Genomic DNA, 144,179 nt, shown 5'->3' on the forward strand with positions numbered 1-144,179 from the left:
AACCATTCCCGTGTACTCGTGTAGCCTTTATAAGAACTATTTTGGCCCAACCACTCTACCTCACTGCTCAACACAACCGCAAAATGGTCCGAGTGTTTCTCCCCAATTAGTGAAGAGAAGTTTTGACGAGACGGGCCCTTGAACTTCACTTGGTTCGCAGCGGCTCGGGTAAATAGCGTGACTGCAGCTTTCCTCGGTCGGGTTTATGGTAGGATGTTGTTGGTTCCGCGGCTGGCTCGAAGATCAAAACTATTTAAGTTCCCATTAAGACGCGCCGGAGGAAAACATTGGCAGAAGTTCAAGTCGGCATTTCGGGAGGAAGACGAAAATCTCACTGGTTTGTTCAAAGGCATGAAGTGAAGTGGTTTTATCAGAAGTCTTCAAACTACATTGATTTTCATCTATCGTGTTCAATTAATTTCCATCCTGGTAAGAGTGTAACATATTAAAAAATACAGTGTGCAGTAACCTTACACGGTAAAAAAAAAATGGTAAAACACTTTTGGGCAATGTTATTTGGCCATCGTTAGTATGAAATCAGTTATTGGGTAAAGCGGGTACAGATTCCCAAAAATGTTCGGAAAATTTGCCAGAGAATGTGGTCAGTTGGTATGTCGACCAACACTGGGCAAAATAACAACCCAGTTTCCCAACTCTTTTTGAGAAATTGTGTACTTATGACAACTCAAAGGTGTGGGTCGTTTTAAAACCCATACAATTTATCACGATTTCGGAGAAAACGTTGAAAAAACTGTTTCTTTGCATCTGACGCGCCCAGTTCGTTTTTTCCTCCCTTAATTATGCCATTTTTAAGCTCTGCATGGCAGGAGCTTCTACGTGTCACTTGGTGGTCGGTCGGTCGGTCGGATGGTCTGTCTGTCTGTCCCCGAAAATTGACCAAAACTATGGTATTCCATAATTTATGTGCCATCGGCGTCGCATTTTTCGGCGTCGCACTTTTAAGCTCTGGTAGGATTTTGATCGATTTAATGCAAGATCTCATGCAAGACAGCACCGGGCCAGAACTTATTGTGCATTCGCTCTTGTTTTGTTTTGGGCTCGTCCGGGATGTATTTTGCATCGTCATGTCGTCGTGCCATCACCACTCTCTGTCGCAAACATCCCAATCCCAAGAGTCGCACAATTATATTTGAAACAGATCCTATGTAAGTCGCCCTTTGTTTCGTTTGTATTTCAGCTCCAAATAATGATATCACAGCGGTCTTTCCTGAAATGTGGTTTTTATCCAAGTCGTCTCCGGTGCCCCGCCAAACAATTAAGACCCATCGATCTGTCAGTGTTTTTGAGGCTTTCAGGTATTATTCTATGCCTTTCCTCTTCATTCCCCGCCCGATGTGACAACAAATGGACTGACTGACTGGGACGCGTTTCCGTTCTTTGATTCTCCAACTTCCGCTGTTATCACCATGAGGGGTTCAACAACTTGGCAAACCAAAAACTTAATCGCTTTCTGGAAGCATATTAATCGCTTTCTAGAAGCATTCCGTGGACACGCTGTCCTACATTTGACGTTGCTGAACTTACCGATCGATGACTTGGTTTCATAAGTTAAATCCCCCTTCTTCTTTTTTTTAAAGCGAATAGAAACACCCCAATATTTCAAGCCACTCTTGAAATGTTCGAAATTAGCCATTATATTAATTCTAGATAAGACAACTCTATAGTTAAATCAATTATAGAGCATTCTACTTAAATTATGCGAGTTCAAATAAATTATATTAATCTACGGAATTCTCGTTTATTTTCCATACCTTTTTGAACTTATCGTTCGCATCCTTTAAATTTATCGTTAAAGGATTTCAAAATCCAATTTCTGTGAGAGAGGTGGCTAAATGATATGAGGGTGGGGCTCAACGTAGCCGGAGGGGGGTCCGTACCTAGTGCCTTGTTACCTTGTTATTTTGCCTGCCTAAACACCAATAACTCATACAATTTTTCAACCTTATGTTAAATGTGTATAAATCGACTCGATAAAAATGTAAAAGTATACAAATAACATACATTATGTAAATGCGAACTGCAACTAAGGTTTGTCAAAAACGCAAAAACTAACAAACAATCAAAAATACAAACACATCCCCAACCTACCTAAACATGACCGCATGCAGTATTGCCGGAAAACGATCATTCGCTTTAGTCTGCGTCATGTCGAACGTGACACTGGTACATCCTGGTATTTATGTTTCAACTACTTTTTTCCCCTATTAAAGACACGGATGTAAGTCCCACTGATATCAAACCTGTCCCATCCACCCTCTATCATCTAATGTTATTCTCGTGCGGATGTTGTGCGAATATCAGACAAATAACAACAGATAGGCCTAATCCAAAATGTTCAATCATAGACAAAAACTAAGAATAATAGTCCGCGCCCACTCTTTTTGGCAGGATGTCTTGCCGCGTCGGTGGGCGGGATCCCCGCGGTGCAGCGCGGGCGAGTGGTCAGCTGGGCCGGCTTCGGTGTCAAATGACCGACTAGTGCAGTGAACCTCATGGTGCCGGAACTTGAGGGTTTCAAGTAAACAAAGGGGTATTGTTATTGTGACGGAGGCACTGATTGACAAAGTGACAATGAACTTGAAAATAGCGTGCTTCCTCTTTCGTCATGGGGAATATGACGTGACATAGCTATTGTGTAATCAACACTGCTCTGGTATAGTTTCATTATTTGGATCCACTGCAGCAATGCTTTACGCACGAAATTGGTTGCTAATTATACCTCCGCCAAGGAGGTTATGTTTTCATCGGATTGGGTTAGTTTGTTGTTTGGTTGGTTTGTCTGTTTTACAAGATAACTCAGACAGTTATGGAAGGATTTACATGAACATTTTTTGTTGGGGTGGTCCTTGGCACAAGTACAAATTGATTAGATTTTGGAATTGATCCGGATCTGGGTCTGGATCCAGTATTTTTTTTAAAGGATTCTTCGCCATTTATGCGAGTATTTCTTTTGGGCATACTGACAATTGTACTGGGAACTGTTTAGCCTTGGCGCAGGTTTGCGCTCTCTGAGTGCTTTCTTGTTGTTTTTGGTTCGGTAAAAATTTTAACCAACCAGAATCGTGATTTCAGGCTGTCTGGAGTAGGAACGATGTTTAATAAATTCACAAAATTCCAGAACATAACTTTTTAAACCTTGAAAGTTGGTTTACAATAAATATCATGTATTAATATTATATGCTCTAAACATATTCCAGACAGTGCTATGCAGTACACTTTTTTCTTTTGGAGATTGATTAAAAGATGGCATTTTTTTGCGTCGGGGTGATATAAATCAAATTAGATTTTGCCCTTCGCCGACGTTTAAACACTGTATACTCAGTGTGTTACCTCCCGAGTGAAAGTTGGAAAAAAATCGCTCGGGTGGGTCTCGAACCCACGACCTCCTGCTTTCTAGCGCAGATGTTTTGCAACTCGACCACCGAGCTAACGGGATCGGTTGATTGATTAATCATCCAACCTCGTAATATATGTAGCTCACGTAGACCCTTAATGTATGCATTTAATCGAGTAAATTGAACAGAGGTCTGTTAGCTGGTGGGCAGACCAATAATCGTCAGCATTTTCTGCCGTTCTGCTCCATCAAGTTCGCCACTGTCAACCCTGGGCAAACGGTAATCGATGCCCGTGCTGGTGGAGAGTACACGGGACTTGAATCCTTGGAAGAGAAAAAAAAGTGCCCGAAAAATTGGGCATTTTGGAGCACTCAACAAATCAAGTGATGGAGGGGTATAGGTGTCCATGGCTCCAGGACTTCTGAAACAGTATCCGGCGAAAAACAAGATCGATGAATAAAAAGGTCGACTAGGAATTGATGCTCATCCTAAAAGGTACGAATTAGTAGAGAGGACTGGTGTTGCTAAGTTCCATCAAGAATGAGCAGGCACGTAGGCGCGTATCAATATGCATTAAAATGTGTATCACTGCACAGCCTTCTAGCTATATAGACTCGTCATCGTGGAAGTACAGATGGTTAACCCAACAGAATTTGATCCGATGCTCATTGCCTTGTAAATCGCATGAGTGTATGTTCGGTCATCGCTGACTTTACCACTGGTGGAGGAGACTAGTTGCCTTGAGGGTGTATACACATTTTAGGATGGGGATTGTTGAGATTTGATAAAGTTTATGAGAAAGAGAGTGACATGTGTCACATGTCTGACGTCTATAAGGACTTGATTTTTGTGCGTGTGTGTGTAGGGATGTGGTTTTGAAGGTTAGGCCTAACTGCAACTGATGAAATGAAGGACCAAACAGTTCTCCTAAAGATGAATGTTATTATTTAAGGTTGTCCGCACCTGCGCTGATGAAAAGGGGAAATGATTTCTCAAGTGGGCGTTAACTAGGCACGAACTCTCTGTGTCCACCGGTAAATAGGAATCGTCACAGACTTTACTCACGAGTCGGCCATATTAAATTGAAAGAGAGGTAAACTCTTCATTTTTGGAACTTGCGAGTAGAAGTGAAGGCAATGAAAAACAAGTTCATTAATACCAGTCTGCTCTGATGTATATTTTTAAATGCGTGATTAAACATACCCTAATGTTTAATCCACATTTTAAAATTGAGGCATTGGAACGCCCTCAAATCATAAATAGTCTGGCGCCATCCCATTCAACAGTTTACAATTTATAAAATACATTCAGGGAACACGATCAAAAATGACTTCCTCGTAGATAAGGTCTATTGACTTCAAATCTTGGAGGTGGTGGAAGAGCCACTCCTTTCTACTCCTTCTTCAAAAAAGCCTTCAACAAAGACTGGATAACAACATAATAATTAGACCAAAAAACCTTCAAAACTTCGTTTTGCTTTTAAATTGACAGGTTTTTTGTTTGTTTTCATATTTTATTCAGCACCATCGGCGTATAACCACCCACCAACTATTTGTTTAAAATAATTATATTGAAACAATGTTGATCATAATAGCTTCAATTGATTATTTTGACTGCTTTATGTTTTTTCCCCAAGATTTTGGAATTACCTATATACCAAACAGCAACAACATTGGTCCCGCGGCATGTCAATTTCAAAACACTGTTATTAAAACATTTATACCAACATTACACATTTGATTGATTTGGCTATTACAAAACACTCTGCCCCGCCAGGCCACGAAAACGACTCGTCATATCCTGGACACACCCGAAAATCATCTGTTTTAATTCATGAAAATGACAACTGGAAATTCATTGCAAAAAGTGGGTCCGTTTTGTTTTTTGCAAAAAGGATACCCTTTTTTCATGGCCCGGCAGTGGTCAAGGAAGAAATTTTGGCTTGTCAGTGCCAAATAGCCTTTATGCAACGAACTTTTTTACAAGAAACCGTCTGGTTTCAATTTTTTGTTAAAGTGAACACCAAAATTTGTGTTTTTGTTTCCGACAAAAATTAAAATACTGAATCAAATTACTCCAGTTTGATGGTACCTTTTTACTCAATGATTATGAGTTCTGTGAGCAGTTACTCTGTGATATCAAACAACAGCCACTCACATTTCTAGTGTTGCAACTCACTTCTAACCGCTAACCACCTTATGACCAATCAAGGGCTGTATTATACACGACTTGTGTTTGTTGGATTTCTTACCAGCAATGCTATTGGCCAGCTACCATAAACATGTACATTTTGTGTCCAGCTTGAGTAGCACACATCTGAAAGCATGGCTTTATGATGGTTCCTTATCGTTAAACTGATACATGGTACTAGATTGAGAAATGTCACGAACTGGGAGCTAGCTGTTCACATCGGGATAACAATGTGCTTGAGGGATGTCATCATTTGCCTTAATCAATCAACTTACTTCTAATAGACACACTGTTTCCATTAAGCATAAGTAAGAGCTGTCTGTTATGATGTGGTCCATGGATTTTGTTACCAATGGGGGGCAAATGGCACCGACACTTTCGTCTCTGTTACCATTCGCTCCGTCTGGCGTACAACATGTCATGGACTATATCAAAGCGGACAAAAAACATGTTGTAGTCTACCATTTACGTGACGACGTGTGGAAACCCTCCATTCATGTCGTATCAGTCATGCGTAGACCCAACACACAATGGCTTGAATCAAACCTTGTATATGTATTCTTTAAATGTATATACAGGAAACACAATGTTTACTTAATAGAATCCTGCAACAATTTGTTTTCTCCATAGTTGATGTCCTGGTCTTGCTGACTAAACGTGGTTTTATTGCACAAAGTATAATTCTGCCACGTACGGCACGTATTCTAAAGGGTAAGACATTTCGGATCAGAGTGGTAGGTGACGGTACCGGTGACGTAATGCCCAATTCGCAACAAGGGTATCTCGTCAAGCAGGTAGGACATTATAAATAAAACTTTAAATTTCATTTCGTTAATTTGTCACGACAGAACACGAGGCCTACACTTTTGAGAGAGTGACTGGTTCGACTTCGAAGTCGATCATAGGTCAAATCAGACATCATGGGACAGAAACGGGGGGAAGGGGGGGGAGGCGGGGGAAAAACGGTGCAAAAACACTTAATTACACTTCAATTGAAAAGCTTGTTACTGGACCTGAGACTGAATGACTTATGATTGACTTGCGATGATTTTGTTGAGAATTTACTGCAAGTTAAACTCGCGTGTTAATCGATAAATGCGAGAATTATTTGAGGGGCACATTGTAAAATGTCTAAATTTGAATGAATCACCGTCAGGATGGCAGATGTTTTGTGGCCAAAAAAAACACCGCATCCTCCCCTAGATCAATCAAAAAGTATCAGGTCTGAACTCCGGAATACGGAAGACCGAGGAGCACGTTGATTGGAATCAGGACTTGGCTGTACCTTAGGGGGGTCAGTGCAAAAGCAATGTTTCAGGTCATGAACTCACAACCGACCGGGATCTCGGAAATAGGGGTACGTCCGGTGGGAATAGTGGCCCCTTACTTCTTTTCCCCCCGTCGGCCATGCATTGACTACTCGTCGGCTCATGCTCACGAACCTGACGCGGATGCAGGTTGTCAACGGTGCAGTCACGGTTGGCAACTGTGGACCTCACCCCATTACAACAGAACTGCACAGACAATTCCACAAATATAGCTAGTTGGCCTAAAATTAAGACCAAATACTTTAGACCGATTGCAAGATAAGGTCGTCATCCTTCGGGACAATATAGCCCAAATGCATTAATTTCAAAGCTAAGTATATTTCATTCTTCATATTACGATTCCTTGTACTACGCAAACTCTTCTATTCCGAAAAGTTGACCGATGTGACAATGTGCTTTTGCACCGACAACGAAGTTTGTGTTTCTTTGCGTAGATTTACTCCCGTCTTAGTGCAAAAATTCCCAGCTGTCCGATAAAAGTACGTAGGCTATCTGTAGAAAAGATGTTGTCGTGAAAAGACTTGCAGGTGTGTGAAGCTCAAAGCAATGTAAGCCCATGATTAACCAAGATAAATCGCAGAAATGTGACATAGTTACAGACACGCCCGTCTTGTTTTTCCTTCAAATTTTGTCTGCCATTTTGAATTCACAGGCTTTATTTGTGCATTACAGCCGTACAAAGAACCCAATGGTGTTCTCAGATATATAGCGAGTGATTTGAGTTTCTTGCAAGCCAAGTTTTTTTTCCAAAGCCCGATTCCGAATGAACCAATCACTGACAATGTTACATAGACCCCGGACGTTCGTGACATATGACCTTTGTACACATCCTCGTCCAACAAGTATCAATGCCAAACATCGGCCTAGCAACGGTTAGGGGCCTACAAGTTAGGACTTCAACTGAATGTCCGCAATCGTACGTTCAAATCTGTGGAATGAGTACCTGTAGTTGAAATACGTGTTGACATGGGGATACAAACAGGGGGATCAAAATGCAGGATTAAGAAATGCAACGGCACTCCACTGATCGTTTTTTTTTTTTGTTTTTTTTAAATGACCTTAAATACCAATTATAGTGTCTATATTTAATGGAAAGAATGTATTATGAGATACCTGTTTTTTTAATGCTCTTCTTTATACCCGCAACAACGAGCAGTTTCTAATGCAATTTAAACCAATCCACATCCGTCTGTATGTAAACATGAACCGGAATGGCGCCCCAAACGCCTTCATCATTTACGCAGTAAAAATACGAATCTATCGTACACGCGATTTTCACATTGACCAAGTGTGCTCAAAATGCTGAATTTGTTCGCTTATTAAATTGTTGTAAATATGGTAAATATAGATACATTGTACTGATTTTTTTTTAAAGAAGCATACGCACACACATTGTATTTATATCTGTTTCGTCTTCAGACTTTACAACATTGAATGAAAATGCACCACCACTGGTTAGATCATATTTTTACCAAAAAACACTTATCTCGAAATTCGTTACGCCTTGAGCCTAGAAGCTTAGGTATGAATTCAATATGTCACTTCTTTCACCCCAAATAATCAGTAATAAAATTTCGAATTTACACATTATTTGGGATACAAAAATTGAGCACATTTATCTTTTTTCAGATGTAGATTATACCCTAAGGATGATAATCAACGACACATTCATATACAGCTTAATATAACAAGAGTAGATAATATACCATATCATGTTTCAGTAGGAATAAAAGAATGACCGGCTTTTCAGTCACGTGATATACGTGGCTGCACCTGTGCTATATCACCTGGCTACTCCAAAAGACCAGTTGACTGAACCCCATTTCGTTACCAAACAGAGAACAGGCTTATGATTCGCGGCCATCTTGGTTTAGTTACCAGAAGGTAAAGGGAAGGTACTATGGAGAGATAGGCGAGGTACCAGTCTAACCAGTTATGAATGTATATATGTGAAGAAACTCTTTCGCATTTATGCAGTTGGCCCTCCTTTGGTCACATTTCAAAGATTTTTGCCTGTTAATGGTGACAAAAATGGAGTGTCAATTAACTGGCCTTTTATGAATGGTAACCAGGGTCGTCTGCAGTCCAATCAAGCGAGCCTTTTAGCGTGGGTACCAGTTTAAGCAGCTTGTAACCCATAATCCACAGTCCTATGAACGTTCCGAGTACACATGTGTATAGTTGGAATGATCCACAATGTTGCGGCGGCCATGTCCTTTGTTGTGCTGGCCATGCATGCCTTGCTATCCGTGGTTTGGCAGTGTTGCGGAAGATGGAAGTCCTAGCATTATTTCACGAACAGAAGACTCAAGAAGTGTACTACGGGTGCTTCGGTTTGCGTGGTATGAACTCCGTGACACGAGTGCGTCGCTGTGCACAACAAGATGTCATCACGCATGCTCAACAGGCCGTTCTCACAAGCATAATTATATGGTCCCACTTCGTCCAATGCGGTGTCGCCACGTGTTTTTTCGTCACCAAGCCAGCGTAATAAATAAATACTTCTTCGAAGTCATTTGGTACAATATTAATTTACAATGATATAAATTACCAATCTTCATATAAAAATATCGTTACACTTTATATACATAAACTTACATAAGCTAGTTCTTGAGGGAGGAGGAAGGGGAGAATATTGGTCCGTGGCAAGGCGGACGATTGATGCGTGCGACGTGGTAAAAACATGAATTATTCATCAGCTGGCTGTGTCCTCGTTCCTTGTGGCGTCCACATTCGTCGCCAGTTGCCGAATCAACTCGTAGAAGCTATAACTGTTTGCCGAGCTCATGGAGGTATCATCGGCGGGATTGTCCTCGGGTAGGGGCCGTTTCAAGAACTGTACGGACTTGACGCCCGGCCGAGTCCGGTGAGCCGGAATGGCTTGTCCGTCCTTATTGAATCCCAGGTACATCTCGGTTTTCTGGACCAGTCTCAACTCCGTGTAGGTGTTCCTTATGGTTTCCGTAAAAACACACGATACACTGCCTTCTCTCTTGATCTTCTTCTGGGAAATGGAAGGGGAAATAAAAGAGGAAAGGTTTGTAATCAAAACCACTGCGTTTTCAGTTTGCAAGTTTTATGTCACTCTTATAGAGGTCCCAGAGTTGTCAAGGTCTCTGGGTCAAAATTACCCGGAAAATGATCAAGGTGAGTGTCGTGTTACCCCGTAAAGTATCAGGGCGAATATGACCCGGATTCCGGGGGTAATCAGACCCGGGACTTTTTTTAATAGTGAACAAATGCTCAAGGAAGCTCAGCTGACTGGTCGTCCTTTCATTCAAGGAGCCTGAATCTATATAATTACACCTGCCGTAGAGATCATTAGGGGTACGTAAATGTATTCTCTCCGACACGAATTGGTAACTTCTTCATCTTTGAATCTGATCGGGCTATTGCTGTTATAGTATTCCGCATTTTAAACGCAGTAAAATGTTCACACGTCGCACTGTTTAATAGTTTAACAAAGAAAGATAATACAATGTGGTCCCACAACTAAAACATGTCAAACGACATGCATCTGCAGTTTGATTGTTGAAAGACAATCTTATGCATCTTAAAACGAAAAAAAAAAACCACAGCGCAATGAGCCAGTGAACGAGTGGCAAGCAGCAACTAGGCCTATACTTGAACATTTCTCAAACACTAGATCGTTGGCAATCGAATGAAGAGATCGAACTATTTTGTATTGTGGAAACATCAATTTACAAGAAACCCTAGTTAAGGTGACCCCATGTAAGTCCTTTATGGTTCAAGTGGTTGTGAGATGAGCTATTGAACATCTTATCATAAAGGCAAACAGAGATATTGGAAAGGCATGTAAAACCACGCGATTCCAGAGGTTGTGCAGCCACCTCAAACCTTCTGACCGATTTAACCTCGGCCAAACGGTTTCTTTCACTTTTTTTCTCTTCAGTTTTACTCCCCAACAAAACGCCGTCACACCGGGGTGGTCAGACCAGACGAAAGCCCGACAAATCCATCTGGACACCTGACCAATTAAACAGGGAGTATCCAGCACGGCCCGTCTGGTGCGAACAAGGGCCGTTGATGGCCGACGAGCCCCTCTCAGACCACTGCGCGCTAACACATGTTCGTTTTTATCCCAGAATTACCCGACAAGAGCTGAGGATATTATTCGTAACACAGAGTGTCGGGAGACTGATGTTCCTGCCTTAGAAAAATACCTGAAGGACGTTGGATTTAGGAAAGTAAATCGGGCATGGACAACTTTAGAATAACGAGGAGTCTTTTGTGTATGAGGAATGCTACGCTAAACCAGTATACATGCATGTACAAAATGGTCTACGTACATGTACATCCAGTGTATATCCTTCTACATTATATAGTTAACATACAGGGATACCATTCTATACTCATAAGAAAAGTCCTTAGTCATGTCATGTATAAGCCTCAACTTTTTTTCAGTTGAACCCACTTTAGTGAATACGGAGTTCACGTTTATGTCAAGGCTTCTTCAAAATGTATACAGCATCCGGGTTTCAGTCTCTTTATTTCCCGCTTGTTGTGGACTATAATCGTGCCACCAAAAAACATGAGAATGTAAGGAAGCAATTCCCTGTTGGTCAATTTGTGATCAGCTTTCCTTTGTTTTCATTTTGGAATTCAGTGAAACAAATCACTGGCCAAGCAAGTATTTCACTGACCCTTCAACCAGGATATCGGCGAAACAGTTAAGTTGTGAGGCTCAGACATCTCTTTCTATTTCGAAAGGAAAAACTAAACCCTGTATCAGTATAAGTTGCACTGTATTCAGTGTACATCCCTTTGGCCACATGTAACGTAGACTATAGCTCCGTGGGCCAGGGTTTCACTGATCCAAGGCCCTTTAGGGTGCAGGCCAAATAGGCCCGAAATTGCCAACGCTGGACAAATCACGATTTGCATGCCCTCAAATTCTCCGGTCAATTAGAACATTTTGAGGACCATGAACTTGAGGGTTTGTGAAAAAAAAAGAAGGATGGAAGCCGTGCAGGGGACTGCGAGCTCGCATAAATTCGGTTGAAATTAGGCCATGCAATGGCTCTACATGTTGCAATGGAGCGTGCGTCCCAGTTTCAAAATGGCGATGGGCTTCAGGACTACTTTTAGCGGTGCTCATCTTTGGATGGAATTTTCTCCCAAAAGTCATTGGTTAACCACCAAACAATTAACTGAAAATGAAAGATTGTGAAATAAGTTTCAATTTGATGTGTGTCTCAAACACCGTGGTTAGTTGTATTTTTTAATAATGTTGGGAAGTGTGCGTAATTATCACTGAGGTTTATGGCAGTCTATTTACTGGTCTCGGTAACCTATAAAATAGTGAAAGTCTCTCAACACTCTCTCTTGAGTCTAGCTTCCTGCTGCCTACCTACCCGGCCAGTACACGTGCTTTCCGCGCATTTAACATACTCGGTAAATTAACTGCAATGACACCAGACCAATGCCGTACAGAGGAGGTTGGGAACTAGACTTCTAAGACTTGAGACTGAAGTTGCTTTTTGCAACGCCAATAATGCCTGTCCTAGATTTTTTTGGTAAGCAACTAGGAAAGAAGTGGCGTCCAAACTTGTTCACTTACTTTTGTTAAAGTAAAGGCGAACAAACTGACAATGAAATGCTCGCATTGATACCCCTTTCTCAGTTTCTATACCTGAGGGATGACTTAAACTTTCGAGCTAAACATGCAATGGATATGGCACTCTACTAAATGCGATAGATTTAAAATATTATTGAATCTGAAATAATGTTCCCGGGGTGCTTGGGTATCAGCTTCATCCCGAAGCTACGGCTCCATTTTCATCCACCGATGATCCACTCACAAAAAAAATAGAGGGTGAGCCGCAGTTCACAATGAAAGAAGCCGTAGAAAAACCCGAAGCTCACCCCGGGCCGGGCGGAACCTACCAGACTCAACCAACAAAGTCGCCCTTGTTGTTTTTGCTGGGAGGAACAGGGGAGGTCTGGTTTCACAAAAGGGTAAAAAAAAACCGTCAATTTTGATAATGGAATTAAAAGTAGAAAGCATAGAAAAGCACAAGGCTCTGCGGGCCGGAGCGGGACAGTTGGAGCGCGAATTGTCTTTAATTTAGCGCCAGACGACTCTTTGCCCGAGAGCAGATTGGGTTAGAACGGTGAGCTGTAGGAACTCATAAACGTTGGGCAATTAAGCGCACTTCCGTCGTGGTAATCGACACACGTGTATAGCCCAGTGGCATTGATGTATTCAGTGTAACTCCGTGTGTATTACCTTGCGATATAAAAATGAACATGGAGCACAATACGTACTGAATATTTTCTTTGTAGGACAATTGGGAAATATCTTTTCAGCTTTTCAAGGGTCTTCCATATTGTGAGGTTTGATTTTTTAGCTCTGCTTTCAGAAAGAAACCCGATAGCCTCTGAAGCTGTTCCCTCAATAAGAATAAAAGAGATCCTTAACGATTGCAACTTGACTTGACAGCATTGTACAGCTGGAAACTGGAACTAAAATGAATAGTATGGAACCAGCATATCATGCAATAATGCAATAGCCAAATACGACATGAAAACAGGGGGGAAAACATGCAGCCATGGTCAGCAAGGAACAAAGTGGTCTATATGCACAATGCACTTGATATAGTCTCATTAACAACTACTACAAATTGAATAGCTGCAGTACCAATAATGACCGTTGTGATAGAGTCTACAGACGTCAAACCTTTACCAGACCATAAACTTTGTTAGTGGTTGTTGTCGACTCGCAGGCCAGAAAAAGGACCACCATTTTTGTCAACTCCGTCACACGAACGAAGACATGTACTCGTACTGAATCCCTTTAAGATCCCACGTAATTCCTCCATGCGTAAACGTAAGAAACCTATGTTTTTTGGGGGTAAATTTTTGCTTAAGTTGATGGTCCAATGTAATGACTTGTTAGTCCCTTTAAAACGAAGATGAGACAGTGATTTTCGCTACAAGGATGCAACCGTTGATGGTGCGTTGACACTTAACTAAGCACGCCATCAGAGGGGAAGTGATGGGGCAAATTCTCGAGTGAAGCTGTGTAACATGACTGGGTACAGCAGTTTGAAGCCAAACCTATCATTCCTATACACGCTATGAGCGACAACACAGTCTGTGACTTACGACTGAAATAATAAATAAATTCTGAGTGTATATGCCCAAACTGTTAAAGGTTTTACACTCCCTATTCCCAATTTCTTTCTCATAGTGTAGCCTATTTGGATGAACTAAAGGTATTAAACTAAAGATGACTCAAGTTTTTGACTGTGCAACGTTTGACGGTAAGGGTTTACACCACCCGCCATCTTGCCATTAAAAACCACACAACAGTGAGTATGCAAACGTTGCAGGCGGTCTTTTCTTTGACAAAGGGTAGAAAAAAAGAAGAGGCGACAGTAACGCTTTGGTGTAAAAAAATTCTTTCCCTTTTCATGCGATATAAATACGCAGAAAATACCCACAAAAGATACAATATAAATGTCAGTGTAGGCTATTTCACAATATTTTGATTGATGAACGAGAGAACGACCTCAATACACCCGGAAAAAAAAACTTTAGAGAGGGGGGATTCCCTTTAAAGGCCAAAGAAAAAGTACTCACCCGTCCTACAACGAGTCCCTTTTTGTTGATGCACAAGAAATATCCCGTGTGTTCCCCTTGAATTGTTATCCGGCCGTCCAGTGAATCCGACCGGATTATAAGTCTTGCTGGAGGAACAAGAAAAAGGACAACAAATATGAATATGCATGAGGGAACAACAATAATTTACATACATAAGGTCGCATTCAGCAGATTGAGAATTTGAACACAATATACGAAATAAGGCTGGTAACCCGATAGTCACTGGTACACTACACTTTAGAATCAGAATACCAGTGTATCCCATCTAGAATTCATCGTATTTTCCCAACATCTCCAAACATAATTGATTATTTAGAACCTGAGTGGTTGCCGTTTGCTGGCTATGATCTGGTGGAGTGGAGAAATTTGCCAAATGTATCTCACAAAATGGACAGTGATATTGAATTGTTTACAGGTTGGCTAGCACTGCGACAAAATGGCGACAAACATTGCTGCTTGTGAGAGTGCATCTTTTTTTCAATTTGTAGACAAGGGCGAATAAAACGCAGTAGACACACGTACGAATTCTGAAATCTCCCCATGCTTGAAAACAGCACAATACTCTCATATGCACACGAACATGAGACGCCTATCCGACAGACAACTGTTTGGGATTTTTTTGTCACACCTCGATGTTAATGCTGAGAAGAAAAAATTGCGGCAAAATACATTTCCCCCCGACCACCAACCCCAACAACCTGCACTCCAGCATTATAAGCTCTGGTTTAATGTTAAAAAAACACATTCAGACTGTCCTTATAATGGTACTAACTGCTCGAGGAAAGAACTGAAAAAATATGTCCTATTTCCAGAAAATAGCAGTCTGCAGTTGATTGTGAGAAAGCAAGTGTACAGGAGTCGTCGGCGACGACAGCTCTTATCTGTAATCGCACGCTCTTATCAGCCCAGGAATGTCACAGTTATTGCCCATTATTACCGACTAATAACGAGGAAAGGAGGTCAAGAGAGGTCAACCAGGAGACCGCCATCAAAATACGACAAAAACAAAAATTGGCAGTCAATTGCCCGCCAGCCAGTCCACCAAATACACCCATATGGATCCAACCACTTGAAACGAGTAGAAAGCTTCACACTGCGGAATAGCCCCGGGTCCTAGACCCTATCAGATCGAGCGATCGAGAAGCAAGACCCGGTTTTAAACCCTAACTCTGAACAGAGCTGCCATCAAATTTGGACATAAAGGATAATTTGTTTCAGTTTCTTTTTTTTTAACGGGATTCTGACCGCTATGTAGGTCACGATGGAAAGTGAACCACTTGTGTTTATCTGGACCGACTAGTCTCTTCTATTGGGGTTAATGGGGACAGTTTCTGAAGACTTTAGGAGGTTGTGGCGGCGGCCAGACTCGAAAGTGACCTTATAATGCTCGCGATTATCAGGATGTGCGGTGTCAATATGGCGCTGGACAATGACTATCAGTGGTCGACACAAGACTTGTTGACGTCAAACGAAGTATATACCTTCACTGTAGACTTCAGCCTTTGTCAGAACTACTATTCACTGCCTTGATTGGTTGATACAGAAATCTGTGTTCGGGCTTGTTGGTTCAAAATTGTTGTTCAAGAATTTTTTTGTGATCTTGCTTCTGAACAATAATGAACCCCATTTATTAACCACCAGCTCATTGATGCAATCTACAAACAAGTTATCAAAATGTGTGCCAGACCTAGACAGACATGCCTTTGATCAGAAGCATCTTCGATGATGATCATAGAGGTATGAACACACCATGACACTGTGAATATCTCCATGTTTCTGTCGTACCTCTCTGTTCGACCCGACTCAACCTTTCCCTAAAATAATCCACGATCGCTCTTTTGGTACAACCCTTGACGTTATCTGATCTGAACTATCCAGTGGTTTGTTTTCCATGAGCCCTTACCACTACCGACCCCCCTACCTGTTGTCACTGATCTGACCCTTCAGCAGGTCACGCGCGCCTCGTTAACTCGCGGCGGCATGCCTCGAGACCCGCCGGTATGTGACACAGGCCAGGTATTGGCATAAAACAACCTGTCAGCGTAAGACCGGTAGCCACCCACCGATAACACTGCAGAGCCATCTGGAGATTGGCTGTCATAGTAGTGGTGGTAGAAGGAGGTGTCGTGTTTATCGTCAACAGGTGCAAAGTTAATTGATTGGCAGTAAATGTTGCAACCAGCAACGTGTCGCTGCAGTTTTCAAGATCCCGGCTTTTGACAGTCTCAAACCTCCTAACAAATCCGACATGCAGGGTTAAAAGAATAAATAAAACAGGCTAACAAAAATCATCCAACCTTTAAACAGTCCCTACTAATTTTACAGCGAGCGAAGCGTAAACGATTTTGTGGTACTGTTGAACAACAAAACAAGAAAAAAACCTCCGTTTTCAAAGGCAGCACCGCCTGCATGGAAAAACCCTCGTTTCTGTATCACGTGTGATTAGATCGCCCAAATCAAACACCACTGTAATTTGAAAAGCTTGATGAGGTACGCGATCTTATTCTGGCATGTCTCCACTACTAACGAGGTAGGCCTACTACCATCCTCAGGTTGCCTTCCACTGTTTTTGTTGAAACTTGTAAATCGGACAACTGGGATGTTTACGAAGACTTGTAATTAGTTTACTGTAGCCAGTGTATCACAGGCATTGTGGGTTCGAAAGATTTGCGAGGAAGTGTGTCTCTTCTACAGCAGAATGAAGTGACTCTCTCAAGGCAGTTGCGTCTATTCTCTATACACAAAGGAAACAACTCAGTTCAACAGCAAATTCATCTCGATGGCGAATTCCATGGCGATCCCTATTTCTCAGATGTCTCTCGCATGCAACATCAATTTTCAGGAGACGCCTGAAACATGGTGGGCGAGAAAGGGGGCGTTAAAGCCTACCACGCCCCCAATGCTAGACCCCTCGACACGCAACATTTCTCTCGGCTATAGATAAGAGACCCAATTAGCAAGATACAATCTGGGTTATCACAAAGCTCTGTCAGCGGTATGGCTGGCAAGCTCAAGCCGTGTTAATTCTAGCTTTCATGTAAATGATTTTTTCCCCGGTCGGTGACGTCAGAGAGACACCTCTGATGGTTGCTATTTCAGAAAAAGCGACGATGTACGCGCGCTAAATTGCCTGCCTCATCCCCGACTGTGAAACGAGATTGCCATCTATGGAGTTTAGAGGAAAAGAATGAGCAAGCGACGAGCACTGATATGACGTCACCAACCTAGAAGTGATGGATTCTGTCATCGTTATCATCCTCCCACTTGTTTGATGTTTGGTTGGGAGATATCAACGGGCGGAAACGTCAGGGGACTATGTTTGTTTTCAAGATGTAAATAAGATGGGGCATCGGATGTTCTTGAAAGGGCTTGGTATATTTCCGCTCGCTGGTGTAACATTAACAGTGCATGCTAGTTTTTTTTCTGGGGGTGTTGAAATTAGGGACAGGATTGCGAGCCGTGTTCTGTGCAGTATGTTAACACACGCTGAAACCTTTGAAGATTAATTTCGGTACTCTTTACAATTTTTCGTTTTTGTCTGGCATCCTGTTTTCTTCGCGTCTGACCGACTGCAGGGTCTCATTGGGTGGCCTATAATGGAGGTTGATTGCTTGTCCAATACACTTTCCAAGGTTCAACTCTTTGTTGGTGGAAGGGAAGCCCTGCCTTGCCCCAAAACCACAAAAAAAAATACAATTTTGTCTTTTGAGTCACGGCGAGATGTTTTCTTTAGGTTGTAAAGGATCTGCTTTTAAAAGACATGCTACACGCGCACAAAGCCAACACACGATGGGAACGTAATTATTTTCTCTTTAACTGTGAGGTCTTAGCCTTCATCTATAACAACAATTCACTGAAAGCAAACACAGAATAGTCGTCGAGTTTGGTTCAACAGCCAGGCGACCATTTAGATGACCGTATTTCTTCCTTCATCTTATGGGTTATGGCATCTATTTCTTCTACAAAACAAGAGAATCCATGTCCACAGAAACGATCCTTTGGCATAAAGCTATTCTTAATAATAATCATTAAGAGTGAAAAAGCTTTTGGACCGAATTTTTCACTTTTTTAAAAACATGATTCGGCACACTGAGTCAATATTTGCGTCCAGGGGAAGTTGTGGCAACTTGGAAAGTCCCCTAAAGTGTATATACGCATCCGCGGCCTGTTTCTAAATCCGGCCTTGCCAAACAGTTTAGGTTGGCACACATGATTACGGATTAAGCGCTTAATACAACACAAAAGAGGCACAAAATCTCGTGAACGTAACACCAACTGTACAGAGGTAGAACTGATTCAAATTCCCTGGCCTTGCAAACAAATAGCCGAGACTGGAGGGCATATAGGGGCTTAAAAGATCTTCGATCACGATATCTGAACCGACTCTCAAAACGTCTATACTACCCGCTGCCTCCACAATAACATGTTTGTAACACTTAAAGCTCAAAGCTGTTTTTCGGGGACTGAACACTCGGTTCTCAAGAAAACTGCATGGAACTTTGAGAATCGCGTCTAATGACAGCTATAGTTCCGTATATGGAGTATGTAGCAGATATTTGCTTTTGTGTGTTGCACCACGAAGGGGGAAGAGCTAGTTCTTAGAATTGGAGGAGACGATGTGTAGTGCGGCTTTCCAGCTGTCATGCTCAGAAACTCTCCCGCGAACTTTCTAGTGCGGACAAGTGCAGCTAAGTGCTGACTTAAGATGCCATTGAGCTAACTTTAACGAGGCACAATGGCTGCCTGAAAGGGGGTTTGTGACTTTTAGTCTTTTCCCCATGGTAAATAATGACAGTTGATTCGATTTGCTATTCAAAGCCCTTGTTCGGGAACGGGGGAGGATTAAGTTGTGAAAAAAGGAGCTCATAATAAGCTCACTATGTCTAAGTGGACATGATTGGGGGCTCGATCCACAAAACCTCTTGCGGCTTCAGGAACAATCTGAAAATAAGGCAAACATTTACCCTACTGAAAGCTTGGTTAAGTCACGAAATAACAGACTTCATTGTTGGAGATGGATCCTCTGACTCCTCCTTAAAAAGTCGGACCTCCGTGCTTGGTGGAAGGTTTCTTCAAACGATAAACGCTTTACATGTTGAGGCGGGACAAGGCATTGCGAAACTCACTATTAATTTATCACATTCCAGAACCAATGTTGGACCAATGCCGGACCTCGTTACGCTCCCAAAGCACAATGCCACAAAGCGATTTGGGATGAGTTAAAGTCGACAACAAAATAAAGTCGATCAGACCACATGTCATTACCATTGTCCGGAATAATCAACGGGTCATTATTTTAGAAACACAATATTGATTTGGCCGAGGGTTATTTTGACTTTCTTCGCTGTTGCGTGTGTGGTATTCTGTTGATTGTTGTTCGACAAAAGGTGTGTGAATGAGAAGTCAATTTATGGCAATCGTGTGCAGGTTTGGCAGCCATTTTTCTTCCCGCATTGTCGCGGTAAAGGTCGGTCCCTTCTATTTTTTTCCCTTTAAATTCCTCTCCTTTTTTATTTTGGAAATACAAAGCTCGCGTTTCAAAGTAAGATATTGCACTGGATATACATGCTATTATTAAAAGGGAACAAAAGTTTTTTTTTGAATGAGTGTGACAGACGATAAATTGCCCGTGTTTTGTGGAGCTTTTTTGGTCGATTATCACTGTATTCGTCGTGGGAAGCCTCTTTGCATGACTGACTCGTGCTCCCGCGTCAGATATGCAAGCAATGTGTGGGATAACCCAATGCGCTTCACAAGTCACTGTTACGTGTATTTTGCATGAAATATGCAACTCGGCGTGAGGCACATTCAGTCATGTAAAATCCGGTCAACTCAATCATGTCACACTTCCTCAGTTATATTTAGTTTTAATGAAATTCAATTACAGGACTAATGGCTTTGGGGCTTATAGGCCTATACACCTACTATTCCAGATTCAGTTTTGGGGTCGGTGACTGATGAAAAATGTGACTATTAAGGGTTTATTTGCCTCGTTACAATTTCCAGAGTGTTACATATGAGTAAAAATGCTGCTTATTGACGAGCGCAATTGTGGTTGTTATTCCAAAGGTACATGAGTATTCATGGTGGGTAGGCATGTGGCCTTATCAGACAGGTTGCCCTCTTGAGCAGATGGCCGCAATAACGAGGTTAAGTGAATCCTTTCAAGTTCCTGCTTGTCGCCCTCTCGTAATTGAATGCATTTAGCTTGTTACTTGCCTATCATTGTGTATGCAGGAGTCAGTCCTATACTACCGAGACATCATATACATGTACTGCCTGGATTTCCCCAAACGGAGTCCCGAGTAACATAAACTAGGTCCCTTTAGCGATAAATTATTCAGTACATGATCAGGTTGCCGCCGAACGATTTCAATCAGTGGCATGTAAATCACCGGGCGACGGTCGGCAAGAAAAGAGAAAAAAAAAGAACAGAATGGGGAGAGAGAGAAAAAAAGAGAGAGAAATCATCAGCCGTCACAGTGTATTGCCTTGTTTGTGGAAAGAAAATTGCTCGTGTCCAGGACACCAGATAGCCGTGATTAACAAGGGCTGAGGATGAGGAGGCAGCCAAGAAAATGCGAAGGGTCTGTGCACTTGTGATGGAAGGAGCTGTAGGCTCCGTTTAGTGTCCGTGTATTACTTGCCAAGAATCCCCTGGGGAGGAACGGCGGAATGAAGCAATGGGACATGGGCAAGAGAGGAAAAACAACACAAGAGGCCAAAAGGGCAGGCCAAAAAGAGAGAGACAGAAGCAATCGGTTGGGAAAATTACAAACATGCACGTCATTTTCGTTCTTGTAATTCCGAAGGTGGGGGACGGAGCCCGGAGAATAGTTGACAGACAAGATGGCGAGAGATGCGGAGGAGTGTTCAGACTCTGAGAGCAATCTCTGAGGGAAGCAGCTGAGTTCTCAACAGGGATTGAAACCTTAATCTGGATGAGGAATTTTACCTCTCCAACGGCTCTGCGTGGATATCCTGGAAGGAACGGTGGATTTCGAAAGACTCCGGGAAATAATGTCCTTCATTCATTAAAAGTCATGAAGTATGCCTTATTCTTAGCGGATATCGGGTAGGCCCCTACAAGGAAAGAAAGAATCCAAACACATGTTTAACCAACACGACCAGACTTAAAGTAAGCACTCTTTGACCAAGTCGCATGACCGTCTCTATATAATAATAAGGGGATACAACAGCAAATATTTCAGGGTTACTTTGACCATTGGTTCAGTCTAAATTGTCCAGTTCCTTCCTGATTCATTTTTACATCACTGGCCTTATCAAAGAGATGGTGTTCAATATGGTTTGGTCGCGAGATTACCGTGGAATGTACACTAGGAATGAGGCCTCACGGGTGGATGTGGGCACGACGCAGGTGAAAGTACAACGGCCCAAGTACAAGGACAAGATGCAAGGACGGCATTATGTCTGCAGTCTGATTTCAAGATGCCACGGCATAAGCGAAGATGCGACCCGAAACCAAGGCCTACCGACCCGTCGTGTTTACGTAACCGGTGCCGGTCACCCTCCCCAGGTCTCCTACATGACCAGACCCCGATCATCAATTCTTGGCCAGAAGAGTCTTGCCCAAACAGTTTCAACAAACACGGTCAGTCTTTCAAACTAGCCGCTACTTCCGGGGAGAACAGTGGATAGGCCCCATCCCCCTTTCAATAGCAAAAAATAGTTTTGTTCTCGTGTTCATATTTGTCTTTCGGGCAAAGAATTCAGTCTATATGCTCTCTGGATTTCGGATTGGATCATGTCTTTTTGTTGTTGTCCGAGGCACAAACAACTTCTTTATTGCGATATGCAGCGTGTTTCCTCCATTTAGTGGGTAGGAAGTCGGTATAATCCAGACCGTGTAACCGAACAAGGAATTTCCTCGATTCGGGGTCCTTGTTCTATAGACGGTAATTCGGCCTTAATTTTCCTGATGCGGTTGTTGCACGATATTGCTATAAATAATTGACGGTCGTTTCCTGGGTTGGCAGTGCAGTGTCTTCTTCTTCGACCGGGCCTACCTGACTGATTTGAGGAAAACCGGTCTATTAATAATAGCAGCAGGAATTTCACTTGCAAGTCGGCGCTTTATAAAACAGACTTTGCATAGGCCCGCGAGGAAACCGCTGCAGCTCTTGAATAATGCATAGGATTGGTACCTTACTAATCACTGAGATATATCCCACAATGCTGCTCACTTCCTGCCTTGTAATTCCCTGTTGTTGTTTTTCAGGCCACGAGTGTCAATAAATTAACTCGGGATGCACAATGACTTAATCAGCAAGTGAAAAGTGCATTCAATTTCCACGAATCAACCATTAATTTTCAAGCAATATTATATGACTTAATGACGCCATAGTTCCACGTTAGTTCCTCTAATTAATTGCTATACTCCAAAACAATTATAGCTGTATCTATCGATCTGCAGGTCCTTTTACTGGACAATGACCAACACAACGTGGGGAATTATTATCACAATACGATCAAGGCATTTTTTCAGGGACCTCAATCAACGGGGCAATCCTTATGATCTGAAATTTTCGGAGAATTTTGATAGAATGCATTTGACTTTAACATCTTAAGTTGTGAGAGTTTTCGAGAAATATGGAGCCTTTCTGCGTTGAAAAAAAACAACTATTTACGTGTAGTTCGCGCTCTTCAATTCGTGAAGAACGATTAACGATGAAGATCAACGACGGTTAACGATGAAGCAAGCAAGCGGTTTCATAAGTACAAAACAATTTGAGATCAACACAGGAATCTTCCTGTTCTTCTTTGACTTACCATCCTCGTCCCAAACGCTCCCATTGGCGTCGATGGTTCTCCCCATGATTCGTATGTTTTTGGAACTCGCTCGGCTGTATAACTGCAGGGTATTCGGCTGGGATTTACTTAAGTCCAGCCCGAGCAACCCTTGATCGAAGCTGTTTTCGTTTTCTTGTTGGACTGATTCCTGACGAGGGAAAGCAAAAGGAAAAACGAACATTAGGTGTGAGGTTTTGGCATCTGGTGGTATAGAAACCGGTAAAAACAATGGGAAGCAAGATAACTTCAGCTTACAACTGAAGAAGGGTAGGAGGATGACAAGCCTCGATATAAGGAAAAGTTGACTAACAACTAAATAAATCAGCATTTCGCAATCAATCAAAAGGGCAAGCAAAATTCTGGTGCGCATTGCGGGCCTTCCGTCATGACGCACAATCATGTAGCCTGTAGGCCTATGGTCTCCAAATGGTACGGAGTCTTGGTTTGAAATATTTCACATGTGCCTATTATTCCCTTAGTATGGAAATCAAAAGCTATATTTATTTGACAAGTGAGAAAAAATGACAGGATGGTTTACAATTGTTGCAAAAATATTTCGAATTCCATTCCTGACCGTTTTGTCTTTCAACGCCCAAGAAATCCATCAAGCTTACACACAATGCCAACATTCTAAATTTACATTGTCAGTGGCGGTCTGATAACGTACACCGTAGTCCTGTGCGCTGCCCACGCAATGTTTGTGGTTTTATTTCGCGTGTTCAGATCATTAGAACACCTAATATAAGATCACATCGTGATAAGGCACTCGCTGCATTTTTTTTGCCTGAGCGTATAATAAGTCGGCACACGTCATTTGCGCGGCCAAGGCAGGCGGGCAAATTGAACATCGGAGGCGCCACGCGTTGCGTAGGCGCAGGCGACACACCGTCTTCGCCAAACAACACGTGGGTAGGCATCATTATTTGAACTTGAATTTTACCGGCTGGCGCTGCAGCTAGCCTGGCCCCGTTTCATTAGTCGCAAGCAAACACCATAACCGATAAAACACACATAACGGGACGGTTGGAGTTGTTTGCGCGTTATTGTGGACACGTTTGGTTCGAATGACAGCGGTGGGAAAAGTTCAACAGTAGAAAGTCGGCGAACTTAAAGTTACTTCAAGACAATGCGGTTTTTTTTTAAGTGGGTCATCATCTGAGAATTGTCAAAATGCCATGACCATTACGTTATACATTTATTGAAAACTGAATGTTCAGGTTGACGTAGCGGTACTTTCCTGGCCTTCCATCCACCGCAATGTCCCGGGTTCGATTCCTGCCTGGGCCAACATGTGGATTGGGTTTCAGTCCCTTCTTGATTTCGTGGGTTTTCCTCAGAATAATCTTCTGGGGTTTTCCTCCCACTTCTAAAAATGTAATTTCTTGACATGGTCAAGAAATTACAATATCTTTACTGGGCCCAAATGGGAGACCAGTGGATTCCACTGCAGGGGCATGATGACGTCAAACACTGACCAGTCCCACAAACTCAGTGGTCGATGTTTAAGAGTAATGAATGTTGTGTGAAGACGGCGCAAACTAGATGGGTGCTGTGTGAGAACGGTCGCAGTGCGCACACACAAGAGTGAAAATGTATCAAGGGAGTGTAGCCTACATACAGCAATAGGATTGTATTTCTATCCTTATCCATGCTCAATGGTAAACGGTCATTGTGGTAAATCCATGCAGGACTATTGTCCGCCATTGTGCCTTATCTTCTCTTGTGTCGATTTTTATAAAACCATCTTGCGTGGCCTTGGAAGGGTACGGGGAAAACAGAAGAGCAGACGTACAGCTTAGGGGGACAACTAAGGCACCCCGCTGGGAGAAAACGGTTATATACATATAGGACTGTGGACAGGAAGAAAACGATGGTGCAAAAAAAACTAGTCTGATTAAAAAAAAAGTAATCCGAAGTCTATGAATACATATGGCAAATTGCCAACAACCTCTAGGTATGGATTTATTGAGGTTGATATGAGCTGGAATTATTTTTAAAATTTGATCGGACTGGTTGAAAAAACATGATAAGGTCTCACATACGCGCGCAGACACATTGGAGAAATTGTTGATAAAAAACCCTTTGTAAATAATTATTATTGGTCAGCAGTGCAGCGATTGCCGTCTGCTATTTTCTAACCTAATGGTCAGCGTTTATGAGGGAATGAAAAACTCGGACAATTGATCGGAGGCAATTACAATCGGCCAACTGACCCTTGTGACTGACCAGTCGTGCGTCCGTGGATCAAAAAGGCGGCCGGACTCCGGACAATCTCCCCCAGACCATTGAGTCTGACACAGTATACAGTGGCGTGTTAGCTGTTGACCTCGCATTATACAAGGGAAATATCAATGGGGGCCCGAAAATTGGGACATTTACACTGGCCCATTTAATACAAAAAATAATCAACTAATTTTGTTGGTCGGGCTAATAATAGGTTTGACCCCAAAATTCGGCAGACGATGTCGCGAAAACTGGCTCAAAGGTAAACAAAAATTCACACAATTTCGACGGATTATGCTGACCTATACCTTATCTTAAACCTCCCCCAGTAAAAGGAAAATCAAACAAACAAACAAAAAACCAACAAACAAACATGCAATAAATGAAGAAGGCCTACACATATAAAAGAGAACAGACTCACCTGTACGCTAAGACACCAGATGATGATGATATGTAACAGTCTGGGGAAGAAGAAAGAAAGAGATATGTTGGTCCGGTTGGTTGGTCCGATGGCAAAAAACATTGCTGGTTGTCTGTCTGTGCACGTCTATTGTGTGCCATGTGATGATATGAACTGCAAGTTATAAAATGAATTTAACTCCTGCTATCCAACGTCTGAATCAGGTGCCGCTAAATACAACGAGCACATACAGGTTTCCGGTAACAGTACCGTACCCTTTCATATATAAATAAACTGACATTCTTGAACCGAAATTGAACTGACAAAACAACAATATGATTGAATCCCAATTATGAAGAGAATTTGTTATTTTATTTGGATATTGCGCTTACGTAGTAAGTATCCGTTGCACCACAAACATCGCTCTTGTCCCGGATATTAGCACGAAGCATGAGTTGTTATAAAGTGGCGATGACATGGGCTGGAGGGCTAAGACCAAGGGCCTGGGCCGCACTTTCGCCACGACTTGGAGACAAGATGTACCACCAAGGCGTCCAATTGTGCCCAGCGCGTCAGAGAGAGCCGCCGCTGGTCCGGGGTGAGTCCGCTACCCAAGCAGACGAGATGATGGCCAAGTTCAGTGCACGGACACAAACTTCGGAGGGAAGAATAAACAATCGTCCGAGTATCTACGACATGCGCGCAGCGACGTTGGACTGACATCTCACACTGATCTGGAGAGGGGTTTAAAAAGAGCTGGCAAACTACGGAAAAATCCCGTTCAGTAGAACTACCGGCGACATGTGGGTGTACAAATATCTCTTCCTCAGGAATCGTGGACTTGGTATCGAAAAAAATAATAATAAACACCGAGAACACATCCGTCGGAAGGAGATCTGGACCGTGTATCTATTCCCGATAGGCTCCGGTTGGTAGCATGATGATAGGAAGGAAGCGCTGGTCCGTCTTGGATGGCATGTAGTAGTATTACGCGCGTGGCCCGATTGGGTCACTGGTTATTAATACACGCAACTAGGGGGAAGCGATGCGATCTCTGTGACTGCGAACTGACGAATGAGAAAGCCTGGGTCCTATACGTTGTCCCATCCACCGTGTGTCTGCACTCAGGCATACCCGATAGTACATGAAGGCTCTATACATGTACAGCATATTAATATGCTGCTGTATATAGAGCAGGCAAAGGATCGCGAGCCAACTGTACGGAGAGAGGATATGTAGAGACCCATAGACATGTAAATGAGAAGCCAGATCCTGCAGCTTACTCGACCCGCCCCTATGGGAGGGCTTACAGGCCGACCCTGCTGTCCATCATACTATTCATGCTAATTAGCCCATTGATAGAGGAGGAGAACAGGAGGGAAGGGGGGGGGGTGTATCCAACTCACAATTACAGTTGCACTTGAGAGGATCACAGGACAGCACCCGAGCTACGAAGCCTCGTCCCACGCACTCCCCTACCCCATCCCCCGTCCCTCATATATACGGTAAATTCTCAAGCGCAAAGAAGTTGCAATCTTTACGCGTAATAAAATACCAGCGTGTCTAAAATGCTACCGTTTTTGTTTCAGTCGCAAATGAACTCCCGCAACCATCGCCTAAGATTGAATAACACCCACCTGCAGGGAGAGATGTCAGTCAAATAGTATGACGATAACACACTTTTGATATAAAAAGCGAGTGGAATTTGGAAGACAAATATGTGGGTTTTCTTTCAAACAAATTTTTATTCATGCGGCCTATTTAGTTACAACTGTGATGAGAGTGATAACGATTTTTGTCTAGCGTGGATGTTTGATCTTCTCCCTGTGTGTGGGAGTAGGGGCATGTTTGTATTTGTATCATGAGCTGCAGCATTACGTTCGATGATGCTCATCCAGCGGGATCGCCAGCAACGTATGGCGCCGGCTTCTGGCGCGCTAACACCCACTCGACACTTTTCGTCTGTCCGCTCGCCAGAGGCCGCCACACTCGATATTGCAGTTACGGCTTTTATTGCACTTTCTGGGGCACGCCGTCCACATAATACTGTAATCGCACTGCGCCCGTCTCCACATTACAGCGAATGTCATCATTTTAACAATAAACTTGTCGACAGCCTCTGCCATAAAATTGCGGACAAACCATGCATGGTGAATAAGAAAAACAGAATCTTGCGGAAATTATGACATAGAGGAATTTTGCAATAGGGCTGATAAGAGACTTGCTACCTCGTCTTAATTAAACCAGATTTATCATTTCTGTTTTATTCGTCAGTCTCTTTCGTTTTGAGAAGTTGCAAAGTCACGACTAACGGTCCCCTTGCAATGAAACAAGATCTTGTCACCCGGATTGCTAAATGTACGTCGTGAGCGCTGCACCTATCCCATAACTCGTGGTGAAACATGAGTAACGAAAACCGGTAGGTTCGCGCGTACACCTACACACGCATGTCTGTCGCACCGCCGGCACGATGCCTTTCCGTTGAGCTGCCAACACTTAGCGTGCGGTGGTGACGGGACCGGGGCAGTGCACTCGAGTTTCGGGCCCGAGGGTGAGCGATAACTTGATTTTAGACAAGAACAAAAAACCGAGTTAGGCCCACTGGGTCCATGGGCCTAGGAGCTAGCCGAGTGCCAAGTTGACGTTTGAGAACACCCATGGGTGTATGTACGGGGCGCCCCTCCTGCGCTGCACGCGTGACATACAACCCAGGCCCGAGTGCAAGGGGAAAGTCGACTTGGTATGATTAATTGCTATGTCACCGAAACCGCGCAGTTCCTGGCTGCAGGCACGCGAGGTTCGTCTGCATGATGAATGAAAACAATCACTGCACGAGCAAAACACAGGCACACTTCGAATGCTTATGCACTGTCTAACACACTTGCTTAATGTATTTTAATTATCCATGTATAGAATACGAGAAATGTTCAAGGCAGCTAGTCGCTAGTATTACAAATCAAGTTGGAAGTCACAGCGATTTGGTCCAAAGTAGCTTTTGAGACGCAATGTCGATAGGACCCTCGTGTGGTGTACAATAATTGACTCTCAGTTTAGTCCGATCCCGCTCAACAGAAAAAACAAACAAACTATGTTGAAGAGTTGACGATTTAATGTATTTATCTCCACAGCAAACAAATCTAGAACTCTTTTCACGATGGTCACAATGGATGTTGACGATGGGGTGGGATGCGCCGTGTGTGTACGCAGGCGATTATAGACTGCATCGAGTATGAATTACTAAGACCAATTTTAAACAAACTCTGTCCGGCCTCCTCTTGCCACGTGTTCGCTTGTTTTTGAGAACAGCAACTCTTAAAGCAATGTTTGCGTAGTTTGACCTCGATCAGAACTCTTAATCGATTCCGTTATAGTTTGTCCACCGTTCTTATGTCTGCTCAGTCAAATCGAAATTGACAAACTGGATTATCACATTCACATCCACAGTGTTTCATTGAAGGCCTATAATAAAAATCTAGGCATGAGATTATGAGTAAAAACTATTTTGGTTTTCGATTTAAAGGGGTCTGACTGTATATACCTTCGATTTAAAGCGAGAAAGCCTTTAAGATCAGGAAAGTGAACTTACGTTGGTAAACTCAGCGTCTTCATGCTGCGCCATGTTACGGTGGTTGAGACACGGGAAAACCGCGGCACTCCACGGCCGGTCTGCCCACCCCCTCCCGGTCCCCCGATGGGTGCCTTGATTCCTGCCAGGTATAATCCGGTGAGCTGGCCCGTGTGCGATCGACACAAGTTGGCGGGGGAGTTTGGCGGTCGGCCTCGGCAGTATATTCCAGGACGGTCGGTGAGTTTGGTCGAAAACGTGTATTATGTTGTCTGATGGCTCAACGTCGTTCAGCAAAAAAAAAAAGAGGGTTTACGGTTGTCTCCGTCTTCAGAGTTGGCTGCTCAATTCCTGTGCCCTCTTTTAGTTTTAGCCTTGTCTTCTATCATCCCAAGCACTCAGGGCGATTGTCTTCTGTTTTAAAATTCTCGTAATCATTGCAGAGGGGTAAGGGGAAAACAGCAGAAATATCCAGATTCGCATCCAAGTTTCAGATTACCACTTGTGACTGGGAAATAAAATCCGAATTCTCTTCACTTCAAACGAAGCCTCAACAGATTGCCGGCTAGGTCACGCAGTTGCCTCGGTGTCCCGCGAGTGAGTGAGTACTTGCCTTTAGTCAGCGGGCTTTTTAGCCGAGAGACGGTTGGTCCGTGCACTGTCCACTCACAAACACGTACCAGTCTGACGGGAAATACTGGGACTCAGAGTGGGAGGTGGTGTGGTGTGTGACGCTGCAAACTTTGCGGCGCCCGTCACCCATTCATAGGCTAATATTGTCAAAACACACTGAATAATTTATGGGCGGTGCTATCCTTATAATCTCATCCTGGCTAAACACGAATCGATTTCACCGGTGGAAGGAATGGCCATTCTTTATTATTTCATTTTCCACGTGGTTCAATGCTTGCAGACGTAATACTGGCCTCAGAGGTCCAGGGATACCCCCCCCCCCCCCCTCGCCACCCTCTCTTTGCGTTCCCAGGACCTCTCTGAGAAGCCGAGCCACCCATCGGCCCAGCCACGTCAAATATTCAGTCGTGGTTCTGCCTCAAAGTGGACCCCTCCGGGGTGATAATCTGCCGAAAATCATTTTGATTCGATTCAGAAATGGAGCTCGCTAAACCGTCACTCTATAATGTAGAGCGTCTCACTATTAATCCAGCTGCCAATAATGCCGCAATTTACTGCGTCTGGGTAGAACGCTAATTTGAAGGAATCCCAGCTATCCAAACGCTTCGGTTGGCCGCAATATCAAACTACCATCTTTGCACCAAGTCTTAAACAGGTCTATTATTATATATGCATACTGCACAAAGATAACTCGCCAAACTTGTACAGGACTCAACTTGTATTTTGCCCAGGGCTAGGTACAAAAAACTTAGTCAGCTGACTCCATTTATATTTCACGGTGTCACTTCAAGCAGAACAATTTGGTAAACACAAAGTTTGGTCAGTGTTGCGAAGCGTATTCTTTTCCAAAACGTAGATGTTTTGTTAATCGTCTATCGGTTTTACAAAACTAGAATGGTGGGGAGCGAGGGGAAACTATATCCACTTTCTAGAAAACGTTCCATGGGGCATAGGCCTACCTACCCGACAAAGTTCAAAATCCAACACAATGGAACAAAACCTGAGAATACTACAGGCCTTCAAGACTCAACGTGTACCTCTCAACTGTGCAAAGCGATGGACCGTTGATGTACATGCCTCATGCGGACTCGTCCGAGTTGTACAGTGGTACCATCGTTTCTTGAGGACACATTCTAGCCGAGTAAAACAGCATCTGGCCATGTACATACAACCAGAAATGGACAGAACAGAAGCCGCACCAATTTCTTCTGTAGTTGACAGAGTTCCTCTTGAAATCTGGGAATATTTCAGTTCGATTTTGTTTTATCTCTACTCTGTCGAATGTTGATACTTTGAATTCATTACGAACACGTGTTAAACTTTTTTTCACCGTCTTTTTAACTTTTGTTTTCAATAGAGGGCGCAATATATATTTTACGTAGAGCTAGATCTACCAGCTCATATTTTGCCAATTTTGATTCTTTACAAATCAGATCTTCGTTACTGTTTATTAACTGCAAAAGCACGAAAAAGTAAAGATATCGGCACAAACTAAAAAGAAACAAGAGCGAGAACATCAGAAATTGGAGTGAGAACGTCAAAATCTCGTGAAAAACTACCCATTGAAAGGTAAGACATTGAATCCTGATGCGGGTCGACATCTTTACAGAAGATGTCCTGAACTCAAGCGGAACATTCGGAGCTAAATGAAATGTAACTCTTCGATTTTTTTCTCTTCACGCAAATAAAGCTTGTCTGATCGGACCTCACCCAGGATCTCCCGTGGCTGTCATTTTGCTATACTGTGCTAACGAGTTAAGTATCCTTACATTGTGCAGGGTCATTAGCTTGTTGTCACCACTCCTTTCACATCTCCAGGCATTTCTTGTTAACATGTTGTCATCTTGATGCCACAAAGAATGATCAGTCATAAAGGAGCTAATGAGGATCCATTCTCAGGCCCTCCGCCTCCCAGCGGGGGCTTAGACAGAAGCTTTATACAATTCAAGAACATTTTGGGAAAGTGAACTGGGGAGCGACTGGTTATACGACTTTTTTCTGGTCCGGGCCACAACAATCGGTCAATCAATTAAGAAGCTTATTTGGGTCTTGTAAACTTGTTGGGAAGAACTTGACAGGGCACTGCTGAGCTCCCATCGAGACGGAGAGAAGAAGCTTTGGGGACATAAGAGGATGAGGAATCGACCGCGACCAGATAAGCTAACAATTCCTTTAACAGGTGAACACAAACAAAACGGACTGTATTTGAGGACCAAGAAGAAACAAATTTGTAAGATATGGCGAAAGATTCTACCGTCCTTGTTTTTTACTCCGTGCGGAGAGCAAACTTTTAAACAGTTATACCATCCAGAGTACACTAATATACATGGACACCTTTGCTGAGATGTTAAATTTGATCTCAATGAGTGAAAAATCAAAGAACGTCTTTAATGGTGAAGGGTATTGTGTCTCTTAAATAATCTCGGTGTGCCGCCTTCAATGCAGTGACTCTGTCTTTTACTGTACTTCGGGGAGCATGCATATGGAGAGGTTACTTTTTTGAAGGTAGGGCATTTGTTTTAGGCGGCGATGTTCAGTCATTTTTGAGAAACAACGTACAATTCATTACTTTTATATTTAAACTTGAAGCTTCCCCATATATTAGCACTATCGTAACAGGATATATTTCAAGTGTTTTGGCACAATCCTAACAGATCTCCACGGACAGTATCGACAAAAAGGATATCCTTATTTGATACACCAAAAATGTTGCAATGATTCACAAACCATCTGGAGAGATTCTGTTTACAGCCTGGATTTCCTGAACTTGAGAGCCGTGGTCAGTAAACCCACCTTTCCCTCTCTTCTATCGCCTATAGCTGCATTATTTTGGACAAAGCCATCGGGTAAACTAATTTGTCTGAACATTGTCCGGGAATCGTTCAAACAGATCAATTTACGAGTTCATCGAGAGTACAGAAATAAGTTAGGTCTATGGGAACAAATTGAGTTTTTCCTCGTGAATATTGAGCAAGAGTTGCCATGCTTCTTTTATATGAGGATGTGACCTTGACAGTTTAAAGAACCTTCATCCTTAGACAGTCGCTTCCAATTCCGAGATTTTGTGGTTTTATGTGCCGATATTGTGGCACAGGAGCAACTCAAAACAAGCCCTAAAAGGCGATGGGGAGATGGTCAATCAAAGTGCTCCCTCTCTCTGCACAGCTAAATAGGTTGACAGCCCATAAGTGGAGCAAGGGTGTTAATTAGGTCATATTAGTATATGAAGCAAGAAGTCAACGAAACCAGACCAAGACAGACAAAAAAGCCAGACGGATGGGTATCAGCCAGCCTGCCCAAATTTCTTTCTGGGGAGTAAGCTGGACGATCGACTAACCGGCCAACCTGCCACCAATTCAGCCAGCTGATCTGATTCAGCTAGCACTTTAATCATCATTCTGGACACCTGTCATCAAGCCATCCAATCACTCATTCGATGGTACCAAACCATTTAGGGGGCCTCATTTTTTTTCTGGAGGGGTGGGGGGCACTCAGTGCACTCAGAAACTTTTGCCTTCTCCCAAAAGAGGCTACACAGAAATTGCAGGAGAGGCACTTGGAAGTATCTATATCTATTACAGTCTATTCACATAATCACAAACTCTCCCGCTTTATCTCAGCAAATTATGTTTGCCTTCCGATCATTATGCTTGCTTAACTGCATTCCTCCACAGCCGCACATGAACAGACCACCACCATCCACACAATGTAATGGCTGCTAATTGTTTTATGGCAATTTTCTAAAGGTCACCCGGGCTGTGGAATTCAATACCGTTCCCTCTGATGGCAACTCGGGAATTTCTTTCTCTCTGAAGTTTGATGAACTTGGGGTAAATTCTCTGGTCAAAGCAAATTATGCAAGTCAAGCCATGAACTGTAAAACTCAGCAGGTGGCTGATGTTCAGCCCTCCCAGGCAGACTGGATAACCATTGCAAACAAGGTAATAATTCAGTATTGCAACGAGTCGTAGAAGGGTTTCAAAGATGATGATATCGCACTAAGATCATTAAAGCTTCAAACTCACACTCGCATTTAAGTGCCGGCTCCTTTTGATTGTCATTTAATCATCAATTTGTGAAAATAACGGCTAATAGACATGTTAATTTTAGCGTATAGGATTTCACAGTGCAAGTTAAGCTATAGCTTAGGTCAATTGTAACCAATATTAAAAAGTTCATTACATGAAAAAAATATAATTACCTTGTCTTGACATGATGGTGTCTCTGCGCTTGCACACTGAGCATGGGCAAGAATGGAAGCAAACCGTCATGGCACACACAGAAACTACATCGCTGTAATTATCACGCCATGAAATTTCATAGTCGGGTTCAGTCATCTATTCTCCAAATGCCAAACCCACAGGTCCATTCGGGGTCCCGCTAAAAGAATGCTTGTGTGAATTTATGGCATTGTTGTGCCCTGTATTATAATTAGATTTGCACTTTGGTCGTGCCGGGACAATGCCTCGTTGACATACTTCAATGTACGGCAAGCACACAATCCACTGTGAAGTGACTCGTCAATAGCTATAGACGTATCACCATTATTTTGCATGCTGGGGATATAGTCCAAACTTCTGACCAGCCACATCTACGTGCACTCCGATCCGCCTCGATCTCCCGCGTCGGCTTTAATGACGGCGCATTACCTCAAATATTCCCAGAATTTGACTTGTTTCTTTGCTGTCAAATTATGTCACCCAGTGCAAATAATTTTGTAATACGTGGTTGGATTTTTGGACCGACTTTCAAACCACAGCTACTCGCACAATGTTTTTGATTGTGAACACCCTAAGCGTCCTAGTATTTTGAAAATGTTAAGATTCCCCCCCCCCCCCCCTGGCCATGAACGTAGACAATAAATGAGACAATTACACCAGGAGAATATATCATTTTTTTTTACAAACATCGGCTGGATTTGTTGTTCCATTCAAATTAAACGCAACGGTTGAACGCCTCAAGGCAAGCCCGGTAAAGCTGGTCCCAGAGTGCACATAATTCTATTGAATGTGATTTAAAAGCCGGCCATATTAAATTGAAAGCGAGGTAAAAATCTTATTTTTTGGAACTTGCGAATAGAAATGAAAGCAATGAAATAAAGTTAATAACAAATGAATACCAGTCTGCTCTGATGAATAATTTACAATTTGTGATTAAACTTACCCTAATGTTTTAAGCTTTATTTATGTAGAAATGAAAGTGAGGCTTGGAACGCCTAAATAGTCTGGTACCATCCCATTCAACAGTTTAAAATTTATAACATACATTCAGGGAACACGATCAAAAATGGCTTCCTCCTGAAGAAGGTCCGGCTATGTAAATTTCATAAAATGAGCTGCATTGTTAACGTGATGGACCGTGTTCACTTTCGCATGCGTGGAGACTTGGCTTATTTCGAACACATGTATTCCGAGTATATGCCTATGAAACAAGCGGCGCCAGACTAACGCACATGCGTGATGTAGGTACTATATCGCATACATGAATAGGCATGTCTCGTAAAGTCACCAGCGACAGTCAGTCACTGAGTCAGTGAGATAGGCTAAGACCCAACGTCGTCCCCATGGCGTCGAGCAGTACACTCCCACACGGCTGCTGCTCTCTCACCCTTGTACTGAATCGTCGTGCATGGTCATAAATTTTGCATGTTTCGTGTTCATGTTCGGTTCGTCGAGCGATATAGTTCAGAAAGCATCATATTTGTTTTCAAAGATGTAATGATAATAATCTTACCCATCAAACTTTGCAGTATTTACACTTAATTTGAATACAACTAAATGGAAAGGGATGATTGTTTTGAGGAAGATTGGACGTAATAATTCCTAACGAACTACTATTGTCTCGAGGTTGACTGATTGGTTATAGTACGGGGAGAGAGGTTGGGTATAGAGCCTGAGGGCTGTAGGACTGGACCTCAAGTAGGAAGGCCTACCTGCGCCGCGCCACAGTTTCTGCAGAACACTGCAAGACTTCGCAGGTTCCCTTTACCTTTTTAAAAATAATTTATAAGAAGGTACAAAATACGCCAACACGCCTGCGGCCTTTTTTTTTCAACAAACGGCGCTGCACTCCCCGCCGCCGCATCGTCTCCTTGAAACCGATTACCGCGAACTTGGGCACCATCCTCAAATCGGCGTCTATGGCTTTGCGTCTGATAAGGCCATCCACGAATGGCGCCTATTCCAGAACGGTCACTCCCAATTCGTGAACTACAGCTCTAGTTTGCCACGCGATTTAGGTGAAAGGTTTTCACCCAGTCACACTCAATGACGTATCGGCTGCCAGTGTTGTGTATCAAGGTCCATCACTTAGCTGCGATATAGGTCATTCTGTACTTCAGAAGGGTTTAAAAATTAACCTTTACTGAAACAACCCACCCGGTTCGGTATTCCAAATTTCCAACGGCGCCGCATCAATCATTGTGACGATTACAATGAACTCTAGTTACAGAAGGCATACCAGAGGGTAGCCTACCGAGATTGATGTTCTGAGTCTGTAGTTTGAAAAAATGAGAACACTTTTAAAAACTGTTCACGGCCCTTTGCTTCATGAGCAAATAATTATTATTTCCAAGCAATTTGCAGTTCTAGTTAATTAACGTTGCTTCAAAACTTGTCTTGCATAAATGAGTTGTTCATTTGGCCACATTTTCGAAACAAAATTAATGTCATGTTTGAGATTTATTCAAAGGCCCATATGCTGTCTCAATCTACGGGGAAATTGTTGGGGAAAAAACGATGTTTTTAATTCTGACGCGGCAGTGGTTTTTGGCCTTTATTGTGTATAATGTACTTCAAGCGTTTTGAGCCAAGTTGTCGGCGGCATAATAAATTCATGTTTGCGACAGTTTACTGTGACATAGCGAGTGTGAGATATCGGAAACAATTTTTTTATTCCAGGACCAAAAGGTTGTGCCGCGAAATTCCTTCGCGCGTTAATCACACTGAAAACAGGAATTTTGCAAGGTAGATTTGTGCGAGGGTTTGTATTCTATACTTTTAGAGATTTTTTCAACTATTTATATTATTTCGTGGTAAACCAATTTCGAGTCCAAAATGGTGCGTTCCCTCAAAAAGTACCCCTTTAATCTACTGATCCGAACTGATATACGCATGCGCATATATCGAGATGGCTATCGATAATGTGCAAGTAGACTTCGCTCGTACCCCCCACCCTGCAAACAGGGCGCTGGGAAGGGCAGATGAGCTTCACAGAATCTTGTGAAGGAAGTGGGGATGGCATTCTGGGTCATATATCATGACCTATGTTTAAAGCATGTGGCTGCAGCTGTAGACTGCGGTTAGCCAATTCGCGCAAATACTATCCGGAAAGTTTGCCATAGTAGAAATGCATACACACCATACCGGATGTGATTTCTTTTTCATTGCTGACCATGTGGACAAATATGAGCGTCGAATGATATGCATTTCGACCGGATGAATTCGAAACGGAGCCTAGCTGAGCAACTAACGGGAGTTGAGAATTTACACAACAGATTTTCCTACATTAGGCTTATTAGGGGGCCGCATTTATTAATTGGAATAAAAGAGTGATGAATGACTCATAATATACAGTCTTAACGGCCGTTTCAAACCTTGCAGGGTGATGGTCGTGATGATGTTCTGGTCACAGGTCACGCACAATCTATCCAATCAGAGCGTTAATTCGTCAGCCCTTCCTAGCGTTCTGTTTGCAGGGCGGGGGGTACGAGCGAACAAGTAACAGTCGCTGGATTTATGCGCGCGCACGCAGAACCCAACCAAGCAAAGAGGGAAGAAGCACCCTAGTATTGGATCATTTGCATGTGCAAGATTTTTGAACACGTATGCAAATGAGGAATAGTCTGACTGGTGCCTGCCTGTGCGTTACATTAGCGTTTGTTTTTGTATGCGGTATCTGGGGTAAAAACAGAACCAATTCGCGCCGTGAGTTACGAAAACACGATTGTTTTCGAAGTTAAAATGTTACAATCTTATCCCGCCAATTATGCAGTATCACATTTCATATTAATATGAGTAAATTGGAAAGGAAAGGAGTATTTTTGAGAAGGCTTGGACGTTTTTAATTACAATGATTGTGACTGCACGTTGAAAATAACAACACCAAGTATACCAGGCGCGGATCCAGGGGTGGGCCGCGGGGGCACGTGCCCCCGTCAAATTGAGTCCACAAAAAAATAAAATTAATAAAACAGGGGGAAAAGAGGGTGAGGTGAGAGAAATGGAGGGAAGGAGGAGGGCAACCTTCTAACAAAAATACCGGCCTGCAAACATTGTGTGGCCGTATGACACAGGGAACTCGAGAAGCTTCGAATTAAACCGCGATCCCACCGTACGTACTCCATACTTAACCCTGCATAGTATATCGGTTTATGAAATGCGATTCTGAGCGTATGTACCCGTACGAAAAACACGCACGTGCACTTGTGACGGCCGTTATAGTGTGCTCTTTGGACCACACTATTGGTCATGGGGGCCAGCATTTCTTCCACGCGCTTTCAAGGATCGAGTCCAAAACATGTCCGCTTCCGTATAAAATTTCCGTAGAAAATCTTATCTTGTTGATAAACTGAAAATTTAAACTTTATACAAAACATTAGAAAGCATCCTTGCAAAAGTTTACAAACTAAGTCTATACAATTCCGTTTCAAAAATAAAATGCACGAAAACATGCAGACGAAAGTGAAAAACGAAGAAACTTAAAACGCTTGTTAAAGCAAGAGTATATATTAAACCAATCAAAAAAATGCTTATTTAACTTAAAACAATTTGCTCAATTAACTCCGGGAAAGAGGGGCCAGGAATCGCCTCAGATTGCACCACAGAGCATCTAATTATCAAAAATTTCCCGGGGCCCTAAAGCGGGCCCCGCACCCCACGCCGAAATACATTCACGCTCCGCATTATTAGTCCTCGGGGCAGATCTTCCTACAAACTAAGCCTATCCAATTCTTTTTCCAAAATAAATTGCAAGAAATTGATAATGCCGTCGAAAATACCTGGTTATCAAGTAAAGAACAGAAGAAATACAAGAGTACAATTTTAAACCAATGAACAAAAAATAAAGAAACACATGGTGTTACCGCAAACCGAAGCGATATAGAAAAAAAAAAACCCAACAATCTTTACAACATTTTACTGAAAAGGGGCCAGAAATCGCTTTAGATTGCACCACAGAGCATCTATAGAATCAAAAATTTCCCGGGGCCCTTGAGTAGGCCCGCGCCCCGAACCCCACGCCTTAAAACTTGTAAAAACATTAATGTATATTTTAAAAAAAATCCTCATAAGCTTTACAACTTTTGCTCAAATAATTCGGGGGAAACAAGGAGTCGCCTCAGATTGCACCACAGAGCATCTAGAATCCAAAATTTCCCGGGGCCCTTAAGCGGGCCCCGGACCCCACGCCGTAAGGGCTTCGCGCTACGCGCTCGCATTATACATTAGTCCTCGCAGCAAATGCTCTAAAGGTGTGCCCCCCGTCTAAAGAAATCCTGGATCCGCGCCTGTATACGGTGTAAATCCATTACTAACCGATTGCTGCGCAGCATCGAATCAGGATGCAGGAAGTAAGTTTGCTATCCAGGGCTTACTATTGAAAACGCGGTTGGAAATAAAGTAGGCATTGGGGACGAGGTTGGGGAAGAAGCAGTTAAGCAGCGCGTTTGTCATGCACGGAGAAACAAATAGTTTTTTTTTTTCCTTTTTCTTGTTTTAAGTAACAAGGTGGAAGGTTGTACACCAGAGTCTACAAATTAAAATATAACCGGAAATGAACAGGGGGACAAAATAAAGAATACATCATGATAGCGGAATAGCTGTGGAATTTACGGAAGAATGGAGACAACCGGAGAAATGAGGGGAAAATGTATGTGGATATTACTCGCCGAGGCAAACATTTTGTCAAAACGAGTTAATATCTACTCGCGGCGACTCTTAGTAAAACTCACGACGCGGTGAGATATATTTTATTTGTGTCGGGGCCCCTACATTTTAGCCCGAACAAGCAATGAAGTAGGTATTTCCATTTTCCGTTTGTCCAGACGTGTCCTTAACTCGATTGCCAGAACTTTTTGGCATATTTTGTTACTTTCACAATTGTGGATATATAACACAAGGGCGTAAATTCCAGGATATATAGGTAGGGGTATAACCCCCCCCCCCCCCATTTTGTTTTTACCAGGAGTGGGCAATTGGATCCCCCCCCCCATATTTGTGGTGAAGATTAAAACAAAACAAAATCGTTATGCCCATTAAATTAAAAGTAAAATGAACTAGTAAAAAAGTAGGTTATTGTGGTAAAGCGCTTATAAAACAGCATCACTCAATGTGTCATCGCAGATCTGTCTTCTGCTGTTTGTGTCGATGGTGTTTCGGTGTCAAGCCCCCCCCCCCCCCATTGGTTTTCAATTTGCCGTGTTTGGGAAAGTTTCAGGATTCTCGATCCATTATGGATTTGCCAATGAAATTTGACCTCTGGTGGCGCGCTTCCGGACCCCTCGAATAGCAAAATTCGTGTAAAAGTCGGAGTCTTTAAAATTATTTTTGGAATCGCCACGAAATTATTTCATAATTGTTCACCTACGTACGAGTATACACCGAGTTACACTTGTCCGCATGCATGTACATTTTTGGAAGTCAGAGGTCAGTTATTGCCACGATATTCTCTTCCACGTCATCAGGTGGTTTATCAATTTCCATAAATTGAAATTCTAGTATAACAATTTTACACACGCCTGTTTCCGGGGTGATTTTCTTCAGAAATCAATGTACCAAAAATAATCGCAAATCCTATAAATGTTCACTTTACATATCCTATTCAAGGTTCCGGAATTGGGGAGGTGCGCCACCAGGGGGTGAACTTTCATGCAGCTATTACCAGAAATTAAGCAGCCAAAAATTGTATGGTGTAGGCCTTGGCCTAGTTGTGTATGCAAAAAAAAGAGGGTTCTTGCCGACTCTGAGGAACAACAATACAATAAATAAGCAGGTTATTATAACCTGTCAAATTTCAGTTCAGTAGATTATGCCTAGTTCTCAAGAAAAATGTGCGAAGCATCTTCGTTTGTTTCTCGACGCGAAGCAGACGTTTACCAAGGGCGGATCCAGGGGGGGGGGCCAAAGGGGGCCATGGCCCCCCCCAAAAACGAAACCAATTTTTTTTTTTTTTTAATGTGACATCGCAATAAAGGCAGGCAATGAGTACACCACCATCTTTTTCTCAAAATAAATTGGTTAAAGTGGTCAGAAATTGCCTCAGATCGCACCACAGAGCATCTAGAATCCAAAAATTTTTCGGGGCCCTTAAGCGGGCCCCGAACCCCACGCCATAATTTTTTAGACCCACTTTTTTGGGGGACCAAATTTTTTTTTGGCCCCCCAAAAAATTGTGTTCTGGATCCGCCCTTGACGTTTACGCGGTGGTTCTTTCCCATCGGTATCAACCGCGAGGAATGATGCTCGATTTCACATGGCAGGACGATGCATGGTCCTATTATTTACTTACAATCAAGTACGATATTTCATGATATTTTGGAATGTTTGCAAAAGGTGTACATTAGCTTTAACGATGTTTCCAACTGTCATTGGGTTCTCTTTCGTGGTAAACGCGATGTCCGTTTCACTCTCGAAGGCTAGTCTCCTTGAAATGCGCGCGCCAGGGCCTACTAAAAAGGCCGTTCACGAATTCCAACCATTTGAGAATGGGACTTGTCCTCGGCCCCTGAGCTGACCTGGCGCGGCTACTAGGCCACAGACAGTGTGTTGCAACTGAATCTAATCGGTACCATCAGTGACTTGCAACTTTTCTTTTTTGGTGTTATCTACACATCAAACAAACTGTTGAATATTTCGATGGGACCAAACAACCTCAGACATCAACTCGACTCTGGACGTAAATAAAGTATCGATTCTTACATAAAAATTACAATGGAATCAAACACAATCTTAAAATCTTTCTAATTCTACGGGGTTATTTATTAATGTAGCCTATCTAAGAGAAGTTTTGTGCAATATAAAGCTCTACCGAAAGGTGAAAAAGTCATGTAGGCCTTGACCTATTTCTTCTGTCGTTTCTGTGTTGTTCAACTTTGATTCGATACTTAGCCATTCCGAATCTGGTGATTGGGGGAAATAGTTTCGCCTGGAATCGATATTTCCTCATTCAGCTTCATCATGGCGTCCAGATTGCGCGTACTTACAAATGTTCTCGGCTTCCTGCACCCAAGTAACGCCTCTACCTCCGTGGCAGGCAGGCAGGTGTCCAGTGCAGCTCCCCATATCACCAAGGCAGACGACTGGTGGGGGAAATGCAGTCGGGTCAAGATTCTAGATGGGGAGATGAGCTACTACGACTCGGATCCCAGCCAGAAATCCGGCGATGCTGTGGTGTTCCTGCATGGCAACCCAACATCATCTTTCCTGTGGCGTAACGTGATCCCTCACGTTGAGGGCTCACGCAGGTGCCTTGCCCCCGATCTGATCGGCATGGGGCGGTCCAGCAAGCTTCCCATTTCCTACAAGTACAAGGAGCATTACAAGTACCTGTCGGCTTGGTTTGATGCCGTCAGTCTGCCACACAAGGTCTCCATTGTGTGCCACGATTGGGGTTCCGGCTTGGGCTTCCACTGGTGCCACATGCATCCAGACCGAGTCAAGTCCATCATTCACATGGAGAGCATTGTAGCCACGGTTCCGGATTGGAGCGTTTTCCCGGATATTGCTAGGCAGATGTTCCAGGGTCTGCGCTCCGATGCTGGGGAGGGCATGGTCTTGGAGAACAACCTCTTTGTGGAGCTGCTGTTTCCACGAGCCATCATCCGGGAACTGAGCAGCGATGAGATGGAGGCGTATCGCGAGCCGTTCCGCAACCCAGGCGAAGACCGACGCCCGACGCTGACCTGGCCACGTGAAATCCCTTTTGAAACCGAGGGACCGCAAGATGTGGTTGCCATAGTCAATGCTTACCGTGATTGGCTGTCTAAGTCAGCTGACATCCCGAAGCTTTTCATCGACGCAGACCCAGGATTCTTCTCTCCAGCAATCCGCATTGGATGTGCTGATTGGCCTAATATGAAGACGACCAAGGTCAAGGGTTACCACTTCTTGCAGGAGGATTCAGCTGATGACATCGGCAAAGCCATTCATAAATTCCTGTCTGAACTGTAATTAATCAAAGTGAATTGGTACAGTTTTATTTGAAAAACAACTCTGGGTATTTCAAAAATTGTTTTGGAATGTATAGTGGGTTTCCGAAAGTAATGACTTTTTGTTGGCAGAAAATCCTAGAATTTTTGTTTTAAACCTTGAGAAATTTGTGAAAAAAGGTGATAAAAAAATAAAAATGAAAATAAATAAACTCGAAAATTTGAGGGACTTAATCAACTTTATTAGTTATAGCACCTGAAGTCCCCACCCCATCCTCCAAAACCACAGTTCTTGCAAAAATTTGGGGGCGGGGGGGGGGGGGGAATAAATGTACATTGTTAATAGAATAGTTTAAGATGCAGCTGTTTTAATTGTTCATGCAATCAGTTGATTCGGAAATTATATGCCTTGTCAGTGAAAATGGACTGCAGAGCAGACTAGCATATACTGGTAAAATTCCCACTATACTTGATTGTGGGGAAAGCATGTTGCAACCAGACGCTGCTCTTTTCTTCATATATCATCTCAATGAAGATCAATCATTGCGAAAATGACGATGAGACATGAATCTGGGACTGAAAAACATTTTCAATTATGTTAGGAAATACATGTACAATTTTAGAAAATTTTCTTGACTCTCCATAGACTTTTGTACACAACTGCTGAGGTAGCGTCAGGTTGCAACATTCTTTCCAATTGGGAGACTGTATTGCCATAAAGCAATGTAGTGTATGTCAGAAATTTGCATTGATTTTCTGTGAAGTTGATCATGTTAAAAATAAAATCCTGCTGACATTGCTGACAACTGAATATATAGCAATGCATGTGTAATATTTGCCAACTGGAGAAATGACTTTTTGGTCAGTGTGGTTTATAGCCATTACTTTTGACCAGTTTTAATAAAATAAGTTTCTGTTTTGCATTTGTTTTCAGCACTGTCTATATGAATATGAATAAAATTATTACATTTCAATAATACATGATAAAAATTATGTAAATACTAAAAGTTTGAGTTATTTTTTTTTACTGAAATGTCCAACCTTGTTCAACAATGTTGGAACTTAAATAATTTTTAACTGGACTATAGAAGTCAATAATAATGTTCAACTTGTGACATGACCATTTTCTTTGTAGGATTGTAAAAATGCAGGAGAATTTTTTTTCCAGTATTACAATGAAATGTTGATGTTTTTGCTTTAGTCTGTTTTCAAGCGCATGTTCATTCAGTGTCTAAAGAGGCCGTTTATTTGATCGGAATTAATTGGATGCCTTGGAAAATGAGATTTTTGTATTTAACTGAAGTTGAATTAAAATTATGTTCAATCTTGAAAGTTTTGAAGATTCGTTGTTGATATTGTGTTGAAGTGATACATGTATTTCAAGTGTACTTATTTAATTAATTAAGAGGTTTGGGCTAAAGAATTTGGATTAAGAATCTGTGTGGTGAATTAATTGCATTTCCCACACTTTACTGCAGATGAAATTGAATTTGGGAAAATGAATTTTGATATGAATAATTATAAACAAATTAACAAAATATATGCACTTATTGATAGGAGAGGTAATGTACGCTATTGGGTACAATTGGCTGTTCTACATGTATTTCATAATGTTAAATATCATTTAGGCATTTGAATTATTCTTGAAACATTTGTAAAGATGCATTCCCCCGTGCTATTTTTGGGTTTCATCAGGATTATAGATCTGTTTTTTTCAATTGCTGTTGATCTAGAAATATAAAAGGTATTCATTTTAGAAAGAGACATCGAAAAAAAAAAGAAAAAAAAAATCCACCATGTTTAGTTCAGTCGAGTCTCGTTAATACAAACTCGTTTGGACCTAGCAAAATTGTTTGTTATATCAGAATTTTGTATTAAGAGGAACATCAGTCCCATTCATTGTGCACATAAATGCACAGTTGGGACCAATGCCTTATGTTTGTTATAACCAGAATTTTGTATTAACAGAGTTTGTACTAACGAGAGTTGACTGTATTCACAAACATCAAACTATTCGCTGCCGGACTAAATTGTAGTGAGCAAAATGAAATTCCTTTTTCAGAGGGTTGCAGACGCCAAAAATTGGAATAATTTTTTTTTCGTTTAATTTTCCGTTAAAACTAGAGGATCTAGAGGTTTTTTTTGGGGGGGGGGGGAGTGCCGACTAATTTATGATCTTAAAATGGGGCCAAAAATAATAAATGGATGCCAAAGTTCCTAAAATGTATTCTGGAATTGCATTGATTGCCGGAAAAAGCATCGTAGATTTCATAATTTCCGGGGGACATGCCCCCATAGTCCCATACCCCTCAAAGCAGGTTGTGCCTTCAGCAAGCCTTCACTCAATCCCCCTCCCCCTCATCTCATCTCCCCCCCCCCCCCCCCATCTCTGGGTTACATATGCCCCTGTAGGCTACTGTACTGATGAAGTCACACATTTGTTTACTTGTGCGCTTTTTTATGGGGCTACAAGTCTGTCGTCCCCACCAGGTTCCCATAAGAAAGCAATGTAAACAAAGTGTGACATAATCAGAACTAACAGCTTATTTGTAATTTGACCAGTAGCAAGTGGAAGTCAACCTCGTTCTCATGGTGTCGAGCAGTGCACTCCCATCACTTGCTATTGAAAAACGAGGTTGAAAAATAAAGCAAGCCCTGGGGCCGAGAGGTTGAGTGGAAAAAAATTTACCGGAATGGAGGGACCGGGAGCAAGTCTAACTTGAGAAATTAGCAGAACTTAACTGTTGGTGGCGCTACAACGAGAAATTTCGTCAGCCACACACGTACGTACGTACGTACACAAACAGGATTCGATTACGCATTGAACAAGTACACGTGTTGTTTACAATTCAAATAAGGTAAACGTGACGTGTCCAAACCACGGATCGTGATTTAAAAGACAGTGGGGCCTAAAAATTAATCACTCTGTAAAAGTGTATAAGCAGTCTACGATCGGAAGGAGAACAAGACCACTTTATACCAAAATTTCGCTTCGATCAGTCGATACTAAAGTCACCATCGAAAAATAAGATAAGACTAAGACGTAGGCTAGGTAAAAAGTGAAAGTGAGTGAAGTGAATGAGCATTGAGTGTAAACAATTCCGGATACGGACGCCTATTTTTTTTCAATAAATTTTCAAGCGCCAAAAAGTAAGTAACATCCTTTATACAGTCAATTGACCGGTTCCGCAATTTGACCAGTTCCGCAATTTCGGAAAACTAGCTCTCGTTTTCAGGAAGACGAAAACACCAAGGACTTAAACTTTGGTATCGATGGAAAGGTTATTCAATCTACTTTTCAAAAATGGTTTTAGTTTTAGGATACTCACTTACATTTAAAAATAAATCCCCTACGACCGTCACTTGCCGTTAACGAACTGCCGAAATGGAACGCGCACGGAAGCGTGATTTCATGTTTGTCGGCCTGCTACACGATTGTTCAGGGGAATTAAATCATGGCGATTGATGCAACTTGTTCGGAAATTATTCATTATTCCACCATACAAATATAAGATTTGAAGTCTTTGAATTTTTTTTTCTATACCCACCAGAGTAACTGCTGGTCGTTTGGCCGGTTCCGCAAACGCATTCATACTGCCTATACAATACACTGGCCATGGTGTGACTGTATTAACCAGTGCTGATGACGGCCCCCTAGCGCGGTGCACTTTATTTATTTTGGCATGAATCTTTTTTTTTTTTTACAACTTACAAAGAAATTGAGAATTTCTATTAATCCTTGTTTAAAAATGTCGAATGTGATGATCATTTCTGGGTGTTCAGTGCAAAAAATTGAAAACTAAATTGAAACAAAATGATTTTGTTTCTGTCCAGCTTCCGGACAGCACGTTTTGGATACAAAAAATTTGGACTTCAAAATTTAAAATACAAAAATCTTTCTTAATACTTCCCACTAAACGTTTTTACTTTGCTCTAAAAAAATTCACCCCATACTTGATGTTGAAGCGGTTGTGCCTAAGGGGTTTGAATCCATTTTAGAGTTACAACTCTCCACATCCAGGGTGCATGAGTTAGCCCAGGCTAGGAGGTGAGGTTTGTGGGGACCAATTAAGAATAGTGCATAATAATATGTTTCTAACCCAAAGGACATTTCCAGTAATATAGTAAATTCAAAATTATCCTTTTTTCGGTGGGTTCTAACCTGACTCTTTACCCTTTTAAACAAAAAGAAAAATAGGTCCACTAATATTTCATAATGAAGACCAGTCTCTCGTCAGTACAGAGACACAAATTTTGAATGTTTTCTTGGAGCACAAAATTTGTCAAATACTATAAACCATTTCTCATTTTTGTCTCAATTGGTCATAAACTAAACGTTTTATATAAAATTTCTTTTTCATACAGACAATGCCAAAGACAAAGAAGAACATATCAATTTGTTTATGGCCAAAACCGCTCCTTTTTATTTTACCTGATTTAACCCGATTTTGCGCATAGCACGATTGTAACAAAATGTAATACAAATGCGCGTACGCGCAACGTGTACTGTGTGTGTGTACGTGAGCGGCCGGCCGGCGTGACAAGATTTGAGCGTAGTGTACGCACGTACAACGCAATGCCCACGACGTATTTGAGCAGGGTTATGATTGGCGATCGTCTTCTTCAATCCTCAATGTACGGGCCTTAACAATGTCCAATCAAAATACATGTTAGATAATTAGTTAGACCAGAACTTTCCCTAACAACACTTTTTTTAACAATGCCGTACGGTGGCGCTGTTTGTGTTTACGGCGAGTTGAAGCGGTGCGGGTTTACTGAAAACCTCGATTTACACACAGAATCGTGTTAAATTCTGCTAAAACAACAATATATATCCTGAAAAGTACGGGCTTTGTTTTTAATATAAATTCAATATTTTATATCAGTATGATGTAGAATAAAATTGTCTGTCTTATATTCTTTTAACAAGTCAAAGCGGTGCTCCGTTTTCCAATGGTGTACAAAAAAAAACAATCAAGGCGCCGTTTTTGATGGCAATTCCCATAGCGGAAAAATCAGTTCCTGTGTGGACGCTTGAAAAGGAGCGCTCACGAATTGATATGGATTACGCCAGCCTCCTGATAGGCCATAAGAGGCCATCAGCACATCTTTTTCAGTTTTACCTGTGAAGGTCAAGAAGAAGTTGAATATTATAGTGAAAGTACATGTAGCTGTGTGTCTTCATCACCATTTCTTTGAATTAATTTATTTATGTGACAAGTTTTTTTTGTATAGTGCTAGCTTCTGGAGTGCTTAAATTATTTGTGTATAACAATTAAACAGACATGCAGGTGTCATAAAGGCAATAAATTTAAAGGCGTTACATACATTTTTATTAACCAGTACATGTGAAAGAGAAGTGAGGTGTTTGAAAAACAATGCTACTTTGCATGAAAAACTCACAGAACATGTCTATTTCTGTGATTCATCACCATTTATTTATATGACACGTATATTTTTGGATTTAAAAGGGGTAGCTTCTTGAGTGCTTTAGTTTTGTATTACATTTACACATGCAGGTATCACATGTCAATATATTGAAAGGGTTATTGGGATATTCGTGATGAATGTGTTGACATTTTCTTTTAAGAGCATCACCGAACAGTAGATGAGGTTTGCTAATACAGTTGCCCAAGCATGATACATGTACATAGTTAATATGTGCAACAACGTATGAGGAGTAACTGAACATTATAATTAGAAATTGCCATTGCTATGAAACAGCCATAGGATTTATGACATTTTTAACAACTTGTTTTAATTTGTTTGTGAAATTTAATTTGAATGTGAAACAATATGTATGTGGCCTGTATGTATCTGGCCTGCTGAGGCCTGTTCCCCCTCCCCTCTCGGCCCCCAGGTTCCCCCTACTGGATGTTGGTGCACACAAAATTAAGCATATTGTGTTGTAATTACCCTGAACAAATTGAAACACTCCCCCCCCCCCCCAAAAAAAAAAGTAAAATGAAAAAAAAGGAGGAGGGAATAAACAAAAGTAAATAAATAATAATAATTAAATAAATATTAATAAACAGTGCTCCCCTGCAGACAATGATTCAGTTCCAATTCATCCAGCCATGCAGTAACTTCCTTAAGTGTCATAGGAATTAAAAATGATCCTGGAGAAAATATTAATTCAAATTCATGAATAGCTTGTCTGTGCTTATGTGAGAAAAAAACAACCAACTGGAGCAATTCGGTACAAGGTTTGTGTCTGGTTCTATCCAACGTCAGAGTGTGTCTAAATAAAAATAAGACAACAAAAAAGCAAAATATTAGTGATTGCAAGATGATAGACAGAATGCACAAATAGCAAGAAAGTCATTTAATTGGATTGAAGCAAGTCAAATAATTATAACGTAAAAAAAATCCAACGAACCATAACATTTTCATGGAGTTACATTTTGTAAATTTGGACGCATTATAATGTGCAGACCTTGGCTCATGCACAGGGAAATATAATCCATATCTTTTCTTGGCTGGTTTGGGGGCAAAAACGATCTAGATTTGGCCAGTAAACAAGGAATATTTTCAGTCCAGTCTCGCAGAGGGCGCCGTTTGCGAAACCGGAAAACATTTGCGGAACCGGTCAAAGCACCGACCTCTACAAAATGTCCTGGCAAATTTCTCTTTCAAACGATCACAGAAAACTATTCATATCATGAAGTAGGTGAGTAATTTGCGCATATTTATAGATAGGTAGCTTCCTGTGAAAGCGCGTTTTTTCGCCACAAGAAGCTTCAGACGATTTGCGATTGCGGAACCGGTCAAACGACTGTACTTTCGAAGTGGCTATCGTTACGGCAGCCGTTGTTTAGCGCCCTCTACGATACATGTGTACTTTATTGATACGCACGCAGGTATATAATTATTTGTTTCCCCACATTTTAGCGAGCAGTGCGACAGCCGACAGCTCAGTCGATAGAGGGTAGTCCGAGTAACTTGGACCCAACTTATCGCCTTTTTAAAAATTTGGACATGGTCTGGCGATAGTAGGGTCCAAGCCCATTCCGAGACCTAGACAACATAGTCACTGACAGTCCCAAAAACCAACATTTTCCAACAAAAAACATCAGATTTCACCTTCAAAACGGCCTCCAAATTACTAGATATGCCACCTGAGGTACAAGTAGACATCGATAATTAAGATGGTTGTACTGAAGCTTACTTACGATCCGGAAAAAAAGTGAAATTTTCCGTTCATTTCGGAGAGCTCCCCTTGCGATCTTGGACACGTTAAATTTGCGATCGTGTTTAAAGTTTGAACGACGCGATTTCTTCTACATGCCCAGCGTACATTCGATGGTCCCCGTATCCCGAGTGCGATTCCGTTACCGAGCGCGCGCGATGCATCGATTATGATAATGAGTAGACTGGATCACGTTTGTAAACACATGTGCATTTCAAACGATAATAGGGAGTCGGGAACTAGCGCAGCTTTTATAGCGGGTACCAGTTCAAGCTGGTTCCGGATTCCCTTTTACAGTTCGAAATGCACATGTATGTGTTTACAAACGTGACTCATTATCATAATCGATGCATCGCGCGCGCTCGGTAACGGAATCGCATACGGGATACGGGGACCATCGAATGTACGCTGGGCATGTAGAAGAAATCGCGTCGTTCAAACTTTAAACACGATCGCAAATTTAACGTTTTCAAGATCGCGAGGGGAGCTCTCCGAAATGAACGGAAAATTTCACTTTTTTTCCGGATCGTAAGTAAACTTCAGTACAACTATCTTAATTATCGATGTCTACTTGTACCTCAGGTGGCATATCTAGTAATTTGGAGGCCGTTTTGAAGGTGAAATCTGATGTTTTTTGTTGGAAAATGTTGGTTTTTGGGACTGTCAGTGACTGTGTTGTCTAGGTCTCGGAATGGGCTTGGACCCTACTATCGCCAGACCATGTCCAAATTTTTAAAAAGGCGATAAGTTGGGTCCAAGTTACTCGGACTAGATAGAGGGTAGGATTTTGCACCGCGAGGTTGCGGGTTCGCATCTCAGTTTTGCACTCGAATTTTTTTCCTTTTCTAACCTGAGGCTTTGGAGGATTTTTTTTAAAAGGGAAAGTCCGAATTTCATAACGTTCAAATTCACTTTTTTCCTTCTAATTTTATATTTTCTTATGTTTTTATAAAAGTTGCAGTAGGCCTACTACCGTAGCCAAAGAAAATGGGAAATGCGTTACGGCTGCCGTAACGATAGTCACTGCGTTATACTTTATTTCATGCCCTCCTCAGACCTGCCTTATATTAAAGTTATAACTATTACCACTCGTCCACACGATCTCTTGTTGGCGATGAGGACTAGCTTGAGTAACTCCAGCTTAACAAGCTCATCATTGTGAATTCCTGATGAGCTTGTTAAGCTGGAGTTACTCAAGCTAGTTGAGGACCTAGTACTTGACATGTTTGATGTATTTAATTAGGTCTCCATTCAAGTAAGACTTAAATTAAATATTCATGAAGCTACCTTTTTCCCGAATTTTTTTCAGTTTTGTGGAGCCTCCTGGATTTGTCTTCAATGAAATCACAAGGTGAGGTGAAAATTGATGTGTTTGGCCGCAGATAAATGGCGTCCGTATCCGGAACTCTTCCCTAATTGATGATTGCACTTTTCCCAAGCTAAATAATATTATAATATGGATTTGTCTTCAATTATAACACAAGTTGGGGTGAAGTTGATCTCTTTGGCAGCGATTGTGTGATGCCACACATACCCTAAAGACCATGTTAAAACATTTGCTAACTGGAAAGTGTCTGATTTCTCACTTTTGAAAATCGCACTGGTGTCACTGATGAGAACATCATTAAATTTAATTAATTTGATCAACAAGAATTTGCCATTACTACAAAAACAACGATGACATTATTTTAGTGTTAACTTACTTTTAAAAAGTACAAAATAAATTTGATAGTGGATATATTGCCGGCGGCAATCCCTATCATAAGAGGGTGCTGTACTCTCTAAGATAGGCCTGAATTACATGTATAAGATATATTTAACCAATGGTTGTGCAGCACCTGTGGCCTAGTGGATAAGCAACGGATCTCATGAGCAGGAAGATCCGGGTTCGATCCCTGCTGGCAAAATTTTTAAGGTTTTTTTCCCCCATCCCCCCAAAATGGGAAAATTCATTTTTTATTACTTTAACATGTCTCAAACATTTTATTGCAGAGTATTACATTTTCTTTTTCAGATTTGTGGCTCTGGAGGATTTTTTTTTAAAAGGAAATAAATTCTGAAATTGTAAAATGGTCTGATTCCCATCTTGTGAATATGAAGTACAACGATAATGTTGGCATGGAGCCAGACTAAAATTTGTCACCGGAAAATGTCTAAGTACAAAAAAAACAGTAACTGCACATGTTCAGTGCATATCCAGCAAGCTAACGTTTACTAAACATGCTAAAGGTTTGCCGTCTCCGGCTTAATATCCACTGCCAATAAATTTCCTGGTGGATTTGTTCTCAGACTGAAGGCCTTTTTTTATCAAGCTCCGATGAGCGATTGAAATCTTAATTACTTAAATGATATTAGGTCTTCATGTAGCTTGGAATACTGTAGTCTCATGACACGGCAGATTCACCGGTAGAGCTGGGATGAGGTCTGTGGTTACCAGCGACACTTATGCACACAACGGCTGTTTGATGCACTGTGAGCAGTCCATGCAATCTCCGTCGCCTTCTCGCAGACTGCTCACAGTGCATCATCAAACAGCCCTCATGCTGCGAGCCGGATTCCCGAAACCAATAGGCCTACACCATGTACAAAAAAGGTAGGCCTACGCATTTAGTGTTGCTGGTAAATACAAACCTTCATTAGCTTCTAATTGCTCAAATCTGTGTCATACAGGAACAGCATCAATAACAATGACGACAATCAGCAATATCCGTGTCTTCCACACTGTGGCCTTCGCCCTCTTCCTCATCTCCTGCTACTTCTGCGTCCACGGAGACAACGTTCGAGACAAGCAGAAGACGGCGGTGGTTGCCGTGCCAACACATGATGCGGTCGAAACAGATGACAACAGCATGGATGCTACTGTTGAAGAGGAAATGGATCCAGAGGATTTGGATGTCTTTTTGCCTACTGACCAATGGCAGCCAATCAAAGAAGGTTTGAAAATTATTATTATTTTTTCAAGGTGACATGACTTGCCAAACGTCTACATCTAGGCAATTGTGACTGCACCCCACGAAATGAGCTTTATTTATACAGGGTGGATATAAAAAAACTGAGATAGTATTGCTAATTGGAATAGAAGTAGGGCACATGTGAAACAAAAGGAGATATCTTCTGTTAGGGTTGAATCTCCACTTTAAAATGACACTCTGGTCATGTCATTACATTCACGGTTGACTGAGCAGTGATCAATTTTATGAAAGGGTCTATTTAGAGAATTGCGCCACTTTTCAATTGTGGTTTTTGTTGTGTCAATTGTCACGGAATGAAAGGCTATGGTTGCCAATCAAGGCAGGTGGGGAAACAAATGGATTTCACCATGAAAAGTGGCGCAAGTCTCAGTCAACCGTGAATGTAATGACATGATCAGGGTGTCATTTTAAACAGAGGATATCTCCATTTGATGTACATGTGCCCTACTTCTGTTGCAATTAGCAATATCTCTGTTTCATTTTTTTTATCCACCCTGTGTATCACAAAATAGATTTACAAATGAGGTTAAAAGAGCATTCTCATGCTGTTCATTTTATTAAACATGTTGATAAATATGAACATAAATTATTACATGTATGTTGAAAATGTTGACTTTCCATTTTAGTTTCCATTTTATACAAGATTCATAAAAAGGCCTAGTTTAATAGTCTTCAATTATTCACAAGTATCTCTGGTGACTTTTCATTCACTTTGTTGGTTGGGCTAGAAATTGTAATCATTCTTGCTTGAGACCTTAGTTTTTTAATTGTGTACATTGATATTTATTTTACTTGAAGTGTTGGATCTCAAATTTGATAGAAATCCCGGGGAAGTGGCTACATGTAAATTGGCAAATTTCTAAATAAAACATATCGCATGCTCATTCAATTTAAAGGGGTAGGCCTACAGTCCATCATTTGTAATTTGTGCATTTTGTGCGTTTGAAGCAACAAAAGTGCTCAAAATCTAAAGGAGGGTGCTTAACAACTAACCTGATAAAGTTTCAGCTCAGCTTCAGCTGTATATTTCGAGAAAAACAACATTCTAGGATCTCAATTTCAAATCAAACGTTGCTTAATCATGTTTTAAATAGTGCCTGAATTCAGCGTCCGAGACACATTCTCACTGAGCCAATTGCAGCTACGCGATGTCACGCACTGATCCGACAAATTATAGCAACAGCGCGCGTGTGTGCGTCGTGTTAACGCTTGTGCGCGCTTCGTCCGATTAAAAAAAAAAGAACTATGAACGGAAATTTCCAACCGTGCGTCTTTAGAAGCACCGTTGGAAAGGCCTTCTTTCGTTGATTTCTTCAAAATGACAGTTTGCCAGAAAGTATAATTTCACAGGGCGTTTAGTCCCCTTACTATCTTTCAACCAAGTATGTTTCTCAACAATAATTAGGCCTATGTCAGTTACTTTTTGGATAGCTGCAAATGATGGACTGTACTACTGTAGCTTTAAAATTCGCTTCGTATGTGTTTCATATTGTGCTGAAATTCTTGCCAGTTAGTCAGCGGCACATGAAAACTCTAGCTTGAAAGAGAATTTTCACAATCATTTGTTTGTTTTGTTTGCTCATTGGTTCATCAGGACAGGCAATACCAGCTGGCCTGCACGTGCAGATAAGCCTCAAAACCGGGGAAAAGATGGCCAAGTTGATGGACGGCGATGACGGGGAGCGATATCGGAAGAAAGCCAGCCCCCAAAATGATGACATCGACACTGAGAGTAAAGAAGGTGGGGAGGGGACTGATCCACTTTCCCACCAGGAGCTGAAGAAGGCCCTCAAGAAATTCAAAGCAGATCAGGACGATGTCCAAGATCAGGAGAGGGTAAGTTCTGAAACCTTTTCCAGGTCTGCACCATCACAACTTGCAGTCAAAATTAATTCAGTGACTGATTTTAACATTTACGAATTCCCTTGTAAACCGAACTCAACCCATCAAACCTCAAGGACATGTTTTTTTTTCCCCAGAATCTGTCAAGATGGGAACATTACCCCTAAACTGACAGTCTTTTACATTGGGTTGGCACTCCTCCGAATCAAAGTCAGAAATATCTGTGTGCAGTTTCCCATATGGTGTTGGAATTTGCCAGGATGGGTATGGTTCCTAGTAAATCATGCTGGGGAGTTAGGGTGTGTTGGAACCCTACCCATCCTGGCAAATTCCAACACCATATGAAAACCTGAACACACATATTTCTGACTTTGATTCTGGAGGTGTGCCAACCCAATGTAAAAGACTCTCAGATCCCGACAAAACATGTCGTTTGGGTTTGATGGGTTGAGTTCTAACCATGCTTTGACTGGAGGTGATTGATATGCCCCCCACACCCCCTCTATAGTGATGCCCACGTGTACTACATGGGCATTACTACAGGGGCAAGCAGCTACAGTGGATAAGAGGGTGGGGTTTGCATTGCATCTGTGGTCATGACACTTTGCTACTAATTGCCCCTCCCCCCAACCAATCCAAGAATAAAATATTGATGTGTATTTTCCAAAAACTTTTGTTTTGAATTATTCGAACTTGGCTTTGGCACAGCCCTAGTAACTGCGTGGGCAGTGATGGTTATTGCTCATGAATAAGCCATTTGTGACTAAAGAATGGAAACATCAAGCAGTATACCCCCACCCCCCACCCCCAGAGCAAGAGATGGTCTAAGAAAATTTAGATGGGCAAATTGAGCAGTGGTCATAACAATGATTTAATATCTTAAACTTTGTTGAAAGTGTCATTAATATCTTAAACTTTGTTGAAAGTGTCATTACAGGGCGAGTCAAAAGAAAGTGACGAGTTAGAAAATGTAAAAAAATAAGGCATAAGGTACATGTTATTGACTAGTAACTGTGACAATTTTACATAATTTGCATGTATACTCTAATCACAAGTTAGATCTCTATTTTAATAGAAATACCACAATATTCAGCTGTCCACCTCTGATCATTTACCGATATATATACGCGTTGATAATACATGTACTTTTTAAATAAATTGAACCATGGAGGTTTTCCTTCCATAAATGAAGGAGAGGAAAAGTTGCAATTGAAAACATGAGTGGAAGAGTGCGCTTGTTTAATACATGCTTCATTGCTGTATCAAATTTAATTGCTTTTTCAAAGAAAACAATTGTTTATCAGAGTTTTGCTCAATCCCTCAGATTGACCAAATCAGGCAAAAGTTTCGCTCCATGGAGGAACTGAAGAAGGATTTTGAAGAGATGAAGCTGAAAGTGGAGACCGATGTGGAGATCATGAGACGGCTCGTGGAGAAGTTCCAGCGGGAAGGGGCCAGCGTGGAGGAGCAAGAGGCAGCACTGTTTGACCTGGAGTTCTACGCTCATCAGGTACAGTAAATTAAAACAGTTTGTACAGGGTGAGTCAAACACCACGAAGCCCAAATGTCGGGACCATTGTTTTAGTGAAGTTCTGCATGTAGCACTTTCAAAATCTAGGATATACAAGCCTAATTCATAAGCTTTCTTTTTAGTACAAAAATCATTCAAATCACTCAAGTACTTTTCAAGCTATGGAATTTTAAACACAATTACTGCTTTAAAGTTCTGTCCTCGAATCACACAAAAGGTGTGCGTTCTTTCAGCAAAGCGAAAACAATTTACACACATCCCTATGTGATTTGTTTTCATTTTGCTGAAAGAACACTTATCTTTGTGTGGTCCGTGGACAGAACTTTTGTTTAAACTCCGTAACTTGAAAAGTACATTAGAGATTTGAATGATTTTTGTACTAAAAGAAAGCTTATGAATTGAGCTTTCATTTCCTAGATGTTGAAAGTACTACATTTAGAACTTCACTAAAACAGTGGTCCCAATATTTGGGTTTCATTTTTGACTCACCCTGTACATGCAGTCTATACCATCGCAAATTGGGTTGCAAGCAAATCACAAGTCAATTGCAATCAGAAGTTGGGTCACGAGTTAATCACAAGTGCATTCATAATCAGGGGAAGTTACATACATGTACATGTCCGATCTCAAGTAACAGGGATGAACAAGAACAAATGCCTTTTAGTATGTGACTTGGGTGTGGATGAATTATGATGGCCTAGTGAGGACTTGCAAGGGACTTGTGATGGCTTTTGAGGAATTATAATTGGTTGTTGATGGGCTGTGAGGACTTGGGATGGACTTGTGCAGACTTGTGAGGACTTTATGATGGACTTGTGATGGACTTGTGAGAACTTTATGATGGACTTGTGATGGACTTGTGAGGACTTGTGATGGACTTGTGAGGACTTTATGATAGAGTTGTGATGGAGTTGTGATGGACTTGATGATGGACTTGTGATGGACTTGTGAGGACTTTATGATGGACTTGTTAGCACTTTATGATTGTCTTGTGATGGACTTGTGAGGACTTGTGAGGACTTTATGATGGACTTGTGAGGGCTTGTGAGGACTTATTAGGACTTTTGATGACTTGTGATTGGCTGATGATCGGCTGTGAGGACTTGCGATTAGCTGTTGATGGACTTGTGATTGACTTGTGAGGACTTATTCGTGAGGTCTTGTGAAGGTCTCGACTGGAACACTTAAGTATAATGAATGGTGCATCACATGTTTACACAGGTTCAATCTCTTGGTTGTTTGTTCTACAGCTGTTACAATGGGAGACTTTTGAGACGTTGGTAGCAGCAAACACACCGGTCCTTTTTCCATTGCGTCATTTCGAGCATGCACGCTTTATAGCTTAAACATGATGTCAACAATCGAAAAGGACCAGTGTGTTTGCTGCCACCAACGTCTCAAAAGTCTCCCACCTGATATTTGTAATGTTTGAAAGGACTACAACCAGTTAAATTTGTGGATGATGTGTATTGTATCTACCATACTGAAGTATAAAATAGAGTATAGCAACTTCACCATGAATAGGCAGAGATTTTGAGTTAAATATAAAGCCGTAACTTTAACCCTAACAGAACTCAACCCATCAAACCCCAACGGCATGATTCGTTGGAATCTGTCAGGATGGGTACAGTACCCCTAAACTGACAGTCTTTTACATTGGGTTGGCGCACCTCCAGAATCAAAGTCAGAAATATGTGTGTGCAGTTTCCCAAATGGTGTTTGAATTTGCGAGGATGGGTATGGTTCCTAGTAAATTATGCTAGGGAGTTGGGGTAAATCCATTTTTGTTTTGTTTTGTGCTAATACAGATTGACAACGCACAAGATTTGATCACCATTGGTGGTTTTGACTTGATCATCAGAGCGCTGAACGATACAAGGGATGTTATCCGTAAACAGGCTGCGTTTGTCCTGGGCTCTGCAGTACAGAGGTGAGAACCCTATGGAAAATAAAAACGAGATACGCCATTTTTTTCACCCGATCTCCCATGGCGTTTTACTGCTTGAAATATGTACATGAAAAGGTGGGGTAAAAAAAAACCCAGCTGCTACATCAGATTTAAATAAAAAGGGTTTGTTCTCAACAGTTTTTCCGCACCTGTATTAAAGACATTATTTGTTTTTTTGTGACCAGACATAGGAAACAGTAAAAGCACTCAATTTTGGTAAATCCACAGGTGAATATTTGAAAGTACAAGAAGTGGCCATGCGGAAAGTTCCTAGCAAAGAGGGGGGGGGGGGGTCAGATTCCCCTAAGATCTCGGCCATCGAGTGCCGAAAAATTTTGAAACTCGGTACATGCATAGAACAACTTATCATGAACATACCCAAGAAATTTCATGACTATATATAGCTCAAAGGATTTTGGAATTATGGCTAATTAATTATTCATATGCATGAATGGTAATTCTGCTCTGTGTACACTACGTATATGGAGAAATTATGCGCCAGAAATGTTTTTGCTGCACCGCACCCCGTTGTCCCATTTTGATGTTTTTGGTATTAAAAGATGCGCAAGGCTCGAGGCTAAAAAGTCAGAACAGCTCGGGTCGCAATTTTTTTTTTTAAAGCTAACGCCGAAAAAGTTGAGTGGGGGGGGGGGGGGGAAGGCAGATTCCGCCCCCCCCCCCCCCCGGCCCCTTTAGGGTTAAAGGCAACCTAAGGGAGTAAGAGTTTAACACTAACCCCTAGGGCCTTTTGGCTAGGAACCTTCCTCAATTCTGCAAAATCCTGCAAGTGCCTCCATGTAAAAATTGCATTCAGCCTCAGAGAAAGAAAGTTGATTCCTTCCATTTCATTATACTCCCAGCAATCCAAAGGTTCAGGTGGAAGCCCTAGAGCGGGGTGCCATCCAAAAACTCCTTCATCTTCTCACCGCCTCTCAGCCAGCAGACATCCGCAAGAAGGCCATGTATGCCATCTCCTCCTTGGTTCGTCACTTCCCCTACGCCCAGGTGAAGTTCCTGCAGCTGGGCGGTCTGGACAGCTTCCTGGAACTCTTCAGAGAGTCAGACCCAGGGCTGCTCCAGCTCCAAGTCAAGGCTGTTACGCTTCTACATGACTTGCTGCTGGAACAGGTATCGATCTGCCATTTATAAATTGTAGGGTGTGCCCTTCATGTCTGCTACATGTTCCACCATACGCTTCATGCACTATGGTGATGACACAAGTGATAACCCTCAACCAAAAATTTCTTCTTTTTTCAGTGTTGTAGGACTGGAGTCTAGGACTGAATCGAGTCAAACTCGAGTCACATTTTTCGTGACTCGGACTCGACTCGAGTCACATTGGAAAATGACTCGGACTTGGACTCCCATGATGACTCGGACTCAAGCTTGGTGATTTGCGACTTGAGTCACGTATTTTCATCGAAAGAAAAAACATAACGTTACGTATTTGTCCGACAAATGTAGCATTCTTTTTTACTCCATAGACAAAACATAGCGCCGCGGAAAATCGTATAATGTTTGAAAAATGTTTGGATGATAAAACATGCAGGGAAGGGATGAAAGAGGTTTTTTTTAGGGATGGGAATTAAAAGGAAAACACATTTTGGGTCTAAAAAAAATGTACACACACAATGTAAACTATATACACTGGGATTTACTTAGAAGACAGAATGGATATAAACTAATTTAAATGAAATACATTAGTTTGGTGAACACCTAAGAACAAGTGACTCGGACTCCAGGCTTGTGACTCGAGACTCGGACTCGGACTTGAGGCTGGTGACTCGAGACTCAGACTCGGACTCGACGTTGGTGACTCGACTACAACACTGCTTTTTATCTATTTTCTATTTTAATAAACTTGACATGTCTTGTTTCATGACAATTGCACGCATTTCTATCCATTTTCAGAAACTTCTTACACAGGAATCAGAAGTTGGAGATGCATTGAAGCAGCAAAGAATTCAGCAATATAAACAGTAAGTATTAAAAACAAAAATTGGTAGTAATTCTGTACAATTAGGGTTGAGTCAATTTGAATAAATGAATATTCGAATATTCAACCTTCCATATAGCTTGACTTACCATGACCTTATTTTATTATCGAAACTTTCAGTTGGAAATGGTTGATTGGCTTGTAGAGAAGTACAGTTTCCTGATTTTTCTCTGTGCACGTCCGGATAAAACACATTTAACAGCTAGCCGTGAGTCTGTATATAGATCAGTCTGACTGGGCCTGGGCCAATTACGCACAATGAACCATTTGCGGTATGGCCGTATTCGGAAATAGAAGTACTCGTACTCTTTTTTGTACTCGGAATACAAGTACTCATACTCGGAGACCTGAACTTGTACTTGGAATTACAAGTAAACTCGTACTTGTACTCGTACTCGGCAACCTAAGTACTCGGCAGTAACTCGGAAAACAGTACTCGACTACAACACTGGTAATTAGCACAGATGTTGTGATGGTACCTATTTTACCCCTGCTTATACATTGCTTTTTGTTCTGTCTGGACAGGGTCAATCTTCTCTCAGAGATGATGAAGCAAGGTTGGTGTGAGATCATTCCGTCCTTACTCCAAGCACCAGAGCACGACGTCCGGGAGAAAGTACTCCTTGCAATGCAACTCCTGCTGGATGAATGCCAGATGAACTATTACAAAGACAAACAGCTCATCGGAAGGTCAGTTCATCAAGTGATCAAGTGCAAAGTTCCTTCTGCTGAGTTGTAAATACAAAAAAAAAGATTTAAAGATATAGATACAGTGAAATCTCGATAAGTCAAAATCGGTTAACTCAAAAAATCTGTTAACTCTAAGAAAAACTTCTTCCTGTCAAAAGAATAGCAAATCATGTATAAGCATGCCCACACTAATTCGAAATTTCGGACCGGACACTCAAACTCCAAACGCAAGGTGCAGAATAAAATTTGCGTAATAAGACCACAGAAGAAACTGGAATGCTTTTGTTAAGTTAAGAAATCTTTCATGACCCAAACAATAAACCCAAACTTGGGTATAGAAAAGCAGAGGCTATTAGCGTCCGTAGTATCGTTGAAGAAGTCTATTCACTGCGGTGAAACTGACAATGATCCAAGCGAACTGTGACCAATCACTGCGCTCCCAATACTGAGTAAAAAGATCACAAAAGTTTTTTTGAGTCATTATTGCTAAACACACTTCAGCTTTTCATGTGGGGATGCAGCGTACATGATGCCATTATGATTTGACTCCAGCCTGTAACCGCAACAAATCCTGATTGCTAACGCTGGCCCAAATGCAGCCAGCAAGCTGGCTGTCCAATCTCTGGCTCTTTGCGGTGACCACGTTACTGCATTGGAAACGTACGCCTGGCTTTCGAGTGAGCCTGATCGCTACCGCGGCTGGCCCAGGTAGCTGTAGCTTGATCCATTGCGCGCCCTCTAACGATCAAGTAGGACCGTCACACGATCGCTAGAGACTATAGACATTGACAGACGACACAATATAAAGATTTGCTACACTAAGTTTTAATTGGAACAGGAAAGTTCTTTTGAAACACCACATTGCCTAATTTTCCTTAACTTTTGTTTTCCAGATTGTCAGAGTTGAAGTCAGAGTACGAGAAACATGCACTAGAGGAGCAGGTGGAAACGGGTGGTACGGAAGACTACTTCACTCAATTGTCTCATCTTGTCACGGACATCATGGGTCAGCTGTCACTATCGCCTTAGGAAATTATCCCGGATTATTGCGATCAAGTCTTTCTTGCGTCCAGAAACTACAGACCGAGAGCACGGCTTGAGCAGATGAAAACAGGCAGTTTGGGGAATTATTTTTTTTAACCAGCTGTCTCACATCTTGCTATGGAAACTGAGGGTCGGCTGCAAGTACCTTCTCAATTGTTTTTCAAGAAAACTGAGATGAAGCTTTGTACCCAGCAATTGCAAACCAAGAGTAAGACTGGAGGAGGTGAAAATAGTTGACCTTGATGGCTCTAGCACTCTCGTGCGGTTGACACTATCAGTGTAAAACTATCCAAGATTTTTGTGTCACCTAAACAAAGTTTTGGGAGACACTTACCAGTCCTTAATTCTGTATGACCGTATGTCCGTAGACCCGTACACACCAGAGCTACTTGTTGGGTACTCCTACAAAGGGAATGGTACCCCACAAGTGAAATCTTTAGAAAAACGGTACCCCACAGGTGAAATCTTTACAAAAAGGGATAAAAGGACAACAATGTTCCTACCCCAGAACTCCCATCCGCTTGATTGTCCATATGTTCGTAGACCTATGTTAGAAGTTTTGAAAACATGTATAACTTCTACAAGCTTTCATGGATTTTAATGAAACTTGGATGCAGTGACCCTTGGGTGGGAAGACAGGATTCTTTACCGGATTACTGAGGTCAAAGGTCATGTAGGGGTCATTAGAGGTCATTGTTAAAATATGCTTTAAATGTTTCTTTGGATGGAGTGATCCTTGGGTGGGGTTTCATCTCCACTCTTCCGAAGTTGGAGGTCAAAGGTCGTCTAGGTGTCATTTGAGGGAGGTCTTTTAAAAATGCACAAAATTTGACTTTTTATCAGAGCACAAATCATATAGGGATTGACCCTCGGGAAAAGGCGACACATGCGAAGCATCCATGAAACGAGGTTAACTCTGCAGGAACTGATTGTAATGGGTAGTGCAAAGGGTTGCATCACATCACAGTTACTAACCATCACCTCAAAACTACCAAAGATTGTTGCTCTGCTGGAACCCGTCTCCCATGAACCAAGAGTAAATCTGGAAGAGCAGTTGAAAACAGGTGTTGGAGAGGGTTGCTGGACTAGTCCGTCTGACCCTCGCAACTGTTACTCTCAAAGATTGTCGAGATGATGATTTGCTCGATCCAATTGCATCTCTGTAGGAGAAGGTGGAAATGGGAAGTGCAGAGGGTTTCTGGACTTGCATCTTCATGTATATTGTTGATATTTTGGGTTTGCTGTCGCCATTTATATGATGCAGCTTCCACAAACTGAGAGGACAACTCTGGATGAGTAGGTGGAAATGGGCAGTGCAGAGGGTTGCTGGAGTTTGTGTCATTTCATCGTAAATGATGTGTTATAAGTTGTTATTTTAGTTCGGTTTTAAGGGGTCAGCTATCAATCTTTTTGTTTCCTTCAGAAGAATACCCGGTACATGTAGCAATTTTGAAAGATTAAATTTTGCATCAGGAAGATTTAAAATCAGTTTTGGGTTTTGCCCTTAACCCTTACTGGTAAGTGCATACTCAGTGGCACTAGTCTCGGCAGGAAAAATTTCGAGAAAAAATATCAAGCTTACTCAGTTTGGACTCGAACTCACGACTTGCAATATCGATATCTTGCCACTTAACCATCAAGCGTGTCAGGGTTGGCTGGCTGGTTCAGATCTGATATAATCTTGATTGCGCTGCCCCCCCCCCCCCCCCCACTGCTATTTAAGATTTAAACCGGCCAGCCAACCTTGGCAAGCTTAGATGTGGAACATACGACATCTGCACTGGTAAGCAGGAAGTCGTGGGTTCATGTCCCACTGGATTAGTCTTATGAACTGTTTGTCACAAGCTCGTAGTATACACTGAAGGGCAAAATCCAATTTATATCGACTTAAGAAGCTGCATAAATAAATAAATAAATTGTAATGCTAATAAAGCGCTTTCCATCGTATCAACAATCTCAAAGCGTGTTTACAATTATTCACCCGTTCATCAGGTCACGAGACCACACGGCAACCGATATCGGCACACGTTTGGCCCTCTACCCTCACAGGTATCCATTCATACTCCTGGGTGGAGTGAGGCAATTGTAGTTAAGTGTCTTGCCCAAGGGCACAAACACCATGTTCCTGGCAGGGTCCAAACCCACACACCATCCTACATGAGTCGAACACAGTGACCACTGGACCATGGCATTCTACATTGTACCTCATGACTAATAACCGTCTTTTTTCACTAGTTAGTGAGACTTACAGAATATGAGTGAAGGATGAAGTTTGAGCAATGGAGTAATAAAACAGTTCATAGGCCTATGTAAGCCATTTTCAAACCTCGAGTTGAATGGAATGTATTTGTTTTCTGTTTCTTTGTGAATATGCATAAGTATCGTTATTTGATAAGTAAAACTAACTTCATTTTACTTGTTCATTTGAATAGTCGTGTTAAACGATTCAGTCTGCATTTTGACATCCAAAATATCAATATTCAGTTTATTAATATTCAAGTATGTGTCAAAAACAAAATTGCTTGTGTTTTTTTTTTCTTTTTAAATGTGAGCAAACCCTGAATTTGAAAATTATCGCTTGAAGAAATCCTTTTCAAAATGAAATGAGTATTATAAATATATCGCAATATTTATCTGATATACATGTATGTAATATAACATACAGTGTATTATACTTTTGGGAGTTGGTTTTTAGGTGCTTGGCAAGTAAAAAGGATTTGGGAAAATAAAAACACGGTTTCTGAATTCTGATACAAATTGTTGATATCTCAATGTTTTAGAAGTCAAGTCTGTAATCTCAGTGCGGGAATATGTTTCTGGTGACTAACGACATCTGGACAAATTTGAAGAAAATCATTTTTTTTTCATCTAGAAGGGCAAAGGGTGAAACTCTGAATATACAGGGCGAGTCCAAAAGAAAGCGACCAAATTAGAAGAAAAAAAATGTTTGAAAAAATGTAGCTCGCTCCATTTCACAAAAATGTTATGACGGGTGTGAAATCTCAGCTTTAAAGCTAATTTCAGCTTTCTTCTGTTTTGGAATTCAGCTTTTTTCCCTCACTTGCTGTGTACAAAAGTATAGGAGATTTCCAAAGTTCAGCTTTTTTACACCCTTTTCAGCTGTTTTTTATCAGTGGTCACTCACACCCCTGTGTTATGGTCTACCCTGTTGTTAGTTCCAAGGCGGGGGTCGTGCACTACTTAAAGTAGGAGGCTGCATGGAGTCCAAAAGTGAGGATTGATTCTTCTGATCTTTTAATCGTTACACTTGATTGCAATAACAATAGTCCACACCAGGTGCGGATGTAATAACTAAGAATAAGCCGTAACCATAACCCCCAGTATCAGTCTAACTTCCAAACTGTTAAGTAGTCACATGGAATGCACTTCATCGGCCCACGGTAGAACGTATTCATAATACATTTGTACTAAAGATTCAACAGTCATCTCAAATGTGGCGGTTAACAAAGTTTGTCGAGAGACAACCCGCCGGCGCCATGCTTGCAAATGAAGCCTTCTTTAGGTCAAGTAGTCCACTTTCATCGTTAAGCCATGAATGAGGCATTCTGTGAATTTCCCATTTTTATAACCAATGGTAACAAGTTGTGTAGCTATCGTTCAATCCCAAATAATCAAAAATTGCCATCAGTATTTCAGACAAAAATGGTCCTCATATTCAAAACACAAAATCTGACAGTAAAAATAATGTTTTGACTCAAATGATTAAAATCTAAAAATAAAAAGTAGGTTCTTTCAGTAAAACATGCGTAACTTCTGATAGCTGGATCAATTCCAGTATTTGTTTCTACAGATGAATGGGAGAACATGCTCTTTTAAGGCATACTTCATTGGTGTATCAAATTTGATTGTTTTAAGGAAAAAAAACATTGATCCAGTTAATTTTCTTTCCTTTTTACTCGCCCTGTAGTCATGACAAAAGAAGCGTAATACTTTCTGATTCATAACTGCAAGGATTTGAGCAAATTTGATTGCTTGTATAAAATAATAATTATACTAACAAGCACAATAGGGCGACACTTCCATAGACTTGTGCACAAAATTTACCCTAGCCCTAACCCTAGCCCTAACAGGAACCCTAAACCTATCCCTATAACCCCTTATCCCAACCCTAACCCCTAACACTAACCCCTAGCCCTAGCCTTTGTCAAAATGGCGGTTTTCATATTGTGGCGACAGTTATGTGTGGCCCTAACACTGTGTCGCTCCATTAGAGCAAATTTAATAAACTGTCACCCTATTAGAGCTGTTAATACAACAAAATATCAGCTTATTACAGATCCAAATATTTTAAAGGAAAGACGAGTTTAATACTTAATGTTTTGTACTATTCCAATCAAATCCGTACTTCCTATGTTTTAAAGCCTAAATAGCCCCGAGACAATGACATAATACTCGAGATGCAGTGCGGGCAATGAGAACCTGAGCAGAAACTTGCCATGGAGAGAGATGGGGCACATGTGGAAGGCACTGTACTGGGGCTAGTTCTTGATAGCTTATTAAGCAAAGTTGTGTTTATTCCAATGCCGAAATCAGAGAAGACTTTAAACAACATAAGTGATTATTTAGACAGACCATTTACTCTTTGAATGTGCGTGAAATTATGCAACACTTTGACCCCTTATCGATAGCCAGAACAAAGCCAATTATGACTTCACCAATTCAGATTGTCTCTGATCAGTCATGCGTGACCCTAGCATCATCTTGCTTGTATCAAAAGAAAAAGTACAAAATTAGCTTTCAAATAAAGTGTACACTTATTATAAAATGTTTATTAATTATTAAGCAATATACACCGAAACCCCAATTTCCTTTTTTTTCAAGACACTGTATTTTAGAAGCACTTTTCCAATTATAATTGCCACAAGGTTTTACTTAAGAAACTACAAAAAAAAATTACCTCTTACTTGTGACTGCAGGCAGACACAAAAATGAAAGAGCATGTCATAATAAATCACTTCCTTTTTTCTCATAGGCTACTTCTGTGTATACATTCAGAACAATTCCAGGGATGAGAATGGTATCATTTCTCCTGCTAAATTTAATATCTGGCAAGTTGGAACTATACAAGTAAATTGAAAATAAAAAATGTTCTTACAAATACACACGAATTCTTCAGTAGAGTTACAATAGCTGTACATTTATACGATTAAATTGCAAATACACCACCAGAAATTCATAAAAAATAAAATTTAACAAAGAAGGCACAAAATGGTATTAAAAATATAGGCCTATGTCTTCACAGTTTTGATTCCAACACCTGATTAAAAAAAAAAGTAATACAAATGTACTATGGTGCTACATGTACAGTCGAGTCTCGTTATAACAAACTCGTTTGGACCTAGCCAAATTGTTTGTTATATCAGAATTTTGTATTAAGAGGGAACATCAGTCCCATTCATTGTGTACATAAATGCACAGTCGAGACCAAGGCTTTATGTTTGTTATAACCAGAATTTTGTATTAACAGAGTTTGTACTAACGAGAGTCAACTGTACTTCCCATCACCACTACCAAATACCAATACTTTTGATCTGTTTTCTTTTGTCTTTCGGATTTTTATATGCGTAAAAGCGGTCACGCCTCATCCATGAAACACTTGCAATTCATTAAACAACAACTTGTAAAGAAAGAAAGAATGTAATAAATATTTAGCTTTAAGTTGCCTTCAAATATCTCGGGCCGCTTTTTTTATTTTACTCTCAGCCTAAAATGCATCGTTGCAATTGCTTTATGTAGCATCTGTTCTATTCCCTTGGCCATAGGCCTTCACCACACGGGTTGTATTTAAAAATAGGTTATCCAAACATAACAGATTGGTATGTGGGAGTTGTGAACATGATTGCCCCGTGAAGGGTTCATCAGCTTTCCATGTGTACCTCATTTGCATCTCTGCAGTCACGGATGACCCGGCCCATTGATTTCAAACAAATGCTACCCCGGTCCCGACCTTCCTTTTGTCAGGAGACCTGATTCAGTGGTGAATTGAGCTGCCAAAAAAACATTCAAGCGCAGTGTATTATTGTGTATAATTGTAAGGAAGGCATATTGAACGAGTTGGTGCATAATACATGTATAACTGCATAAAGCCATAGGCGTAGCTAGGGGGGGGGGGGGGGGGGGGGGGGGGGGGCATAACAAACCGTCTCGGATCAAGGCTAATTTTGTCGTTAATAAAGTTAATAACATTTCACATACCAAACCATTACTTTAGATAACTTTGTTTTGATACACCCTGCACTTCATTTCAAATTTAACACTTTAATGTTTTAAAATCAAAATACATAATAATGTTGACCATAACTTGTGTCCACATGTACACGTATTTGCTAAAAAATGAACAGTCATATTTCATTTACATGATGATAACATTTTTCTGAAATGATGACGTAGGTTATCCCTAAGATAAGTTTGCGACAATTCCTGGGAGGGATACAGCCCAACGTTTTCAAAATAAAACATCACACAGAGTTACCAACTGTCCAAGTGCTCATACTTATACATGTACATGTATTGCCATTTGAAAAAAAATTGAACCACATGATTTCATTTGAGTGACTTCTTTGACCGTATAATGTCAACACTATACAATATAACAAAAAAAATGATCATTAGTTGGTCTTGAACCAACTTTTTTATCCCACTGCTGCCACCATTTTTTTTTTTTATCTTTCCGTATCCAACAGTTGTTTAATTTTTGTTCGCATCTACGTTTCTCTTGCCACTGCTACCATTGATAACGTCACCATGTGCTGGTTCCTTGATCACGTATGCTGAAAAGAATGTCAGGTGAAGTAGGTCACAGATATCCAGGACCACGATTCTGATGTAGTAAAACAGATCAGCTGCAGTGTAGACCTATACGCAAAGGGAAGCACGTCAGCATCTTAATGCTTAAATGGGAGTTGCAACTAAATTTCAAACCATGTGTTAATACTGGACGGTTTGCAGTTATGTGTAATCCCCCTTTCTATGGTTGAGGGTTTCTATCCTTACTTTGGCCCATGTAGGGGCCTACATCGAATTCGGAACCAAGTCGCTATAGAGTTAAAATATGTATGCTATATTAACAAAAGTTGTGTCGACAGATTAAACTGGTTGGAATTTTCCCATTGATTTTGAAAGCTGGTTGCACCAAGTGTATTGATTGTAAACACAACACAGTACCAGCTAAAGTAGAAAGACTGCGGGTAACACCATTTGGAAAATAATGTCTTCTTGGAAGAAAACCGGTTGGTTGAGTGTAGAACTCGACCTTTCGGATAGTGTGCTCTGTCCGTCCTCAGGAGGGTGAGTGATCAAGGACCATCAAGCACACGGCAGGCAAGGAGAAATTGACAAGTCAGCCATCATCATAACAAACATTCGCACGAAGACGATTATCGCATCCACTGGGACCAAGCCCGCATCATCGCTCCGTTCACCCATTGGCACCCAAGACGCATCACAGAAGCCATCGAAATCCACAGACACAACACAGTTACTCAAGACATCGGATTCCACATGAACGACATCTAGGGTACAACTCATCCAGCATCATGCAACCTACACACCAGCGCACAAGCAACCAGCATCCTGCATCCGACACACCTAAGCGCACAAGCATCCTGCATCAATCCAACACACTTCATCCCACAAGACTCCACAGCAGTCATACCCCACCACACACGCACAGCCATAAAGCCTCCAGCATCATTCACAGCCCATCACTCACCCTCCTGAGCACGGACAGAGCACACTCTCCGAAATGTCGAGTTCTACACTCAGCCAACCGGTTCTTTTCAGAACCACACTCCTTCCGAGAAGAGATTACTTTCCACATGGTGTTACCCGCAATCTTTCTACAGTATCTCATCCGCGGGGCCGTATCTTGAGTCCGACGCCTCATAAGTCCGACGCCTAATAAGTTCCAAATTTCGGAGTTATGAGGCACTGAACTTAGGGATTCGGCCTCACATAGCTCCGACGCTTCTTAAGTCAGACGACTCATAATTCTGGCAACGGACAAACGATGTTTCGGACTTATGTGGCGTCGGACCCTCATCCGCCATGCAAAGCTTCAAGTCATATACAATACCAGCTACCGATGACATGAATTTGCTATACGTTTAGTGTCCATAAAATACATTTTAATTCAAATTACACTGCTTTGCGATAAATGAGTACAATAATGAATTGTGGAGATTCAATGCAAAATACATGTGGTACATACATAAGTATAATTATGTGCATGTATCTTCAATCTTAAAAAAAAAAATCAACTGTTGCCAATTCTGTCATTGCAGGACATTCGCATATTATGTTGTAGGTACTTTGCATTCAGGGGACATTTTCCATTAAAAAAAAACAACAATTAAACTGAGCAAATGTGAACCTTTTCCCCTGAGAATCAAAAGCACTGCACTTCCAAGATGGCTGCCATTCAAAGGGACACTTTACATCTGACAAAGATGAAGTTTGATTTTTTTTAAGTGGCTTCCTTTTTTAACTTTCAAAGTCTGGAACCCCGACTCACCACGACGGCCCAAAGTAGCAAATGGCTTGACAGTGGATTATTCAAGAGCTGGTTTGCTAGAAGAACCAGCGGGCCAAGAAAAATGGAGTCCATCGGAGTAAACTTGGACTTGGTCATGTAAGCTACCTGAAAAAGTAAATAATAATTACGGATTTACTTTGAGGCTGGTGTCAATATCTTTTTTTAAATGCATATTCGCCCTGAACGCAACCTCGTCCCCATGGCTTACTTTATGTTCAACCTCGTTTCCAATAGTAAGCCCTAGGATGTGAACTTGCTTCCTGTATCCTGATTCGATAGCACAATTAGCAAGAAATGGATTTATATCGTGTACTTGGTGTTGTTATTTCCAACACGTATCACGTGTTTTCACGTTTATATTGTAATTGTAACGTCCACACCTTCTCAAAAAATAACTTCCTTTCCAGTTTGCTCATACATGTATTTATATGAAATGTGATACTGCATATTGGCTGGATAGGATTGTAACATTTCAACTTAGAATTGTTTTTTCGTGTTTTTGTCACTCATTGCCGCGACGAATTGGTTCGGTTTTTACCCCGGACACCACATACAAAAACAAACGCTGGTGTAAAGCACAGGCAAGCACTAGACTTTTTCTCATGTGCATACGTATCAAAACATTTTTGATATGCAAATGATCCAATACCAGGGTTAGAGAGCAGGTAGTGGTAGGAACGTACTGATCGACACCCTCGGAACGATGTTGCCCTGAACGAGGCTACAAGCCACTCCAGGTACAGGGCTACACGAGAAATAAAAATAAGTAGGTACTCGGTAAAACTGAAGGAAGGAGTTAACATTCCCTTTGAAACAGGACAGATCGTAGGTTGGAGGGAAACAAGTACCAGGCAAGTAATTCCAAAGAGATAAAGCTCGTGGGGAAAAAGCTATTGGAATATCCTATTGGTCTACATCTAGGTAGTGCAACAGTACATGTACATGGATGAGAACAGGCAGACAAGCGAGGAAGTTTGGTAAGATTTACCTTTTTTCCATATGGTACAGAGATAATTTTAAAATTTTTGACAATGCTCCCTGAAATGGGAAAACCGCACAATAATCTTTGAACTTGTGCGCATTCATTCTGCTAATTGGTTGTTAAAATATTAGAAACAGGGTTTTGATTTTCCTTGTGCGTTCATGGCGGAGAGTAATGCTTTTAACAGTCAAATTTAAAAGCTGTTTGGTAACCGAAAGTACAGGCCTTAACAATGATGTGGTCCTCTCCCCCCCCCCCCCCAATAAAGAAAAAGATAAGAAAACATGATCATACGCAAATGATTTATCTTCAAACCTTGCCTTCTTTAAGGCTAGCCCTCAAATTAGAATCCCTCCCCAGGCCGTTCGGGGTTGAGCCCGCCCAGTATGTTGAAGGGATTGGGACCTTGCATGGAACTGATCGGCCTGGATTAACTCGTGATGGCAGCAACATTGATAGTGAAAACATTTTTTTGTTATCATTCCTGACAAGTAAAGTAATATCATGTACATGCTCATAAAGTGGGAAAACAATGAAAATGGAACACCCTCTTTGTGAACGCAACTTTCCAAAACACTGACCATGAGTTTGTTGGACATCTTTGCTTCCAGCAGTCCAAACACGATGAAAAAGATGCATGGCTGATAGTCACATAAGTCTGTCATCTCCTTGGTAATGATAGCCAAAACGAAGACCATGGCGATGCTCAGAAACGGCGAAAACACACTTGTGCCCTGAAGAAATCGCATCAGTTAAGGTAGACAAGGACAAAGTGATACGGTTGAATGTTCAGGTAGTCCCTGTAATAACATATCTTATACTTAACCTAAATGAAGGTGATGATAAATAAACACGTATTAAAACTGACCACATTACTACAACAAACACTATAATGATATGCATCACTCATTGATTATCCTTATTAAACCAATAACATCTGTATAGGCCTACTACATTTTTTTTTAATGTGTATATTAACTAAAAAGTGAATCAAACCATATAGTGCTCCGGCGGTTTTGGGCGATACAGTAAGTGATAGGCAATTATGCGGTTTCGGGCGCTACAGTGACTAAAAGTTACTTCGGATGGGTATATAAAGCAAATCATGGGGATATTAGAGAATGAACGGATTACAAATGCTGGCTATAACTGTACTTGGTAGAATGTCAACTTTCAATACAGACATGTTCAAAACTGCAGGTGTATCAGTGAAAGGTTCACAATATTTGAGATTGAGAACTGCAAGTGAAGAGCAAAATGCAGGCAACCAACGGTTGCAATAAGATGATTCGATTCCATTCCAACGGTCACTTTAAGAAGGAACTTCATTTTGTGAGTCCCACAGATCCTTAGTTTCCCGCGGTAAAACGAAATTGACAGAAAGGCGATATCATTATCAGCATTTCAATTTCGTTCTGAGCAAAACTCAAGTGGGAATTTACCGCCACGGTTAGCCTGTAACCTCGTCTCCAGATGAATATGGCATGGTTGACCAACTTGATGACGGCCATCACTGCTGAAGAAATCACCACAGCCTCTCTCCACTCCACCCCATACACCTGCGGAATTACCAAGAAAAATGTGTTATTCACTAGACCACGTTGCAAGTTGCAACTGTTTTCAAGCCTGCCTGCATGGTAACTCATACAACTTTCACCCTTGTAACGTTGTACACACTTGAGGCGCAAGTGGGAGCCATTCCGTTGCTGGTTGGTAAAGTCTGTCGTGCACAGTTCAGATTCCAATCTTAGACAGTAGTAAGCAATTGAATGGTTAGCCCCTTGTATATGCTGCATCTGTACAAACGCCTGGTGTGCCTATCCCGTTGCTTTTGGAACGGAGTTTCTGGCGCCTTCCTTGTCTCTTGTGTCCCGCCATACCTTTTGGGCCCAGAACTGTTGTCCAATGATCGCTGTTAACAGGTAACCAAAGCAAAGTGCGAGCTCCGACTCTGTCACGTCTAGTCTGCCAATCCAATATACAAAAAGGGGAAATATTATCAACAGCAAGTAAACATAGTCATTTTTATGAAGATACGTGAATTGAACGGTAATCGGCAACAATTCCGGCTCAGCCAATATCTTGATGGACATTCTAGGGGGAAAAACCTGCCATTAATGAGTGATAAAATAAACCTGTAATAAAATTAAGGGCTTTTTTTTGGGCTAGAAAATTGTATGCAACACTAGTCCACACCCAGAGGCCTGCGCAGATCAACAGTTTAAAGGCCAACCTGCCTCAGTGTCTGTGGTCACCAACTTCAGCAGCAGGAGGAGTAGCTCTCATTGTCTCAATATTGGCAGTTTACGCCCTTGTGTTAAGTGATTGTCGAATACAAGGTTTCACACATTCCGCGCACCTGTTGCATCTGCATGGCAAGTTTAGAGTTAAACTGACACATGTTCACAGAGGCAGCTGGAAAGTCAGATATCATCTACCCAGTAAGCCAATAACTTTCTTTCCAAACCCTGAACACCCAAATAAAACAAACTATTGAGAATGAATTAAGGACTAGCAAAGGAGTTTTGGGAAGGAATGTATTAGCTTGGTGATCAGGAATAACAATACAGCGAATTCACCACCATCACCTTCATTGCGATGTCCAACGGGACTCTGTCAAAATAAACTGTGTTTATGGAAAATTTAACAATTTTTGGTACGGTATACACGAACGGTACAGTGTCACGGTTCCTGCGCTATTTTCAATACCTTCCTCATGTAAAAACAAAGACTACCTTGGACAAGGCTAATAACGTCAATATGAATCAACACGCAACTTTTAGTCAGACACAAGCATCATTATCACAATAGTAATCACAGGTCATGTTTGAAGGTCAGCAACAGTCACTAAACATTTTGTTTTCAAAGTTCATGTTGTGTCTGCAAACCTCAGGCAAAGTATGAACCTATACTCTACAGTTCATGATTGCTTACGTTCCAAATCTGACCACTCCGGAGATGTAAGTCTGCCAGTGCGCTGTGAAGAACATGAACATCGCCGTAAGCATCAGTGTCAAAAATAGCTCAGGCCGTTCACCAATCCGCATGCAGATTGCTAACTGGATGGTCACAAAGACTGTTGGAAGGAGAAGAAAATGTACATATTTACAGACAGTGGTCAGAACAATGCAATGTGTCTTAATTTTTGATGACCAAATGTTTTAGGGACTTTTTGTGTGAAAACAATATGTAACCAGAATGATGCATTTGCATTGACAAACACAAATGCCCCATTGAGCCTACACGTTAATAACCCGACTTTCATACGCTTTACATGCCAACTTATTTTCAATTTATGCTGGGAAACCATTAACAGAAAGGATCTTGACTTTTGACCTACGGGTTCCGAAGACAATGTTGAGTTTAAGCTCGGCACCCACCCCACCCCGGCACTATATCACCCCCTAGATCAACCTTTATTCCAAGTTTGAAGTCGATGTGCCAAGTAGACCTTGAGATATCCTACAAGAATCAACTGCTTGCACCCCCCCCCCCCCCCCCCCCCCCCCACACACAGATGGTTTGATTATGGTGTAAATCGAGGATGTTCCTCATGTTTCTCATCATCGATCTTTTGTTTGGTTTTGTACACGTTTTCTAATCGATGTCGTCCTCGATTTGACTCCTTTCTTCAATCACTCAATGATGTTTCACATGTGTGTCCTCGATCTACACCGTTAACATGCATATGTCTACCTTATATACCTAATGTGGACATTACTTTGTCTTCGTGTAGTTCGAAAAAACTACAGAAAAAATATTTTACTCACACTGTGAAAATTCTTTAAACCCAATTTTTTGTTGTTATGATTTCCTTGAGCGTTCCTTTTTATTTTGCGACACATAACCCTCACCCCAAAATGCCTCTCAACCTGTTTTCCAGAGAGGGGGCAAACCTCAGCTTAATTAGTCCACAGAAGGTTCAGGCAACCTGCATTGTGTGGACCTGTTTTGCTTTCAGGTCCACACAACGATGGCATGGTTGGCAATCTTTACCTACACAGTAGTTGTACGATACCACTACATATACATGTACAGACCTTATAGGTTATGCTTCGCAGGTACATACTACCTCAGAGGGTGTTCTTTTCTCATTCAATTTAGTAACAAAGAATGCACACAAGGTTCGATCATGTCTATCCAAGCGATATAAACCTAGCGCCCACCCCTATTAATTATAAACATTTACATCTGCACAAGGTTACTTTCCTACTCTTGCGTCTGGAATCTCAAACTTCATAGCGTTGGCCTTGTGGTATACTGACATTTCTACATGTATAGACAAATTTTCAGGATCCAATCCCAATTGTTGTTTTTTTGTCTCCAAAATTTTCCTATAGAATTTACATGGTAATTACACTTTTTGGAATATGCTTTACTCAATTTCCTGTTGCAAGCGTGCTAACCCCCAAAATGCTAATCTCCACAAATGTTCGCATAGATGGCAGTGGCGCTCAGCATACATTGGCAGTCTAGTATCTGCAGCGAAACTGCGGTAACTTACACCATGCGTAGGCCTAAAGACCTTTATCAAGCTGCCACCATTTCAGTCATGTTCCCTGTACCTACCAACAGTACTGACCGATAAAGATTTTTGTGCAAAAAGGAACCAGACTATTTGTCCTTCCAGCCCCGCTTTGGTTACATTTATTTGAATGGGGAAAAGTCAAATGGCTGCAACATGATAATGGTTTATAGGGTTATGCAACAAATTTGTTGCGCAGCTGCCCAATAAACGTACGATAGGTTTTTTAGAAAGAAACTTGGCCTACCTGCGCAATTTCAAAAATCATTTTTGGACGAGGAAGATAACAGGTATGGTTTCTGTTGTCACATAACGGTCATTAAATCAACCCCAACCATTTTGGAAAAAGTTTTGTCCAATTTTTTTTCGGAATCGTGCGGCAACTCTTAAAATTCTTTCAAGGATTGAATAGCAATTCATCTACATTTACTTCAAAAAAAAAAACAAAGCTTCTTGAGAGCTCCTTGCATCAACCTTGATAAGTTGAACAAGGACAGGCTCTGTGACGATCACAATTATAACTTACTCCACCTTTAATACATGACTGCGTAAGTCTGTTACACCATAGTTGTTGCACAACTTGCGGCGTATAAAGTGGAGTTGCACCGTTAGGCCAAAAAAAGTCTCCGGTTTCTGGTATGCGTGCGCGTCGCCGTAGCCATGCGCGTCGGCAAAATGAAAAAGTTTTGTTTCAATGTAAGATGATGTCTAAAAACTGCCAAACTCACTGGTTCGACTGGAATCCTGCTGCTGCACAATTCTATCGTGTCGTTAAGATGGGCTCCCATATATTTGCACTAAATTTAGTCCGGCACCATTTGCAGTCATCAGCCGACATAAATTTTAAAGGAAAAAAAAAGTAAAAAAAAAAAAAAGGCCGCATCGCCGCACCACTTTGGGGCAAAACTGGAGCCATTTTTTGGCCTTAAGTAAAATTTGGTGAAATCGGGTGCTTGGCCCCTTTAATGGGGAGAGTTACAAATCCACACCTCATATCCCTAAATTCTGTTCCCCTTACAAACTCTGTTCCCCTATTGTATATCCCAACCGTGGGCTATTTTTGTTTTTACCTGTGGAGACAGAGTCGCTCGCGTGGTCAACTATCTCCGCAATATGCCAGTCCTTTTTGTTGGCTAGTCCGCGCAAACACTGCTTCCCATCCAAAGCATCGCAGATCTGATACAGGAACATGGTTACCGAGGCCAGTGCACACGCCCACAATGGAACCTTAAGACCAAACAACAAAATACAGGTCACTCTTTGTTCCCTCAGTAAAATGTTAGACCTCTGACTTCTTCTAGTCTGGCCCAATAAGAGTCCATATTCTACCTCGGCAACATCAAATACTTACACCAAAGGCTAAAAGGTTTGTTAATTGAAGACTTCCAAAACAAATGATTTTTGGAGTGAAAAGTGAAGCGGACGTTAGAAACTATAACTTGAGGAGAAATGGATGAACTCACACATAATATGGTTAAGGTATAAGATTTTAACATGAAAAAAGATGATTAACCCTTACTCTCTGAGGGTAGTTTACTGCATGTCAGTTGGTTATGCCAATGCCCTCCAGCTGCAGTTTATTGGAGGATACTTTGATGTAGCAGTGAAGGCTCCAATTGGCAGGAGTTGGAGGCCCTGGAGGGTGCCTGATACTGACCAGCTGGGGGCACTCACTTTGTTATCAGAGGACTCTCATTGTTCTCTGTGGCATGTATTGGAGTGCCTGTCCAGTTACCCTTGAAATGACATGGCAGATATTGGAGGGCCATGCAAAAAACATAGGAGATTTTCTTGAGGCACAATTGGCATGCGTTGGAGGGTCAAGTAGGGTAAGGGTTAAATGAACTATTCCTATTAAAGGAAACTAAAAAACAGCCAGCCAAATTCTGGTGAGGGACTCGAGTAGGGGAATCAGTTGGTTTAAAAAAGAAAATCTACTTTCGTTTCCCGAAAGAAACTTTTCCCCCCGGTGTAATAGTCATACTGAAACCAGAAAGCCTCGTTGCAGTCCGTCCTGCTATGCATAATACCGTCTCCTGTAGTTCAATAAAACAAAAATCATCCTCGATTTTTTCCTTTAATGAACCACATAAGATAAGGAGACGAACAGTCAAGCTGAGTGTTTTGGGTACATTAATGGAGAACCATTTATTCTAATAAGGCTTCTAGGCCAGACCAAATTGAAAAATTCTACAAGGCCAAACCACATACATTAGAGTCTATATTGTAACTACATCTAAGAAATAAAAGAGACATCCTCCAAAAAGTATATCCCGAACAACTAGATTGTGGGTAGTTGACAATAAATTTAAAAAGTTACTTGCTGGTAGGACGATATACATGTAGTATAGGTACAATTTGTATAGTATTTGAAAACATTTATGAAGTTCTTGGCAATGCTTTTGAAAAAGGCTGTGTCAATTTTAACCTTTGCTCAGGGGAGAGGGTAATATATGCTTGGAATGCCTCAGATTTCCAGTCCCCCATCATTTTGACTATTTCACAAGGAAGGCAGATTGCTAAGCCCAAGTTGCCCCTCCTCTGTGAAAACTGTGAGTGCCAAACTGTGATGGACGGAGCTTTAATTTAGTCAGCAGTTAGCTGCCGCTTGGATCAGAATGAAGCTGATCGCACTTGCCTTCACAATATACGCATTTCATATTACATAGCGACAATACTAATTATTTAACAGGTTGCTATGCAAAACCATCTGTTTCCATGAATAATGAGGGCGAGTACTTTGAAACAGGATGTGGGAGGCCTCCCATGTGGGGGCCATCGACCAACACTGACCATGAGTTGTGGTAAGTGTTGTTTGTGCATCAAATGTATACTGTCTCCTGTAGTTCAATAAAACAAAAATCATTTTTGCTTTTTTCCCGTATGCAAACTTTAGGCGACAACTCCTAAGGTTTTCCGAGATGTGTCCTTCCAAAGATAGGATGCCATGCCCACTTTTTTTTGCACTCGCGAGTTGCTAACATTAATTAACAGGGTGTTTTGAGGCTGCAGCTTTGAAATAAATCATAATCTTTCAGAATCTATACCATCAGCACTAGCCTGTCTCTTCTCATTTCAGAATTAGCCCCTCAAATTTGAATTTTTTTTCCACAGGCGAAAATCAAAAAGTCAATTTTCAAGGGGCTCCTGTCAGCCCAGGATCTGTCACAGACGGCATAGTGATGTTGCATTCCTTTTATTTGTGGACAAGTATGTCTGCAATAGGAAGAATAACTACATTGAAGGAGTAGAGAGGCTCTAAAAAAGGTTCCATGATGACAGAGCCACGTCAGTACAGAGTTTAACTCACCGGGAACATTTCCCACTGAAAGACATTGTCATTTAATCAAACACGAACCACAAAGAAGTCTATTTGTTCTGACGGTCTGCACAAGAGACGCGATAAAAGACACTGGCGGCCACGGCGCGCGAGGCGCCATCTGCTCGAACCGGCAACTCGACTGATTGACGAGAGCGTCCTTCAAAGTTGCCTTTCGCAAAGAAGAATGAGCTAATAGTTTCAGGTATAAAACTTTATCCAGAAACTTCTCGTTCGTTTAATATCTCCTGTGTTGCAAAAGATGTACATGTACATGTAGTGGTGAAGCAAGGGTTATCAGGTGGGGCCTGGGGTATGGAAAGGATAATACATGCAGAGGTGTTTTGCATTCAGATGCAAAGTACGTTTTCTGTTTATTTGCAGGTTTAAGTGGATGAGTGATGCCAAGCCCCCCCCCCCCATGTGCTTATAATTCACTTCCAGTGCGTAGCACTGGCTTATGTTCTAGTCCAATTAAAAACTTGTTAGTTCCAGTACCTCTGATCCCGAGTCCTATTATAGAGAAGGGTGCTTACCTCATCGGTCGCGGTGGGGGAGTAACACATAAGGATTGTAAAGCTGGTCATATTGAGTGCTAAGCCAACCATGGTGATGACATTGCAGTTGATTCTTGGTGGGATCATACTAAACAGCCGACACCACAACACTTGCATGATAGGATCCAGAAGGGTTCTCCCTTCCACCACGTACCGGTGGTCCCTCACCCGTTCCATCTGCTTCGGGGTTAACACCCTGCCCCTTTTCATCTTGCCTCGATTTGTAGATTGCTGCAAGTTTAGTAGAGTTTGAAAGAACAACCATGGGTGGGCATGGACTTTAGACCAGTTCCTAATTGAGGGAGAGAAAAAAAAATCACACTTAATGTTTACTTTATCTCATGGGCAATTCCACACCTAAGCGGACATGACACAACAAAATTCAAATGCATGTGACTTAAACAAGTTTGGCGTCAAATGAAAGCTAAAAGTCTATATTTTCAAGATTTGAAGTCGGAATTTTATTTTTGATACATTTCGGTACCTAAAAATAAGATTACGTAATAATCCTGTTTTAATCCTAAAAATGTGATTAATAGTGATATGAAAGTATCTACCAATACAAACACAAAAATATGTACTAATGCCATCAGTTTCTGTCATGAGAAGGTATAGGTCATGAAAAACTGACTGAAACTTTTTTTTTTTACGTTTTGCGTAATTTGTTTCGTACGGAAGCCCGTTCGTGCCAGATTTTAAAAGTGAAAAATATTTTTATTGCGAAATAACGCAATAGTTTTTGCGAAATAACGCAATAGTTTTGCGAAATAACGCAATAGTTTTGCGAAATAACGCAATACTATTACGAAATAACGCAATACTTTTGCGAAATAACGAAAAAGTATTGCGAAATAACGCAATAAATGTATTGCGAAATTACGCAAAAGTTTTGCGGAAAAAAGCAATAGTATTGCGAAATAACGCAATAGTTTTTGTTATATAAACCCAATTTTTTTGAGAAAAAATGCATGAGTCCGAATGGTTGAACCTATAAGCCTACTTCGGCCTACTTTAGGCCTACTTATAGGCAAACTCTCACGTCATATTTTCTGACAGATACAGTTTTTATGGTGTATAAAACCCACCCTGCATGGCGGATCCTGGATTTGTAAAGGAGGTTAGCGGAGGACAAGTAATAAATAGGACCAAAGACCTAAAGCAGTGACTAGAGGTTGTATAACCAGATTGCTATTTCACGAATCTAAGAGAACATTGGGATTTTCGACCCAGTTGGCATTTTTAGTCATACCATGTTTCCGTATGTACACGTACGTGAGTGGCTACACGGGCACATGCATTTTGCCGTCGACTGGGCAACCATCACTGTGTAGGCGGTCGACTTAATAACTGAAGGGCGATACCATTGTTCAGTGGGGGTGAATATCTGTGTCAGGGGATGACGTGTACAAAGTGTGCGTTTAAAAAACCTGTAAACTTGGCAGCCAACCTGTGAAAACAACACCATTGAATCGTGTGCGTCGTTTGTATGAGTTCTCTGCCCCTTCCGAACAAGCACATTTTCAACGGGCCCTGCACTAGTTGTTACAATACGAATGCACTGTGGATGCATAATTAAATTCAAATGATTATTAACATTCTAAAGTTTGTTTCCTTCAGGTGCATGGGTAAAACGCAGTACTTGTAGTTGCGAGGGAATCATTCAGTTCTCTTCTGTCAGCACGCGTTCGTGCTTGGTGGCCATTTTGAGTCGGTTGTGTTTAACAAAAATCAGAACGCACATGATTCAATACGGGGGGGGGGGGGGGGGGTGGGGTGGGGGGGTGAAAAGATAATAAAGACCTTAAAACTTGTTCCCCCCGGCAAAAATGCCACAGAAATGTCTATTATGGCAACGCTTTCTGAAAAGATCAAACATAGGCCTTCTGGTTTTCAGAACCCCGCCCCTTTCAAAACAAAACCGTACCACGACAAGAGCACAGCGGATAAAAACGCAACAGGACGAACAGGAACTTCAAGAACATTTCATCAAAATGGACAAATAAAGGCCAAACTGAACATCTGGGATGAAGTTTGTACACGACAGTATTGCGTTATTTCGCAATAAGTATTGCGTTATTTCGCAATAAGTATTGCGTTATTTCGCAATCAGTATTGCGTTATTTCGCAATAGTATTGCGTTATTTCGCAATAGTATTGTGTTATTTCGCAATAGTATTGCGTTATTTCGCAATAAGTATTGCGTTACTTCGCAATAAGTATTGCGTTATTTCGCAATCAGTATTGCGTTACTTCGCAATAAGTATTGCGTTATTTCGCAATACTATTGCGTTATTTCGCAATACTATTGCGTTATTTCGCAGTACATTTATTGCGTTATTTCGCAATACTATTGCGTTATTTCGCAATACTATTGCGTTATTTCGCAATAGTATTGCGTTATTGCGCAAAACTATTGCGTTATTTCGCAAAACTATTGCGTTATTTCGCAATAAAATATTTTTTCACTTTTAAAATCTGGCACGAACGGGCTTCCGTAGTTTTGCTTCAGTGACTTCTAATATTTCAGCCTTCGAAAATGTCCTTCCGTTACCGAAAAAATACATATTTTTAATTTATTTTTAAAACTTGCAGCATGAATGCAGTGAAAGTTATTGTGCAAAGCAAGTTTAGGTAGGCCTTCAATATGACATTACAACTGACACTTCTGTACACTTCTCGTTTTTTAATTACAATTAATTAAATCACGTCCTTCCGTTACCAAATTGGTAACGGAAGGACGGTAACGGAAGGACAAATGTTATTTTTATCAAATGTTACGACATTTTGCGCTCATGTTTGAAAAATGAAAATCACTGCAACTACATGCATGTATAATGACAGGCATGCAACTGGGAAATCACAAAAAAAAGAGGAAATTCAATTTTTTTCACAGACTTTGTACAGTGTTTTTCTATTTTCAATGGCACACATGGGAAGTAAAAAAAGAGGAAATCAGCTGATCCGAGGAAAAGTTGCATGCCTGTAATGAGCATTGGAAGGACATTTATGTGAACCACCTTCACAAAGGTGGTATAAGCAGGGCAAGGTGTTAGCCCAGGTTGGACGAAGTCTTCATTGCAATACGACTAACGTCCAGGACAAGACTTTTCTACATGAAACCATCCCAACATTTTTACCAGAGTTTTGTATGTTTTACCTCGTTATAGAAGCTTATTTCACGCCTACATACTCTATGTATCCTTATCTATTGGCCACTTGGTTCAGGAATTCCATATGCGATGCTGACTGACGTTAATCAGGAAAATAAACTCCAAAGCAACGTTAAACTTGTTCGTGTTTGTAGTCTCTTTTCATCAGTTTATTCACAGGTCGTACGTCATGTACAATGTACATGATATGTACAAATGTACGTGCGTACGATCCGAAAGCGCGCACGCACGCTAGCGCCCTCATTTGTTTAGTTTTGGTTGAACCGTGACGTCACTCCAGCCAACCGATGTCACGAAAACGCTCAACCAATGACCAAAGCCGAAGTGTGTTTCTGTAACTGGCGCGAAAACACACTCGGTCATTGGATTAGCGACCGCGCCTTCAAGTAAGTGCGCGTGGAGCTAGAACTTTCCCAACTTTCGCCCAAAACAACGTGGAGAGAGAGAGAGCTAACACGCATGCGCGGTTGGCCACACCAAAATACTTCAATGTTACTGTACACGATTGACTCTCAGAAAGTGACTATAATACATAACCACAATACAATCATGTATCGATATTATTACTAATATAATCATAAATGAGGTTTCATAAATCACATACCCCTACATGTACAACGTGTACAATGTAAATGTACATATATGGAGTTGTTGCAGAAAATCAAATCATAAAGTTGCTTCCATCACCACTCATGGACAATAGAGAAAGATACAATTTCTGTGAAGCCATTCCAGAAGCAAATTAAGTCAAAAATGAGATGGCAGAAAATACCGGTACTATTGGGCACTTTCATACAATTTACATGTGTAAGACATGTGAGGTGCAATTTTTTGACAAATCAAGTTAACACTACTTCAGTTTGGATGTTTATAAATTAATTTTTGTGAATACTCTAAATCATTATAATTTGATTTCAAACATTGAAATTAGAGTTCAATTTAAAGCAACACCTAAAACATTTGTTTAAAGCATAATGATTCTGAAGCCATCAGTTCTACCGGAAGATGTCACAGTTTTAACTGAAATGTACATGTAGGCTGGTCGCCCCCCCCCCCCCCCCACCCTTTAGGTAAACCACTGAACCTACCGGTATTATAATTAAAAGTTGTTGGTGAACATGTAACCAATATACTAAAGTGTTCAAATACTGTGTATTTAAACTTTTAAGGATTGAGGTGATGGGTTTGAAGTCTATTTCTGTAGTAGTCTTGTGCTCGTGAATTATGTGTTTTTGGTTGTTTTCGTTTTTCATTTATTAACATTAATTAGCAGGCACCTATCTTTATCTCAATAGTTTCTTGAGTACAATTATTGATGCCAGGTCTGCATATTGTTGATTTCACATTCAGTTACACATTTCAGCAATTTGTTTCACTTGTATAATTAGTGTGAATTAACATTTTGTTCATGCCATAATTGAGTAAACCTTTTGTCCTTCCGTTACCGTCCTTCCGTTACCAAATTATAATCCACTTAAGACGTTGTAATTACATTACCGAAACACTTAAATTCAAATGAAAGGTGGTATTTCCTACCTTTAAAATAAAATTGCCCCATAAAATTCACAGAGTTTACGCAAAACACATGCAAGTTGGAAAACCCTTGTCTGTTTTACCGTCCTTTCGTTGCCGACCTCATGAATATTCATAATTCATGAACGAGAGGTATTCATGCCCCCCAAAAGTGTGGAAATTGAAGGTAGCATTATAGCAATACATTATTGTACAATTTGTTTGCTGTCACTAATAACAGTGTCTGTGATACATGAGTGAAAACGTCCTTCCGTTACCGTGGAATTGCCCTCATGTAAATAACTGCAGATGTTGGGACCATGAAGTTTGGGGCGCAAAAGATCAATGTGTGATCAAACGCGCAAAAGATCAATGTGTGTGATACAGCTCCACAGCTTGCCCAATTGACCTTGCGATTTGCATACCACATGCAACACGCTGGCCACGTGCACTCCAGTCATTGGGGGAAAACTTTGACGAAAAAATGATCAGCGGTTTCTGACACCCGGCACTCAACACCTAAAACAGCTGAGCACCAAAACTAGTCACTCAACCAGCGGTCTCACCTAACAACGATCACCTAAACCACAACTGTAACAATCAGTCCCAAAACCTTCTAAATAGAGCGCGCAATCGCCCAGGCACGCCCCTATCAGGGTGACCGTAAGGTCATGGCCAAATTCTGCTAAATGTGCTTCAAAAATCTGTCAGATTTATCAAAAATCTGCCAAATTTCACAGAATCACTCGAAATACACCATAAACACTTAAAAATCACATGCAGATGTTGTAATATTGCCTTAATTGAGGTTCAAATTACATTATAAACAATCTATGTCACATAACGATATGATGAAATTGCGTAAATTGCAAGCAAAACGCGATTGCGTCACGACGAAATAGATAGCTTGTTTGCAGTGAATCCTAGCCTTTAGTCAAGTCCCACGCGCCTATACTCGGACCATCCGGATACGTGACGCACCCCGGATGCATGATGCTAGCAAGAGCGGCGAAGCCGCGAGGGCCTTTACTTTCTCGTGGAACTAATCACTTATTCATTTATTCACGTAATATAAATCAAGCAATATAAACCAATCATCTAACGGTGGTTTGCGGTTACCATGCTGGTGCGCGTGCTGTCTGGCGCCAGACGACGGCCGATTTACGTTAGTAATTCTGCATTTTCATTGGTCAATTCACAACGGGTCATGCATTATGCATGTCTTCCAAATCGGAAGACAAATGTAAAGAAAAACATAAGCGTTCTCCACGAGATGGTAAAGGCCCTCGCGGCTTCGCCGCTCGTGCTAGTCTTTTTATGTGTCAGCATCCGGGGAGCGTCACGTGTCCGGGTAAGCCCGTGGAACTTGACTAAAGGCTAAGTGAACCCCTGCTTCAAGACTAGGCAACCTGTCCTATTTTTGCAAGGGTTTGTTTGAAAAGATTGAAGATTGAAATGCACCATTTTGTTTCAAATTTGCTATGTTTTTCAGTCAAATAACCATTTTTGCAGATATCTGACAGAAATCTGCCAAAAAACATTCCATTCTGTCAAATTTTCTGTCAAACTCGTTTTTTTAAACAAAAAATCCTATATACCGGCACCACCCAGGTACGTGTAGACGCTAAGTCACGTTTACGAACCATGTGCATGTACTAACCCTATGGCGCGCTACACCTATGAGAATTATTAACCAATCAAGTACGTGCAGCAACCCACGGAGCTCGTAAGCTCCGCCCAGTCACTAACACACAGTGATTAAGTGTTAGTGCTATGGTATGACGTCACAAATAAACACTTTCCGCCACACTAGTAACCAAGATTTTACTTTTCCAGGTTTACAAAATACTTATTACTTGTTCACCCTTTTCCGAAACAACTAGTTCTAGCTCGCACAATAATGCCATCAACCACTTCAGAATCTAACTCTTTTAATAATCAACTTAATCCTCTCAATTTCATTTACAACATCCTGATCAGGATCCGTATCAAGCTGTTTTTCCCACTGATTCATAGTGTTATTTAAATCCCTGATCCTATCTTGCTTTGCCTCACATTTCTTCTTGGCATAATTTATAGACAAGAATCTAGAGTTATCCATTCCCATTTAACTTGACAGTCCTCAATATTTGGATCATTCAGCCATACCTTCAAATTATCATGTAAACCTTGGACATAACGACCAACATGTAGATATGAATTATTAAATGCCCAGTGACCTGAACCTCTTTCCACACTCAATTTAATAATAAAAAACACTGCTGAATGTTCTATTCTGATTCCAGAAAAAAATATCAGTATTTACAGTAAGGGCTCAGCGCGCCAACAAAGAGGGCGCGTTTTTTACCACTTTTCGTGGTGATCGTCAAGTTTCTTCCCACAACCGCCACTGAGTGTTCGGTGTTATTTATGCATTCTTTGCCACCCCCAATTAGTTCATCATCGCGCTTTTTAAAGCACTGCAAGTCCTCGATCCGTAGTGGTACAACCATAGCTCCATGCTAGCTCCACAGAGTGGTACAACAGTTCTGCAACCTTTGAAAATATCGCGACCTATGCAGCCGGAACTCACCGTGCAACAGCACGGAAACTGCTAGCCAATGCAGCGCCCACGCGTTCACAGGTTTACGTTTTTACAACGACATACCTAGTGTCGACATTCTTTTGTTTTCTGTCGTTAAGAAAACCCGTGGAAAAACTCATTTTACTCACACTGTGAACACTCTTTCGACCCCATTTTTTTCTATGATTTACTTTAGTGTTTCTCTTCGTTTGCCACGAATTATCCTAACCGCAAAATGCATCTAAACCTGTTTTCCAAAGAGGGGGAAACATTGTGTGGACACGGGCAAGTCCACACAACTTCGATGGGCGATACCTGGTTTATGTGGACCTCTTTTGTTCGGAAGTCCACACAGTGAATGTAATGTTTGTTCACACAATTGTGTATTTGCCTGCAATCAGCTAACTATTTAGGAAGACCTCCCATATACATCTTGTGTACACGGATCCAAATTGGGGACATCTAGGGAATTGGGGACCCTATTAACCTCTTTTGTTCAACGTACATGTCCACGTTACATACCTAGTGTGGACATTCCTTTGTTTCCGTGTAGTTGAGAAAAACCTGTGAAAAAAATCATTTTACTAACACTGTGAAAACTCTTTCAACCCTTGAGTGTTTCTCTTCATTTTGCCACGGATAAACCTAACCTAAAAATGCCTCCAAACCTGTTTTCCAGAGAGGGGGAAACACTGTGTGGACCTGGGCAAGTCCACACAACGTCGCTGCTACCTGGTTTATGTGGACCTCTTTTGTTCGGAAGTCCACACAGTTAATGTAAAGCTTGCAGACACACAACGCACAGTGTATGCATGGAAGATCGTACTATTTCCTGGGATGCATATTGCGCCTTCACGGCTGTTCGGTGTACGACTCAGTTGCACCATCGACAAAGTATCGCATAGTGAAACACAACCCCTGTTGCCGTCGAGACCACGCGCAGCAAGGACGCAGACACGCGCGTGGCGATCGACGGCCACCGAAGAAAACTCGGCGACCCGCATTTTCGCTCCGCGGGCGAGAACGACGGCGAGCCGAAAGTGGTCAGCCTGCCCACGACCGATTCCACATTTCGAAAACGGCGAAGAGCCGATAGTGGTCAACCTGAGTAGTGTGTTGGGTCTTCATCGGACAAGACAAAAGAATTGTATGCATACATGCACAAAGATAATGGACTCATTTGCATATCAATGAAACTATCAAATTCAGTTCTGATTTGGAAGACAATGCAGCCTATTTAGACTGGTTTAAAGAGACCATAAAAGCCACCAATGAGATATGGAGTGAAAAACATGAAAAATACATCAACGAGGGCATGAGTGAAGATCAGGCCACGGAAAAGGCCAACAGGAAGACCTTGTGGGCAGTCAAGCGAATCTTTTCCAACAAATACAAATATTTTTTGTCAAGTTACATACATCTGAAAAATAATGATACTCTTCAAGAAATTGTGGACGAGATCGAAGACAGAGTCAATCATTCCGGTATTCTACTGCCCACGGCTGTCAGCAAGGTCATATCTAAACACAAGGCCAAATTCGACGGCCTGTTCCATCAAGATGAAAATGACTTTAACGAGGAAGACAGTGACGATTAAAGACTAGTCAACGTTACATTAAGATCACTGATGATTTAATTGCAAAGAATACATTTAAAAACAAATTAAAAAAAACACGAGTGTTTCAATGAGAAACGACGTCAATAAAGCAATAGTGTTATCATGTATACACTTTCTGCAGTTGTATTTTTCTTTGTTGGTGTTGTCTTACAGTTAAATAATCGGGAAAGCCCTACTGTCAAGCAGTCATATAATTAGTGTTTGGACACGCCCTATCAATAATCCCCGAAATGCATGTTAACGGTCTTTAATGCTTCATGTATGGCGTTATCACGCACCGTGTCCAACTTTGGGACTTTGTTGGGGGTAAAAAAGTTAGTTGCCTTATGACACTCTAAATCTTCAATATAAAATAGAAGTACATACCATTGCTTTAACACAAAAGACCTAGTTATATATATCATCGATTTTGTAAACAAGTCCGGCACGGTGGTACAACTATGGTTCGGTGCATTCCTGTACAGACAACGGTAAGGGGGTATTAAGGCTAGAAATCATATTTAGTCAGTTAACTTCATTGACTTCTTTCACGTACAGATTTTTGAAGCTCCCGCACATGCCGCGCGCTGCCAATTAAGTCCCATTGTCCGAGGGAGCCTGTGGTCACTACTGTTGCGCAACTCCTGGCACGCGATATTTAGAAAGCTCAATAATCCATCCCCCCCCCCCCCCCCCCCGCTGTACATGCAGGTAGGTTAAGTCGGTGAAAGATAATCGATATAATGAACACGCTTTGAAAGCATTACGTCTTTATGGATTAGAGAAACGGATCGGACGGTGTAAATATACAATGTGTAGGATGCAGTCAGTCCCTTAATACAGATGTACGTGTACATACTGTACACACCGTACCAAGTGAGCCGACGCTGAAAGTTTGTATTTTCTACGACCACTGCACACAGATACACGTACATATATGGTTCTGGTGGTAATGTGGAAGAATATTGTGCAATTGCTATTGCACCTGGATAACATACACGATATGACAAAGCAAATATCGTTGCAGAAGCACGGAGTTATTTATTTGCTCCATGATCGGTGCGGTCATCGAGGGGTGATCGACCATCGGTCTCCGTATAGAACGCATGGATTCATTAGCTCTCTGATCTATTATTAACACAATTCCTCCCTGGTTAAAAAAAAATCACCGGACTATACCGTGCAAGTACGCTGTTCACCGGTGAGTGTTTGTTTACTACAAATACATTAATTAATTTTTTCAAACTTTTTTAAAACTCGACCAGAAGAAACTTTTGCATGTCTGTACACGTACACGAACTTGTCCGTGTGGATTGCACAATGGACTACCGGAATGAGTCATTCGCAACAAATCTTAAAGAGGTTGTGGAATGCTCAAGACATTTCCGTCATTTTCGGGTATATGTAGCCTAAGGTGTGATGAAATAAAAACGACTATTCTTTCTGTCATAAAATGAGTACAAAAGGTACTTTTGAGAGCTGTTTTTCAAGTCCTGTCATGCCTGTTTCAACCCGAACGTGCAATTTGTGTAAAAGTCGTCGTTGCGATCAGCAAACAAAACACAGTAAATCGTGACGTAATAAACAGGACTCCCGATGCAGAGTAGCATAAACGAGTCCTGTTTATTACGTCACGATTTAGTGTGTTTTGTTTGCTGCCCGCAACGACGACTTTTACACAAATTGCACGTTCGGTCGAAACAGGACCTGAAAAATAGCTCTCAAAAGTAACCTTTGTACTCATTTCATGACAGAAACAACAGTCGTTTTTATTTCATCACACCTTAGGCTACATATACCAAAAAAAATGACGGAAATGTCTTCGAGCATTCCACAACCTCTTTAAGGGTTGTTTTATTCTAGACGATGTTTGCCGTACTCGATAATAATTTACTAAAAGATAAATTCTTCAATTAGACAATCATAATTGTTTCCTTCTTTCTTCCTTTTTTGGAAGGGGGGAAGGGTAATGGTTTACTGCAGCAAAAAATTCGTCGTTTCCACTCTATAAGCGCGTTAAAACATTGCACCATTCACAAAATTTGTTTTCCTCTACATGTCTTTACATAGCGGCTCTTGATAGACCGAGATTCATCATTAACTTCTCTCAAGGTCGTTTTTGCACTCTCCATTTTTACCAGAGTAAAAACATTTTTTCACAAGGTTTCCAGCTAGTTGGCTTAATTGGCGCTCTGTTGGTGTGGCCTGCATTTTGTTTTTATTATTCACTGTTAGCACACTGCTTTGAATGAATACAAATGATAGTCTTGGTCATTTCAAACGTTTGACGTTCGTCTTTGTCCGATAATCCGGCTCAAGTCTCCCTTTTGTCCGATAATCCGGCTCAAGTCTTCTTCTGCCCTCTACCCCAGTTCAAGTCTCCCTTTGTCCGCTATTCCGGTTCAGGTCTTCCTCTGTCCGCTTTTCCATCTAGAGGGGTGGGCTGCCCCCTTTGTCCAATATTACAGTTCGTGTTTCCCCCTTGTCCACTATTCCAGTTCCAGTCTTCCTCTGTACAATATTCCATCTAGGGGATGGGTCCCCCCTTTGTTTAATACAACTTTTAGACCCATCCCTTGTCCGGTAAAACTTACATACGCCAATGCGCAAATGAGTCCAAATGAGTCCATTGTCTTTGTGCATTTATGCATAAAATTCTTTTGTCTTGTCCGATGAAGACCCAACACACTACTAACCTGCTCACGACCGATTCCACATTTCCCCGGAGTTTTTCAGCGCCTGTCGGCACGGGAGCCGATGGCCCTGGAGCCTTTCTTGTCTATAGATATACTGATATACTGACCCGGCTCGGGCCATTATCAGCGACCATTCCTTAAACCGGTCTTAAACGGACTTGTTTGAAACCAGCCAAGCACACATTTATTCCTTTACTTATATTTTAATGTTTGAAGTTGAAACTAATATTTATCGTTTGTCTTTAAATTCACACTCATAAATACATGTACCTAAGACAGTTTACGCATTCCTATTGGTCGAGAGCCCGTCACATGGCCGGTCTTAAACAGATGATAAAGACATGGCTAGCTGGTCTTAAACACTTTTCCAGTGTCACATGAAATTTGGACTCCCATGAAATCCGGTAACTTATAACGTTTCATTGGTTGAACGTTCACATTCCTCGCGTATGCATGCGCAATGTACTACCAGTGAATCAGTATTTCATGGTCCGAAATTCACACTACACAAGCCCAGCTGCGTTTTGCGTGACATCGCGCAGTACCCACGACGCGCACATCAATGTCCTTATCAGGTAACCAGTTGTGGAGGGGCATTCCATATTATAGTCAGAGGGGTATTTCGTAAAGCATGAAGTAAAATTGTTAAATAAAATGGTTGGCAACGTCTAGTTTTTGACATATTTTGATTTTTGGACCGAACATATTTTTTTTGGCCGAAATGGTATTCTTGAATGGGAATAAATATGTGTTCGGTCGGTATTAAACACTCTGTTTAAAACCGGTGGGAGTCTGGATGTGTGATAATTACCCTCGGCTTCGCCTCGGGTAATTATCACCCATCCAGACTCCCACCGGTCTTAAACATAGTGTTATCATACCTCCCGAACACACATTTATTACCTACTTATAACAATATTCAGAGGATATTCCTAGCTGTTAAAGCATATATTTTAACCTAGCTTGAGTAACTCCAGCTCTAATGCCTATCGCATTAGAGCTGGAGTCACAACTACGTTACAAGAACCGGGTCGCAAGAGTCCCGAAATCCCGGACTGTGTATCCCCAGTGCATTACAAAAACGGTCCATTTTCCCTATATTATCCCGACCCAGATTCCATAATTCATACCTCATACGATGCAGCAGACATTCATAAAGCTAATAATGGACTTCAAACAGAACAACGAAATCTAAAATATTGAATTTTTCGATGATTTTGTTGGCGATTCTCTAGAAACTATGAGAAAACGTCGCGCGACACTATTCTCTGCCGTCTGCCGTTGACCCAAAAAAATCCATTGGCCAACAAAAACATCAGATTTACCTCAAAACGGCCTCCAAATTACTAGATACGCCACCTGAAGTACAAGGAGAGATCGATGATTAAAATCGAGGTACTAAAGTTTGCTTACGAGTCGGATGAAAAGTGAAATTTCCCGTTCAATTCCGAGAGCTTCCCTCGCGATCGATCGTGAACACGTTACATTTCCGACTCGTGTTTGAACAACGCGATGTGAACGTACCTGCCCAGCGTTCATTCAGTGGTCCCAGCGCGATTCCGTTAACGAGCGCGATGCATCGATTATGATAATGAGTAGACTGGATCTCGTTTGTACAAGTGCATTTCGAACGATGATACGGAGTCGGGAACTAGCTTGAACTGGTTTCCGCCGATAGCTGCCGTAGTTCCCGACTCCGTATCATAGTTCGAAATGCACTTGTGTGTACAAACGAGATCCAGTCTACTCATTATCATAATCGATGCATCGCGCTCGTTAACGTAATTGCGCTGGGACCACGGAATGAAATCTGGGCACGTACGTTCACATCGCGTTGTTCAAACACGAGTCGGAAATGTAACGTGTTCACGATCGATCGCGAGGGAAGCTCTCGGAATTGAACGGGAAATTTCACTTTTCATCCGACTCGTAAGCAAACTTTAGTACCTCGATTTTAATCATCGATCTCTCCTTGTACTTCAGGTGGCGTATCTAGTAATTTGGAGGCCGTTTTGAGGTAAATCTGATGTTTTTATTGGCTTATTATTTTTTTTTGGTCAACGGCAGTCGGCAGAATAGTGCCGCGCGACGTTTTCTCATAGTTTCTGGAGAATTGCCACCAAAATCATCGAAAAATTTCATATTTTAGATTTCGTTGTTCTGTTTGAAGTCCATTATTAGCTTTATGAATGTCATGCTGCATCGTATGAGGTATGAATTATGGAATCTGGGTCGGGAAAATATAGGGAAAATGGACCGTTTTTGTAATGCACTGGGGATACACAGTCCGGAATTTCGGGACTCTTGCGACCCGGTGATTGTAACATAGTTGTGACCCCAGCTCTAATGCGATAGGCATTACAGCTGGAGTTACTCAAGCTAATTTTAACCCATTATTTTCTTTTTATCATAACCCCCGCTGTCAATTAATTATAGCCCGTGCAAAAAAAATTACCAACAGGACAACCCTAAAGAGGATGGATGAAAAACTAATAAAAAAAAATCAAATAAACAGTCTAGAATTACTTACCAATCAATTCTTCTCAGAATATATTCCAAAGTAATGTATTTTCCAAACGAAATTATTTCCTGTAGTGAGTGAGATTGCAATATTCCGATGTGTACTACATGTAACATATATCAAGGCCAATAACGTGGTTCTCATTTGAATGAACAATGACATGTGGTTCCACTTTTTAGTTGATGTAAAAACTCCTCAATACCGTAAGATCACATCAATAGTATTTAACATGTTTCGTAAGCCAGTGTTATCCCGTAGCTGTAACTACAAATATAAAGTCCATTTGGCTTTGGAGGGAATGAATAGAGTGTGTACGCGCTACACGCTACTGATGGTGACTGTGTGTGACCGTGACTTCCATGTGTACACATGTACCTTGTACTTCAAGGACAGGTATGCACGGTGCCTCGATCATGATCATGATGATGAATGGAATAAAACATGTGCACCCATCCGGCGAAGAGCTAACGCCATAGCATTGTCATATTCACGTGTACTGTGCGTGGTGCATGGAATGGAACGTGGGGTTAAAAGCTATACATGTAGATTATTGTGTACCTGTGTCGTTTAGGTTTGCTTCATTTTGTTCTTATATTGGCCGGCTCGGAAAACAATTATTTGACACCATATTGAGTTAAAATATTTGCTGAGAATTTGCCGGGGAGGGGGGGGGGGAGAAATGTATACACTGATCTAGAGAAAGATGTCCCCTATAAAATAATGATGCCTCCTCATTATAGTAGGTGAAATATCATTGGTCCTCTCTATGGAGACGTGCTGTACATGCATTTCGCTGGTTGCATATATAAATATCCGTCCGAAATCATATAGCAGTCAAGTCGCTAATAAACATGTCGAAGTCAGCAAATGAAAATTAACATGATATAGGCCTATGCACTGCCCTGTGCTAGTAGATATTGAGGCGCGTGACGGACAAAACACTACTGTGTAATGACTTGTTCTCAAGTCTAGGCCAACCGGAGAATGTTTGCTGAACCATGATTCAACCACTCGTGACTTTTGGAATGGAAAAATACAGTCACGCAGTGAAGTTGTCTATAAATAGTCACATCATTGGCGCTGGCCCATGTAACCATCTATGGGCGTTTTCGAATCCCTGTTCTTGACAACACGCGGGTAACACGAGAACGTATTCTCGAGCTGGTTGTTACGAACGCGCGGATGCGTGTCGCATCGATATAAAGCAATGCAAAATGGCCGACAATCGTCTGAATTTGTTCTTAGGCCTATTCCAAATGAACGAGGACGACTGTTGCAAAACCAGACATGCGGGGATGAAATTGCATACCTGCACTATAATGGTATTCTTATTCCCATCATTAGGGTATTAGCAACAAAAAAAACACCACAAAACAGTTTACGAATCTGCACAGTCCGCCATTTTGTTCAAGCTGCACCTCGCCGAACCCTCCATCAACCGGGGAGTGAAAAAATCGATCCGCGAACGCCCTCTCGGGTCTGTTCGTCACGTTCGAGACCGCTGTTCTCGTATCGGGTTAACCCGAGTGTTGTCAAGAACAGGGATTCGAAAACGCCCTATGAGTGCAGAGAAAAAAAGCCACATGTTTAGCGTCCCCGCCCGCTTCCTTTTTGGAGGCAGCCTCCTTTTTTTTCTTCTTTTTTTTACGCGAAAAAAATGATAAATTGTAAACAGTGACATCATTCTGGCCTCTTTGTCTGTTGTATTTAGCCCATATAAAGCTGGTATGTCGTTTCTGAGTCCGAGTGGCGGCCATTTTATTTATTCGAGACTACAGAAAAACACGAAAAGTGCCTAGATACATGCACTGTTTGGCTAAGATGGCTAAATATGTGAAAAGTTGAAATCGTGTGCTTTATTTTGATACCAAAAGTAACTGCTTTTGACAAGTATAAAGTGTTGTTACGGCCTGTCAAACAAAATCATATTTTTTATCAACAAAAGCAAGGGCCGATATTTTTTTTTTAGGTGTACATTCGATTCTTAAAAAAGGCCGAAAGAAACAGCAAAGTTCAGTAGATAGAGGAAAGTATACGCTTCATTTTCATGTGAAACACGTGCAGGAGACTTTTAATGTTTGGTCCAAATCGCCCGTTGAAAAATGAAGACTTTTGTCAGATTTCATGATTTGCAATCACATTTACGCGTGTAAACGAACGTATGTACGCCGACGTACGTTGGCCTAGCCTGAATGCAATGAATGACTTATGAATATTAAGCAGGCCCTGCTCATCTCAGTTTTGTACAAGAGGGAGTGAAGTGATCTAAATAATATAATGTCCGTTCTGTTGTCTCCTCCGTCGCCCAGAATTAAAATATATTTTGTTGTTGTTGTCTATTGCTATATTTCTGGCAAAACAAAACTCACTTTTGAAGGAAAGCGAACGAAAGAAAAAAAATCGTTTTCGAATTATTTGCCGTCTCGCACATAAGGCGAATTTCTTTCGGACCAAGGTTCTTCCTCAGACCGGAGACTAACAAAGTAGTCTCAAGACTAAAGGATGCAACTTCGTTTTGGTGAAAATATATAGGAATTGATTGTCTTACTCAGTCTGCTTAAATAAGTCAAATAAGCACTGCAGGACACCTGATTTCGGACCACAACAATTATTGCTTACTTGCTTACTTGCTTATGGCGACTCTGAAGGTCGGACTCTAGTGAAAGCCCTTCAAACCACTCTATCCACCAATCATGCCCACTTAAGCCCGTACGCACTGCTAGGAGTTTGATGTAGTCCTGAGGTGGCTGTCCTCTTGATGTCTTTCCATGTATGGGTTGCCTTAGTAGAACCTTGGAGGCAGCTTCGTCCTTTCTCCTTGCACAGTGTCCTGCAAATCTCAGCATTCTTGTTCTCAGCCTCTCAGAAATTAGCCCTAGTTTCCCATACAAGTCCTTATTGGTGGTATGCGCTTGCCATGGAACATTGAGTGCTTTCCGTAGTAGGTGTAACAACCATCTAGGTCCTTTCTGAGCTTTGATAGTGTCCAAGTTACTGCATCATATGTTAGAACTGGTTCCACGGTGACAGTAAACAGCTTGATCTTGAGGTCTCTCGGCAATTTACTCTTCCAGATTTTGACTATTCCGTTACAGGCTTTCCATGCCTGTGCCTTTCTGGTGTTAAAATCCTTCTCGCTGCTGGTAATCCAGGCTCCTAGATATTTAAAGTCCTGTACAATTTCTCGGTCACTTCCATCCAGAGTGTTCATTGCAGATGGTGTTTCATTGAACGCCATGGCCTTGGTTTTTTGGCATTCATTTCTAGTCCAACCTTTAGTGCAGCGGCTTCTACCAGATGTAACATCTCTTCTGCATCTTTCAGATTGTTGGCAAGAAGGGCTATATCGTCCGCAAAGTCTAGGGCTATCATTGTTTGCAGACCAATTCTCCTGCTTCTCCGAGGTACTAGTGTGAAGCCAAGACGCTCCTGGTTGTCTTCCAGTGCCCTCCTCAGTACAAAGTCAAGGACTATGATAAATAAGAAGGGGGCCAATGTGTCTCCTTGTAGGACCCCTGCTTGAATGGTGATATCTTCAGTGACTCCATCCGGTGAGGTGACCTGGGCTGTCGTATGCTAGTATGTGATTCCTATAACAGCAACAAGCTTTTCTGCATGGTACTCCATAGACTCTCAGTATGTTGAGCATTTTTTGTCGGTGGATTGTTTCAAATGCCTTCTTGAAATCTATGAACACCAATGCTGCACTCAGATTGTGGTTCGTAATTTCTTCTACGATCCTCCTCAGGGCTAGAATCTATGAAACTGTGGACCTTCCTAGACGAAAACCATTTTGATTCTGGCGAAGTACAGGGTCAAGGTATGGTCGAATCCTATTTAGTAGCAGCTGATTGTATGTTTTTGCTACCGTAGATGACAAACATATACCCATGTAGTTCTTCCCTTCCCTGAGATCTCCAGTCTTCGGAATCGGAATCGGTTGAGAAGTGACCACTGATCTGGTTATCTGCCTTTCAGCAAAGGATCATTGCAGAAGTTGAGAATGATATCATCCAGACCACACCTTTTGAGTACTTCTGGAGGGATATCATTTTCTCCTGGACTCTTACCTTCAGCGATGTTTTTCTTTGCGGCATTGTATTCCTCTCGATCAAAGGCATCTGTTCTCATGTTAAATTCCTCAAACACTTTGTCAAGAATGTTATTTTCATCTGTGAAGTGAGAGTGCCAAAAAGATTTCATTTACCGTACCTGTATTTAGTAATAGACATAATCTCCAGCGCCTTGAGTACCTAATTTATTGATGGTAGATACGTGCGCTATAAGACTCCGGTATTATTATTATTATAACCCTCCCTCAATTTTCTCTCCTCCAGGTTCCTCGGTGGGCGTGTGGACTAGCCGCAATGACCATTTTCTTATATCAGAAAATACGAAACGATGTGGAAGGGCAATGGCAAGAGATAAGGAAGGGTGTTGGGGCATCATTTTCAGGTTTGCTTGGGGGAAATCGATGCACATTAGTCTGGTTTCTATAGACCTAAAGATACCGAATATTTTGACGGTTGGAAGCCAAGGTCGAGGCGCTAATATCGCGTGACCAAAAGGGACAGGGAATCTTCCAGTTTCTGAAAATGTCTGAAGTTTGCCGATCACTAGTTGAAACCTGCGATTTAGGTTAAAGAAAAGCGCAAGCGTAAGCAATGTCTGTAAATGTAATGCCTTTAATCAGTCTTGCATTTTTTCTTTTAAATTATTTACATCGAAACTCACTTCTGCGAGAACGGGGGCTGGGAAGGTTGTTAGGTCAGGAAAGCAGACTAGATGGACGATACAGTGCACCACCAAGCATATTGGCGGATCCGGGCGGGAGGGTCCAACTGGGGCCATTCCCCCCTCCAAAAATGTGCTAATAAATGACACCAGTAGAACGAAAAACAGGACCATTATGGGTTTGAGAGAAACACAAAAAGCCTTCAGATTATATGTCCCACAAAGGGTTCAAGCAGTGACAACTTGAAGGCCATGCACGTTCGGCTAAAGGAAACAGTGTGACAAAGTATTTCTTTTATTTCTCTCTAAATGCCAAAAAGTGAAAATTCACTCCATTCGAGTGAAGATTCACTCCCACAGTCGGAAACTAGGGTCTAGAAGTTTTAGAGTGAAATTTCTTCAATCGTAAAGATTGAGTGTTCACTCGAGTTTCGTCTGAAGTGGTTCTTTTTTCAGACTATTTCAATCAAACATGAGAGTGATTTTCACTCTAAATCGTCTAGTCCCTAATTTCACTCTTTGGAATTTAGAGAGTGGTAAGTGACTGTTATCTGATTTGTAACTAACTTTTATCTTTTATGTAAATAATCTTTTTTTCTGATTTGTAACTTAGTTTTTTTCTGATTTGTAAGTAACCTTTTCTGATTTTATAACAAACTTGATTTTCTTCCCTTTTGTGAAGTTTTTATTCCGCAGTGCTATATCATGTATTTTTTTCTGTGTCATTCTAACACCACTAACAGTCTTCGTGACAATCGAGATGGCTATCTGCATGCGGATTGGTCAAAGGCCGGAGCTATTTTTAACATTGATGCTTACGACGATGTTCATGTTCTTCACAGCGCAATGGCAGACCTACTCTCTAAATTCCAAAGAGTGAAAATTCACTCCATTCGAGTGAAGATTCAATCCCACTAGTTGGGTCCAAAACATAAGTTCCGTGACCATTCTCTGGCTAGGATGGTTTGACGATGGATTTGACTTCTATGGACCATTTATAAAGAAATTAGCCCCCCGGTCCCTCCCAAAAATTCCAGCATTTTTTGCTAGGGGGCCAAATCCAAGATGGCCGCCAGCGCCATCTTGAAAAATTAACTTTTGAACCAGAGCACCTAGAATCATGTATGAAGACACTTTTTCAGGTGAGTCGACCATGAGGATTCCGATTCCGACATCAGTTTGACGCTATGACGTCATTTTGACCCAGAAATCCAAGATGACCCCCATTCGATAGAGCAAAAACATAAATTTCAAACGGGAGCACCTAGAATCATGAATGAACACATTATTTTGGCAAAATCGTTGTGCTGATGCAATTTAAGAAGGTCCTGGACCCATCCAGCATAAATGGAGCGAGAACCCCGCAGCCAGACATGATGGTCAATGGTTCTTATTAAGGAGTGAGGTCCGAATGGGATCGAGGGCCATATCAGCTGGTTTTAAAAATGATTAGCACAATGAAGTTTTGTCTTGTTTTAACAAAGCACACTTCATTTTCAGATTTGTCCCCACTGACTACGGCAATCATCATAATCATCACACTGAATTATTATATTGGCACCAAATTATTCGCTTTTTATATATTTTATATCACAAACACTGCTACTTCTTACTGTTATTGACTCCTCGGATTGGTACGCGCACTGTAATGATGCTGTGGTTTCCCTGGTTTGTGATGTGAATTGAGAACATAGCTTACGACAATGTCCACTGTTCAATGTGTCCTCCAGTGTGGTAGGCTTTGCGAGTAGGCCACCGATCACCGATTACCTCAATTGAGATGTGGGAAAATCAAGAAAAAGGTCCTGTAATGGAGCGGTCAGAACTGTCATTTGCAATAAATGTCCTGTCTGACAGTGTGTCTGTGATACATTTAGGTTGACCTTTTAAAACACCAAGAAACTAGACAAGAAACTTGAAACAGACCTACAAAAAAAGAAAAAGAGAGGTTGACGAATGTCAATCTCAGTCTTTGTCTATGTCTGTTGTCTAGTTCTGTTGCCCAGCTGTGGCTTCAGCTGCCAAGGAGCTGCAATCGAGTCTGGGGGCAATGCATCATAAAACAAAATGTAACATGAATTAAGCAAAGCACCCAGAATCAAAGCCAATCCTAATTTCGTATGATCACGCATGGCCAGATTTCAAGAGACACACATTAACCATGGATGATCAGAGCTTGCAAGACAAAATCGACTGTCTGATCGATCCTGCATTATGATCACCCCTATGCACTTGAGATCAGATATCACCCTCAAATGTCGTTTGAAATGATGTGCGTAGCTATCAGAAAATAAGTGAAGATGACAAACTCTCACGAATGCTCCATGCCTTTCTCCATGAGGATCAAACGATCTTCTTTGACCACATCAGAACAGTTATCTTTGAGGACAAAAGCTAAGGGCACTTTAGAGCCTCCTCAGAGATGACAGGATAAACCTTCTCTGTGTGTATGGCTTCCCAACATCATGCGAGGGAAAGATTGCCTTCCACTCCCATCCTCGAAGGAGACAGAGCGACCTAGACTGTGACGCGTCTGTGGGGGGAAGGTGGTTCTTATGTCGAAGCAGCACTGTCCTCCATCGGTGTCAGCATAGCAGATAGCAACTGGTGCACAATGTGGCTGATAGGCACCGAGGGTCAAGAAGCTAGAGCAGGAGGAGAAGGAGTTCTGCTTGCAATCTGCTTTGCGTGGGAAGAGGGGGTAGATCTGTCACTCCCCCTCTCACCTCTCTCATCACACAGTATGTCATAAAGCTACCAACCACATCTGCCAGAAATGCAACCGTCACCCTTCTCGGGATAACTTACAGCAAGGAGCTTATTGACTCTTACTACAAGCTTGGCATGGGGATCAGCTACCTAAATGTGCTTCTCCTCCGCGGCCTTTAGACCATGCATGACCAGGAGCGGTGCTCTGTCTCTCCTGAGGAGATCGCTGAAGGAGAACCAAGCATCAATGAATGGCAACCAGATGCAGCCGAGCAAACTATTCGGAGTCATGATGGCTTGAATATGGAGCAGGGGAAGCGCAAGGCTTACACTGACTGCCCAACAAGTCAGTTGTGAATCATGTCAAAGACAAGCTGTCTTAATCATCGGCACTAAGAGCATGGCTCTGTACGTTGCATGATTAGGGTGGATGGGCGGCTCACAGCGCCGTGTGGTCCTTTATGACGTACCTGCTTTCATCTCAGCCTCCTCATCAGCCAGTATTTGTGATTTATATTTGCTCATCCTGGATATTTGCCTTTTTCTAATGTACAAGAGGTTCTAGACGCTGCAGAAACATCAAGTTACAGCGGTGCATTTCCTCCTCCTATAAAGTTGTTGTTGAGAAAGTCATCAGTGTCAATGTCACTGATGATTGGTTCTTCATCAGCGATTTCCTGAACTGATGACATCTTTGAGCCGCTCAGCCACATTGCACACTAATTGCTTACTACTATGCTGACACCAATAGAGGACAGAGCTGTTTCTACAAGACCCCCCCCCCCCGACGTGTCATGGATTAGATCACTCCGAGGGTTGGAGCGGAAGCCGATCTTGCCCTCAAACTCCTGGGTTAGGATATCTTTTATATAGGATGACTTGACCCTGGATGTTGGGATTAGGGTTAGGGTTACTGTTATAACTTATACTTATATAACCAAAGAAGATGGTCTGAACCTTATAGAGAGTTACATTGAGCATGCGTGGGAGTTTGTCATCTTCACTTATTTTCTGATAGCTACGCATTATTTCAAACGACATTTGAGGTGATATCTGATTTCAAGCGCGTATGGCTGATCTGCTGCAGGATCGATCAGACAGTTGATTCTGTCTTGCAGGCTCTGATCTTCCAAGGCCACTCTGTCTCTTGAAAGCTGGCGTGATCGTACGAAATCAGGATTGGCTTTGATTCTGGGTGCTTTGCTGAATCTGTCTTACAGCACCATTAGCACTTTGTTTTATGATGTATTGCCCCCAAACTCGATGGCAGCTCATTGGCAGCTGAAGCCGCAGCTGGGCAACAGAACTAGACAACAGGTATAGACAAAGACTGAAATTGGCATTTATCAACCTCTTGTTTTTCTTGTCTTTTGTTGGCCTGTTCAAGTTACTTGGTATTTCATAAAGTCAAGCTACATGCATCATGGACAGATATTGTCCGACAGGGCTTTTATCCGAATTGTCAGTTGCGTGGACATCTCCAAACTTGTGCGGACCGCTCCATTACAGGGCCTTTTTCTTGGGATTTTCCAACCTCTCATTTGAGGTCATAGAATCGGTGGTCTTGTCGCAAAGCCTACCACACTGGAAGACACATGGAACGATGGACATTGTCGAAAGATACATGCCTGTTCCCAATTCATTTCAATTAAACCACCGAAACCACAGCATCATTGCAGTACGTGTACTCCAGGAAACGTATAACAGTAAGAAGTATCGGAAGTGTTTGTGATATAAAATATATAAAAAAAGAACAATTTGGTGCCAACATATATGTAGTGATTATGATGATGATGATGATGATGATGATGATGATGATGATGATGATGACATGCCGTAGCCTCATTAGGGACACAACCTAAAAAAGGAAGTGTGCTTTGTTAAAACAACTCAGAACGTTGTTGTGCTAAACAAGTTTATACAAAATCCAGCCAATATGGCCCTCGATCCCATTAGGACCTTGCACCTTATGCTGGATGGGTCCAGGACCTTCTTAAATTGCATCAGCACAACGATTTTGCCAAAATAATGTGTTCATTCATGATCCTAGGTGCTCCCGTTCAAAAGTTATGTTTTTGCTCTATCAAATAGGGGTTATCTTGGATTTCTGGATCAAAATGATGCCATAGCGTCAAACTGATGTCGGAATCGGAATCCTCATGGTCGACTTACCTGAAAAAGTGTCTTCATACATGATTCTGGGTGCTCTGGTTCAAAAGTTAATTTTTCAAGATGGCGCCGGCGGCCATCTTGGATTTGGCCCCCTAGCGAAAAATGCCGGGATTTTTGGGAGGGACCGGGGGGCTAATTTCTTTATAAATGGTCCATAGAAGGCAAATCCATCGTCAAACCATCCTAGCCAGAGAATGGTCACGGAACTTATGTTTTGGACCCTACTACACTGTCGGAAACTAGGGACTAGACGTTTAAGAGCGAAATTTCTTCAATCGTAAAGATCGAGTTTTCACTCGTGTTTCGACTTAAGTGGTTCATTTTTCAGACTATTTCAATCGAAAATGAGAGTGTTTTTCACTCTAAAACGTCTAGTCCCTAATTTCACTCTTTGGAATTTAGAGAGTACATCTCCGGAGTGGTCAGATTTGGAACGTCGAGTATTGATGAACTGCCGATGCATTTATAGGGTCTGTGATTTACAGACATGGGTGTACTTTGGAAGATATTTATGTTGATTGAAGTAGACCTTTAAACATGGCCTCTGATGCTTATTAGTGATAGGGTATGGGTCTGGCTATTTAGAAACAAAAATAAATAGGCAATTAATCGGGTGCCAAGTTGTAGACCTTGCAAGTATAGTGTTTCAATATTGTTATAGATGTAGTATTATTTGATCCCGTGTGGAATCAGGGGGTTCCGGGGTCTATATTGACAAAGACTGTCCTGATGCAAATGATGTACTCAGTAGACACAGGTTACTGTTGATTTCACGAAAGATTTAGCAGTACTATTTTATTCTTGACGACACTCTGTTATTAATTAGGAGAATTAGAAGATTTCGGGTTCCGGATTCCAGTCAGCTGTGGTGATTGTTTCTCCCCCAATCATTCGGGCTGATTTTGTGTACTGATTCCCACCACTACTCGGACGCCATGCTTTTTCCACACTTACCCCCAAAACGACAACTTTATGCACGACCTAGCCTTGGTCAATGCTCTCCTCGTTATTCGTCCCGTACGCGGTCAATCGTCGGCATATATCCTCACGCGCTATGCACATGCATGTAAAAATACAGCGCAAACAGCGACCTCACGCGGCCACTATTTTTATGCAAATCAGGTGAAGACGAAGTCGAGCCTTGGTTCAATCGTCGGCAAAAGCTTATTTTTTCTTTACTTTGCGCTAGATTTCCAGCGCACGACCTCGTATGCGAATACAGATAAGTATAGGCGGGGCTAATATGTGGAGTGTCCAATCACACCTTGGTAAATCCGGACGTCATCAAATTATTTGCAGCTATTCCACCTTTTGCGGACGTGACATGAACCACAGTTTTTGTGCATTGGTGCCGTGTGCAGAGACACACAATGTGTACGTGTATGGATTATGTACGGTGCCACGTTTCACTATGCAAGTTTCCACGCAACGATCGACCAATAAGAAAACGACATTTAAGGTCAGCTAAGGCTATTAACATAATGAGCACCACCCCCAAAACCTCACATGGACGATTGAACCAAGGCTCGACTTCGTCTTCAACTGATTTGCATAAAAATAGTGGCCGCGTGAGGTCGCTGTTCGCGCTGTATTTTTACATGCATACATGTGCATAGCGCGTGAGGATATATGCCGACGATTGACCGCGTACGGGACGAATAACGAGGAGAGCATTGACCAAGGCTATGCACGACCCTACGAGACGCACACTTCTATTGTCTAAAGTTGACCCGAGGTCACGCACTTTCGAAGCCCATACAGTGCGCTATATTTAGAATATCATGCACCGATTCAGGTCAACTCGCCCCCTGGCCGACTTGCCTCTTACCGACTCGCCCCCTGACCGACTTGCCCCCTGACCGACTTGCCCCCTGACCGACTCGATGTGCGCGTAGTAGCGTTCACGGTGACTTCCGGCGGGCACGGCAGGTACCGGTGGGTGCCGGCGCGCGACAGGTACCGGTACGGCGGGTGCCGGCGCGCGGCAGGTATACCCGCGTTCACCGTTTGTCAATGACATAATTTAATAATTGTAAATCTCGACTCTGGGTCCTCAGTTTCATTAAAAAATATTTTTTCAGAATAAATGATGTATATTTGAAAAATCAAAAATGTTTTTCATTTTTTGGTTTAGTGGTGTTCTTATCAAACATACCGAAAGGTTTTGAAAAAGTTATAAAAGAGGCTCAGAAATGGAACTTGCAGAACCAAATTTTGAATTGGGCAATTGTAATAGTTCAATCCCAAAACTCAGATAACAAAGCTGATTTGCTGGACCCTCTGTGTTCCCCTCCACAGCCATCGTAGAGGACGTTCTTCTCGAGTCGGTGAAGCCAGACAGAGCTGTGCCGTTTCTGCCCAAGTAAACCTGCCTGGTGCGCACAGCTAATCGTGCAAGGCATCACAACGACCCGTGCATCCTTCAGATTTGGCGTTTGATCTGGCTGTTGATTTCATCCCATCGGGTAAGTATTATTATTTTTTTAAAAATATTATTGCATTACATTTCATGCACACGTATTTTGTCGTAAGGTATGCAGTGGTTGGAAACTGTAACCGCTTCGATGAACAAAATCTATATTTAGGCCTAATCCAAATTGTTGTACATTGTTTCAATATGGCAATTTCAAAAGGATTCCGAAACGAAATAGGAAACTTAAAGACGGATCACTTTGAATCGGACAGTGGTTTACATTCGAAAAAAAAAATGAGAATCGTGAAACATTCATATTACTCCATATTACTCCATCATTATTACCACCGATACCTGTCGCCCCCTGGCAGTCACCGTGAACGGACCGCATGTGCGTAGATGATTTCATATTTTTAGACCACTTTTTGATTTTCAATATCATTTATTTTCTACAGAATTTCTCCTGAAGGACATTGTTAGGCACAATGGCCGCCGTCACATCGTCTTCGCCATCCCAGAGCAGTTGCAGGTCGTGACGAGGGCTCGCCGTTGGTACATCGACGGTATACGTTCAAGGTGGTGAAGAACAAGGGCGGATCCAGAGCACAATTTTGGGGGGGGCCAAAAAAAATTTTGGTCCCCCCAAAAAGTGGGTCTAACAAATTACGGCGTGGGGTTCGGGGCCCGCGAGGGCCCCGAAAATTTTTTGGATTCTAGATGCTCTGTGGTGCGATCTGAGGCAATTTCTGACCACTTTAACCAATTTTTTTTGAGGAAAAGATGGTGGTGTACTCATTGCCTGCCTTTATTGCGATGTCACATTAAAAAAAAAAAAAAATTGGTTTCGTTGGGGGGGGGGGGGGGGGGGCCATGGCCCCCTTTGGCCCCCCCCCCCTGGATCCGCCCTTGGTGAAGAAGCCCTTCTACCAGCTCCTAAGGCCAAAAAAAAGTCTCCGGTTTCTGGTATGGAGCTTGTCCAAAAAGTGGTGCGGCGACGCGGCTTTTTTCTTTTTTACCCGACTCTTTTGCTTCAAATGTGCTTCAAATGTCGGCTGATGACTGCAAATGGTGCCCGACTAAACTTAGTGCAAATATATGGGAGTCCAGAGACGCCACATAAAGCTTATTCTCGATCATAACCCCATCTAAAAACACGTTGAAATTGCGCAGCAGCAGAATTCCAGTCAAACCAGTGAGTTTGGCGGTTTTGAGACATCATCTTTCATTGAAAAAAAAACTTTTTCATTTTGCCGACGCGCATGGCTACGGCGACGCGCGCGCATACCAGAAACCGGAGACTTTTTTTTGGCCTAACTGTTCATTGCTTCGTCAGGAGCGATGATGTCTGCAAGCAGGTGCCGGTGATGTACGCGTTGATGTCGGGCAAGAAAGCAGGTGACTACAAAGCCGTTCTGCGGGCGGTGAAGAAGGCCCTGCCGGATGAGTTGGAGCTCCAAGAGGCGATGGTGGACTTTGAGGCAGGCATCTGGAAGGCCTTGTCAGCCGTATTCCCGCAGGTATTAAATCCTGTTCTAAGATGAGGAAAAAAATTATCACTTCAAATTTGTTCAGGATTTACAAAAGACCAAGGAAAATAATGAAAACAGATAAAAGAAGTGTGTTAAAAGCATGATGTAGTATTAACATTTTTTATCAGTGTTCGGCTGTATTAATTTGGCAACAAAATAGTACATGTACATGAGAATAAGAACTTAATAATCAACTTGTTCCGCGAGGTTGCACGCATTATTGTGCACTAAGGCCTGTCAACTTCTGCCCTGTCAACTTTGGGGTCATTATTTGAATTAGGCACGTCAGAAAGTCGACGTTTGAAGTGGGCCCAATACTTACATCTTCTTTGTTTTTCAACAGGTTAAACGCCTGGGCTGCTCGTTTCATTGGAAACAGGCCGTGTGGCGGAAGATCCAGGTACTCGGTCTTCAGACAGCGTATAAGCAGTCCAAGGATGTCCATCAACTGCTGAAGGAACTAATGACCCTACCCTGCCTCCCCGCGGAGATCATCGAGACAGTTTTCCAGTCGTTGCGGGAACGAGCAGAGGGGCCTCTGCTTCAGCAGGTAGACCTAATTTGAAATTGAAGTAGTTTGAAATTGTGCATTGTTGAGATTCGTCAATGTTCCCGGCGTCTAGGCCAACCTTTTCGGAATCACTAAAAAATAGTATTGCATACATATCTTGCATACATATCAGAAAATATTTGAAACTTTGCATGGTAGTATGAGAACAGTTTCCGTTGTGGGCCAACCTTAAAAAAAGTCTTGCATATACATATCAGAGAAGAGTTGAAACTTTGCATGGCAGTATAATGAACGGTTCGCGTTGTGGTCATGTTTTGATTACCTGAAATGAAGCAGTTGTTTGAGAAGACTCAGCGTTCCGATAATAGTATGCTATGTCAACCTTAACTAATTCTGATACATATCCTTTTCATGATTTCCATCTTCTTCAGGTGTTCAAGTACGTGCACGACACGTGGATAACGTCAGATGTCTGGACGCCGTCTTCCTGGTCAACCTTCCTGTCGAGCATCCGAACCAACAACGACGTGGAAGGTTGGCACAGCCGCCTCAATTGGAAGACGGGCCGAGCCAACCTGACCCTCTACGAGCTTATATCAGCCCTGCACCGGGAGGCTCTCTCTGTCGGCATCCAAATGCGGCTTGTTTCTGAGAAGAAACTCAGCAAGTTTCAGCGGCGACAATGGAGAAGTCAGCAGGCCCGACTCTTCGCCCTCTGGGATGAGTTCGTAAGTGGGCAGCGGACAGCTAAACACCTACTACGTGCAGCTGCCAACATCGTCGGACAGGCGCCAGATGACAAGTAATGCACAGAGTCCATTCTGAGGTTCATAGTCCATTCTAAATAATGACAGTTAAGAAATGTAATTATAATCAAACCTTCACGAATCTTTAACTTCAGTATTGTGCGTTTACAACTTCAGTATAAATAATGACAGTTAAGGAATGTAATTATAATCAACCCTTTACGAATATATAACTTCGGTATTATGCGTTTACTTTTACATTCTGAGGTCAACACGACATCCTGAATAACAGTTAAGGAAAGTAATTATAATTAACCCTACACGAATCTATAACTTCAGTATTGTGCGTTTACAACTTCAGTATAAATAATGACAGTTAAGGAAAGTAATTATAATTAACCCTTCACAAATCCATAACTTCAGTGTTGTGCGTTTACTTTTGTTTTTCAAATTTTATGAAGTGCGAATTTATTTCGAATGCATGTCCCGAATGGTATCCTAGTGAGGGATATGACTTCACGAATCCAACTTCAGTATAAATAATGTAAGTTAAGGAATGTAATTATAATCAACCCTTCACGAATCTATAACTTCAGTATTGTGCGTTTACAACTTCAGTATAAATAATGACAATTAAGGAATGTAATTATAATCAACCCTTCACGAATCCATAACTTCAGTATTATGCGTTTACTTTTGTCTTTCAAATTTTATGAAGTGCTAATTTATTTCGAATGTCCCTAGTATATAGTAGTCCCTGGTAGCCTAGTACATCAGGCCTGAGAGAAAAATGGTGAGAAGATGTCATAATAACACTTGACAAAAAACTGTTCATTGTTCTCCTTGTATTTTGATTTTCCTTGGTTTTTTGCTTAGGCTAAGGTCTGCAATATAATAATTATAATAATTACAGTATCAACCAACTAGGCCTTTCGGATACTTTGAATTCCACTACACAATAACAACAATAAATGGTATTTAAACCATATAAATAATAAAACAAGACACTCACTTACCGCTAAGAGTAGAGGGTCCAACAAATTAGCTTCGTTATCAGACTTTTGGGGATTGAACTATTACGATTGCCCAATTCAAAATTTGTTTCTGAAAGTGCTATTTCTGAGCCTCTTTTATAACTTTTTCAAAACCGTTCGGTATGTTTAAAAAGAACACCACTAAACCAAAAAAACCAATTTTTTTTTTCAAATTTATATCATTTTATCTAAAAATATTTTTTAAAACTGAATTTTTTGTTTGGAAACTAAGAACCCCGAGTCGAGCTAGACAAGTAATGGCATTATTGACAAACGGTGAGCGCGGGTATATCACCGTGAACGCTATGCACACAGTACAGGCGCTAGCCCCACGGGCCCAAAGCCACGGGCACTCCGCGAAAAATTAAGCGAAAAACCCCACTCCGCGAAAAATCAATATGTGCTAAGGTGTTTTCAACCAAAATTAAAAGGATCAAAAGTTTGTTTGCATTTGTACAGGAAACCTTCAAAATGGCGTTTGAATAATGTGGCTCCATTAAGTTTCACGTTTCGACAATGTGTTCTCCTCCACGGTCTTTATTTTTTTTTCACAATGTCCCCGTACGGTGCATCTTTTTCCAGGGGGCGAGTCGGTCAGGAGGCGAGTCGGTCAGGGGGCGAGTCGGCTATGAAGGGAGTCGGTAGGGGGCGAGTCGGTAAGCGGCGAGTCGGCCAGGGGGCGAGTTGACCTGACACCCATGCGCCCAGATCGTGTACCGTTATTGTAGCAGTGATATAGCCCCCTCTCGTGATTAATGATGAATCTCAATAAAAACACAATAACACTTAAAGTCATTCTCCTACATAGATATGGTAACATACATTGAATTTGCCTTATTCTAAGCATTGAAGGAGATGAAGATTATTGTGGTCGATTACGGTATTGTTACCCCTGATAAACAGGCCCAGAATCCTGAAACAGAAACTTTGTCATCAATCCCAACGTCTATTTATTTCCATCCATTTTAGGAGGTGCATCGGAATGATGGCTGAGGATTATACCCCCTTTTTATTAACCATAAAATAAGGCCGAGTAAAAAAAAAGAAAAAAAAGTTTCTCGTCCGGGTTTTTGAAAAATAGGAGGAAGAGGGGCTTTTTATTTTTTATTTTTTATTTTTTCAAGATGGCCACCATTTTAAAATTTCCTGCAACCGTTGGTGTTTCCAATGTTCAAAGACACTTTTAAAATGAAAGACAAGTTGGACAAGAGAACTGAACATATTAACAGTGTCCTTTAGAGTTGTATTGGTCTACCATGGAGGAATAAGAACACACCCAAGAACAGTTTTAGATGCATTTGCTTTACCGCCAAAAGTCGCGCGAGCAAATTCTTTAAACACATGCTCCAGCGTGAGCTAGTCTCATCATACCGGTTGCATTCTGGCTTTGAAGTCAGATTCCGGTTGAATTTTCAAACGACTGTAGTCTTAAACTATCAATAGACATACATGTACGTAGTCTGGTTCCCTAGACCTGACAATTATTCCTGACGCTCACGTCTCAGCCTCGACTCCATGGGCGCGTAGATTCATCAGGAATAGTCAGAATCTGTTGGTCTTGGAACCAAGTGGGTGAGTTTTGTTGTGAACTCGCCATGCTCGCACTGTCGCAGGGGTAGCGATCACACGTCGAAATTATGTGGTGTACAAAGTGACCGACAGAGTCTATACTGAAAACCTCGACTCCCATATTTCGCAAGTATTATTTTCCGATGAATTTGTGGACTATTTCAGTGTTTTTACAGCATTTTTCAAAAATATAAAATAATAAAAAAAATCCAGGCAGCCTCCAAAAAGGAAGCGGGCGGGGACGAGAAACTTTTTTTTTTACTTTGCCTAAGTATACAATCCAAAACATAAAATTTTCTGGGATTTCAGGACTTAGTACCCCTTTAAGGCCGAGTAAAATAAATAAAAGTTTCTCGTCCGGGTTTTTGAAAAATAGGAGGAAGAGGTTTTTTTTTTCCAAGATGGCCGCCATTTTAAAATTTCCTGCAACCTTTGGTGTTTCCACTGTTCAAAGACACTTTTAAAATGAAAGACAAGTTGGACAAGAGAACTGAACATATTTACATTGTCCTTTAGAGTTATATTGGTCTACCAAGAACAGTTTTAGATGCATTTGCTTTAACCACCAAAAGTCGTGATTCATTTTGGATGAGTGATTTTACAGATAAAATCAAGCACCAAATGTCAACTCTCAAAACCTAAAAGAGTAAATGCCAAGCTATTAAGAATGTGGGTTTTGGGTTTTTTGTCATAAACATATGAAGATTGATTGCAAATATTTGAGGCAATGTTTTTATTCTATATAATTGGTCAGTTTATTTTTGCAAGTCTATATTAATTCTACTACACCTGTACACAGACTTTACCTGCAAATGCATCGAAAAGATCACCGAGTGTCGTCTTGCCATCAAATACTGTCCGTGCATACCACGGTTTTATAACTTTAATTTTGGTTCGTAAGGAAACGCAAACGAAAACCATTGTGATGAAATCAAACAAAACAAAATGAAGATTCGGGCTTTAATTTCTTGTTGATGAATGCATGGAATGCACTGAGTGACTGCTACTAGCATGACTAGTGCTAGTGAAAACATCGGCCGCGCGAGCGAATTCTTTAAGCACATGCTCCAGCGTGAGCTAGTCTCATACTGGTTGCATTCTGGCTTCGAAGTCAGCATTAACCGCATACAGTACGGCAGACAGATTCCGGTTGAATTTTCAAACGACTGTAGTCTAAAACTATCTATAAACATACATGTACGTAGTCTGGTTCCCTAGACCTGACAATTATTCCTGACACTCCCGTCTCAGCCTCGACTCAATGGGCGCGTAGATTCATCAGGAATAGTCAGAATCTGTTGGTCTGGGAACCAAGTGGGTGAGTTTTGTTGTGAACTCGCCATGCTCGCACTGTCGCAGGGGTAGCGATCACACGTCGATATTGTGTGGTGCACGAAGTGACCGACAGAGTCTATACTGAAAACTTCGACTCCCATATTTCGCAAGTATTATTTTCCGATGAATTTGTGGACTTTTTCAGTGTTTTTACTGCATTTTTCAAAAATAAAAAATAATAAAAAAATCCAGGCGGCCTCCAAAAAGGAAGCGGGCGGGGACGAGAAACTTGGTTTTTTTTTAACTTTGCCTAAATGTTTCCTATCGTTTCGTTTTGCGGTAACACCATGTGGTAATAACTACTGCTTAGAAGATATTAGTTCTGAGAAGAACTTGTCCTGCTTATTATCAACTTGCTAAGTAGTTTTTTGTTCTGTTTAGAACAGTCCTGCTGTAAGTTCTAAAAGAACTTGTCTTTGGTCTCAACGTTTCGACTAGCCTGCTCTAGTCATCGTCAGTCTCCTGACGATGACTAGAGCAGGCTAGTCGAAACGTTCACCCCAAAGACAAGTTCTTTTAGAAATTACAGCAGGACTGTTCTAGACAGAACAAAAAACTACTTAGCAAGTTGATAATAAGCAGGACAAGTTCTTCTCAGAACTAATATCTTCTAAGCAGTAGTTATTACCACATGGTGTTACCGCAAAACGAAACGATACCGATACCCCACCATGCAAAGCCTCAAATCTTATAAATGTTTCCTCACAAATGCACGTATAACCAGTGGCGGCGTCAGACTCTAAAATTAAGGGGGCGGGGGGGCAATGGGGGGGGGGGCAAGCAAAGAATTTTTTTTTGGGGGGGGGGCAGCCAAAAATTTTTATTTTCAAGCCTGTGAACGCGCGCGCGTACCATTGCCAATGGTCCGGAAATAAGCTACTAGAGCAGAGTTTTACTAGAGTTTTACGAATGAGAAATGTATCAAACCGCAAAATGACGTACATGTATAACAAAATGTATAACAAATGTATAGAGATGTTAATTGGCTGAACACTATCTACGGCTGTATTAATGCATGTGTGGCGTGTTTTATCTTAAGTACCAATGTTCTAATGCTTTCATTGTGATAATTTTATGAATCTTAACAGCGAAGAAAATAAACATTATTAATATACTTGTAGAAATTAAGGTTGGGGAGGGGAGGGGGGAACTGGGGGGTGGGGGGCAATGAAAAAACTGTGGGGGGAGGGGGGGAATGCCCCCATGGCCCGCCGGCCCGTGTACAGTACATTAGCTAACTTTCATTGACGTGATTCACAGTAGTGTTCCATTTTATGTATTGGATTGGCAGGCTAGACGTGACAGAGTCGGAGCTCGCACTTTGCTTTGGTTACCTGTTAACAGCGATCCTATCCTCGGACGGACAAGAATTTTGGGACCAAAAGGTATGGCAGGCGCAAGGGACAAAACTGCAACCAGCGGGCTCTGCGAACGGATGACTTCAGAACCAGCAGTCAGCTGACTGGCAACCGTTCTGTGAAACTCCGTTCGGCAAATACACAATGACTAACATTTATTCCTTAATAGCTAATATCGTCTCAGACGGAATCTGAACTGTGTTCACCAGGCTCAATCGACGGGCAACGGATATTTTTTACCCGGCAGGCTTGAAAATAGTTGTAATTTGGTTCGTGGATAGTAACGAATGTTCTTGATGATTCCGCAGGTGTGTGGGGTGGAGTGGAGAGAAATGGTGGTGATTTCTACAGTAGTGATGACCGTCATTAAGTTGGTCAACCATGCCGTATTCATCTGAAGACCAGGAAACAAATTGACAGTAGCGGTAAGCTAAACACACCATTTTTATTACATTTTCTGACATTCATTTTCAAATTCTGCAAAAGACTCTAATGGATCTGCCATGAAAGATTGTACACTGTAAAAAAACAATAGGCAAAATGGGTTGATAATTCGACCAATGCTGGTCGAATTATCAACTGACTACACTCTTGGGCAAATTCTTCCCAATAGTTTGACAGTTTTTACCCAAGTCAACCCAATATGATGTAATTCATACCAATGCTGGGCATGTTACATTGCCTAACAATGTTTCATTCAACCTTTTACAGTGAATTTTCTTAAAGTTCTTTTCAATTGAAATGGATTCCGAACTATTAACATTGGTTTCAATCATTTTTTTTCGTGCTAACAAATTATCTTTCATTTATTTATTTATTAATTTGTTTTTTAAGTTTATTTTTTTATCGGGCAAGTCATTACATGCGGTGTTCCATTGAGTCTTAGCTGACACAAAATACATAGATTTTAAGCAAGGTTGACTGAAGATAAAAACTCAGAAAAAAAGAAGGCCCTCGGTTTCCGTTTGGTCCGTTCTTATATTTTGTTCCAGTTTTGTCTATTTTATGTTACTTTTTGTGGCATTTGAGCGTCATTTCTCTTGAGAATTTGGGCTGTAGCAAAGCAAGCTCTTGTCGAATTTTGGTAGTTTATTGTTCCAAAGTCCTTTTAACACTGAACTGACAATTTGATATCATATTCAATCGTAGTACCCTGTTGAGTTAAAATGGACAAAACCTTTATTTTTAATCATATTAATCAGTGTTTTTTTTTACTAGCATTCGCGAGCCGAATAATGAGGTGTGGATTTACAGAGCAAAAGAAGGGCACCCTCTGCTTTAACCTGAAATTAATCTAATCAAAGCGTCTGATCAAAGCATGCATATTTATGCGATATCGCAACTCAGCAAATTGGAGTGGACTTTTTACTAAATCGTGACGCATTTCATTCCCAAATCAAAACTAACGGTTTGATTGGTCAATTCGAATGCAGTGTTTTGTAATACAACAGCCGGGCGCGTATCGCATTACATTATACAGAGCGCGTGACCACAGCCATTGTTGCTGTGTCTAGGTGTTTTTTTATTCATGTCTATGACGCGACACAGGTGAATGACCGAGGACCCGATATAGAGAGCGCCCGCTGATTGGTCAAAATCTGGAGGTCAAGATGTGGTTGTCTTGCATAATTAATCAGCGAATCTGTTCAAAAATTATAGATCGTGGCTCCGCCATAGTCTATTACATAGACTAACCCAAAACAGGCAGGGTTTCAATTTCTCCGTATTTTCTGCGTCTGAAACGGATGCGATTTTCCACAGGGCACCAGTGTGGTCTCCACACTCCTGCACATTGTACGGTTCTTGTCATGGCGGTCGTTACCAAGGAAACCACAGAGCTGTACCAGTACCAGCCCTGCGTCTTTCTTATTCTGTTTGGTCTGATAGGATCCAAAATGGCCAACAAACTTATAGTGGGTTAAGTAAAAGAATACTCATTACCAATATATGTTTGTTTTTATACAGACAAACAAATAAACAAACAACCCAACACACCAATAAAAATAAATAAATAAATAAATAAATAAACCGGGTGCACCCTTGCGTTGGTGTGTACCAAAAGTGTTTGACATCCGCTGGGAATATTCCACAGTAAAACAAAATGCCATAACAAAATGCCAATGTATGCATTGGCAGTTACCTTTATTAGCCCCTTTTAGCCAGATGCCTTGTTCCTGACCATTCACGTAATTGTAGCTGAATGTCTTGTTAGAGTTGTGTCCAAAAAATCAGCTGCGTGCCCCCTGTCGGATTGTTTTGATGCAACCCTGGGGTGGGAGCAAGGACAACCTGTACATGAACTCGATTATAATTCTATACAGATCCTTGCTATCAGTTTATCCAACATTTTTTATTAGAAGTTACGTTCCATTAAAACAAGCAAACCAGACTCGGAACCACATTTGGGTTCTTCTTTTTCAGATCGCTTACGTGACTAAGTCACCGATGATTCTTCCAGACACCATTCTGATTGGGCCAATGGCGATGCTAGCCAATCAACACCTGTCTAATCCCCTGCCAAGTCACCTCTTACTGTGGTCCGTTATGGTGAGTCAGGGTTACTAGACTTTAAGAAAATTCCAACGAACAAAAGACAAATAGACCATTATCATGTTGTGGCCATCTTGAATTTTTCCCCGTTCAAATCAACGTAACCAAAGCGAGGCCGGAAGGAAAAATAGTCTGGCTTCTTTTCGCAAACAAACAAAATTTATCATTCAGTACTGTAAGTAGATTCAGGGAACATGACTGAAATGGTGGCAGCTTAAAAAGGTTTATTGTTTTATTTCAACATTACACTGGCATCTTCCTGAACTGTAAAACTGGCGTTAAATCTTCACAAAGAAGCTGACTCGATGATCATCAGCAGTAAAGAATAAAGGTTTTTTACTCCCAAAGACGAAATTGACGCAAGCCGTTGTTTAAATGCTATTTGAGGTCTGAAATCCATGTATTTACGTTTGGAATAATTGTTACCATCATCATTGAGGTTGAAGTATACATGATCGACGACGGTTAGGGCCAACCGTTACCTAAACGTTCGTCTCGGAACATCTATGTATAGTACATTACCCCAACCAGCTGAGGATTTTAAACTGATCATAAGAAGTTTTTCTCAAGGGGGACTTATAGGCCTTTGGATGGAAATAATGATGTATACTTTTTTTCGCAGGTATACAGCGCACTTGATCTGCTCCGCTACGTTACGGTTGTGAGCCTTGTGACGTTCTTCACCTGACATGTTTCGGACCGTACCCAGTGAAAAAGCAAACAAACGGTAAAAGCATCGGTGTCAGCGGTTGGATGCAGAACGGTAGGAGCGATGTTCACTAAATCGATGTGAGGAATAGTAGCAGCAATTTAAGTCCTGTTGGATGAGTGCTGATAGTAATAATAGCAGCGATAATTGTGATATGGTGACAAGGCGGGAAAAGGAGTAGTAGTATTTACACTGGTGGCAGTGGTGGTATTGATGGCTGCCAATGGTATTTTTGAGTATCTATGCAAACAACAGCAATACTGATACAGATGGCAGCGGTGGGATATGAGTAATATTAGTAATTACTGATATTAGTAATTACTGATATATTACTGAGATATTACTGAGTTTTAGTGCTGTAGTGGAATCTCTTAAACTTATCTTTTAATGTCCTGGTGGAATCTTAACTTTTGGACCATTTCACTTTGTTATGGACGGATTTTGAAGTTATTGATCTTTGCAACTATGTTTTTATTTAGGGTTCATGCAATATTATTCTCTTAAGAACATATTTTGTAATACTTTCTACTCCTCTTAATTTTGTAACCTATTTGTCATCCCTTTTTGGTTAATCGTATTGAAAAAGTGCACTTCTTCAGACGTTTACTATTTTCCGTGAATTTCTTGACAACTAAGGGCGCTGCTTCTGTGATGTCATTTCAGGAAGGCACTCAGATTTATAATTCGCATTATACAGTCCTTTAGTGATCGTCAAAAACCCGGGTCCCTCCTACCCTCTCACACGCAATGTGTCCCAAGTCTCATCATTTAGAACGCCCAAATATAATAACAGATGAAGGCAAAATGTACTTCTTCGATAATTTATTTACAATATGTCTTCAAAAATACACAAAAAATCAATAAATGGGGTGAGCCATTTTCACACTCTAATTACTGCCAAATGTAGCACATGACAACTGGCAAAATAAAACAAAATACAGTGAATGCGCTACAAGCTTCAACATCAAATATTTGAGCACCATTCAATAATTGAAGACTCTTGTCCTAAACACTATTCAGTTACATTATAAAATTGTGTTTATAAGCGTGTTTAAAACAGGTGTTCTTTTGGCCTTGAATTGAATAACAAAAATTAGATAATATTTGCAAGAAACAATGTTACTCCCGATTTACTGTAATTGTCCGGTAATGTCCTCAAAAATTAATTACAAAAGCTTTTTAACCTATCCCGGTATGTACACAATGAGAATTAATGTTTAGTTGCACCGCGTGGTTTGCAAGGTGACCACTATACATTTGCGATTTTAAACAGCGTTAAGTACATGTAGTTAAACGTTAAATATTTGCATCATATCGTTTCAAAGTGTTACAATTGTTACAAGTGTTACAATCTCATGTTAATTCAATTTGTATATATTTGATTATTAGTGATGTCTTTTTGAACTGTATGGACGTGACAACCCGTCGATGAAGGCAAAATGTATACAAGTGGGGTAAGACTGTTAAGCCATTTTCACACCCTAATAACTGACAAATACAGTTCAACTTCACCAAATGTAGCACACGGCAACCGGCAAAATAGAGAAAAATACAGTGTAATGCGCTACAAGTTTCAAAATCAAAATCAAAGAAGAACGCGTTCATAATCTGAGCACCATTCAATAATTAAACACTTTTGTTTTAAACACTATGCAGTTACATTCTAAAGCGTGTTTAAACAGGTGCTCTTAGCTTTGAATTAAATAAGAAAAAAATACCAAAATAATAATTTCAAAAAAACAATGTTACACCCCCGATTTGCTGTATCTGTCAGGTAATATTAAATGTCCTCAGAAGTTAATTACGAAAGCTTTTCAACCTATTCCGGTATGTACACAATGTCAGATACATGTTTAGTTGCACCGCGAGGTTTAAAAGGTGACCACTTGACATTGGCTATTTGAAATAGTGTTAAGAACATGTAGTTAAACGTCAAATATTTTCATTATTTGAAAAATTAAAAAGTGTTTTATAAGTCTTACAATCTAATGTTAATTCAATTTGTATATTTGAATATTATTTGTGTCTTTTTCAACTGCATAGACGTGACAACCCATCCGGAAAATATCTGATTATTTTTAAGTTAAATGCATTAAGCCTTTTCTCAGTTCGGAAATGATGAATATGCAGAGATTTAATTTACTAGCCCGAAGATGCCTTTTTCAGTCGAGGTAGGATGTGGTGAACCACCTTCTCAACGAGTGTTTGATCGAGGCCTGAGCTTTGTAGTGGGAAATAGTCCAGCTGGGGAAAGCTCCGGAGATGATTTGCTAATGTTTTTACTCCATCCAAACTGAATGCATTTCTACCGACATACAGCGCTTTCAAAACATGACCAGTTGGAAGGATTCGGATGAGGGCTATGACGTCATCATCATTCAAATAACATGACTCGCAACCAAGATACTCCAGGGAGGCTGTAACTAAAGGAGCTAATGTACTCACGTGACCATGCATGTTGATATTACGTAACCCAAACCCATCTAACTTGCAGTCTTTCAAAGCATCCACCAGCTGAATGACAGAATAATGAGATAGTTCAACCATCGTTACACCAAACAGCTGAAATTCATGTTGGGACAAACGTATCATTCTTTGTGAAATTACCTCCGGAGAAAACACTGACTTTTTGTTTACATACACCATTAATGTCAGCCGGGACAAAATAGTTTCTTCTACTGATCCAAGTAATTCCTCTAAATGACGAATCTCTCTGTCCCCTTGTTCAGACATGGTATACCGAACCGTGAGTGCCTCAACTACATTCAAGTTTACAGTCACAACGATACGTAGTGCAAGTGTAATATCGTCATACGTACCGCAGTGTAAGTCAATATGCACGCCTTCCAGTGACGTGTCGGGAACTGATCGTAAATAAAAATCTAATGCCATCAGATCCTCTCGGGTATCACAATGCAGATACCATTGTTTGACCAGTTCATTAGCCAACTCCTTTGAACCAGAATCAAAAAGCAACAAGCGCAACAAGTCATCTCTCTTAACATTGTACTGTTTGTGTACATGATTTAGAATAACACGCGCAACTTCGGGCGACCGCCCACAGCAAAACCGAAGGAGCATTTCCATTTCACCAAGATTATCAGAATCAATCTGCTCCAACATTTGGTGGAAAGTTTCGATATCATGTTTATACAAATGAACCAGGTAATGAGCAGCAGAGTATTCTTGAAAGGATCGATGATAAAATGTGACCACTTCTTTGATATAAAGACCGCTGATGAAACTTTCCCTCTGCAGGAAACCAAATTCACAACCGTCATGCAAAGATGAGGTACATTCAGAAAATTCCTCTCTGTCGAAAACAAATCGTGCGTATGTTGAATCTAACAGTCCATTTAATGCAATACGTCCGAGGTCCTTCAAGACAGTGTTCACTCGTTGCCGCAAGTGATGGTCATCTTTAATTCTGCGTCTGACAAGAACCTCTGCGAACTCGAAGTAGAGCGCTGTGATATTATGTGGCAAAGAATACTGATTTTTCCAAATGATGCACACCACGTGGCAAACGATAGGAATCTCCGTCAGTCTATGAAAAGATGGGATGGAGTCTAACCGCGCAATTAAAGTCTCACCCGACGTGATATTGTCGGTAAAGTGTGACTTGATAAATTTGTTTCTGTTTTCAATTGAAAAGCCTAAAATCGTAACCTTGGCGAAATTCTTGTAACTATTCTGAACATACTCAACCATATGAGGTCGCGTTGTTACCAACACGTAGCTATTGACCAAGACTTTGTTTTGAAAAACATCTTTGATTGTGTACACACCCTTCGTAGATTCCAAAACATTAGATGGAATCTCATCTAATCCGTCCAGTAAGAATGCTATGTCTGCTTGGTTATTGGCGATTATGTCTTTCATTTTAGATTTCGTCAGATCGGTATCCTTTGGTAAAATTTGGTCAAATATTGCATCTATGATACAACTCGATTTCCGCATGTGCCTCAACTTCAACACGAACACAAGCTTGAATTTCGCGAGTTTACCCTTAACCGACCAATCATTCGCAATTTTCCCTAAAATTGTGGTTTTCCCATATCCGGCCCCACCTGAGAGAATGATTTTGGAGTCTTTTACAATTTCTGGTTTAAACAACTCTTCCCACGTATCCAAACGTAATGTTTGTACTTTGTCCAACATTATTTCCTCCCCGCGGTCATTCGGCATTATCTTTCCCGGTAAGTCCCTATTGAGTTCCAAATCAACAAAGAACTCATCAATATCCACGGTCCAGGAGGGTAGCAAGGGGTGTGAAGGGATGGTGCTTGTTGTATCTTTGTAGAACTGCATAAGCTGCTGCTGGCAGTATTCCAGATCAGTGAGGACTGAAGGCGTGGGCGGCACAGGCCCTGAAATTATACACACACATAAAACATGAACGTAACCAATCTAACCATTTGCAGATCAAAAATTGCCAATCAAGTTGAATAAAGCCTATATAGGCTTCTTCAACTGCCCGGATTTTGGCGGAAAGCGCCCACTGTTTTGCCAGGCCAGTGTTTGCAAGACGTTTCATACCAAAACGCCCATCAGACATTTAACCGACTTCTTAGGGCGGGTATTGACCAATAAGATGTTTCTACCGTCTAATACTGAAAGCAGATAAACCAAACCTTTTCTTTTGGTTTCAGCATGCTGAAGTTGTTTCTTTTGGTTTCAGCATTCTGAAACTGTTTCTTTTGGTTTCAGCATTCTGAAGCTGGCATACTTTTGGATATTTTGATTCGGAGAAAGGTTGTTGCTGCCAATGTTCATGAGTAAAAGTTAAATATGTACACGAGATGGATTGCACAAAATGCCTTCACGTTGACTGTCGGAGCGGAGATGTTTGATCAATGTTGTTCAGCATAATGACTTATTTTGCTTTAATATCTGAAAAGTATCATAACACATGATTTTGAAAAACGCTTCGTATATAAGTGTCTGAAATAGTTCATCTTTATTTAAAAATGTTCGGCTTACATGGGGGGGAATTGTAGAACAGAATGCCAACCAGGACTATCACAACAGCAAAAAGGCGAGGCCAAGAAAATGAAACCCATTTCCATTGATCAGGTTGATCTAAAAAGGGCAAAATAACACAAAGATCGGAAAGGTTTATAGACGAAAGCCAATCTTTCGGGTCACCTTTAGAACTTTGATGTAATGTGTTTAAATGCAGCAGAGGCGATTTATTGCCAACATGGGAGTGAGGGTGACCAGCAATTAGAGAAATTCGAGAAAAAAAGGGGGACAACAATATAACCATAGAGGGCGCTGGTCAAAGATGTATGTATGCAAATAGATGATGCTCATTTACGCCCATTTCGACAATTGGCATATATTGTGTAAATTCCGTGTGTGTTGCACTCACACCATTTTGGAAAAATACAGTGCAAATTTAGGTACATTGGGTTAAAATCTATACGCAATAAATTATTTGGTGGGGAGGGCAATCGCCATTGGTGCCCCCCTCCCCGTCAGGGGACCGATGCCCATGATGGGGTGCCATACAGCATGTTGTCAACCTAAGTTACTCAAGACTAAATCACTCACCTGACTTAAGCCTACATAATTATTCATGGTTTGTGCTTTACCTGTTGGAGGATTCTCTCCGTCATTTGAATATTTTGTCTCTTCTTCTCCCAACTCTTCAGGGTAAAAAACAGAGAAACTTTATAAAATATGTTACAAAAATTACCATCCTCATTAAATAAATCGTGAACTTGAATACGTGAATATTAAGATAGTGAAATTTAATCATATCAATTGTTTGAACAGTCAAATTGATTTCAGGACGACTAATTAAAGGATATGAAACGTGATTTTACCTTCTACGGAAGGATTCTGTGTTGGCGGATTCTCATGGTCAGTTGAGTCTTCTGGTTTTTGTTCTTTCAGCTCTTTACGGTATTAATTATTTCGAAAGAAGAGTGCAAGCGATACAACATATTTTATTTTACCTTCTTTGGAGGATTTCCTGTGGAAATGGAAATGTGACCTAGTCACATAACCAGCAACGACAAGGCCTCTGGACTCCAGATTGGCTATACCAGCGCCAGCCCGTGAAGTTGTTGGGTTCATCTGTGCATCAGACGAGGTCGGTGCATAACTGGAGGATAGTGGACTGGATGATGCTGATGGGACTTCATCTTGCACATGATGCTCTGATACTGACAAGAGTAGATTTTACAAGTTAAGGTACGTTTGTATTCAATTTCGTTCTCGGTTTCGTGTTCTTTGACAGACCTTGCCCTATAGGAACCATTGTACCATAGCATTGGAAAGTTGACACTTTATGCACATGTACCACTCAATATAGAGCCTGAAAGTTCACCCCTATTGGCGCGCTTTCGGAACCCTTGAATAGGAAAAATTAACGTGCAAAAAGTGTCAAATTTGCAAGTACTTTGGGTACATTGATTTCTTCCTCGAAAATACTCTTTGTAAAATCTGTACTAGCATCTCAGTTGATGGAAACTGAAAAACCGCTTGACATGAAAGAGAAATATCGTGCCAAAAATTCACTTATGAAAACCTAAATTACATGTATACCTATACCTAGAAAAACTGGGTGCACTCGTACACAGATTGAAATTCATGAACTAATTTGTAGAGGTCATCGGGTGAAACGTAACTTCAAATAGGAGACTAACATGTCTTGGAGGATTTACTGTTATTAAATATAAACTTGAAGGACTCATCTGCATTTACAAAACAAAATAATGAGGACTGCTTTCAAGCCAGCCTGATTAAATCTAGAACCCATCTGATGTAGGTAGGTAAATCTTTGCGTCATTTTACATTTCATTCTCACGCAAGTTCGTGAAGTAAAAACAAATTTGAACAAGGGGATCTACGAACGAAAATGCCGGAAGTAAAAGGTTGGAAGTAAAATGCATTTTACCCATCTGCAAGTGATTTTCTCAACATGCTTTCTTGAGAAATACCAAGATAAAATTCCAATATAAATGATTCTTGGGGTGATTACGGTTGATTGTGGATTAAAGGGCAATTTAATGTATTTCTTTAACTGCAGTCCTTGTAAATGTACATTTTTGTGCCATTTGACCTTATTTTTAGTTTTCTGTTGACATTTTTAGGGTATTTTGTCTTCTTGATTTTTATGCTTATAAGAATTTGAATTTGCATAATCAAAAGTGTGACCTAATTTCAGGCAGAAACCTTACTGTTACAGATATTTCAGCTAGAACTTTGCCAGAGTTTGCTGCCGTAAAGTTTCTTCTCTTTTGTGATTTGTTGTTGATTCAGAACATGACAGTAGGCCAATGAGCCAAGGTTTCTCACAAATGTTCAGAATTTTAACAGAAAAACCTCTTAACTGAACCTTGTCTTCCTGAAATGACATCACTGCAATGTATCCAGCGCCCATATTTGTCAGGAAAAGCTTGGGAAATTAAACGTTTAAAGAGGGGTACTTTTTAATAAAATGAACAAAAAGGGATGTCAGATAGTTTTCAAAGAGGAGTAGCAAAAGGCACAAAATATGTTTCCGAGTAAAATGCCTGTCTTGTCCCTTTAACGGAAACAAAAGTGAGATAATCAATTATAGAGAAAGAGATGAGATGACGTGTTATGTAAGACTTATGATTAATTCCTGCTGCATCTGGATGTGGCTCCCTGACATCTCTGTTGTCCTGGTCATCGTTCTTCATTATATGACTATCTTCAAATCGTGACGCCATGATTATCTTCGTTTCTATTGACACACCGTGATTGAAATGTTTCATAGTTACAAATCATGAGAAAAATAAGGAATTTTATCACAATCACAAACTTTGCTAAAACTAAGATAGATGTCATTCGTATCTTATCGTGTCTAAATCATACTTTAGTTGTATGTGTAGGCTTGTGTTCATGAAGTTGCTGATAGATGCGTCTTGTACATTTAATAAAAAAATGAAATCTACTCTAACTTATTATCAAAGAAATGGAGAAAAATATGTTGTAATACAATCCAAACCCTAAAAGGGCCGGGGGGGGGGGCGGAATTCGCCCACCCCCCTCAACTTTTTCCGCGATAGCCCTAAAAAAAAAATTCGCGACCCGAGCTGTTAAGACTTTTTAGTCTCGAGCCTTGCGCATCTTTTGATACCAAAAACATAAAAATCGGACCACGGGTTGCCGCGTAGCGAAAAATTTTCCGGCGCTACGCTCCGTGAAAACTGAATTTTCCCATATACGTCATGTACACAGAGCACAATTACCATTCGTACATATGAATAAATAATTAGCCATAATTCCAAAACCCTTTGACTTATAGTCATGAAATGTCTTGGGTATGTTCATGATGAGTTGCTCTATGCATGTACCGAGTTTCAAAATTTTTCGTCACTCGATGGCCGAGATCTTGGGGGGGGGGGTGCCGAATCCGCCCCCCCGGCTGAGGAGATGGTCAAAATAACCCGGCCTGATTAGGGTTAAATGTGTTCTTGTAAGAATTAGATAGGCTATGGCTTCAATGGGGTCCGCTCGTAAGTCCGACGCCTCATAGGTCCGATAAGTCCGACAAAATCTCATCCGCAAACAAATTAAGGCCATTATGTCCGACACCTCAAAGGTCCGACGCCTCTTTAAGTCCGACAATTAAATTTAGTTTTATTTCGGTCCATAAGTCCGACGCCTCATAAATCCGACGCCTCGTTTGTCCGACAGCCATTATTAATGAACACAAACATCGCGTACAATGTCAGAATGTTAGCGCCAAGTTATAGAGTTAGGCATTATGCATTCACATTTAGGGATGCACAACGCCCCACCCCCTCCCCGGGATTTACGCCCGTGGCATTAACCCTTGCACCAAATAACTGCGCACTGGCAGATTCTGACGCGGCTAACACTGTGCGCACTCCAACGTTCGAAGACAACCTCGCTCAAATAGTTGTATAAATTAATTTTGGTAAATCTCGTTTTTCCCTTGTCGGACAAATGAACCTTCTTTGTAACAGTGCATAGCTCTGACGCCTCATTGGTCCTAAGCCTCGTTTGTCCGACGCCCCGTTTGTCCGACGTTGGGCTTATGGGGCGTCGGACTTATGAGGCGTCGGAGCTATGATGCGGAATGATGCGGAATACATAAGTAGTGGAGGGGGACTTCTTAGAACAGTTTGACCTTGGGCATAGAAATATGTAAAGGTCACATAAATATGTAAATATGAAAATATGTAGATATAAATATTAATTAAGGGATGTGGAAATTGTTAACACAGTTTGACCTAATGAATGGATGGGATGAATAGGGAATAGGTATGGGTATAAGGGACCGGGTACAGTTTGACCAATTCTATGGGAAAGATTGCATAAGGTATGGAAAAAATATATATATATTTTTATGGTACATTTTGGATCTTAGCCCGAATATGAGTTTCATACGTTAGTCCCTGTGAACGACCAGCTGGTCGGATCTTTAATCCCCCAACAATAGACGGGAGAGGGCGCGTGCCAAGTCAGCGCACTAGTATTGTTACGAAGTTAATCCGATCGATACAAAAAGTAATTGGATTTCCGAATGCTCGAAAGCAGAAAGCAGCGATAGATGGCAAAAATGAACGTATGAATGTCTATTTGAAGAATTATTTTAAAGTCATTTTTATTGGGTTTATGGGTATTGTGCAACGTTGCGTTTTCCAAGGTATAAACAAACACTCACCGCAGCATACTTGCAGGGTACAGCCTGTGTCGGCCATGGGGGTATATGAGAAATCCACGATCCATAATCCATGCGTCTGTACGGAGACCGGTGGTCGATCACCCCTCGATGATCGTACCGATCCTGGAGCAAATAAATAACTCCGTCCGTGCGCCTATATTCCTCTTGTTAATCGATACAATACCAATTACACTTTTCTACACTGCCACCAGAATCATCCAAGTAAAAATATATGTCTGTGCGCGGTGATCGTAAAAAAGGGAAGGTTTTGGCATCAGCCAGAGCAAATGCTAGTACACATGGACACTACTGTATACATTACGGCCGTCCGATCAGATAGCGCTCCAGTTTTCTTAATCCGTGACGGCTAAATTATCGATTAGGCTCTATAGTCTGCAGAGGCGCGTACAATAAGGAATGGATTCAGTGGTTTAAAGCCATAACAAAACGTGCGGGCATGTGGTTTTTAAAGGGAACTACGGCCTGGAAAGTGCCCGATTGAGTGTATAGGAATAACACAACCATCATTGTGCATTTTGTAATATTTCGTACTAGAACGACCCCAAAACCAAGCTATAGCCTATCCATAGTTACAAATTCAGTCGTAACGTGGTAAAAATGGTGCCCCTTTAACGCTGCTTGTACAGGAAAGCACCGAACACTAGTTGTACCTCCGTGCCGGATTTGTTTACAAAATCGAGGATGACTGTGTTTTATCTACGAGTATTTTACGGGGGTTATTTAGAGGGCGTGTCCAAGCGCTAATTTTATGACTGAGAGTAGGCTTTTCTGATTGATAAGACAACACAAACAAAGAAAAATACAAATGCAGAAAGTATATACGTTATGACATTATTACTTTATTGACTTTATTATTGCTTTATTAAAACACTCGTGTTTTTATTTGTCTGTCCCAATGTATTTCTTCGCAATTATATCGTCATTGTAATGTTGACTAGTCTTTAATCGTCACTGTCTTCCTCGCTGACGTCTTCTTCATCTTGATGGAACAATCCGTCAAATTTCATCTGGTGTTTAGGCATAATTCTGCTGAGAGCCTTTTGTACGCTAATGCCCTTATATATTTTTTCTTCGAGATTGTCCACAATATCTTGATGAGAATCGTTATCTTTCAGATGTAGGTAGCTTGACAGAAAATCCCTGTACTTGTCAAAAAAGATTTGCTTGACTGCCCAGAGGGTCTTCCTATCGGCCTTTTCCTTGGCCTGATCTTCACCCATACCCTCGTTGATGTACTTTTCATGTTTTTCACTCCACATGTCACGAGTCGCTTCTTTGGACTCTTCCAACCAGTCTTGGAAAGTAGCATTGTCTTCTAATTCAGAACTAGACTCATCTTCATCGTCATCTTCTACCTCCGAGTCCGTTTCCGAGCCCGATTCATCCACGTCAGGATGATCAGATTGAATAACCTCAATTTCAGAATCATCGTTGACCCCATTCATTTCAGATTCATCTTCAGCATGAGCGTTTTCGGTATGTCGCCAGAGATTATATCTCCGTCTAAAGCTTTTATCACACTGGTTACAAGCATGGGGTTTGACTGCAGAAAAGTATTCATGTTGAAGTTATAAAGGCTGATTCACGAATGACAAGAAACGGATGAATTGGTTTAATATATATTGTGCCGAGACCTGTCTGTTTGAGCTCATCCTGCTCTTTACCCTGCTCATCCTGCTCTTTTCCCTGCTCATCCTGCTCTTTACCCTGCTCATCCTGCTCTTTACCCTGCTCATCCTGCTCTTTTCCCTGCTCATCCTGCTCTTTACCCTGCTCATCCTGCTCTTTACCCTGCTCATCCTGCTCTTTACCCTGCTCATCCTGCTCTTTACCCTGCTCATCCTGCTCTTTTTCCTGCTCATCCTGCTCTTTTCCCTGCTCATCCTGCTCTTTACCCTGCTCATCCTGCTCTTTACCCTGCTCATCCTGCTCTTTTCCCTGCTCATCCTGCTCTTTACCCTGCTCATCCTGCTCTTTACCCTGCTCATCCTGCTCTTTTCCCTGCTCATCCTGCTCTTTACCCTGCTCATCCTGCTCTTTACCCTGCTCATCCTGCTCTTTACCCTGCTCATCCTACTCTTTTCCCTGCTCATCCTGCTCTTTACCCTGCTCATCCTGCTCTTTACCCTGCTCATCCTGCTCTTTACCCTGCTCATCCTGCTCTTTTCCCTGCTCATCCTGCTCTTTTCCCTGCTCATCCTGCTCTTTTCCCTGCTCATCCTGCTCTTTACCCTGCTCATCCTGCTCTTTACCCTGCTCATCCTGCTCTTTACCCTGCTCATCCTGCTCTTTACCCTGCTCTTCCTGCTCTTTACCCTGCTCATCCTGCTCTTTTTCCTGCTCATCCTGCTCTTTACCCTGCTCATCCTGCTCTTTTCCCTGCTCATCCTGCTCTTTACCCTGCTCATCCTGCTCTTTACCCTGCTCATCCTGCTCTTTACCCTGCTCATCCTGCTCTTTACCCTGCTCATCCTGCTCTTTACCCTGCTCATCCTGCTCTTTACCCTGCTCATCCTGCTCTTTACCCTGCTCATCCTGCTCTTTTTCCTGCTCATCCTGCTCTTTTCCCTGCTCATCCTGCTCTTTACCCTGCTCATCCTGCTCTTTACCCTGCTCATCCTGCTCTTTTCCCTGCTCATCCTGCTCTTTACCCTGCTCATCCTGCTCTTTACCCTGCTCATCCTGCTCTTTTCCCTGCTCATCCTTCTCTTTACCCTGCTCATCCTGCTCTTTACCCTGCTCATCCTGCTCTTTACCCTGCTCATCCTGCTTTTTTCCCTGCTCATCCTGCTCTTTTCCCTGCTCATCCTACTCTATGCCGTAGAGTAGGATGAGCAGGGTAAAGAGCAGGATAAGCAGGGAAAAGAGCAGGATGAGCAGGGTAAAGAGCAGGATGAGCAGGGTAAAGAGCAGGATGAGCAGGGTAAAGAGCAGGATGAGCAGGGAAAAGAGCAGGATGAGCAGGGTAAAGAGCAGGATGAGCAGGGTAAAGAGCAGGATGAGCAGGGTAAAGAGCAGGATGAGCAGGGTAAAGAGCAGGATGAGCAGGGAAAAGAGCAGGATGAGCAGGGAAAAGAGCAGGATGAGCAGGAAAAAGAGCAGGATGAGCAGGGTAAAGAGCAGGAAGAGCAGGGTAAAGAGCAGGATGAGCAGGGTAAAGAGCAGGATGAGCAGGGTAAAGAGCAGGATGAGCAGGGTAAAGAGCAGGATGAGCAGGGAAAAGAGCAGGATGAGCAGGGAAAAGAGCAGGATGAGCAGGGAAAAGAGCAGGATGAGCAGGGTAAAGAGCAGGATGAGCAGGGTAAAGAGCAGGATGAGCAGGGTAAAGAGCAGGATGAGCAGGGAAAAGAGTAGGATGAGCAGGGTAAAGAGCAGGATGAGCAGGGTAAAGAGCAGGATGAGCAGGGTAAAGAGCAGGATGAGCAGGGAAAAGAGCAGGATGAGCAGGGTAAAGAGCAGGATGAGCAGGGTAAAGAGCAGGATGAGCAGGGAAAAGAGCAGGATGAGCAGGGTAAAGAGCAGGATGAGCAGGGTAAAGAGCAGGATGAGCAGGGAAAAGAGCAGGATGAGCAGGAAAAAGAGCAGGATGAGCAGGGTAAAGAGCAGGATGAGCAGGGTAAAGAGCAGGATGAGCAGGGTAAAGAGCAGGATGAGCAGGGTAAAGAGCAGGATGAGCAGGGAAAAGAGCAGGTAAGCAGGGTAAAGAGCAGGATGAGCAGGGTAAAGAGCAGGATGAGCAGGGAAAAGAGCAGGATGAGCAGGGTAAAGAGCAGGATGAGCTCAAACAGACAGGTCTCGGCACAATATATATTAAACCAATTCATCCGTTTCTTGTCATTCGTGAATCAGCCTTTATAACTTCAACATGAATACTTTTTCTGCAGTCAAACCCCATGCTTGTAACCAGTGTGATAAAAGCTTTAGACGGAGATATAATCTCTGGCGACATACCGAAAACGCTCATGCTGAAGATGAATCTGAAATGAATGGGGTTAACGATGATTCTGAAATTGAGGTTATTCAATCTGATCATCCTGACGTGGATGAATCGGGCTCGGAAACGGACTCGGAGGTAGAAGATGACGATGAAGATGAGTCTAGTTCTGAATTAGAAGACAATGCTACTTTCCAAGACTGGTTGGAAGAGGCCAAAGAAGCGACTCGTGACATGTGGAGTGAAAAACATGAAAAGTACATCAACGAGGGTATGGGTGAAGATCAGGCCAAGGAAAAGGCCGATAGGAAGACCCTCTGGGCAGTCAAGCAAATCTTTTTTGACAAGTACAGGGATTTTCTGTCAAGCTACCTACATCTGAAAGATAACGATTCTCATCAAGATATTGTGGACAATCTCGAAGAAAAAATATATAAGGGCATTAGCGTACAAAAGGCTCTCAGCAGAATTATGCCTAAACACCAGATGAAATTTGACGGATTGTTCCATCAAGATGAAGAAGACGTCAGCGAGGAAGACAGTGACGATTAAAGACTAGTAAACATTACAATGACGATATAATTGCGAAGAAATACATTGGGATAGACGAATAAAAACACGAGTGTTTTAATAAAGCAATAATAAAGTCAATAAAGCAATTAATGTCATAACGTATATACTTTCTGCATTTGTATTTTTCTTTGTTTGTGTTGTCTTATCAATCAGAAAAGCCTACTCTCAGTCATAAAATTAGCGCTTGGACACGCCCTCTAAATAACCCCCGTAAAATACTCGTAGATAAAACACAGTCATCCTCGATTTTGTAAACAAATCCGGCACGGAGGTACAACTAGTGTTCGGTGCTTTCCTGTACAAGCAGCGTTAAAGGGGCACCATTTTTACCACGTTACGACTGAATTTGTAACTATGGATAGGCTATAGCTTGGTTTTGGGGTCGTTCTAGTACGAAATATTACAAAATGCACAATGATGGTTGTGTTATTCCTATACACTCAATCGGGCACTTTCCAGGCCGTAGTTCCCTTTAAAAACCACATGCCCGCACGTTTTGTTATGGCTTTAAACCACTGAATCCATTCCTTATTGTACGCGCCTCTGCAGACTATAGAGCCTAATCGATAATTTAGCCGTCACGGATTAAGAAAACTGGAGCGCTATCTGATCGGACGGCCGTAATGTATACAGTAGTGTCCATGTGTACTAGCATTTGCTCTGGCTGATGCCAAAACCTTCCCTTTTTTACGATCACCGCGCACAGACATATATTTTTACTTGGATGATTCTGGTGGCAGTGTAGAAAAGTGTAATTGGTATTGTATCGATTAACAAGAGGAATATAGGCGCACGGACGGAGTTATTTATTTGCTCCAGGATCGGTACGATCATCGAGGGGTGATCGACCACCGGTCTCCGTACAGACGCATGGATTATGGATCGTGGATTTCTCATATACCCCCATGGCCGACACAGGCTGTACCCTGCAAGTATGCTGCGGTGAGTGTTTGTTTATACCTTGGAAAACGCAACGTTGCACAATACCCATAAACCCAATAAAAATGACTTTAAAATAATTCTTCAAATAGACATTCATACGTTCATTTTTGCCATCTATCGCTGCTTTCTGCTTTCGAGCATTCGGAAATCCAATTACTTTTTGTATCGATCGGATTAACTTCGTAACAATACTAGTGCGCTGACTTGGCACGCGCCCTCTCCCGTCTATTGTTGGGGGATTAAAGATCCGACCAGCTGGTCGTTCACAGGGACTAACGTATGAAACTCATATTCGGGCTAAGATCCAAAATGTACCATAAAAATATATATATATTTTTTCCATACCTTATGCAATCTTTCCCATAGAATTGGTCAAACTGTACCCGGTCCCTTATACCCATACCTATTCCCTATTCATCCCATCCATTCATTAGGTCAAACTGTGTTAACAATTTCCACATCCCTTAATTAATATTTATATCTACATATTTTCATATTTACATATTTATGTGACCTTTACATATTTCTATGCCCAAGGTCAAACTGTTCTAAGAAGTCCCCCTCCACTACTTACATAAGTCCGATGCCTCATAAATCCGACGCCTCATAATTCCGAAATTTTGGACTTATGAGGCGTCGGACTTACGATAAGGCCCATCTTCAATTTAGGATAGTTTTGTTTTCTTACAAACCTACAGCTGATATGTTACTCTTAAAGCTATCATTTTAATTGTTTCGAAAACAAAGAGTTCATGTGTAAATGTCCATTTTTTATGATGAATTGTTTTTACCTTCTGGTTTCTTATTATTTGAATTTTGGTAACAACAGGACAGTATGAAGTACCAACACAACATACTTAACAGTCTCTCAATAGACGTGTGGTCGGTAAGGATTCTGTGTTAAATGGGTGATTGATCCGTCGATGTACTTCAAAGAAGATTCAGCTGTCACAGTCGCACTCTCATTCACTGAATGGCTAACAACCTAATTGTAGTAGAAGGTATGGGGGGGTACGAGACCAACCCCAATAATTTGCCCCCCTCTCTCCCCCCTTGGCCACGCCCCCACCCCCACCCCCTCCTAATGATCTCTGCCCCCACCCCACCCGCCCCTCCCAATGATCTCCCTCTCCCTCCCAATGATCTCTCTCTCCCAATGATCTCCCTCCCAAATATCTCTCTCAATATCTCAGTCTCGAAATAAGGCCAGGCCCTCTATATTTATATTTTTCATTTTTGAGCTTGTGTTAAATACGACTCGTACAAGTCTACTCCAACCCTGACTTGCAAAATATGAAGTGACTCAGGGTGACCATAGAGCTAGGACCCAGCTCTATGGGGTGACACACTTTTGCAGTTGGGGGTAAACATCTATTGAAATTCAATGGACCGTGATGAATTGCTTTTGTTAGTTGGGGCAGCCAGGATATGACTCATCGCAACGTCAGAAGCAAACAATGGTTGCTATTTTTAGTTCCTATATAAGCCAGATACCCTCACAGCGGATGGCCAGTCGGATTTATAAGGCGGAGTTCAGTGGTATCTAATCATATCCAGACTCGACAGCACTGTACAACTGTATAGCTTCATTTCCGAATACGAGCAGCTAAACTACCAACAGACCAACTTTCAAAGGTAATTATAATACGCTTATAACGTGTATTTTTTATACATCAGGTGTCCAATATGTCAGGGTGATTTGTGTGTAAAAGGCGAAAACCATAGGCGTCTTTACTTGTCAGCGGCCCCGAACACGTTGTAGTTGCGTCTTTTGCAATTTAGCATGCCAGATGCGAGTAAGGATGATTAGGCCCCAAATTATTATTACTGTATGTTTGTGTGTAACAACATTTACTTATTAAGGCCTATTTCTCTTTTTTTTTTCAGATGAACTTCCCATCTAGTGTTGTAGATGTCACATACGGGCAAGATTCCGTCACATTGGCAAACAGCATGGTCAACACTGTGGGTGAATGGATCGTGGCCAAATTAGGAGAGCTGACTCAGCAGTTGAAGAATGCGAAGGCACTTTTGGACGCTGGACGGCTTGATGAACTTAAACAGGTTTTATCACAAACGCCTGATTTAGTCAATCCACCTCCATTACCTATTTTAAAAATGTATATTGATGGCGAAGATGAGATTGACGAGATGGAGGTGGATCAGCCCGACATTCCTGTAATTAGAAAGACTGTTGATCCAAAAGAAATTTATCATGAAATTAAGGAAAATTATAACAGGCAACAGGGAGGTAATGACAGGGTTGTCCCTAGCGTAACCGTAGTTGATATGGAAAGGAGTTTATCTGATTTGGAGGGGTGTGTAAAGTCATGTAGTAAAATTTATAACATGTCTGAAAATGGGACTCTCAGAAATGCAGCTAATATGGGACACTGGTTGGAAATATCATTTAAAACCTTTCGGCGGGATAAGAAAAGAGGGAAGGTAATTTCAGCAAACTTCAACACTTGGTTGAAAAACAATTGTAAGATAAAAAAAAACTTGGGCAAAAACACACAGAGACTTCTACGACCTCGTCAAGAAGTACCCGCAATTACTGCACTGTTGCCTACCCTTAACGTTCTTCAGAAAAAATAAAAAGCATATTGTAAACTATTTTACAAGTAATTTAGAAGTAGGATCAAAATGGACACATGCTGTGCTTTGCAACTGTGGCCAGTGTGGACCTTGAGTAAAAACCTGTTGATATATGACAAACCAAACAGCTATTTAAATGAGCTAATTTGAATGACAACGAAAAAGCCACTCAGAGTGGCTTTTTACTGTATATATTATAACAAACCAAACAGCTATTTAAATGAGCTACTTTGAATAACAACGAAAAAGCCACTCGGAGTGGCTTTTTACTGTATATATTAAGATGTATGAAAAGCTATTTAAATGAGCTACTTTGAATAACAACGAAAAAGCCACTCGGAGTGGTTTTTTACTGTATATATTAAGATGTATGAAAAGCTATTTAAATGAGCTAATATGAATGACAACGAAAAAGCCACTCAGAGTGGCTTTTTACTGTTTATATTAAGATGTATGAAAAGCTATTTAAAAGAGCTAATATGAATGACAACGAAAAAGCCACTCAGAGTGGCTTTTTACTGTATATATTAAGATGTATGAAAAGCTATTTAAAAGAGCTAATTTGAATGACAACGAAAAAGCCACTCGGAGTGGCTTTTTACTGTATATATTAAGATGTCAGAAAAGCTTTTTAAATGAGTTAATTTGAATGACAACGAAAAAGCCACTCAGAGTGGCTTTTTACTGTATATATTAAGATGTATGAAAAGCTATTTAAATGAGTTAATTTGAATAACAACGAAAAAGCCACTCGGAGTGGCTTTTTACTGTATAAATTATAATATATGAATATCAAATAAAGAGAACGTATGAATGATAGTTTTATCGAGTCCAAGTTCAATTATAATACAAAATCAATAGAGGGCGCTAATGGATATCAAAATAATATAAACAGAGGGTGGTATAATAAATGATCGATTTATCGAGTTCTAATCTTTTCTGCCAGAGTCGTGTCGCCGCCTAATATTTTATTAATCGTTTCTTTGATTCTAGCGATCTGACTTTTGAGCCCTCGTTCGTTGGCTTTTGCGGCTTCTAATCTGGCGGATCTTTCAACGTTCAAGTCGCTCAATTTATCGTTTAACTCTCGTCGACCCTCTTCGCTGTGAGATTCGTCGAGTTCTTGCCTCGTGGCTGCAATCTCTCGGTCTAGTTCTGTGAGACGCGCTAAATTAAGTTCTAGGTTACCTCTCAACGTCTGAAGAGTTTTGTCTAAACCCTGGAGTTCTCTGTAATTCAATCCTTCCGTTTGAGCGCCGGTGTCTTGTTCTAAATCGTCTATAATCTCGATTACCTCATCGGTGACTCTGGGTAGTTCTGTCATGGGGATACTCTCGGGTTGTATCGATCGCAGTTGTTGACTTTGATCGTCACTGAGTGTCTTACGTTCGTAATGCGTAAAGCCTAATTCCTTTCTAATAAAATCTCTACCGTTTAAACCCATCTTTCTTATATTTAACTCTATAGTCCTCAGAGACAAGAATCTGTCTGGTTTTCTTTGATCCGTTAACCTTAGTAAGCCTTTACCAGTGTCATAAAATAAACCGTTTTTTTTTAGAATAAATTTTTCGTATCTCGGAGATATTGGTTTTTCGTATATGTTATAGGTATCGTAAAACTCATCAACGCGCCCATTAGTGACCATGCTTCTTCCTTGATCTAAAACGTCATCTATGTCGGTAGTGAGGATTGGTGGTGCAGGAGTATCAAAGTTGTCGTCCAGATTGGTCTCTGCTACATCATCATCGTCATCGTAATCGTAATCATCAACGGGCTCAAAGTCAAATCCTCCTTCAGCCATTTATTTAATAAACCTATTTAAATTATACCGTTTTCATTATACTGCCCGGTAGTATACCCTGGGCCACCAACCAATTTTGCGTGGCCAGAGCTCCACTTATAATACCCGTCAATTTACCCGCATCTTCTACGCTTAGTTTACCTAAATCCGGCGCTTTCATTTTGAGTAGTTTATTTCCTACCATGGCGTATCCCATCGAAAGACCCGATATGACGGCTCCGTGATAAATCGTATTAGCTATTCCGTTGGTGTCAAAGTTACTCATCGTTTTTAATATAACAATTTTTAAATTGCTGTTTATTCCATGTCTAGCGTTTTGGGGGCGCTGGGTGTAGTGGGTTGCGTGACTACCGGCACTGGCTGTACTACCGGCGCAGTCACCTTACTTTTTAGTACCAGCAGCCCCACTCCTATTATGGACGCTATTGCACCCCACATCGCCCAAGAGTTGTAGTCTGGTGAGCTCGTAGCTTCGTCCGATGTTACGTTCATTTTTGCTAATTTTAATTTCATCTGTCTATTGTGCTCGGCTAAAGCTTTACCCTGCTGAATTCGTTTAGGATTTTTAGTCTTGGTCACTCTCGTTACCGTCGGTGATGACGTTGTTTTTATCGGTTGAGGCGTCTCTGTCTCTGCTGGTTGAGCTGTGATCGCTGTTTTCTGATCTTCCATTTATTATATTAGGTTTATTAAATTTCAAATGTTTTGTTGTGATTATCGTAGCAACTAGGGGTGATATTAAAGTTCCGTACTTGTAACAAACGTCGCTCAACATACCAGCCATACTCGCGCTGATAATAGGATCGGAACTCAAGTCGTTGGTGAGTTCTTCTTCAGAATCTATAGTGACGTTATATCCTAAAACTTGTACGGGTGTAACCACAGCTAACACTCTCGAAAATAGACTTAAAGTGTATTTACCAACGGTTTTAACAATTTCATTTCCAAATTTAGTTTCGTACAAATGATACAGCTTTTCGAGTTCTTTACTGTCAAAGAGCTTCGATATGTTTAACGGTGTATTCCTTTCCCAAGTACTTTCTAGAGTTTCCGGCTGCTACGACACCGCACAAACGATCTTTATGTTCTGCGTTGTGATCTTGTTCGTTTGTTAAAGCAAGTTTTAGGTCTTCCATTTAATTAGAAACGAATTTAATTTTGTTGTAGCTTTTGCAACTTTGTTACAAAGGCAAAGGTACTCGTAGGTGTAAAACGATAAATTAATCGATATGACGATAATAGCCAAAAACTGCAAATACTCGAATATTGCTATCATTTACTAACAGCAAAATATAATTTTGTTGACGTTTGTTGATTAACAAATTGTAATACCTGTGTAGCTTGTTGAATAGGTTATTACTCAGCTAGGTTATTTTAGTTAAGCAGCTAGGTTATTTTAGTTAAGCAGCTAGGTCATATTTGTTGATGAGCTAGGTCCTATTTGTTGATGAGCTATGTTATTGACCTACTCAAGTAGCTCGTAACTAACTGGAGGTTCGGTGTATACGACCAATTTACTATATTTCACATCTCTTAAACGTCGTTTTATATAATCTCGTTCTTCAATGGGTACGACGTCATTTTCGTCTAACGCTTGATCAAACGATGTTTTATCTTTGCAGTAAAATAACGCCAACCAAGCCGTGTTTTCTTTATAATCTTTTAAAACGCTGTTGTACTTTTGGGTCAGTAACCAACAGCTGTGATTTATGTGTCTTCCGCTAAACGCCATCTTGCTTAGCGCGCACGTCTTTTTACGATATTTAATCTCTTGATCCGAAGAGCAATCGTCCACGATAAACAGCGTGGCAACACCTTCGAATATTTTCCTGTAAAAATCGATCGCTTCGTTGAGCGTCATCTTGTACAATTCCGGATCGCAGAGGTATACCTCGGGATCTGCTTGAATCCACTTTCTTTCGATGTACGTTTTGTTTTTAAATATGGTAGGGCAAATGATGACTATCGCTTCAAATGTATTTTTATAGTCTGACTCTAACAGATCCAAAATCCATTTGGTTTTGCCCGAATTTGTTTTGCCGACGATTAAAGCGCAATGCGGTTGTGTCATTTTAACTTAACAGAGATTTAAAATTCCCGTCTTCCAAGTTCAATTGAGCATCCATGACCAAAAATACGTACATCGTGAGGTCACCTTGACTTTCGGCTTCTCTGTTAAATTGAATGTTGATGCCTCCTCCGTCTCCGAGTTTCCTACCGGATCCGTGAGCGGAGTTGTCGTCGTTACTTCTAAAATCGAGCCACAGACCGTACTTGTCTTTTAGGTAGTCTCCGAGGTCAAAACCCGTCAAATTCAAGTCTTTAGCTACTCCGCGCCCGCTTTCGGTATCGCTGTCTCCAAAGAACTTGTTGATTTCATTCCAGTGTTGATACTGAAACATGCCTTGACTGTAGAGTTGATTGGGTTTACCTTCTACAGTCACCGATGTTTTGGTTATTTTTGGATTGTAAAATCGCTGCGGATTTTTGACCGCGGGATCTTTAAACAAAAACAAAATACCCTTGAGACTCCTGATGGGTTGATTGACGCTGACGTTCCAAAGCGTGTCCGATTTGTTGACGGATCTAACTTCTAGCGAGTGGATTTTATCAAACAGATATTGCATTAACCCCTTGTGTTTATTCCTGATGGTGATAGCTAGGTCTCTGTTGGTCACCACTTCGTATTCGAGAGACAAGTCTGAGATAGAATACATCGCCGCCGTATCTGAACTGTTGACTACTTTTTCGTGATCGTTAAACTTTATCTCGTACGTCAGAGGTTGGTTTAAACCACTGGGGTAAAAAGGGTGATGCGAAGTCAGTATGTCAATGTCTAGGGGAATACAATATCTGTTACCATAGGCATCCGCGATAGCTTGATCTTTACCGCTGTTGGCGCCCGCGTTAGCATCTCCAGCCCCAATTCTTAGTTTAGACACGTTTTCTTTTTCTATGCCCGAGTACGCCATGTTTCGAGTTGTCGAGCTGTTGATCCAATTGTCTTTAAAGTTGTGATACACATCGGCGTGACGATAACTTACGATTTCGTGACCTTGAAGCCTGACGCTGATTTCGCTGACTAAATTTCTGGCCAAATTACCAAAAATGGTTCTATTGCCGTCGCTTCCACCTTCGAGTTCTAAACTAAAAGCTAGTTTACAAGTGCCGGGTACGATCACGTCGTCTACGCCCAATTGAGGAAACTTAACTCTCAGCGTTTGCCCCGCCGATATACTACTGGGATTGTGGGTAATGACCACCTCTTTTCTCTCGCCCTTGATAGATCTGGGTATTTTTAATAGCCTGCTGGGATTGAGCTTTTTTCCATACGCATTCATTTTATTTATACGAGTTTTAAATTTAAAGATATCTGTAAGCCAAGAAACCCACCAAAAGCGTTCCCCCCGCGATAAACGCCAGTTCTCTTTCTATTTGTTGGTCGCTAGGCTCGTAAAAATCTTCGAGTTTGGGTTCGCGTTGCAGTCCTACGGGTAGTTCGGTAGATTGACCACTCACCTCGTTGTAGTAACGCAACGCTCGGTCTACGTTGGAAAATGTTTCTTTAGAGGCATTTTGTTTTCTGATACGTTCGTTGAGAAAATCTAGATATTTCGTTCGTTCTCGTTGCCACTTATCTTTGGCGGCTGAGAGTTGTTCTATCGCTAAATCGTGTCTCTTACGCTCCTCGTCGACACCACTCTGTTTCAGATTTGAAAAGAAAAAGTTTGAACCCGTAAAAGCTAAAGCGTTGACGATTGCGCCTCCTAACATCATAGCAACGCTAGCCATATTATTATAAACGTCTTTTATATTAAATAATATGCAAACATTATCTAAACTGTATTATAGCCCGAGTGGTTATTGGAGAGGTGAAAGCGCCGTCGACCATTTACACGATAAAACAAAAATCGATAAAAAGGTAATCAGAGATTGGCTTAAAAAACAAGCGATCTGGCAAATTTATCTACCGGGTCCCGCGTATGTACCCAGACCTATGAGTACATCGCAAGAGTTTGAAACACCAAACGATTTTCACCAAATGGATGTGCTATACCTACCCTGGGATAAAGTAAAACGCAAGACTTATAAATACGCTTTGACGGTTGTCGACGTAGCGAGTCGATACCACGAAGCAGAACCTTTGGTTTCTAAAACGGCGGATTCCACCCAAGATGCTATCGTCAAGATTTACGCGAGATCTCCTTTGAGTTACCCTAAAACGTTGAGAGTAGATGCCGGTACCGAATTTAAAGGCGCATTTAAAAAATGGATGACCTCAAAAAACGTCGAGATTATCGTCGGCGAACCCGGAAACCACCGATCGCAGGGTATCGTAGAAAGATTTAATCGAACGCTAGCCGAGAGACTGTTTGGTCATCAGTACGCTCAAGAAATGTTAAATCCCGAGAGTAGAAACACGCAATGGGTCGAGCGATTACCCAGCGTGATCAAGGCAATAAATGACGAAACGACGAGATTAATAGCTAAAGCACCGTCAGAGGCGGTTAAACTAGAACAGGTCCGGCAATCGCCGGCTAACCCCGTTAAAACAAAAGAGCAACAATTACCGCAAGACGCCATGGTTAGATATTTATATTACCCGGGCGAGCAAGAGGGTGGAACTTCGAGAAGAGCCACGGATCCCATTTGGAGCGTAGACATCTTCAACGTGGAAAAAAGAACGAGTCAATTTAAAATGATTAACGGTAAAAAAGTCACGACGGGTCCTACTCTTTATTACCTTCAAAACGGCCCAAAAAGGAGTTTTGTGAGACAAGAGCTTCAAGTCGTACCCGAGGACACGCAATTACCGCCGTAGTGACCAAAAGCCAGCGTGTGTATACCGTCCGGTAAAATGTACCTCTTTGTGTCCAACGGGCTCAACGATAGTTTATTTTGAGATACGGTGACAAGAATATGGTTTTCCGATCTAATGTGAGTCATGGTTTCATAATGAGATTTCTTGTTTAAGATGCAGTCGTAATAGTGTCGGTGTTTTAATTTCTTAGAGGTAACCGATTTTGTGACACCCTTGGCTTTTTTCAGGTTGATGTCAGCGGTTAAAATGGAGTACATTTTAGGTCTTATACAAACAACTTCTTTGACTATTTTACCTCCAAACTCGTCTTTAAATTTACCGATCACTTTCTTATTGGTTGGGTCGTACAAAGGATGATCCGTCGGATAATTCGAAAGGTCGTATTGTTGCCCGTTTTGATGCATATCTTTGTACACGTCGTCAGTGTGCACTACGAGTACCAAACTGTCCGTATCTGTGTACATCAACCTGATTTTCTCTTTGTACTTGTCTTTCAAATGGTTGTAATAAAAATCATACATCAGCGTCTTAGAGAGATCCAAGATACTCACTCCGCAATAGATTGGTTTGTTTAACACGGTTTTAGTCTTGTACTTTTCGACAAATGACAATTTGCATTCTGAAAATGACGTCGTCGTTTTGTAGCTCGGTTTCTGTATAATTTTTTGGTATTTATCTCGATCGTCATCGTTATTGTCTCTGAGCAGGTAACCGTCAATCCGGTTTCTGACGTTTTCCATCGTCTTACCAAACACGCTGTTATTCATCAGTTTAAAAAAGTCTTTCTCAAAATCAGAGGTCGCTTTTGTTCTGAGTTGCGTGTTTTTGTCTATGTAAGATGCCATCCAAGGAGCTTGTTTAAATTGCAGCACTCGATGTACCTTTTTAAGTTTCAAGCCGAGTTTGAGATACAACTGCAACGTGACGTAGTGCAAAACATATTTTTGTTTAGGATTAAGGGTACACGTTAATTTTTGCACGTTGCTACTAGGTTCGGTATCCAATAACTCGTTTTGATAATCAGACATCCATTCTTTTGGTATGACGATATTTTCTGGCGCTAGGGGATAATCGTTGTGCAGGTCGTGGAGATTATCCGGGTAATCGAGGTCTACTTCAAAGCAGTAACCGGTGTTTGACGTTTTCCTGAGAGATAATATCTTAGACTCGGTAAACGTTTTTGTAGACGCCCATTTAAAGTCTTTGTACGGCAGGTATTGACTCATGGCCCAACCGTACAGATTGTTTGCATCGAGGTAGGTGATGTAACTCGACGGCTCATTTGGATTATGGTCGGGTAGGTATTTATTATTGGCTTTGTGGTATCTCATACCACCCACGCTCGAGATGCCACCTCTTTTTGCTTTTTCAAAAAATAAATGTTTGTCTACGTCTTGCAATAGTTCGAGTTTAATTTCCGAGTGTTTTAACAAGGCATCCCACGACAATCCTGGTGCTGTATAGTAATTAGCCGGATCTAACGCGTAGTTTGTAATGCACGTTTTCCTAAAATTTTCAAATACGCATGCCAGTAATAACGTATCGGTAGTGACGTACAAATCGTGATATTCCCCCATGTTTTTAACTTTAAACTCGTTCCACGTCAGTTTAGCTCTGTCATAGTCCTCTCGCGATATATTTTCGTCTTTTAGGCTGCTGTAAAATTGTTCGATGGGGGGTAGGCTGGTCTCTTGAAATCTGTCAAACGAGTCCATGTATTCATACGGATAAACTCCTTTTTGTAACAACGAGTCGATATTTTGACGATTAAAATGTTCTCTGAGCAGTTTAAACGACTCTCTCGGACAAGCTTTACATAATCTATCCAACGAAGACGCCATAAAATTAAACGAGTCTATAAATCGCATATTTCCGATCGAAAACGAAATATACTTTTCCGAATTTCTAGCGATAACTTGTATTTCCTTTTCGTCATCGTACTCTGAAATACTCTGCATGATCAAG

General features: G+C 41.4%; 5 protein-coding genes and 2 long non-coding RNA genes across 13 annotated transcripts; 5 read left to right on the top strand and 2 right to left on the bottom strand.

The window, feature by feature from the left end:
* Nucleotides 1–4,823: 4,823 nt before the first annotated feature.
* On the bottom strand, nt 4,824–34,417 carry LOC119739740 (fibroblast growth factor 18-like). Of its 4 annotated transcripts, none has more exons than XM_038214784.1 (5): nt 34,334–34,417; nt 25,956–25,995; nt 23,291–23,459; nt 14,480–14,586; nt 4,824–9,878 (listed from the first exon to the last, which is right to left on the bottom strand). In XM_038214784.1, the coding sequence occupies exons 1-5, from the start codon at nt 34,375–34,377 to the stop codon at nt 9,570–9,572; spliced, it is 669 nt and encodes a 222-aa protein (XP_038070712.1). In that variant the 5' UTR covers nt 34,378–34,417; the 3' UTR covers nt 4,824–9,569. The 4 variants fall into 4 exon arrangements, with proteins under 4 accessions (XP_038070712.1, XP_038070713.1, XP_038070711.1 ...); XM_038214785.1 differs by lacking the exon at nt 34,334–34,417 and adding an exon at nt 29,521–30,228; XM_038214783.1 differs by lacking the exon at nt 34,334–34,417 and adding an exon at nt 26,327–27,136 and having other exon boundaries at nt 4,824–9,875.
* Nucleotides 34,418–41,884: 7,467 nt separating this feature from the next.
* On the top strand, nt 41,885–44,616 carry LOC119739956 (coelenterazine h 2-monooxygenase-like). The gene has a single exon (XM_038215114.1). The coding sequence runs from the start codon at nt 42,306–42,308 to the stop codon at nt 43,296–43,298; it is 993 nt and encodes a 330-aa protein (XP_038071042.1). The 5' UTR covers nt 41,885–42,305; the 3' UTR covers nt 43,299–44,616.
* A 1,746-nt stretch (nt 44,617–46,362) lies between these two features.
* Nucleotides 46,363–65,245, top strand: LOC119739934 (nucleotide exchange factor SIL1-like). The gene is made up of 10 exons (XM_038215075.1): nt 46,363–46,426; nt 51,775–51,816; nt 53,136–53,399; nt 55,032–55,273; nt 56,604–56,789; nt 58,619–58,740; nt 59,619–59,886; nt 60,670–60,737; nt 61,280–61,444; nt 62,338–65,245. Exons 2-10 carry the CDS (start codon nt 51,804–51,806, stop codon nt 62,471–62,473), a joined length of 1,464 nt encoding a protein of 487 aa, XP_038071003.1. The 5' UTR covers nt 46,363–46,426; nt 51,775–51,803; the 3' UTR covers nt 62,474–65,245.
* A 3,502-nt stretch (nt 65,246–68,747) lies between these two features.
* LOC119739935 (cholinephosphotransferase 1-like) lies at nt 68,748–94,856 on the bottom strand. Of its 4 annotated transcripts, none has more exons than XM_038215076.1 (9): nt 94,494–94,850; nt 80,405–80,717; nt 77,620–77,776; nt 74,959–75,100; nt 73,905–73,989; nt 73,467–73,583; nt 72,606–72,758; nt 71,022–71,147; nt 68,748–69,364 (listed from the first exon to the last, which is right to left on the bottom strand). In XM_038215076.1, exons 1-9 carry the CDS (start codon nt 94,598–94,600, stop codon nt 69,197–69,199), a joined length of 1,368 nt encoding a protein of 455 aa, XP_038071004.1. In that variant the 5' UTR covers nt 94,601–94,850; the 3' UTR covers nt 68,748–69,196. The 4 variants fall into 4 exon arrangements, 3 of the variants coding, with proteins under 3 accessions (XP_038071004.1, XP_038071005.1, XP_038071006.1); XM_038215077.1 differs by lacking the exon at nt 94,494–94,850 and adding an exon at nt 83,583–83,767; XM_038215078.1 differs by lacking the exon at nt 94,494–94,850 and adding an exon at nt 82,350–82,443.
* Nucleotides 94,857–104,481: 9,625 nt separating this feature from the next.
* LOC119739938 lies at nt 104,482–118,625 on the top strand. The gene is made up of 5 exons (XR_005272637.1): nt 104,482–104,534; nt 114,528–114,621; nt 114,903–115,019; nt 117,016–117,141; nt 117,767–118,625. It is a non-coding gene; the product is annotated as an uncharacterized LOC119739938 (long non-coding RNA).
* Nucleotides 107,422–110,122, top strand: LOC119739937. The gene is made up of 4 exons (XM_038215079.1): nt 107,422–107,475; nt 107,846–108,029; nt 108,385–108,591; nt 108,984–110,122. Exons 2-4 carry the CDS (start codon nt 107,877–107,879, stop codon nt 109,356–109,358), a joined length of 735 nt encoding a protein of 244 aa, XP_038071007.1. The 5' UTR covers nt 107,422–107,475; nt 107,846–107,876; the 3' UTR covers nt 109,359–110,122.
* Nucleotides 118,626–134,338: 15,713 nt separating the features above from the next.
* Nucleotides 134,339–135,230, top strand: LOC119740140. Its single transcript, XR_005272649.1, has 2 exons — nt 134,339–134,628; nt 134,881–135,230. It is a non-coding gene; the product is annotated as an uncharacterized LOC119740140 (long non-coding RNA).
* Nucleotides 135,231–144,179: the final 8,949 nt, after the last annotated feature.

This window comes from Patiria miniata, unplaced genomic scaffold (assembly GCF_015706575.1).
Source record: "Patiria miniata isolate m_02_andy unplaced genomic scaffold, ASM1570657v1 HiC_scaffold_4, whole genome shotgun sequence".
Taxonomy (NCBI): Eukaryota; Metazoa; Echinodermata; class Asteroidea; order Valvatida; family Asterinidae; genus Patiria; species Patiria miniata.

Bases quoted from the DNA above. Each gene is read 5' to 3' on its own strand.
- LOC119739740 (XM_038214782.1), bottom strand. From the start codon at position 26,412: ATGTCATCGCCACTTTATAACAACTCATGCTTCGTGCTAATATCCGGG. The intron at 25,996-26,326 runs GTAAGCGCAATA...CTTCTTCCCCAG, and splicing joins GTGCAACGGATACTTACTAC to ACTGTTACATATCATCATCA. The intron at 9,879-14,479 runs GTGAGTACTTTT...TCCATTTCCCAG, and splicing joins AGGGACTCGTTGTAGGACGG to AAGAAGATCAAGAGAGAAGG.
- LOC119739956 (XM_038215114.1), top strand. From the start codon at position 42,306: ATGGCGTCCAGATTGCGCGTACTTACAAATGTTCTCGGCTTCCTGCAC.
- LOC119739934 (XM_038215075.1), top strand. The intron at 53,400-55,031 runs GTTTGAAAATTA...TTGGTTCATCAG, and splicing joins ATGGCAGCCAATCAAAGAAG to GACAGGCAATACCAGCTGGC. The intron at 55,274-56,603 runs GTAAGTTCTGAA...TCAATCCCTCAG, and splicing joins ATGTCCAAGATCAGGAGAGG to ATTGACCAAATCAGGCAAAA.
- LOC119739935 (XM_038215076.1), bottom strand. From the start codon at position 94,600: ATGTTACATGTAGTACACATCGGAATATTGCAATCTCACTCACTACAG. The intron at 75,101-77,619 runs GTAAAAACAAAA...TCCTTCCAACAG, and splicing joins GAGCGACTCTGTCTCCACAG to TCTTTGTGACCATCCAGTTA. The intron at 69,365-71,021 runs GTGAGTCGGGGT...CTTTGCGTATAG, and splicing joins TGCTACTTTGGGCCGTCGTG to GTCTACACTGCAGCTGATCT.
- LOC119739937 (XM_038215079.1), top strand. From the start codon at position 107,877: ATGTACGCGTTGATGTCGGGCAAGAAAGCAGGTGACTACAAAGCCGTT. The intron at 108,030-108,384 runs GTATTAAATCCT...GTTTTTCAACAG, and splicing joins TGTCAGCCGTATTCCCGCAG to GTTAAACGCCTGGGCTGCTC. The intron at 108,592-108,983 runs GTAGACCTAATT...CATCTTCTTCAG, and splicing joins AGGGGCCTCTGCTTCAGCAG to GTGTTCAAGTACGTGCACGA.